Raw genomic sequence first — 129846 nt, 5'->3', positions numbered from 1 at the left:
CATTTTGTTTATTATACTTGTTGTACAGCTTCCTGGAAATTTCCCAGTAGCGAAATCCACCGCCTTACCCATCGTTACCCATCCTTATTTGATGCGTTGTCCATCATTATCAAATGGACGATGACAGATGAATTCTATTAGGATGAAACCAACCCGCGTGAGGTGGTGGGTCGTGTTCTCCCTTTTGTTCCGTCTCCAGAAGGATGCGTACGCCCGCCCGTTTTTCCACCCTCCAGGACCGCCTGACGCAACGTCGGCCTTCAGCCGCTGTCAGTCTTCATGATTTCGGGAACCAAACGGACGGGCTGTTCGGTTTAAAATTGGTGCAAATTTGCCCGCTTCCCCCGACCGTGGCACGTGGCATCCGGGATGTGGGAATTAATTACGACGTTGTAATGTTTTTACTCCCATGCGTAGGGCCTGGCATGGTATGTGCTTGCATAATTGAATCATGCGGCTCTGGTTGCATTTTGACAGGTCGGAAATTTTCCTCATCCAGGACGATAAGCAGGCTATGGTTGCTAACAGCGGTTGCTGGGAAATGTTTGGACGACTGCTTCGTGGGAAAAAATGGGCACAAATTGTGTAAGTGCGTAGCAATCCTTAACGGGCTGCCTGTTCTATATTGGTTGAGGCTTTCAACCCAAAAATGCTTTAATCAAGCTACAAAGCATCGGACATTGGGTTTTCTTAGCAGTTGTAAAGAAATTTGATTAAAAAGAGCAGTTTCTCACAATTTGTGTTGCCTTTATTTTCGCCGCCGTACGGTTTTTATTGATTGCGTTGGTAGCAGAGCTGATTGAATAATGGAAAGGTTTCTTTGCTCAACCCTTCTGCTACCTGCAGTTCCAGGCGCTATATGCGAACGGGTTATTTGAAGAAAATTGTACCCCTTTCCTGCAAAGGACATACCTTATTGTTAATATTTGAATGCCTAGGGTCACCTGAAATGTGCAAAATTTTTCGTTTTTTGAAAATGAAAAAAAATAATGTTCCCTGGGATAGAATTTTGATTCATTTCGCTTATGAACTACGACTGGAACAGCGTTGAAGAGTGCTTAAACCGAAAGTTATCGTCTTGCACTGAAATATTTTTCAGTGAATTTTGTAAACAATCCCATGCAATTTATAAAAAAAAATTTCACCCCGAAATTCGTGCATTTCATACGCATTTTTTGCATTTACACACATGTGGAAAATATTTTCACAACCTTTGAACTTCGACAGGACCTTTGCCAAAGAAGGTAATTAATTACATGGTAGCGGTACCGTAAGGGACAAAAAAGGCTGTTTTTTCACTTTATAAATCTCAACCGCCATAAAATCAATCGCCTCCATTGAAACATCACTCAGAAAATTCACTCACTTCAATTCCAGACCCCTATGGGGGAAATTTCCCAAGGAGAAGTCCCGTTCTTGTTGAAAGTAGAGGGGTTCAGTTTGAGAAAAGATTCTTAATCATAAATAGGGGCTCGAATTATGTGCTGGTTTGTTTCGGTTTTCAAATTTCGATTTTTCTCACAATTTTCGATCAACATCATTTTTTTCACCCTAGATAGAAATTGATTTTGTACAGATTTCTCAAAATTCGTAACCCGTTAGCGAATGTGGAAATTTCTTCATGTTTTTTTTTGCGTTCGGTTGTTTCCATTGACCTCACAATTAAGGGCACCTTTGCACCCCGAAGTTCAAAGCCATTAATGAAATTGGTTATTTGATACATTTTTTTCCTCGTTCGACCGTTCGTTCGCTCGTTCCTCTAGTTTTGTTTTATTGATTACCGATGGGACCTGGAACGGGATGCCGTGTCGAGGATTTCTCGACCGTTACCGATGAACGGAGGTCCGTAAATAGTTCCAATTATTACTGCGATCGGGTATATTCTGGAGCGCTCTAAGGCGTCTCCTGGTCGAGGTAGGAAATCACACACAACAACAAAAAAAAAAGGACGAACATGATTGCTCGTATTGATTGGACATCGATCCCATTTTGACGCTTCACTGGCTACCGGGCGGACGGGACTTGCGGAAGGATTCGCTTATCCTTTTCCGCGCGAGACCTGCCTGCCATATGTTACCAGTCGAGCTGGATCGGCTGGAGGGTTTAGGACCCCAAACCGAAAAAGGACCTCGCTACACGGTTGCGCATTTGGTCAGCAAGAGCGCATTTTCGGGCGAGGATCGGGTGTGCAGGAAGGGGTGGCAAAGCACCGAAATATTGAACTCGAAATAAAATATCCATTTCCACCCGGCTACGCTAGGACCATCGGTGAAGGTCCGCTCGGGCCTATAGCTTTTTTTCTCAGGAAAACAATTATTATTTATGTGACCGAAGCGGAGATCGATACACCGCAAAACCGCGATGGCGATGGGTTGGTTTGGATGTTTTTTTTTCGCTTTTCCTACGTCACCCGTCTCTTCCGTCCACGGTTGATTGATTTTTTTCCATCCAAAGGAAACGGATTGCTTTGTGCTTTTGCTGTATTTCATTGTTGTTCATTTTTTGTTGTTGTGTTGTGTATGCCACTCGCCTGCCGTTCACATCCGAAATCTATTCCATTTCGTCCGTCGAGCTATCGCTTTCATTGGTTATGCCATCGGTTGCTGCTGCTGCGTCTATTTTATGGTATTTGATGCTGTGGCCAGTGACCATCGTTGCCATTTTGAGGTGGTCGCATGGGGTCCTGGTTTTGAATGGATCAATCCGTCAGCTTCGGAGGCGAGTGAGGTGGATCCAATTACCGAACCAGCGAACGAGCCATCGGGATGGAAAGGAACACTACACCCGAGTCGCCATATGCTGGCGATAATGATGCCAGGCGCACAATGCACTGAATCGATTGCTTGATTGATATGAATGAAGAGAAAAAAGGAACGTTGCTTTAGCTCAGCAGAGGCTGAAGCATGAATCATATTTTGTCGTTAAAAGTGTACGAATTTATGAGTAAAACTTTAATTTCCGCGAACAAATAGCTGGAAGAGCTCGTTCGATTTTATTTGTTTTTTAGAGACCGATGAACGACGAGGCAGATGAATGATCTTTGCCTACGATTGTTGATCGTTTCGTGCCGTTTACGATCGACACTTGATCAACACCGACCACAGCCCGTTTCATTCAGCTCATTCCGAGAACTGGAGATCATGCCCCATTCGCTCCATTCACCATGCACGGGTGCAGCATTAACGCTAAAAGTAAAAGCAAATGCCACGCCACCGTTCTTGGGTCGGGATCGATCCTCAGACCTCTCGTACGCCTTTTACAGCGATCACCGACAACGTGGGTGCGTTCGTGCTGACTACTGACAGTCGGCGGTCGGTTCGAGATCAGCTACTGTTTGCGGCATCCTGGGGCCACCCCGATCCCGGCTCTTACCCAGGCTCGTCCCTGTGCGATCTTTTTGACAGCAGCCAGATCTGGGAGGGCCGGGATTGGGAATCACTTAGACGACGGTTCTTCGGCGGGGTAGAAGAAGAGGACGTGATCCATCGCTATCGCGGTAGGGCATGATCCACAGCCGGTACAATGCCGGGATGGTAGAGGCCGCACGTCACAATTATGAGGAAAACGCTTCGTGTATCTCATTCTCGTCTGTCATTTTTGACAGTTGATAATTTTCAACCGAATCATGGTTCATCGCGTTGTTTGAGCTGCTCCTCGTCTTCCCGGGGAACCTTTAGGGGTAAATTTGGTACCGCTTCTTCACTTGCCACATACGCGCCATCCGTCGTTACGTTTCTTACGCATTCCTGCTGGGAAGAAAACGGGATGTGATTCAAATAACGAGCACAAAATTTAATGACATAATATGTGCATTTGTTTTTTTGCTCAAAATTGTTATTTATACAGTTAGTTGTACGACTTGAAGTAATCATTTTCTATCTCAACGTGCACATATGCAGCTATAAGCAAACAATCTTTTTCCCTCCAGAGGGATAAAGTTTTGCTTTGAATAGCGACATATATAAAAAATACTCAAGATCAGGACCGCGCAAGCAGCCATCGTTGGCTGGAATAAAGAACAAAACACACACAAAAAAAAAACAAAAACAACAGGACGCGCACCACAAAGACAACACGCAGCTCGGGATCGGAAGAATATGCTTCTGGTTTTGTTTTAGAAGGTTTTCTACGCCCAGCATGCACACCCGTTTGATGTGCCGACGTCACGATCGGTACGCTGAGTGTTCACATTTTTCTGCCCTTTTTCGATCCCGAGCCTTCGAAAGGAACGGGTTGTGCGGTGAAACGGTCGGTAGTGCGATCTTGTCCGCTGTCTGTGCGTGTGCATGGTTCGTTGGGCAAGTTCTCGGGGTATTTTTTCGGTTGCCTTCCGTCTTTTGCCTTTGCTTAAATGTGTAACATCTTATTTGAGCAAGGTAAATGTTTCGAAAAGTGACATATTAACGTCTGCCGCCCGTCGCCGGTGATTGATGTGAGTGAAAAACGAAAGCAAATTGCGAACAAGACGTGCGATTCATTGGCCAAGTGCCAGTGGAGCACAATATGCATCTTACGCAGCGATATGTTTCCTTCCGAACCAGAAATTTCATCAATCTTTTATCGCATTCACGTGCATAAAGTGGAAGTTTTTCCAAGCGAACAAAGAATGTTTACCATTTGGCCCTTCGAGGGTGAATCAATGGCAAATGAAAATGTGCATGTTGATATCCGTTTACACTCGAAAACTGTTCCAACTGCACTCCACGACGGCTTGCGAGAAAGAAAATCAAACAAAACGCTATCCGTTGTAAATGGCAGAACGAATAAACCCAAAAAGACGTCAACTCGCAGTATCACCGTGCAATCTCGGCGATTCGAATCGATGCTACCTGGCCGAAAAGAGCACACAAATGGCGGAATATCCTTTTGTGAGAGAACGTCACGATGCCGGTGAATGAGAGAGTGAGAAGTTCCCTCCTTTCGAGCGGAACGGACGACTACGAAACGGAAAGTAGGCGTGGCTTTGATGATCTCGCAAAATCAAGAACGGACACGGCTTTTGTCTCTCACACGCAGGCGAACGCGATGCCATGCTCGAAGGACCAAAACGGTTCTCTTTTTGATATCACCATGCGAACCATGGCCCGGGTTGAGGCACATAAACACGTCGGCGACCGTTTGCATCCATTGCGATTGAGGTTATGTCCTTCGCAGCCGTAGCATCTGCTTGCCATCAAACATGCAACCGTCGGGTGAGCAAGCACTTACAAGAGCCCTTCCATGGAAATGGGACGAATTTCTGCTCAACAATACGCCGTTTGTGGCGGTGATCGATTCAACGCAACCTTCCGAAAACACACATCGTGTGTCGTGGGTGGAAAAGCAAAAGAAAAGCTGCTCGCATTGGAGCGAGAAGGGAGAATTAAACAGAATGTAATCAAACGCGCGTGTGGAAGGGCGAATCGCAATTAAAGTACTTCGGTAACGAAACATGACGCTACCGTTATTTAAATATTCAATCAAGATGATTTCACGAGTAAACGCCCGTGCCCGCGTAACTCGGTAGCCGTCAATTGCGCTGCATGGGTTGCTTTGATTTGATCGAATGCATTGTTTAGTAAAGTGGCTTTTCTTGGTACCGATGGCACCCCTCGGTATGCCGAGCATAATGATCAATAGTTATGATTTGTCTGCTCGCTCGCGAGCCAGCTGGATCATCCCAATGCAGTGCGTATTCTGGAAAATGTGCAATGCTCCCCGGAGAGGAAGTTCACTTGCACAACATTCCGATCTGCAAGATACCAGTAGCATTAGCAGCAGCAGCGACGGCCGCATGTAACATTGTCGTATCGAAGCTAAATAATCCCATCGTCCACGATCGGTTCCTGGGAAATGCTTTCCTTTCATTCATGCTGCACTTCGACGCATGCAAATGGGCCCGCGTACGTGATCAGCGCACATGTTTACGCAAGAGCGTATGATTGGCAAACGGACGATCGCCATCGACACTTGCAGCAGTGCAGAAAAAGTGCAACAGTTGGGCCACGGTGAGGATCATCGTGCCTTTGGCAACAGGCGATGAACGATTACGATGGTACAACTTTGTCACAGGTTTATGTGTTATTTTTTGCTCGCACGCCTTCTTCTCGCTCTTTTTGTCCGTGTAGTTCAATTAAGATGTTATCCACCACCGCCGGCAGGCCCACGTTTGGCTAGGTTTGAATGAACTGTACGGGACGTGATCGTTTACTTTTCCAACGAAGCATACCCAGCAATGCCTACGTCAAAACAATCAAACAAAGGCTAATCGATTTGCGAAGCGAACGTGCATCGATCGTTGATTGAGTAGACCCATGAACGGTCAAAGCGATGCACCGAGTGCACTCGATTGTCAACATTCGGAAGGAATGGTGCATTGTTTACACAATTCTGCCGCGTTCTGATTGTTGATTTTGACTTTACTCCCTTACCGAAGGCTTTTATGAATGATGCACAGAAGTGAAGTGAAGGCGGAGCCTTGCAAATAAAAGTTGTGATCGTGCGACGGATGCAAAACAAACGACAGGACGCGAATAGACAACTCTATTATACTGAGGGGAAATGGAAATTGTGCTAAATTGATTGCGAAAAACTGAATTAATTGAAAATATGTCAGCAAATTCAATGGAGAATGTTTATCATTTCGTTGATGGTAATTTTGACTAACCATTTAATTCATGGGCATCTTGTCTAATAAGCATAAATCTTTAAGGACGAAAACGTCTTTAATATAACATACTTGAAACGCAAAAGGATGGTGACTTTGTTTGCCGATGTAACTTTACTCGATACCACAATGTTGTAATAAAACAATAAGACCATCCATCCACGCAAAACGCAATCAAATGCGCAATGCATTTCTTTGTGCAACATTATGATCCGAGTCGAGATGCGGATACCCCGTATCCTGCTTCAAGGACTCGCTGGAAAACGCCACCCGCTACTCGCCCTTGTGCAAACAACTGAAAAAGGACAAAAGCGTGTGGATGCACTTTTCCAGCGGCACAACGCAAAACATTTCTCCTTTGCAGGGCATGTAAGCCCGCAAGGAAGCTGCCTTCCTAGAAAATCCCCGATGGAAATCTTGTCGTTCCAAGTGCACTCTAGCGGCGGCGAAAAAACGGAAAAGGAAAACAGCAACCCTCGCCAGCCAAACGGTCTCGCGGGGCAACGCAAAAATGAGCAGCACTTTTTGCTGCTGTGAACGTGTGCAACATAAACCAGCATAAGCCACTTCACTGCCGTGCTCTTTCTCACTCGATATGCTCATCCGTTTTCTCACTCTCGAGGGTGCTCACTCTCTGTTTCTCACTCTCACTCGTAGTCTTTCTCTCTCTCTTTCACCCTCTTCATCCCTGCGCGAAAAACCCACCCTTCACGCACACGAGCATCGGTTATATGCGACCGCGCGACCGTGGTGGTAGTACCAACCGTGCGCCGAGACCGTGCCCGGACTGCCGAGGGAGATCAAAGATGGATAAAAATTAGTTTACATAAAATTCTCCGTCCGAGCGGATCGTGTGTACGCGCGCGCCCCCGTTGTGCGGAGTTTGTGAAGGGCTCGTTAGGAGCGTGTTTTTTTGTGCTGTGGGTTTTTTGGGTGGACGCGAAATTCGCGACGTCAGGACGTGCCGCTTTCTAGAACGATACAGTGATAAGACACCCGACGGTTGTGGGGTTGATCGAGTGTGACTCAAAAAAAAAGGGCATTTTTGGAGGGATATTTTCGTTCGTAAGAAACCACCAGAACGCAAGAAGCTGAAGACAGAAGACACAACAAACGCAAAAGTGACAAAAATCGTGCTCGAAGGATTTCGCAAAGAGAAAATAGTGTACGTGCTCGAAAAGCTCAAAAAGCTCGAAAACAGTGACGGCAGGTTGTTTGCAAGGATACCGAGAGACGCAGCTAAAAGTGTACGCGAAGCGATCGATAGAGAAGGTGAATTTTAACGTCGATTTAAATTCCGCATTCCCAGTATATTTAAAGCCAAACGCGCGCCTCGCACGCCTTTCCGGTGGTTGTTTGGCTCCGTAAAAGCGTCCCTCGCGGTAATGGGCCGCTTTCCCGGAAGACCCAGTGGTAGAGTGATGAACGAAGTGTACGATTACAGCTTAATCTTCGCTACGAGCCGGGTGGACTGGTCCTGTAGGGCTTTCTTTTTGCGCTGGTACTATTCTCGCCGAGGATGTTGGCGAAGGACGAATTTATGCTTCCGAGGTCCTTTCTTGTCTTGTTTTGTTGTTGCTGTTATTGTGCTCGCGTTGCTGCCAGTGCCTGCGTCCGTTCGCCTGGCATAATGCGCCGCCAGGACGCGCACAATAGCTGGATGGGCGGGCTTGCGTCGAGACATCTGAAACCGACCGGCAAAGCGCATGCATCGTGGAGCATGTCCCTGTGCGGCTGGCTGGCGAAGGGCAAGCGAAAAGAAAGGCTGCACGCCGGGATGGGAAGGATATTTTTTGTTCGGGGATTCCAGGGAAAACAAGAGAAGAGTAAGAGGGAAAAAGAGAGAGAGAGAGAGAGCGAACGAGAGCGCAAAAAAAAGATTATCCAGCGCGTGAAAGAAAGTTGTACACGAAACTGTCGCCTCGCTCGTAATCTGAAACTGGCGAAAGGGAGCGAAATGGAATTTAAAAACCATCCCCAGCCCCGACACTGGGCCATTTTCCCGGCCATGTGTTTGTATGTGTGTGCGTGTGTGTGTTTGGACATTTTTCCGCATTACGTGATGACGCGTAATCGCTTGGCCCTCGGCACAACCAGAAGCTGCACATCAACCCGACCCAACAAGGTGTCGAAAGCAGTGGGAGCAATTTATGCAAGCCTACTAAGCCTACTTAGCGGCTTCCCGGTCGAGTCCCAGGTTGAAGCCCTTCGTGGAACCCTTTTCGCGTGACCTACGTGGGCTCCAGGGCTTCAGGTGCTGGTTCCTCCGTTTTGTCAATTATCGTCAACCAAGCCGCCAGCGAACATGGGCACGATTTCCGCACAATCCGTCGGCAAAAACGCCAAACGGTGTAATCCGCACGCGAAGCGCATTGTTTTAATTTCCACAATCTGCGCAAAGCAGGCGGTGGAAATTCGCTCCACCAGCGAAAGGGCACGTCCGTTGCCATGGGCAGCACTGGCCCGCTCCGTGCATTAGAAACTTGGCCACGTTTTCAACCCTCACGGACGGAATGATTTCTCCGATACACACTTTCGCTGGAATCGCACGATACGACCGTGGCCGCCACGACTCTATACGTGTCAACGCCAGTACACCTGCGGGTGTTGTCATGCCACACGTTTCACCACCTACGACTGGGCGGCCTGGTTAGCTTTGGCTAGGTGCGCGTGCTTGTTGACGTGCGTGTCCTACAAGGTTGACGAAAACATTTGTTCGACCTAAAAATGGAGTAAAACACTCTCTCGGACGTTGTGGACCCGGGTTCGATTCGTCCTAACTGGAGCGCGCTGTTGATGTCCACGCCGCAACACGATTGGGACCTTATTTACCAAACATAAGGGCCGGTGTGTGTCAGTTCGAGGCGACAAGTGTTGTTTCACATTTTTTTTAGAGCAACAGCTTACTCCTGTCAGATTGGACTTTTTTGAGTCTCATGCTAGTGATGATGTTTTACGTCAGACAACAGACGATAAGACGCGTGGAGTAATGAACTGGAAGACCATTTCAGCTGCGTTATCGTCGGCTAGGAATGTATCTGGTGCTTGTAATCGAATACGCCCCTTTACGGCCGCACGAAACACCACCAGTACCGTTGAGTTTGTGTTAGATTGTTCTCTGTTTCGAGCCCTCACTCGGGCCTCGTTTACATTGATTAGATGGCAAAAGGGCACTTGCAAGCATCTTTCCATCGAGGCGCATCATCAACAGAGGGCAGTGTTTGCGGCTAATGTGGCGCCTTGTCCGACCAGACAGACCGTGTCGATCCGTTTGGACGGTTTTGATCCGCTTTCCGGCTCCGGAAGCCAATGCTCAATGCTGTTTGTCAATATTGTCCCGCCAGCATCGCTCGGGCGTGCAATCCGGCATGCATCCCGTTGCGAGCTCATCAGCAGCAAATCAGATTTTATGAATCAATTCCCTTGATCCCCTAGAGGGCTTTGGGCATGTAACCAGCGCGGAACGGTAGCTACCTGCCCGTAATCCTTTGAGCCTTCGCATAAGGACGACCGAAAAGGGCTGGTCTTTGGAGATGATCCGAGCGAGTGGAACTCTAAGGAATGTGTCCCTCCCGACCTGAATCGTAGATCGGACCAAGCGATCGGTGGAAGGAAGTGACATTCCTGGCCTGGTCTGGTTCGATTGCGCCTTTTAGACCATCGGCAAATCCGGGTACGTCCTCCATCGCAACCCCAAGCCCTTCTGCCCACCAACGATGTTGGCCGAACTCGAACCCGTCGCTGGTGAAATTTCACGGTTCACATTTCAAAGCGCTGTAATTGGAGTTGCACCACACGCCGCGTTTCGTGTGCATTTTCCTGGCTGTGAGCGAGAGAGAGAGAGAGAGCGAGAGAGAGAGAGCGAGAGAGAGAGAGAGAGAGAAAGCGAGAAGGGGTTTCCACATTTTCCACTTCACCGATGGCGCACCGCGCGTAATGATGGACAGGAATGTCAAACATTTTCATTACGGCGCCCTAATTGCCCGATCGAACCAAGCACGGCCTGCTTTGATCTTGTCTGAGTGCTGAGCGAAAGGTGTGCCTGATGCCTGGAGGTGCTGGATTGCGTAGTGAATCCGTGTGACACGCAGGAGACACGTCAAAATTTGATCCATTTTGGTCGATGCGATGATTGGTTTTGCGTTTGTGATACAATTTTAACTGTTCATTAATTCTTGGAGTGGGAGGCTCGCTCTTTTTTCATCTAAACTATTTGAAAGTTGCACTATTCACTTTCACAAGTACCAATGGATGTGAAATTATGCCATTAGTAATGCACCTTAACAAAGAAAGCGTCCATTTCCCATCGCATTAAACAGTGTTAGCAAATCATTAGCCTTTTTATCGCTTCGAAATAATCTTCACACGGTTTGAGTACGCCACTTCCAGTCAGTCATCCTCGATTCGATGCTGTTGATTCGTCCAATCGTCAATTATTAATCACCTTTCCTTGAGCTCAAAATTTAAAGAATAAATTTTATCCCCTTTTCGAAAGTGTCCACGCCATCCCGCTCGATCGATACGCACTGTTCGGTGATTATCCTTTCTCAATCCCTCCCAAAACGCGTCCCTTAACAATGCGTGCTGAATAAATGGCCCTTGAGGGCGTTGCACAAAAGCGCATCGTTTACAGACGTCATCATCACTCGAACGGTGTGGTGCTGACAAATTAGCTGGCCATCTCCTTGCGCCCATGGGCAAACGAGGGCCGTGACTCACATCGGCCAGCCAACGCCACACACTATCGCACCGGAAGGATCTGGTATGCGAAAAATCACGCAGACCCCGAGAGGCGTACGGACCGCGCCACAAGGGGACTGTCAGCGGGCAAATTTATTATTTCAACAGCACCCCCGACGGAGTGTCATCCCCCTCGATGACGAATGATACTCGCTGATCGCGATCGATCGCTCTCTCGCTCTCCTGTCTCTTCGTTGGTTATGTGTTTTTTTTTGCTCGTTTGCGAGCTTGATTTCGCCTTCATTTTTTTCCGCCATGGAGTTTTTCTCTTGTTTGGTTCTCGTCGTCCCAGCCTTCATCCTTCAAACATTGTCACGCTGATGTATGGTGCATATTAATTTGCTCCACACCTTGCGCCGCCAGTTCGTTGGGGCAGAGGGGGGGGGGGGGGTTGGCAAGGGAAGGGAAGGGATCTGGCAAACGGTTCTTGGAATCGGGGCCCCCATTTTTCATTTGTTTGATTTTCGTCTCGATGCTAATCAACTGGAAATCAATTATTTGATGATAATTTTCATCAACAGGTTTCAATTTGTCCCTCCATGTCTTAGATGGGCGGGGGGCGTGATCCCAGGAGTGGGATGGTGGGGATTGAGCATAAAACAAGTCGAAAAAAAAACACCGCACCGTCGCTTTGGGCAACCTTTCCTAGGGTGGTTTCACGTTGAACGAATCGACCCAGACGTCTCCAGCCAGTGCTGGAGTGTTGCTCCGGGACCGGTCTTGACTGATCAGAAAGATAGAGAGAGAAAGAGAGTGAGTGAGAGAAAGAGGTTGAATTGAGTAAAAAGAACAAAAAGAGGAAGCGAGCGAACCGAGTGGCCTTCGGAGTTCGGAGAAACTGTCGCAAACGGCCAGCGATCAGAACCGGCCTCAGGATCTCGAACCAAACATTCCCCGGGTCTAGCTCAGCAGCCACAACACGGGGAGACACGGAAAGACGAAAACGAGGAAAATCAAACCCTCCACCCGCGGTAGGTACGCGTGTCACCATGTCAGCGTGCGTCTTGTTCCGGACAAGTCCCCCAGAGTGACGGCGGATCGATAAACGTCACCCGACGCTGACGACGACAGATTGATTTGAATGTTTTTGGGTTCACTTTTACGGTGCCGGAATGGGCTGGGTTGGATACGATCGCGAGATTCGATCCAGTTTTCTTTACGTGAGCAAATTGGTCTCGCAAACCCTCGCAATACTCGCTGTGATCGTCTTCCCGATGCCCCCGAAAATCTCCCGTGCGTAGTTCCAAAACGTCCGGAAGTGCGGCTGACTGGGAGTTTTGGGTGAATTCACATCGACTCGGCAAAAGTTTCACCGACGGGAATCGTACCGAAGATCCGAAATTCCACCGGGTCCATCGATAGGCACCGACAAGAACTCCGGTGGTCGTGCAAAACGTGAGAACCGCGCTTGGTGATCATAAATTTGCAATGATACATCGTCCCGAGATCGGGATGTACCACGGGCAGGTGATCTCGTTGACGTGGTGGATGCAAAATTGAGAGGAATGGGAGGGAGGAAGGGGGAGGGGGAAACAACGAACAAAGAGGCGAAAAGAACACCAACTCGACCCACTCCGGGGGGTCCCAAAAGGCACACACACGACCGTTTGAGCGACCCACAAAACTAATCGACAGCACATTAAAGCAAAGGCACGTTTCACTCGCTTCTTTCTAGGCAAAATCCCGACCGGTTCCAAAAGGGCTGGATCATCGCACCCGCCGGTCTAATTGACGGTGCATTTGGACCAACTCCCAACTCCCAGACCGGAATTGCATCGCGTACCATCGTCGCTGTGCACGTGCGTGTGTTTGAGTGTTTTCCCGTGCGAGTGTGTGATTCGAGTGGGTGGATTGTGGGAGTTTTGATGTTTTTGAAGACGCCGTTTGAAGTGTGACCAATGGGCCGTTGCAAGCGAGTGCAGTAAAGACGGAGAAAACGGGGACGCCAAACAACGGACCCAACTCGGACTTGGCCCTAAATCGACCACGGTGTGAACTCGCGCGTGTCGGAACGAAACGCGTGATCTTCCCGACAAAAAAAGTCGTCCTCGTCGTCCTCGTCGCCGCCGGTACATGTAAGTGTGCCCGTTTTCCACGTGCGGACTCTTGTGCGTCGCGAGTGTGCGTACGTGCGTGCGTGTGTGTGTGTTTCTGTCGATTCTTAATGTGAAAATCGTATGAAATGGTGACACTAATGCCTTGTAGCTATATATCTGCCCCCCGGATCTCCATCATTGATAAAATGATAGAGATAGAACCAAAGGTACACCCCCATAAACCAATAGACCATTTATCGCGTCGTCTACCACCACCCTGCCCGTAACCCGTAGCCTCCGTAGGCCTCATCCCTAACACTAACAAACGGTTCCCCTGCGCTGTGTATCGCGCTGTGGACGAAGAAAGATGAAGAAAAAGCACACACATAACGTCACAGGAACCCCGCGAGAGCAGCGTGTCTCGTTGGGCTTTACCTTATCTTGGGCTTCTCACTTCCAGCATCCAGCTAACCACTTGCCACCTGCTTCTACTCTGCCATCCTTGCAGGCTCATCGGGTTATGCGTCCCATCGCTGCTGCTGTTGCTGCTGGAGCTGCCAAGCGGTGGTCGTACATGTGTCTTTTCCCCGTCTGACTTTTGGGTCGGCCGTTTGCCTTGGACACGGGGAAGGGTGGCGATAAATTTTCTCCAGTTTTATGTGACTGTTTAGGGGTACAAATTATTTAACAATTTGTTCCCAACGTGAGGAGGCCCCGTCGTTTGGCTTTTATCTTTGGTCTCGTTGGTGGTGGCTTTACCGGTTTTGAGATTAGATTCGATTAGATCGATTTATGCCGCAGATCGAAGTGGTGCTGTCGATCGCAGTGGTTGTGTTCGATTTGTTTATGGGTGGGTGGGAATTAAACATGAGAAAAAAAACTCCCCAAATCTCGCAAAAAAAACGCATTTTCGAACGCGATTTCCATCATTAATTATCATCGTCAATGTGTAGAAGATTCGCTCGGGTGCATAATATTGGCATTTCCGCACACACACACACACGCACAGCATCCCTTACCACAAGGGCACCTCCCCTCCCACCCTCACACGGCACCCATATTCCACCCCGTTGTGGTTTGTGGTTATTTTTCAAATTTCATTTGCCCGATCATTTCTCATGCGTTTTTCCCGAGCCCGGCCGTTGCCATAATTCTTCCATTCTTACGTCCTCCGTACGCTATCTTCATCTTATCTCGCTCTGTCTCGCAAGTCCCGGGCCGGCAGTGCTGGCTGCAGCTAAAATATGCCGTGTTAATGTTGTGTCTTTTTGTTTATTAATTTAATTTACCTTGATCATTCAAAACCCGGTGGGATTCCAAACGGGGTGTGGGACCTCTCGCTCGTCGTGGGTCTCCATCGCCTTTTTCGTCGGGGAGGTGTTTTTTTTTATCGCTTATTTGTCGTATGCACTACTGCACACACATACACACGCGCTCGGGGCCCTCCAGCAGCGGGGCATGTTTGCCGTTTTTGCACGGAGTAAATTATCCTGCGCCCGGCGATGGCACCGGAACGTTGGGTGGGTTTACGGCGAGCCAACAACCAAACTGAACAAGCAGAATGGTGGTGTCAGCGATGTTTTACAACGACATGATGGTTTGTGGCTCGAAGGTTGGATTTGCAAGATGGGTTGGGCGATCTAAGCGCATTCAAGCTGGCACGTTTTCATCGTTCACACTAGCACCGATTGGTTTTTGAATTAGTTAACTAACTCTAACGCTTCCACAGCTTAGATCTAACTCATTTGCAGCTTCAAAAACGCTTACTAACGTGCGGTTTATGGGCATTTAATACGTTCTCCAAACTGAGGAGAGCACTCCAAACAGAGCCTCCTGGTAGAACTGCGGAAACGAATAATAAAACCTATCGGCAATCGGCCATAATCGTGGTAGAAAAAAAGCAACCCCACCATAAAAAAAACCTGTCGCAAGAATGCTACAGTTCGGTGATAATGATGGACGATTAGCACCAGCGCACGATCCACCGGGCATTCCATCGTAAGGATCAGTCCGAGATCCGTATCGTATCCGTCTCGTTTGGGGCACATAAATCGCCCGGGTGCCTCACGGGAACGGAGCGACCTCCGATGACACATGACGGATTGAATCAAAACACAAGCACGCGCTTTGACGCGCCGTGGAGCGAAATTCCACGTCGAAGAAGCCGCCGGAGGTTTGGAAAGCGGGAAGATAAATTAAAAAATAATATAAAATTAATTATGTTTTAAATTATGCTGGTCCGCGCGCGCTCACAGTCTGCTGGGGTCGGTGTCGCCGATCCGTGCGCCATCGCGATCGTGGAAAAGGGGGAACAAAAAGGCCACCCGAATGGGCGAGGAAACCCACGGGTGACGCTGCTGGCGTGATTAAGCGCAACGAATAATAATGCGAACGGAGCACACAAAACAAAGGCACAAAAGCGGGACCGGAGAAATTCTCGGAAACTCTCCTAACTAATATTTTAACCAGATTTTGGTCACTTTTCAAGTAGATTTATTAGAACCGCGCGTTCGTGGCTATGCCCGCGTGTCGATTATGTGTGTTCGCAGTTCCGTGGCCCTTTTTCCGTGCGACATGCGACGGGTTGATGGTGCTGCCGCGCGCGGTTTTTTGAGATGCAATTTTCTGTGCGCCCATGCACTCGGGTCGTAATGGAGGCCCTTTAGCCACTTGACACGGCCATTTGTAGTGCGAAGGTTCCCGTTTCAGGCCCGTTGCAGGTCCTTCGCGCGAGACACATGTTTTAGGCGTGATAAATGTTTGTCCCCGTTTCACCCCGGTGAGCGTAAACTTCCCGCCGGGCACCTAAACCAAGGAACTCCGATACTGCGACCTCCCAAAACGCGTGATCCCCTCTTTTGCTGCAGCAATAACAGCAGCAGCAGCAGCAGCATTTTATGCTTACACCTTCACGTGCGGCGACGGGAAACACGCGCGGTCCCAACAACGGGTCTCAACATAACCCTTTGCGCGTACGATCGTTTGTCTTGATTCGCGCTTTCCACAGGACGCGCGCAAAGAGCATGCAAATACCGAAAAACGGCTCGGAAATGATTATGTTGACCATATTTCACCAACCGTTTACGGCCGCTCCGGCGGGCATGCATTTTTATTGCTCGTGCTCGCGAACGATTACACTCTCGTTGGCGCTGGTGGTGTTGGTTTGTTAAACACGGTGGAGTCGATTTTCCAGCCCCGTTTATTTCGCACCCCGCTTAACGCGATCGTGTCCTCGCTGTTGCTGTCCTCGTCAGAATAGCTGCACGCCGGTAAATCGATACGCGCTTCTTCAGATTCGCGTTTGGGAATTTTGAGTGCGTCCTCTTTTTTTTGTTGCCCCTCAACCAAATTTAAGCTGGCTCTGGATCGGGATTAACTGACGATCAATCGATCGATCGATGCAGTGACGATTCGCCACCGCAAAAACGGTGGCAGAACGCGCGTTTGCCAAATTTGGGGATACAAATTAAAAACAAATAAAACAATCTCGATTCATAACAATAAAACACACACACACGCACGTGAGCCACGATCGGGATGGATTTTTGTGGCAACTTCCAACGAGAGTTGGCTGAGGTCTCGGGCTGCTGATCGGACTACGCGTGATCGCTAATAAAAATTAAGGAGAAGGGAAAAAACAACAGCATAATTCTTCACCCATTAATTTGCTTTTTATAGATATTATTTATGAACATTATTTATGGGCCTGTTGGGCCGTAGACCTTTTTGGGGTGTGCTAGAGACAGTTGAAGAGAAAAAAAACCGTATAAATAAACGTAAACGGAGAAAAGCACGGCTAGGTCCGCCAGAACGACCAGAGGTCCGGTTTGTCGCCTAGTCGCAGGTTTTCTTTCTCTTTCCATCCATTGGATGGAAAAACCTCCCCGATCGAGGCGATGCCGGACTCCGTAGAACCTCGTGCCAGCGAGGTCGAGTGGCGTAAAAGTCGTACGGTATAATTTTATCGCCCAAAACGGGCTCTCCGGGACCTCGAGCCTCCGTCTGCGTCAGTTCGACGCGTCGATGAAATCAGTCTCGTTTATTTCGTGCGTCTATCGATGACGAAGGCCAGCGAGAAGAAGGCCAAGTTGAGCGAGAGAGATTGAGGGAGCTGGCCTCCACCGAATGGGGGCTGGTTTGTGCGTGTATTGTCTTTTATTATATCGCACCCAGGTCACTCCAGGACCAGGCCCTCCTAGGAGGAGACGACATCAAATCGCGCACCCAACGCGAGGAGGCAATTATCGTAGCGATATAAAAATCGTGTCCCGCGAAGGCAAAACACGATAAAGCCTCGATAAAGATGTGTTTTTTTTCTGCTTCTTCCTCGCTTTGAGGCTTATCTCTCGCTGTCCCTTCTTTTCATTGTTTTTCTCTTAAGAACAAGAAGCGCTGTCGCGATGATCGTTCGTCAACGTGATGCATGGCCCTCGGGAGCACGTGGAGTGCGACGGTGATCGTTCGGTGGAATGGATTGGCGGACGGCCTGATAAGGCTTCTCGGAAGGAGATTACAGGTTGTCCGTGGGCCCTCAATATTCCTACCATTTATCAGTTCTCCCTGCGGCCGTTTTCGGTCCCAAACGTCAGAAATCAACTGCGGCAGCGATCGCGGGGAGTTCATTCATTTTTCACACGTAATCAGTTAAATTTGCTTCGAGTGACACATGGAGGAAGCGAAAATTGGTACAAATTTCTCCTTGTTTTTTTTTTTTTGCTTGCTCCATAATTAAAGCACACACACACACACACGGACCCGTTGAAATCATTGCGATTGCGAGACCAAAGCCATCCCGAAAAAAAAAGCAAAAAGAAAAAAACGCACCCACCAGTCAGCAAACAGCGCGCTCATGTCCCTGTTGTCAACACATGGCTCGAAGGCTCACCAGGCCCACCAGATCGAACCGTTAAACGTCGATTGGACTTTTTTATGCGCAAACTCACCCCACCCGAGCTCTCTTTTTTTTTCTCCCGAACCCCGGTGTCTTGTTGACACCCATCAGTTGTCGCCTTTTTATTTTTATGACTTTTCATTCGATTTTGAATATGCGTCCCTGGTTGGTTCTTTAGGCTTTCGTTCTTGTGCCCGGGGGTTCCTCGAACTCGAACCACGCGGAACGAACCACGCAGGGAAGCCCTTAAATCTGTCAAGTGGGAAAACCTGCCCCGAGACACGGTGGCGTGCATAAAATACGATGCATCCGTGTGCAGAGGGGCCCGGATCGTGGCGATCGTGGAACGGGGAAGCCCTACAAACGGCATAAAACAAGGAAGCGAGCGACCATCAACGCGTCTTCTGTCCCTTGAGGGCCCTTCGAACCGATCCGAACAGGGAACCGTGCTTATCGGGAAGCATTTTCGGGAAGCGTTTACATAATTTGTCCCCGTTTAGCGCTTTACGAACCGTTTCTGGGGACTCAGGGTGACGTGCCGTTTGAGGTCCTCTCGCTTTCTCTCTCTCTCATTCTCTCACTCCCCCGAGGGTGGTGGGAAAATTCGGCCAAGCAAACTGAGTGAAGATAAATAATGAGTTCACTGACAAGCCGCTTGCAATGGGAAGCGGAAGGAAATCGGGCCAACAGGACACGGGCTGGGGTTGATAAATCACGATCGCTAAGTAGTAGTAGTTTTGGGGGTGGTTGGTAGTTTTGGTTTGCATGCTTGGTTGTAAATATTAGGACAAAGCGTGCGTCCGTGGTTTTTCCGCGGTGGAAACTTTCACACGCGTTTTTTTCCCCTCCCACAAACGCAATCTCATCCTTCTCTCCCTCTCTCTTTTTTTTCTCTTGATCGCAGGGAAAACGATCGCGCACCGAAGGGCCGGAGCACACGACGGAGCGTTCTCGGTAAGTAGCTCCTTTCGCTTTTCCGTCCCTTTCTCTCTCGTGGCCAAGAACCAGGGTTGGGCTATAAATTCGTTCTTTCTCCCGAACCGCGTGTGCGGAGGATTTTCGCGCACCGATCGTAAAGTGAGGCCACTTTTAACGGCCCGAGGGACGATTTATGGGCGCCGTTTTTTGCGCCGAGCTGCGGTTAATAAAATTTACCAACCCGCCGACGATCATTACCGAGGTGAACGGGTCTAAACGGGACAAGCCGCTAACCAAACAAAACTCTTCTCCGAGTGTTGTAAAACGAACGTTTTAACGTACTCGAGAAAGTGTAGCAAAGTCTAGACGACCTTATTTTTTACATAACACACACGGACGCTCTGTGCCGTTTTCTCGTTGAGCCACGCGATCACCAAAGGACTCTGGGCTGGCGGTTGGCATTTCGCACCGCACCGGGAAAACTCGCCAAATTCAAACCGCAAGCTCCACTCAGAGGGCGCTAAATCATCGCTCGACCATAAAACCCGAATGTGTTGACCACGCGGGGTTGGAAAATGGGCTCAAATTTACGACGCTCCCGTTGCCATTCCGATGGTGCAGGATCCCGAGCGAATCCCACCACCCGGAACATGAATAAAACATAACCTAATCAGGCGACGGAGCGGCAGGAAAGGGCGCACCAGGGGATGACCACAACATAAAGCCGAAGTAAAACAAACAACCACGCTGCGACAATGGATCGTTGACAAGCGCACTGGGCCTCCAGGGCGGACCGAACGATCCTCGATGGGAAGCTCATCTGTATGCAGATGAAATGTCGATGCTGGGCTCCGGTGATGAGCCACGAATCGTACGGACCGATCGCGCGCACGATAAAGTATCTCCCGAATGGTCGAAATATTTAGATACCCGTGGCCCCGCTTGTTTCATCATCCCCCTTGGCCAACCCCTGAGGGCTGCCGTTTGCCGATGCCAGTGGATTCGATCGCGAGGCGATCGATTATCGATTAACGGATCCCTGCCGCGGTGTATCGCGATCGAGCGCGCGCGCGCGCCCGTGTGAGATCGAGATCGTGAAGGTGCCAACGGAACGGAAAGTGTCGAAAGTCGCGAGCTGACTCAGCGCATCGGAATGCCCGTTAGGGGTGAGGATTTATTGCGATAAACCACCAGCCAGGCGGCGTTGAGCATGTTTCAAGTAGCGACAATATAATTAGAATATTTATTTAACCACCGCTCGTGATGCTCTTTTCGCAGGTGTGCGTGCGTGTGTGTGTGTGTGTGTGCTGTTATCAGCGATCAGGGTTGTGTTTTAATATCCTCAAGCGCAACGGGATATATTGCGTCTTGCAGACCGACCCACCGACGCCAATAAGGAACAAATCGCACGGAACATTTAACCCCCAGCGCAGACAGTCCCACTGGGGAATTATGAGCTCCCGACTTGCTCCAGACGAGCACACGTCCATCAGCCGGTGTCATACACTCGTCCGCTCGTCAGTGTAGAAAAAGCGACCAAAAAAAGACACTCCACACACACCGCCCGTGAAACTCGCGGCACTGACAGATCGTCCGGAAGATAAAAGCGCCCGATGCCGCCGACCAAGACCGCGAACAGATTAGCGCTCGGTCTTTGCTGCATGTGTCCCACGCGGTCGCGTTTTGTGCCAGACGGACGGCTTGATGGACTGCTAGTTTTCGTCTAATTAGATTATTATTAATACATCCCCCTTTCGGGAGCAGCTCCCGGCATTCTCGCTCTCTTTCATTCTCGCCGGATCACCTTTTGGGTAGATCGACCCACTGGCGTTCCAGGATCGACTGACGCTGACGAGGATCACCGTCAGCGGGTCCGGATTACGCTCTCGCGATCGTTTACGATCGCTCGTTAGTAATCGGTGGTAATTTGCGAAAATCTTGATCGTGCATTTTTCGAGGGATTGCAAGAGGCGTTCATTAATCGCGTGGTGGCGTGTACATTTTATAGTTTGTCCTTTTTCGAGATCGCACCCCTCAAGATGGAGCCGTTGAATTATGAACGGTAGAAAGGGGTGGCATTCGCCGTCCCCTTCCGTTTGTCGATAAATTGACGACGATTTGTAAGGAACGGTATTGATGTCGGTTTGAGTTAGCGTGTGACACACAAACCAGCGAAACAATCTCCAGCCAGCTCGCGATTCTCCGACGCCCGTTTGTGGTGGCCGTCGTTCCCTGCGAAGTGTACCGTTTCTCGTCCTGTGGTGGGGTGGTGCGAGCGAAGGGATGCAAAATAATGATGTTGCGGATCCTGACGAAGGTACGGTCAGCCGGGGAAAGGGAGCGAAAGAGCGGTCATTGAAGGCGGAAACGCGAATAGGTGGTGTCGCCCCGTGGAACGGAATGGACCACCGATGGTTCGTGGACACGCGAGTTTAATGCAAGCGGACGTTCGGTAACGGGCGCGAATTCAAAACAAAGAAACTCTAGATGCGATAGACATGAAGTGGCTGAACCAGAGAAGACAAACAGAGGGAGAGAGAGAAAGTAAGTGGAAGGAGGCACGAAACGAGGGATTAAAAAAAAATAAGATATACGCAGGAAGAGACACGCCGATGATGAAGATAAAGATTATGATTTAAGACATTCGTCGGTGGAAAGAGATATCGCGCCCGAGAAGATAGTCGCCTCGTGGCCGTTTTGGGGGGAAGGAGGATGACCAAGGCGGCGCCTTCCAACCATCCAGAGATAGAGGGTGTCCCACCGGGTGACGGTAGGTGACGCGTAGGGAGCGCGTATAATGGGCCGCTGAGCAAACAGCGTGCGGTGGGTGGTCCGATGGCGATCGCACGAGTGCCAACGGAATGGGAAAATTAAATTCACACCCCGGGGTTGATCGAACGGCTCCACATTGGGGTACGATGGCTTGGGGCGCTTTTGGGCGATGTATCGAATTTAACGATGCGCCCTCCAATATTGGGAAATTATGTTTATGGATTTCCTTTGCCTATTCCGATGAAAGCGATAGTGTGTGTGCGGGGGTCGCCCGTCTCTCGAAATCCAAAGGACGAACGAGATGCTGTTTATTGGCTCGATTTTCCCTTCATCCGAAGCGTGGTCGTAGTGTAACTCAATAAGTAACTGCGATAGTTTATGTCGCTGACATTTGCGTTTGACGAAATATGACAACTTAGTGACAGACGCCCAGCGTCGATGATGATTTATACAACGCACTTGGAGAGTAGACCAACGCCTACTACTACTTAGGCGGGAAATATTGCTCTCTCTACGAGCAAACTAAGAAACTCTGCTCTGAAGGAAGGTTCAGCTTTTTTTTGCAACCCTCGCGGATGGCCCAAAATGGCACGAAACCAACGCACATTAGCCGCGCATGGTTGGATCTGATTTATGAATTTCCCGTCATCGGCGGTGCAAAGTACCATCAATAATGGACGCAGCCAAGCATGGCCCAGGATGCGCCACAAAATGCGCTGCCAATTAGCCAACTACGAGTCTGGCACGCCTGCGTTCCTGCATTGGAACTGAAACGCCATCCGCCACACTCCAGTGCAATTCCTGGCACACCACAAGCGCGTGAACGGAACGCAGTCCCGCCTTTCCGTTCCGGATGTGGCTCGTTTCGTGCGCGTAACGGGCGGGAAAGGCGACAATTTTCGGCACATTAGCCGGCCGGAGAGGCCGGAGCATTTTTAGCGAACAATTAGCGGCACGGCTGGTGAAACCGTTCATCATCGCCTTTGCCGGGGAAAATGGGCTACGTTGAAGTGCCCTTCAAGCGCACCCGCGAAGAGGCGATGGAAGTTAGGCCCGTTTTTCCCGGTCCGTTTTCTTTGCCCGTTCCCGAAACAAAAAGAGCAATGTGTGCCGCTTTTTCCCTGCATGCGGCTTGCTCTCTTTCACGCCACCACACACATCATCGTGGGCATCGTGTTTTTTTTTGTTCTTACTCAGCCACGATCACAAATCCCCAGCATACGCGCCCGGCACGCAAAAGGGGACCGTTTTGCGCTGCGCGAGCATATAATAGAGCCGCTTTTTTTATGCTTCCTCTCCGAAATTGCAGCGCTTTGAAAAGTTTCAAATTTCAATCCCGTGTACGCGTACCGGTACGCGTGAACCAAAGCTCCCATGCGCCCTGCTGCGCGTTCATCCTTCGTCCTGCCAAGCCGTTAGGCTGCTGGAAATCTTTCTGCTGGTTGTCACGAAAATGAACAGTTAGCTGAGGGGTTTGCCCTTTTTTCGGTATGCAACAGGGCCGAACGAAACCACCTCACCTGTAGCGTTCGTTTTATGCTGGCGTAGGGAAAAGCTTGCCTCAGTAGCGAGAAGAATCCCTAAGAAGACGCCATTGAAACCGACGTGATTTCGACACGACAAATGGGTTGCGTTAGCTCACGGTACGCACTTGAGCTGGCATTATCATCTCGAAGCAAAAGCAATCCTTGACGCGCTTGTAAAGGGCCACTTTAAGCGCGTTAGAAAATTGTGACTTCACCCCCGCGTATCGCATGGGACAAATGTTTCGTCCTTTAAAGCACTTGAAACGTGTGGATAATTGTCGGTACTAACATAAATCACGGGTGTGCTGGTTCAGGATGCACCAGATTGCACTAGCATTTCTCGCTTGCCCGCAGGTTTTTTCTTCTTCACCCAGCCACGCGGAATGTGAGTCCTTTTTGTCACACCCGATAGACAGGAGGACCAAAAGGAGTTCGAAAAGAGGAAGAAAAAAACACACAAGCAGACAGAAACGAACCGGGTTATAGGACACTTTTCGTCTTTTTTAACTACTTCTCAGCACTTGGCGTGATCCTGCCCGCTCTTTACTTCCTGCGCAGACCCTCGAGGATCGGCATTTAGCGCATCGGAATGGTAGGACCCTTTCGTTGTTTCGTTAGCATGCATGTGTACGCGGCTCGAACCGGCACTGGGTCGCACATGTGTTGCACAAATGCGCCCGCATCGGGACATAGCCATGCATCGGCAGCATCGAGAACAAGTGGTTTAGGGAAAACTGTACGACGTGCAGGAAGAAAAAAAAAACGCCCGAACAGACGCCTTCTGAGGCATTTGCTTTGCCGATGCAGCACAGTTTTGGGTGGGTTTTTTTTTCGGGCTACGAGTTCCACTCCAGACGTTGGTTTTTGTGCGTTGCGAACGGCTGGGTTTGTGCATTTGCTTTCCGTCTATTTTGCACACCAAAACCCTCGTCCAGCTGGCTTTGCTTAGGAACGCAAGACAAACAGTCCTCGTGGGTCGTGTCGGAAGATCGAGTGGCCAGCAACGGAAATAACCCGCCACAACGATCATCCACAGCCGACAGGGACTATTTCAAAAATGTCTCTCCGCACGTGTGGCTCAACGATGGGCTCGAACAAATTCGCCTGCCACAGACGCCGGCATTTGTTAACGGCAATTAAAAATCGCTCGGAATGAGATTTCTTGCTTGTGGAGGGAATTTTTGTAAAGCTACCCAACTCCAACAAGGCGTCTAACGGATATCTTTTTCTTCTAGAAAATCATCCACCTGCACCCCCATATTCCAGCGTTTCGGTTCCACTGAGGCACACATTTTTATTGGTTGCTTCCGTGCTCGCTTCGGAGAAGGACGTTTTGTTTACGCTTGTTTCATATTTCATCGACACTCAGAATTTCGGTCACGGAAACGGCCGGCGTTAAAGTGGCTATAATCACACCGCCCGGTCGTCTAGTAGCGCTGGGCGTTTAGTGCCCGGTTCTATTCGTTTGGTATAAACATTACCGGCGGGTTTCGGGACATAAAATGGTATGAAAAAAACACGATCTTTACTGTGTGTTTAGCAGCCATTAACTCCAAGTGGAAGGGCAAAAGTCGTTCGCTTCAAAGAGGCTCCGTTTATTCGGGTTCCAGATTTTAATACGCCTTTTTTTCCTCACTCCGAATGTCGCAATGTACCCTAGAAGAGAGAGGAAAAAAGCGACAAAATTCTCAACCGCCTGCAAGCAGCCTCTCGAAAGCGTAGTTTGGCTCGAGCATCGAGATCACAATGCAGCTCCCTTTTGGTCCCGAGTGTTCAGCGATTGCATAAGCTGTTTGTTTGAGGCATGCAACTGCATCCACCCGGCGTCATTGCGAGCGCGTAATTATTATGTAATTCAAGCATTATTACACCACATTCATCGCGTCATCCCTTCAACACCATGGCGAGATGGGCGATAAAAATAGGCCTTAATTCGTGCGACTTCCAACTCCCACTACAAACCACCCGTTGGCCATCAATTCCGCTCTCGACACACCGGATGTGCAACTGTGCATTCGAGCGCGCGCATTCGGTGCATCGGTGTCACTTCCTGGCATATCCGCATCGTGTCTACGCTGCGATAGAGCGCTTGCAATGGTATGCTGTTTAGTTTTAGTGTTTTTTTTCTATTCTCTCCCCACGCGAGAGGGTGTTTAAAGGAAAGTCAGTTCCGGCGACCGACCCGGAGGGGATATTAAATTCGATACCTTTTTTTTGCTGCTGACATCGTTCCGGCTTGGGGCTGCTGACGATGGCGATGATACGCGACCGGCAGTAGAGCGTGGTGGAAACTGAACGCAGCTAAAAAAGGGCCAATCCCTATCCCCATCGCATGTAATGGGATGACAAAAATAGACGACAATGCACCGGCATTCGAGCGTTCCATATTTTTTTTCTGCTCTTCACTATTTCTTTTGAACGGCTAGCGGCGTGTTATATGAGCCAGGAATTCGCAGGATCTCTTCCGAATACCAACCCCCAGAGCTAGTGGCTAGAACTGAGAAGGCTGAATTGGGGGACGAAAGATAGTTCCGTATCTAAAGCTAATATTCAAACCGAGCTGGGAAACGTCTGGTGAAGCTTAGACAATGAAACAAAAGCGCAAATGTTAGATTCACTATTCTTGCTCATCTCTCGGCTCGTAATGGCTCGTACACTCATCCCCAACGCCGTGTCGGAATCGATTTTCGATCCACCCTCGCACTGCACTGGTGTTGGTGTTGGAAACGTGGGGGGTTGGACGACGGCCCACCCAAACTTCTAGCTTCTGATTCGTTGGCGTTTTCTGAGCGTCTCTCCAGGTACGGGTACGGAACCTAAAGCCACGAGCGAGAGCAGCACACAGCCCGAAACGGACGACAAATCAACAAATTGGGAAATGTCCACCCTCACCACATGCCCACACCCCGGTGCGGGGGAGAGAGTGTGAAAATACGCACCAATCACATCGTTCCGCCGGATCGTTGCGCACACTTACGCAAGCCAAATGGTGGAGAGTGGATTTTCCGTGGAAGCGTGCGTGTGACGGGAAAACCCTCCGGGGGTGGAAAATTCATCGGAAAACCTTTAATCACCCTCCTCCACCACCTACACTAGTGAGGCACTCGGTGTGGTGGTGGTTTTTCATCGATTTTCCTTGCGTTGCGAGCTAACGATTCCGTGGCCTGGCGCATCAGATACCATGGCGACGGGCCGTCGTTGATGAGCGTCGTTTTGGGTTGGGGGACGACGTAAAATATCGTATTACTTCAGTGCCATGGGCCACAAGCGCGGGTGGAGCGAGAGGAAAACCCCTGCCCCACGGCACACAATGTTTCCGTTTTGGGGTGGCTCTTTTTTTTCTCATGGTTTTGTTCGCTCGTTTGGTTGCCCGCTTTTGGGAAGATAATGGGAAACATAAGATGAACGTCATCACCGTCACTGGGACCGAGTGCGCGCGCGTGCGTCCTGTCGATAGTGGCAGTGGAGGTGTTGGAAGGAGGAAGAAAACAGCTCCATTTTGTACGTACACAAATCGTGCCACGGATGGATAATAAATAAGGCCACCGAATAAAGCTTCACTAAAAGACGCAAATATCCTTGCTCGCGAAAGGACACACGCAGCTGGAATTTTGCGGCATTGCATCGTCCTTTTAAATGCGTGTCCTTGAACGAACCGTGTACCATGAGAACTGTTTCCGATGGACCCCGTTTTGCCTGCAATGAATGAAAGCCTCGCGTCAACGAGAAACCACCACCCAGCGATCGAAAGAAAGCCCCAACTCAACAGCCGTTGCCCCCAAAAATAGCCATCAAACAGCGAGCTCCCCCATCGCTTAGGGAATCGTGGCGCAGCAAAACCCGGCGGGTATCGGGATCATAAATCAAACCGATCGCGAGCCTCGGGACGGTTTTTCCCGCCTCGTAACGGGCTTCTTTCCCGTACAAAAGGGGTGCGCTCCGTTGGTGGCATCGGAAGCGAAACGAGCGAACCAAAAGGCCCAATAAAGATGTTTGGGCCAATTGGATTAGGAACGGATTATTATGATTGCCACCACCACGAGCCCGTGAAATGTTTATCACCCTTACAGGTCTCCAAGAGAGGGCTTTAAACCCCCCTCTCCCTGCTTTGTGTGTGTGTGTGTGCTTTTTTTATCGCCAACACGTGCTACAGTTTATGTTGGGCCACTTCCTCGATGGTCACTATTATGGAGGCGCACTTTCCTGGAGAATGGGGTTCCGTCTTTTGCCTTTCTCGACGCGAGAAAGGGACCAGCATTGATGGTGATTAAATTAAGAGGCTTTTCTGGCGTTCCATTTTGATTGCTTGTCGCCCGAGGCTGGAGAGGAAGCGTGCACTAATTTACGGCATGTAGAACACGCTCGTCAAACACGATCATTTACGAGGGCGATCGTGCTGCGTCCTTTGGGAGGTGTGATCCTCTCGGCATAAGGGATGTGTGTTGGAGCTATCTAGCATGGTTCGATCGTGTTCTGAAGGTGTTACAAATCAGTTCTCCCGTCACCTTCTGCTGGCTTGTTTGCAAATGCCACCTCGAATAGGCGCTGTTCGATGGGTTTGTCTCCACGTTGAGTCTCGTCTCGTGTGTTGCATCATCCCCCAAGTCCCAACTGACCACGCTAGACCACGATCGTGTGTGGACGAGCGATTGGTTAAAGCGATTAGATTACATCTTGCACCCAGCGCTGGGCCAGTCTCGACACAATACACCCACTCGCTTCATCAGACCGGTGGGAAAACTACGAGCGGAAACACTCCATTTCCCGTCGGTCGAGAGCCGTCCGAGCCCGATTCGGTAATTCCAATTCGACCTAGTCATGGTCGCACCCGCTAGTCGCGCGCTAGACCAGATGAAGATGGATGTCACAGTGGAATCGGGATGGGAATGGGCGACATATTGCGACCACCCAGTCGGCTGGCCATTAGCGATGATTTCGTGCCAAGTGGCCATCATGGGGCTAGTTCCGGGTGTGGGTGCGATCGACCATATTGTCCGCTAGAGAGGAGAGCTGTAAGAATCGTGAGAAAAGTGCGATGCGGTCGGAAATTAATTGGTTTCGTTCAAAACGCTCATCTACTTAGCGCGAGGGAGCTTCGAACACTCACATGTAGATGGCGCTGGCAGGAGATGATCTCACAAAGATCTCCTGATCTCCTTGATCTCCGTGTTACAGCAACGCTTATATACTGTTCATACCCACCGATTATATAAGAATATGCTCTATGATCTCTTCTTTATTGCGATTTGCACACAATAAACCTGCAAATTGAAATATTCATTCAAAAAAATGGGTTAACCCCACCACCGAACCTAAGCAGGCTGTTCCTTAGGGAGACATTAATGTTTACTTAATTGCACTGGATACTGCACGGGAAGCATAAAAATGTTCTCACACTTTACATTCTGGCACCGGTCGACAAAACTCGTGCCGTGTTTGCTTTTTTGCCCTGGTCAGGATGTTTTTGTGTTCGCTCGCCGGTGTGGTGCACCTTCCTACCGTCAAATTTCCTTACCACCGCCGAAAAACGGTAAAAGATCAGCCTTCGCTGTACATCGCAATATTCAAACAAACACCCAAACAGCTTGCCAGCTCAAACAGAGCCCCCGTTTGGGTTTGGTTTGATAAGCCGCTGCGTTGGTTCGATTACGGCACAGTCGGCGGTTTCCGTGCGTTCCTTTCCGCGATCGCCATTTCACCGTTCCGTTTGTGCCACTTTACGTGCCGACGGAAATGAAGGGACCCTCCACCCCCCATACCCCGTTTCCCCCTATTCTTCATGCGTGGCCACAACGGGGTCTTCCTGTGGGACACCTCCGGGAGTTGGGCTTCCAGGAATTAACCAGCCCTAGTGTCAGCGAATTCCGTCTCCAGAGCTGAGACCTGCATCTCTAGCAACACCGCCCTTGGCCCTTGGGTCTGGGAAAAGTGGCCCCCCCCTTTCTCAGACTGTGATGGACGTTCCGTCCGAGGGATCTGCCTCGGAGTGCAGAAATTCGAGCATATTCGACGGCGTGTCCGATCCGGTGGCGCGACGACACACACGCGGCAGGAGCGGCAACTTCACGCGCACGTAAAGGTCACCCCCCGGAAGAAGGGCACATACGCCGCGGATCGAGTTACGCCTCCGGGATCGGTGTCGGCATGTGGTGGTGGGGGGATGGGGGAGGGGGTTGCCGTGGCCGAGGCGGCGAAAGGGGGTCGCAAATGCACCTTGCACTTGATTTCGGAGAGGGCTCGCGTCGGCTCGACTACGCCATCCTTGGCCTTGATTTTGCGAAATGTCTCGATGCCGTTTTGCTGCGAGGGTGCTGCAGGAGGTTTCGGTGTAGACATTCAACGTGTCGTGTTCTTAAGTATCGCTTGTGGTTGCGTTTAGGAGGACATTTAGGCCATTAATCAATCCACTTGAAGTCAGTTGAAAGCGTCTGAAGCATATCAAACAAGAAGAACTCTTTTCCGGTAGGTTTATGGGGTTAAAAACCAATTGCCTCTTCAGAGAAAAAACTCGCACCTCCATTTTGGGGTGGTGGAATCGCTGATGAATGACTTTCATCGCCAAACTCGAACCAAATGTCCCGGTTTCATACAATTTCCTCGTCCTGTACCGGTGATCCTATTACGGTGCGTTGTCGTAATTAGGAAGAAAGTGTGAAATTACAATAAAATTAATGTCCCGATACACACACACACACACGCGCTCACCCACGACTGAACGGGTGCGTCTTCCGTTTCGGAAAACTCACCACCTTCGGCGGGAAAACGGCGCGCTCTAATGTGTGCTCGCGGCCACGTTTTTCCATTGCGGTGTTTTCCACAGGGGCGAGCCAAACCAACATTAATATATTTTACCGCTCTTCTTACACATCCGCCACGGCCTGCTTGTGTTTATTGTGTTGTGTGTTCGTACGGGCGAGCCAAAATAAATACGATCCAAGCGCGCCATGGGCACGGTACAGAAAAAAAAGCCGAGAACCAACCCGAGCAGCGGCTGATGCGTCATAATTACGATGGCAGTAGGCTTTGTTTTGCGCTATGACACGTCGACCCACATAAATCACAAAAAAACCCCCTTACCACCCCGGGTTGGGACGCTTGGGACGAAGTTGAGTAATGGCGGTGTGCGCACACAGGACTCCTCCGACACTGCGCAGTGGGAGTGTGTTTGAAGTGAAGGAGAAAAAAAGGAAGAAAAAAATGGAACCACTTCTTCCGAAGCACCGCAAGGGTTAATGAAGATCGCACAGCCAGGAATAGCTTGCAAATGGCTGATGGTGGTGATTTATGTGTGTGTGCTTTCCCGGTGCTGTCACCGGTGGACTTGGAACCACCCGGGCTGCCACCGGATTCCGGATGAATAATGGCAGAAATCTGAACTGTCATTACTGCTCGAAATAAACAAACCGGGTTGTTCTTTTTTTTGTGCCCCATCCATGGGTTTTTTGCAACAGCCCTTTCACGTTGAAAACTTCTTCTAACTCGCATTTTTTTTCCATCTCCCGTAGCATCTACAGTAATCTCTCGGATCCGCCACTAGGAACAGCAACAACAGTGCCAACCCTGGACGGCATCGGAAGTGGGCCAACGTTGGCCTTAGGATCACCCTTCCACTACCCGACCGGATCGACGACAACCCACACCGGCGGTAGTGTTGGTGGAGGAACACATCCGGCCCTGTTTAATCACTCCTCATCCACAACGGCAGCGGCCACGGCCATCGGAAGTGGTGCCCCAACTGGGCCCTATCGCGTGCTGGGTGGGAGTTCCACCGGCAGTTCCGTTGCTCTTCACAACGGTCTAAATCTAAGCTACGGACCTCTTCCCGGCAGTGGAAACGGTTCCGGTGGTGGTCTGCTGGCAAGTCCCGGATCGCTAGTGGCCAGACTCAACAACAGTGGAGGTAGCAGCAGTAGTAGCAACAGTGGTGGAAGCTCAACCACCGTCAACTCGGGAACCACATCCGGCGGAAGCTCTGTCGGATCATCGACGGCGGGCGGGCTAGTGGATGGACTGTCCTCTCTGGGCACGGGTGGCAACGGGACTGGCGTGGGTAGTAGCGGCCTACTCGGCACAGGTCCTTCCAGCGAGCTGGGAATGTCGCACTGGCTGAGTGACGGTACGGTTAAATCGGAACTCCGCAGCCCGGGATTGGACGCGAGCTTGGCCGTAGCAGCGGCCGCAGCAGCTTCCTCCAGCAATACCACCACCAGCACCAACTTGCCCCTCGGTTCGACAACTGCGCATCTCGACGGGAGTGGTCTTTTTTGTGGTAACCCGGGAGCAACCGCTGTCGCCACACTGGACGCCCTCCAGAGCCAATCGGCTGCGGCCACAAACGTGTACGACCACAAGTCGGACTACTACAATTACTACAACAGCATGCAGCAGTACACGCCCGCGTTCTACTCGTCCGCGTACGGTGCGACGGCTTACGGGGCTCGGACGGCTTCTACCAAGATCCCGTCACCAAACACCTACCTGGCGTCACCGTATGCGGCCGCAGCAGCCGCTGGTAACAACAATTCCGCCCAACTGTACTCCTCGTACGGGTATAACTCGTCTTTCGGGCAGTTTGGAGCTGGCCAACAGGATGGGTACAGCTACTACAATGACCAGTACAGCCCGTACTACGCCAACACGGCCAGCTACTCGCCGTACGTCAGTTCACCCGGTTCGAGTGGCAGTCAGGCTGGGTTTCACGTGGCCGCCGGTTTATCCGCCGATAGTCCTTCGGAAGCACACGCCACCACACCCAACATGTTGGCCCATTCGCACTCACCCCAATCGCCGATTTCGATCTCACCTACGGCCGGGATCGGTGGCGTAGCTGGTGGTGTGGGAGGTCCTTTGGCCGCTAGCAAAACAACCCCCACTGGGAAGTCTGGAAGGGCGCGAGGACGACGTCACGCACATCCGAGTCCTACGCGAAGCTCGACTAGTGAACCGGGAATCAGCGAGAAAGCTCCTGAGCGCATTTTCGTGTGGGATCTTGACGAAACGATCATCATTTTCCACTCGCTGTTGACGGGCTCGTACGCGGGCCGATACAATAAGGTAAGAAGGACGAACAAAAGACCATCGCTCTTTCGGAACTGATGATTTACCCATTTTTTCACCCATTTTTTGCCACTTCAGAACCGCGATCATCAGGTGCAGCTGGGCTACCGGATGGAGGAGCTGATCTTCAACATGGCCGACGCGTACTTTTTCTTCAACGACCTGGAGGAGTGCGATCAGATACATATCGACGATGTGGCCTCCGACGACAACGGGCAGGATCTCAACAACTACAATTTCGCCGCCGACGGTTTCCACAATGCCACACCGCAAGGTAAAACCATCCTCATCATCATCCGGAGCTCCAGTCCATCCAGAATCGAGTACAAACTTTCTGTTTTGCCCTCTCTCCTTCCAGTAGGAGCTCCACCAAACGTGTGTCTTCCGAACGGGGTACGTGGCGGTGTCGATTGGATGCGGAAGTTGGCGTTTCGCTATCGGAAAATCAAGGACACGTACAACACGTACCGGAACAAGTGAGTTTTGTTTTTTTCTTAAGCGCCCTCTGGCGTGTGTTGTTGTCCCTACTAACACGTGTCGATGCGGCGTTGCGCAGTGTCGGTGGCTTACTTGGGCCACAAAAGCGTGACCACTGGTTGCAGGTGCGGTCGGACATCGAGCTGGAGACGGACAGCTGGCACAGCCTGACGCTCAAGTGTTTGAACATGATCGCACAGCGTGAAAACTGCGTGAATGTGCTCGTGACAACCACGCAGCTGGTCCCGGCCCTCGCGAAGATCCTGCTGTACGGGCTTGGGCAGGTTTTCCCCGTCGAGAACGTGTACAGTGCCAACAAAATTGGTAAGTAACGTGGCTGGTTGGGTGTCTGAATGACTCATGCTGATGCCTTTTTCTCTCCTGCTTCCGTAGGTAAAGAGCAGTGTTTCGAACGAATCGTGACGCGATTCGGACGCAAAAGCACGTACGTCGTCGTCGGTGATGGGCAGGACGAAGAAAATGCGGCCAAAAATCTCAACTTTCCCTTCTGGCGGATATCGAGCCACAGCGACATCCGGTCCCTGCACACCGCTCTCGAGATGGGTTTCTTATGAACCGTTTCGTTCTGCAACCGTCGGTTTCCGTTGGCGGGCGGGACAACCGACGTGGTGTCCCGTATCACCGCACACTACGTCTGGCTTCCGCCATGGCCACGGTGGACAGGTGGACAGACGATCAAACAAAACCAAAAGACAGAGTTAGTCGGCGAACCACCGGATCACGTGCGTGTTAGACGTCGACGCGAGGCGATCGCGATCATGCAGCCAGTATTTATTATCGTTTGTAATGCAACAGCAGCTTGTTAGGTATAACTTATTTCGTACAACCTTGCTCTCTTTCGCGCGGCCAACGGGGGAGCAATTCGGCCAACCGGAAAGGAAGTCGAAACCCGCGCGAAAGCAGCTTCACAAATGCTCAAAATCAAGAACAGGACAGCAGGGTGTGACGGAATCCGTAGAAGGGTGTAAATTCGTTCGCTGGAACGGCAACAGAGACACAATGCAGCTAAGACGCAGAGACATAACGCATACACGTTTTTAACTATAGATGGCTAGTAAAATAACGCTGGTGTCGATGCAATCTTGCCGAACCTATATCCCAGTGCAAATAGCTTTTATGTTTGTTTGTTTAATTTCTACGCGTACCAGCTGTCTTAATGGATAAATGTACAATTTATAGCCCGTTGCAAGGACGCGCCGGCAAACGGGACAACCAATGCAAGCTAAAAGGACGCGAGGAGAGCGATTGTCGCGCGGGTTAGAGTTAGAGTTATCAGGACATGTTTTCATTAGATAGATACGCAAGTTATTAGCCGGAAGGACGCCGGAAGTGGAGCGCCGTCCCACTGACACCCGCTCTTCGGTTACTGTTCATAAATCAATGTACATATTAACGTCTGGACGATCCCTCCACGGATGTTTCCGCCGTCGTCGGCACTGTCCTGGCCGTTCGCTGGCTGGAGTGGACGATGTGGAACTCCGGACGGCCAGGACGTTCCACATGTAGGCTGTAGGTTTGTTGTAGCTGTGACATATAGAGCAAATCCACGGACGAGGCGAGATCGATGGCACGGGACGGAATGGGCCAACGCTGGCTGGTGTAAATATTCGCAAAACCGTTTACTCAAATCAAAATACTATTGCTAGAATAAAACGATATCGCAGAAATGAGCCCGCGCACCATCAAGACAATTGAAGAAGTAGTAAGTGTGTTGCACATTCAAGGATCTTTTTGGGGTGGCTATTGTGGAGGATCGTCCTCTTTCACCCGCCGCAAACGATATGGAACGTATGGAAAAGAAAATCTAAATAAAATGAAAGAAATCTTTCAGTTTCACCTCCAAACATTCTCGTGTTTTTTCTTTGATTTTGTGCACTATGATGTATTACTGGCAAAAGCCATTTATTATCCTTTCTAAGGCTTTGTCCCTTCACCTTTATCCTTTTTACAAATCTATCCTTTCATAAGAATTTATTTAACCTTTTTACTATTTTTACTATGTATTTTTTACTATGTTATACTGGAAAACATGCTCATTCCAGCCCAAAACCATAACAGAGTGCAAAACGAAAGAAATTAAATAAACGCGAAAAAAGGTTGACGCGCACTGCACTGGCAAAACCGACAAAATTTGACAAAAAGTAACAGGAGAGCATACCAGCTAAGAGGCTGCTTTTAGCAAATTCGGAAACGCTTCAATTTCTGAAACGCTTCAAAATTTGAAACGCTATAATGTTTACCCTATTCGCTAATAGATGGCGCTACAAAAATAAACTACTTGAAATGTTTCACTATTTGAAATATTTCAGATAAATAGCGCCATCTATTGGGAAAAAATTACATTTTTGGTACAGCGGCACCCATAATCTGTTATACGGTACATTTTTATTTTGTAGCACAGTTGGCGCCAAATTTTAAATCGCGAAAAATGTTAACTCCTAGCTGGTATGCTCTCCTGTTACTTTTGCGAAAAATTTTCGCTGATTGTATCGTTGAATGCGCAGCACTTTTTTCACGATTATTTTATTTCTTTCACGTGGTTTACCGTTGTTTGGTCGCTTGTATTCGGCATGTTCTCGGCGAACAGATAAGTTTGAAAGATCGTGTTTACATCTTTGCTTGAACCAATCGTATCAAAAGTACTATTCGTTATTGTGATTACCTAGTGCAGGTCACAGTTTTATATCTTTTTTATTGCATTTTTAAACGACTAAATTTTATTCCATAATTAGTTAGCCTGCACATTTAGGTACAATGGCAATTTTAGGCACCAAAGTGGATTCAAAAACCAGCGTACTCATCAGGAAATTTAGTTCTTCGAGATAAAGCATGTTTGCATATTTTATAGAGCATAAAGCAACATAAAGAACAGTGCATAGGTTACTATTTAAAATTATTTCGTTAAGAAAATCCAATGAAATCTCTCGCACCCGGTTCTGTCACGCAGGACTGTTTCTTCGCCTTGCTCTTGAACGTCACATTGACAGTGCTTGGCCTGCTCTTTTACGTACTACCTTGATTTTTCTAAACAGAGAAAATATCAATTCTCGGTCGGTTCGAATTCACTGGAGGTGAGTGCGGATTGTTGCTGAAAATTCTTCTGATAAATCGGGTTGGTAGTGCGGCCTCTGTTTGAGCCTTAAAAAACCCTACTGCTAGTGAGGAAACGAATTGGCACCACCCAACAGAGGCGAGCCTTCATTTTGTTGCATTGGAAATATAGTGCTTTTTTTGTGGGGTTATGATGTCGTAATCGCCCCAAAGGATACGGTGAAAAATACTGCACGAAATAGTAATTCCCCCGTGTGAACACTCCCGCTTGTCTATGCGTGCGGTTGCTGGCGTTTATTTCGCAACCAGCGCCGGGTGTGCGGCCATAGCAAGATGGGCACAAAATTCGCATTACATAACGTTGAGTTTTCTTCGGCATATCAAAGCAGTCATATGTTTCCCAGTGGCAGACAGGATTCACGTTTGACAGATCATAGCAACCCTTTTTTCTATATGGCGTTGGATTATTTCGCCCTTATCCCCCAAGGGGTTGTCAACTGTGTCTGTGTTTTGCTTTTTATTAACTCAAAACTGTCCTCCCAACAGGAACGATGGCCAACGTAAACCTTGCGTCGGTTCTGCTGCGAAATGCCCTGCGCACGAAGATGGGCACCCGCCAGTCCAGTGACATGGTCTCGCAGAAGATCGGCAAGCGGGAAGTCGTCGGACACGGCTGGAACGGACTGCCCGTGTACGCTGACCGTGTGGATTACCCCATGCCGGCCATCCGCTTCAAGGAAAACACCCGTGACGTTATGGTAAACATGCTGACCGCACACGACGTGGTGCGCCTCCATAAGTTGTCACGAGTCCGTTTAACCGTTCCGGCATCGTTTTTCCGTAGGCCCTGCGGGAGAAGGAAAAGGGAGACTGGAAGAAGCTGTCCGTGCAGGAGAAGAAGGCCCTGTACCGTGCGTCGTTCTGTCAGACCTTTGCCGAGATGAAGCACCCAACCGGTGAGTGGAAGGCCTGCCTCGGTGGCGCCCTGATCGTCACCTCGATGAGCCTCATCTGCATGTTGATGATGAAGGCATTCGTGTACGATGCGATTCCGGAAACGTTCGACGAAGAGCACCAGAAGGCGCAGCTGAAGCGTATGCTCGATCTCAACATCAACCCGATTCACGGTGTGTCGTCCAAGTGGGACTACGACAACAACAAGTGGAAGTAAAGCACCCGGTGGCGATGGGATGCTCGATTGCCGGCCCTGTAAACTAATCTTATATTCCGTGATTGAACCAGGTTGCAGTCCGTTCTGCGAGCGCTCATTGAGTTAATAAATATCAGTGAAACCTCTAGGATATCCAAATGGCTCTTTTTTTGCTTTCGATACGATACGATGATACTTGTTGCGCGTCCTGCAACGGATGAGCACGTGTGGTGGATACAAGAGCCCATGGAAGGCTACCAGCCTTCGAATATCAGAGCCGCTCTCGTTATGAGAGATATCTTTAATCCGACACATTAATATCGGTTACATAATGTGAAGCACCTTCTTGATGGGTTTCGTAATGGAACGTACTTTACTTACTTGCTGCAGGAGAAACAGGAACAGCACGTGGCAAACATCTTTCGGGGGAGAAATAAAACCACAACAATTGCACTTTGTATCGACGGCTTCGGCTGGCAGTCTTTGGACTCGTTTAGTTTATTACAATCGAAATGTAGTTGTAGACCAGTGAGAAATGAAGAAACCGAAAATGATTCACCTTCCCCGATTGCGTTGCTGCTACTTTGTAAAGGAAGAAAATTAGGCCATTGCTTCAAGTCCCTAGCGGAAATGGGGTTGTTTGTTCGTCGATACAACGAGGTGATTGGGCCTCATTACTTGCTGCTCATGTTGGTAGTGCTCGCGTAGCTTGGCTTTCCCCAGGCATTCATGCTCGGTACGACAATCCGCCGTTGGCCGCTCTCTCGTTGCAGCACCTCCATTAGGCTCATGCTTGGTAGCCACGACTGAAAAAAACCCGGGAAAAAAGAGAAATGTAACGCAATTTCGCTGCTGAACGAGGCGGTCGATACGTACCGTAGCACGATCCGCCGTTGCGACGATGTTCCGGTTCGGTTCAGCATCATAGGCCACCGATTCGACCCCAAACATGTGACACATCTCTTGCACGATGGAGCGCTTCTCACGATTCATCACCGGGAAGGAGTAGGAGCGTGATTTCTGCTTGCTTTCCTTCGCCAGCTTCACCAGCTCGGTCAATTTCTCGTGAATCATCTGCACCAAGGCCGGGTCTTTCTTCGCGTAGGCTCGAAGCGTTTCCGAATAGTTCGGTTGCAGTTTTGATGGTAGATCTGGGTTACGGATCTGCAGCGCTATTGCCAATCGGCGGTTACGCTCGAGCATTCGACACTCTTCGTTACACTCCAAGCTGCAAAAGAAAGGAAGGTGAGAAGCCGATAAGTCTATGCACAGTTCCGGATGAGGTCGCAGGGCCCGCTTTGCTTACGTTTTGTTGCTTTTCGGTCGCACCGGTCCCAAAATGTCGCTCAGTTCGACGGAACCGCCCCGTTGCATTTCCTGCACCGACGAAGCTAGCTGAGCCGATGCGATCCGACGGTACTCTTTGGAGAAATCGTGACATGTCCGTTGCTGCTTTCGGTGTCCGCATTCACACGTCACCTCCACGATGATTCGGCAGGCCACCTCGGGACAGGCGCCTTCGTGACACGGTGCATTACACGGATGCGAACACGTTTCCCGGGCGGTCGTGCAGTTTTGCTTACAAACGGCACCCTCCAGCATGCATTCGCCTTCGTGACACGCCCGGATGCACTTGTGCCGGCCACAAGGAAGTGGTCGGGTGCATGGCATACCGCAGCTGAACGAATCCTGATAGCACGGGATGGTTTTGCGCTGTTCATGTCGTCCATGACAGTATTTGCTCGTGAGGACGACACACGGAGGACATTCCGGTTCCGCGTGGCAATTGTGTAGGGCCGCATGGTCACACGAATGCCGCCGACTGCATGGTCTATCGCAGGGTGGTTTCTTTGTGCCACAAGGCACCGGCGGGTAGATGATACTTGCGCCACAATCACACGTCAGCTCGTCGAAGGACACGCGGTGACACGGCTGGCAGTTGCCCTTGTGGCAGGGCTTATCACAACGGTGCCGGCCGCAGGAAAGTGGCAACGAGCACGTTTTCGGGCAGATGTGATCGAAATCTATACAGCACAGCTGATTGCATTTGTGCTTGGCGCAGCTGCGCCGTCGTACGCACCGTTTCTTGCACCGTGCGTCATCAGCACGTGTCGTGAGGTCCTTGCACTTCATCGGTTGATCCATGCTGCCACAACGGCACTTGACGGTGGTGGATTTCTTGCAGGGTGGGCAGTCACCCCGGTGGCAAGGAACCTCACAGCAATGATTCGCACCGGGTGGGCCACATTTCAGCTTCCGGCCGCAGTTACCCGAACAGGTCGGAATCGGATCCAGACAGGACGTACGGCTATCGCGTTCGATTGCCTGACGACCACACGGACAGCTGAGGACACGCTCGGGTGCATCGGCACACGGATCGCATTCGCCTTCGTGGCATAAACGCTGGCATTGGTGGTTACCGCAGGCAAGCGGACGTTCGCAGGGTTTCCCACATCCGTAGCTGGTTTTCTCGAGGTGTTCCACGCTACACGCCACCATGCGTTCGTCCTTTCCGCAGTGACAATTGTGTTGAACCTGCTCGGCACAAGTCTCACAGCTTCCGGCGTGGCACTGCTTGCCACAGTGATGAAGCACGCAGTTGAGCGGTTTATCACAAGTGGCCCCACACAGCAGATCCTCTTTCAAGCAACATTGGACCAGCTTCTCGAGACGTCCGCAACCGCAACGTCGTTGCACCGAAGCCTGACATGGTGGACAAGGACCCGGATGACAGAGAAGCGTGCAGGCATGGTCACAGAAATCGCGACGCTCGCAAGTTTCCCCGCACGAGTGCGCCAGATCGTCACGATTGTACGTGGGGTTCTTTTGCTTTCCACAGAAACAGAAGTACTCGCGCGGGATCTTCTTCGTGACGTTCTGGCAAGCGGGACAGCGCCAACCGGATCCGTCTTCCGCCTGGGAACTCGTCGCCCAACGCGTTACGCACCCAAGATGCAGTATGTGGTAGCAATTCGCGCAGGACCAGGTGGATTGCATCGGTTTAACGATCTCGCAGCACACCAAACACTCCAGCCGATAGCATTCGATTTCGCGCATAAGTTTCTCACGCTGGGAGCACTTCGACAGCGGTGTGGACGAAGGATAATCAGCTGTGGATCGCTTATCCACTTTCGCAGGGACGTTTGGCCGTCCATTTTCTGCACCCGAATCGTCTGTGGTGATGTTGCGGTTTCCCCACTGTCTCGATCCTCCGGCTCGTCGAGATGATCCATCGCCGCTGCGGGACGAGTATTCATCGGTGTAATCGTCGTCGGCGTGACCACGCAGCCGTCCACTTCCGGCTGTCTGTTGGTTGGTTTTCCATTTACCGGCGCGTCCCACTGTACGATCGTCACGCGAGTGCCAACCGTTCCGTGGCTTTAGGCTTTCGTTTCTTCGCGTACGGTCTGATCCGTTTCGTCCGGCACCGTACCGACTGGAAGGACCGGCTCGTGCATCATCCCTGTCGTAGTCATCATCCACGGTCGAAATGGGAAACGGTGGAATGGCCGATGTTGGCACCGGTGCATGATACATCGCGGACTCTAGTGCGGCTACTTCCGGTGGTGCTACATTTCCGGTAGGTTCCGCTTGGTACTTACGGGGTACAAACTCGGCCGCGGTTGGCGTTAGGTTGGAGGTAAGGCCGAAATACTGGAACGATGCCGGCTGCGGGAGGTACTGTAGTTGCTGCTGGAGGTTTTGCTGTATTTGGACGCGCGCGTTGAACTGGGAAACAAAGTCCTCGAAGGTGTTGTTACCGCCACCGGAGCCACTACCGCCTCCACCGCTGCTGACGCTAGCAGCATTGTCGTTGTTTGTGTCCATGCTGCCCTCACCGTGGGCTTTAAGCCCGTAGGCGGACTCAATAACCCCACTATGCGCGCACTTCCGGATGCTTGTTCCTGGCGATAAGGGTGACTATCGGTGAAAAATTAAATGAATGCCATTGCGGGCGGTGGTGAAATGGTACAATAGTGCGGAATGTGCTAGTTGGAACCTGAATCAGACTCGGCTGACGGATCATGCGTACACGATGACTCGTCAGCTTCTCTACTGTTTCTCTTCATACCTTATGAAATAGTGTAGGGATAAATTGGTTTTAAAAACTATCTAAAATAACCAAGAAGCTACAAAAAGAACCACAATATTACACTGTACACGGTTCAGCAGAAATAGGAGCTGTCAACGGACTCGACCCAATGACAGCTCAATGACAGCAGCACCATCTGGTAGTGGGGGCTCGTCTAGGCACAATGGTGTGCAAAAATTACGCAAATGACGTAAACAAAGCGAAACGTAAACAAAGAGCATCGAAGAGTAGTACAAAATAGGAGCTAAAGGAAATCGAACGTGTGCAGGTGTTTTGTGGTGTGTTTGGCGTGGAAAAACGCAGGCAAGCATTGCTGGTGCTAATTAAGACGATCACTTTTAGCGTGATTTCGACGGTTTATGCTGTACCATGACCTGGGAACATCTGGAACGTGGAAGCTCCCCCGTGGACTGGTGCGAAGGAAATTATCTCGTTTCACCAGACATTGCAGAATTCGTCAATACGGTATGTTTTCACTTCTGCGTTTTTTTTCTTACACAGCCTTCAAGCATGCTACTACTAGTGAAGCGTGCAGCACGCGTCTGCTACGCGGTATTGGCACGCTGGCCTCTGTTGCGTAATAAGATTTTTTCCATCTCTCTCTTCCTGTTGGAACAATCCCAGCCCAGGTTCACTTTACTTATGCGACCTAATTTGAACCCACATTCGAGAATGCATTCGTGGCATTCTTTGCCAGCACACATCACGTTTCGCTTGTTTATTTGAATTTCCTGTTTACGCCATTTCCTCGTTTCAGATAAGTAACATTCTGTTTCTGCTCGGACCGCCGTTCCTCATCTACCTGTTTAAAGATTACGGTAGATTCATACAACCTGCCATCCATCTGATATGGGTGCTGTTGATAGTGGTCGGGTTGTCGTCTGCTTATTTCCACGCCACGCTCAGCCTGCTCGGCCAGTTGCTGGATGAGTTGACCATACTGTGGGTATTTATGGCCACGTTGAGCCTCTTCTGTCCGCGACGTCATTTCCCGCGGATATTCAAACGATCGAGGTAAATGCGACAGCACGTGTTCGCTGGCATCTTTCATCGACATCGCACTTTTTCTCTTCCAGGAAACGTTTCTGCTTGTCTATGACCATATTTTCGATTGCAGCAACGGCTCTCTCATTTTGCCATCCCGCCATAAATGCGTTTGCGCTCATGTTTCTGGCCATACCGGCAACTTACCTGCTGTATAAGGAGTTGAAAATGTAAGTAACACTAACGCAGTAAAATGGAATAGTACACTCTTCGAATATGTTCAACTATTATATTAAATAATGTGTCTAACTTTGTTTTCCCAGCGTGCAAGATGAACGTGTCTATCGACTCGGGGTGCGTAACACAACTATCCTGATAATGGCCATCGTTTGCTGGATTAACGATCGCATGTTTTGCGATACATGGTCGTCGATGAACTTTCCATATCTCCACGGCTTCTGGCACATTCTCATCTTCATATCCGCTTACCCAGCCTGTGTGCTGTTTGCTTATTTTTTCGTCAACGACGAGCGCCCAGAAAGCCGACCCGTGCTCAAGTACTGGCCACGAAACGACTTTGAGCTCGGTATACCGTACGTGTCGATTAATTGTGATAAAAAGTTCGATGATGCTATTTAAGAGGCAGCGTGGACTGTCCCTAATAATCGATCAGTTTCTCTCTGCATGCCAAAAAGTACGCTTCATTACCTTGACGTAGCAAATGATTACCCATCATCGATACGAAAGCAGAACGATGAATCTCGAAAATGTACCAAAAAGGAAACAACGACGCTTTACGCTATATCTAACGTCTGGGCAATGAAAAAGGTTAGAAGGATTTGAACATTTTCTTTAGCAAGGATTTGAACACGTGATTTGATCTAACCAGCAGCAATACAGACTTGATTAACATGTATATAAAATCAATACCGCTAGGGTATGCAGTTCAACCAGGAGTGATACTAGAAATATTATTTTATGTGTTGCAATAGATCACCGAATGATAGAGAGGCTGGTGAGCGTTGGTGATAGGCAGATTCAAATATTCATTATGCAAAACTTCTGCCTATTGGTTTTAAAGAGTTTTAATAAAAATAGGCAATAAACAACTTGATTCTTTGCTACATTTTATTCTTAATAACTTTTGAAGTACTTTTGCGATTTGTTAAGTCAAGGTCAAAACTGTATCCTCTTTCAAGATTCTTGGTCATGGGATGTACAATATCAGATCAAACGGTCGTTACTCCGCAATGTATAACATGTACGCAGAATACTGTAACAGTGTTCATGCCAGTTGGCAGGTTTGTGCTTGTTTCTAACCGTCGGAATCAGACGATAAATTCGACGAATTTTCACATGAATCCATGAAACATTTCTTCTGCATTTTATGTCCATGCTGATGTCCATCCGACTGTTTTCCACCACGATAAATTACGGAATTCTTATCCGTTTCGTATATCTTTATCTCGTACAGTAGTTCCGGTTTTTTCATGATCAGCTTCAAGCTATCCCAAATGAAAATTGCCACGTTTTCCGTAGTGCTTGCAAGATTCTTAAAGTATGGCACATCCTTATCCAGGTTGAGATGGTCAAGCTTTTTCATGATAGCCTGGTCCATGTACTCCTTCAAATCGGTAATGTTCATTACCATGCCAGTCTTTGTGTCTACCGGACCCCGTACCGTGACCTCCACTAAAGTAGAAAGTAGATCATGAAAGCATACCTTGAGCACTAAAACGAAGCATGTGCTTACCGGTATAATTATGTCCATGACCGTTGGGATTATTGCATTTTCCGTACACCTGTTGGTTTGCTTCATCGCTCAGAAATGGACTGGGGAAAAACAGTGAATTATTATTATATTACGGATTTTTATTTTGGAGTATGTGCGAACGCTAGAAAAAGAAAAGCATAAGAACTAACCTATGCAGTCGATGGCATGCACTAAAACATTCTTTGCGAGTTAAATAAACCTGGGGTCGCACCGACATATTTGCTACGTAGCACTTGGCAAGTCACAAGTGAATACTAAGCAGTGAACGTTCGAAGGATATACTATTTCTAACAACCTGTTGAATGTTGTTACTATATTTCAGCGTTGAAATGAAAAAAAAAAAGACAACAAAGTAGTTGCCTTTGAAAGCCTCAAAAAAGACAAATCTTCAGGCGTTTTAGCCTTCTACCACTTTAGACAATATCGCTTATAAGTAATATTAAGCACTAAGATGATTTAAAAGGGTAATTTAATGTACTTTCTACGGAAAAATTATTAATTTACTCGCTCTGAAATTTACCGACCAAAACAATCTCGCGCGCTCACTTCTTGACGTTTGAGACGTCAGGAAAACACGACAGTAAAAATTCAAGCACGTAAAATCTGCAGTCGTTATATTTGAAAAATATCACTTAATCAAATTCTTTCCCTTTTAATTTATTTGTTGATTTACAGAAGCCATGGTTTGCTTTGGAAGATGAGCATCAAATATTTAAGGCGTTTGTCATGATCGAGTTTATAATATCTAACGTTTCAACTTTTTTCTTTCAAACCATGCTCTCAAACTTATGTTAGTTCAAATACATTTCTTGCGATTTTTTGAACAGGAAGAGAAAATGATCCACCAACATGGGGAGTTTCTGGACTAGTCTTATGGGTTCGAATGTTCATTAAATTAACCACATTTCACATGAGTATGCTCTTCCCAGTGCCAAGGCCAGTGGTAACCAATTAGAACGCCTTGTGCTTCATGTTACCATCTCAAGCACATCGGCATGCAGCGTTCGTGATTAGAAGCAAACTGTTGCGGCCTCCGTTCCCTCTAACTATCGTACCCAGTAATAGGACAAAAAGAAAGGAAGCGATTAGATGAAAATTGTTTGCAGATGATTTCCGGCATTCCTGCAACTTCCCTCGTAAGGGCACACGGTGATGCACCCATGAGCGAGAGCCGTATTGGCAGAAGTTTCGGAAGAGTCGCCTCGTCAATCGGTTTTCTGCTGCTAGTGCCATTTCGCTCGATAAATGCTCTTACCGTAATTTTATGACATCCGGTTTGGTGCTTTTTACCGCCATCTCGTTACTCACTCATTCCACCTCGCTGGTTGACCTCGCCGGCTGCATGTCCTGCCATGCCGACCGCATGTGCTCCAAATGGGTTGTAATTCAATGTGGTTAACCCGGTCGGCACTTACGGAGGTCTGCCGGGTTCCGAAGGGCCACAATCCGCTTTACCGTCGACATCGTCATCATCGTTTGCCGTTCGGTTGTAATCACGTTAGTGGAAAGTGCTAAGCCTCTGCCTCTACGAACTATTATTTTTTTCTCTCCCGGAAGCCGTATCCTTCCAGTTCGCGTCGAACTGTACCATCGTAATTTCTTGCGTTTTACCTTCAATGCTGCCTTATTGCGGTCTTTCGGAAGGAGTGTCTTGAAAAACTTCCAACCAAACCACGACGGGTACTGTTAAGCACTTTCAGCCAAATTGAATTCATCGTACATCATACAGCGAGATATGGTTAGCGATTTTAATGAATGATATGATTCATTTTCTCGATATAAACGATTCAAAGGATGCTCATAATCCCTCAGCAAGAAAAAAGCAAAGGATATTGGCATTTGTTTGGCGAGACCAAACAAACAGTAAAGTCGGGAACATTCTTTTTCTTGCCAACAAAATCCCATTAAGATTGAGATAATCCATAATTTCGAGCACCACCGTTTTCAGTGTAGATTTAGATTCCGATAACGTTCTCTGCTGGGTAGCTGCTTTGACTACCTTGGTTTTTTGGTTGGCGTATCTTTTTGTGTCCTCTAAAGGCTTGGCTCAAAGCCTTAAAAAAACCGATGTCGCTCGGTGCACCCTCGTCCATTATTCTTCCGGCCGGTGGCAAAAAAACCATTGCGCCGGCTAGCAACTGGATAAAGGATGGAAGCCATCTAGTAGCCGTTGGTAAACATATTTACCTGGAAAAAGGCCGTTGCACAAGAAAAAAAATCCCTCCAACCTATGCGACGCCCGAAAATGAAGGATCCTTTAAGTGAATGGCAAACCTCGAACCCTCGAACGAGCCTCCCTCGGGCATCCCATTCACACCTCGGTGGCTGGGCTAAAAGTTCGTCGTCTGACCCAAACCCCAAAACGGTACGGTCTTTGAAGCGTGAAATTCTGGATGATCAACAGGACCTCTCTCAGCCTGGGAGGTCCTGCGTTTCCTTTGACATTGTCGCGCCGCAACCGACGATTCACCTTGGTGACGTTTTTTGATCCTGCCCGTGCCTGGCCGGGTGCTAGATCATCCGTGTGGCCCCGAGAACTCGACGACTAAACCACATCTTTAACGCCGTCCATTCGGGAGAGTACTGTGGGTGCTTTATTTATGCATGCACCGCTTCCCACACCAAAGGATTTATGATGGCGCATCCTCGGAGTGGCTAGTGAGATTGTGAAACCGGTGCTCGACGATAATGTCGCACGTGAATTATGGATCCATTACGGACGCTGGCGAAGGGTGTGGCATGTTTTATTTTTTAAATCCTCGCCCATATTGGGTTAAATTTATATCAACCCGACGGCAAACCCAACGTATGCGCGTCCATCAATTCGTGTCCTTTTTCTGGTTGCTCTAATCACCCGGGAAACGAATCACGCACCCATGAGTCATTGCACAATCGGGAGTAATTTCGCCAGCTTCCATTCCATTGCACCGGCGCCATTTTCGCCATCGAAGCCGCTCGAAGGAGCGGGCGAAGGCAGATATAATTATCGTTAATCGAGCCCGGGTCACACCGGGCTGCTCTGCTTGGCAAGGATGTCCCGGCACTGCCGCTAACCAGCATACCAAAGGCTCGTTCGTTAGACGAACGTGATTAATGTGCAAACGTCTTGGCGCGCGAGCGGGAATCCTTTCGTAATCGCGTAAAATCTCATCCCCGTGCGTCACGTCATCGCACCGGTAAGGACCGGTCTGATGATGATGTCGGTAAAGTGCGCCCAACAGCCAGCGTGAAATCGCACTCTCGGATCTCGCTCGATCGGTTTCCACCGGCATGGGAGTGCTTTGCTTTAAAACGCGCACGTAAAACGAGTGCTCTCGGCAACTGCAACAATAAGTAGTCCCCGGCGCAGGGATAAAGGACCCGCGGAAAAACCAGATAAGCGTTTCCGGCGCTCGCGTAAGTGTGTGTGTGTGTGTGTGTGTTAATTTGTAGCCGTTAAACGGTTTACCGGCACACAATAGAGCCTGGCGGGGCACGATCCGCAGGAAGCACACGGTGTACTATCGCGCAATCTCGCCATCGCTCGGCTCGTTGAGTGTGTTGATGAAAGCAAGTGCAGTGTAATTGAAATTTAAAACCCCCTACTTTCGTTCCCTCGGTTCCTTTCGCTTTCGCCCCTCGGTGGGTGAACCGGTTGCCAGATAATGTGTCACTCTTGGCGCACCGCCAGGACGCGTGCCGTCGGCAGGATACGCGAGGTGTGCTCGGTGCGGGTTCTTCCGCTCTGGCGGCGAGATACGCGCGCGGTTGGATGGGAATTTTCTTCCGGTCGTCCTTTTTTGCTCTTCACCGTGCGTTTTCCACCAACACCAGGTGGCAGTGGGAGCGAGGCCCGTTTGAGGACCGCTTGGCTGAATGAGGGCCCTGATTGCTTGCCGGTGTATCAGCAGAAACGATAATCGCAACCCTTCGACTTCACAGATCATTGACTGGGAGTGACCCGGGGCATCCGAGGGAAGGGTCACGGACATGGGACATGGGACAGGGGGACGAAAGGTTCGATAGACAAGCACCGATTATTAGCGCTCTCAATGGTAGCGTCTCAAAAAGTGCTTCAGCTCGAGCTTTGGGCGGCCAGTGATTTGTGTTTCAATGAGAAGTAGGAAGCGTATTTGATGTAATCTTCTTTCCGGATGAAGCAGCCCGGTTCGATACATTTCACAATCAGCACCTTCTCTCCTTTGCTATGTAAACGACATCTAAAGTCATCTCATTTTCTTGAGAATATCACGAGAATAATTTATTAGACGCTATACCAGTTACAGCTACGCGCGAGCGACGGAAGCACTTTCTACACTATCTACAGCTTATCACCGTACGGGCTAGAATAAATATGGCTTACGAAGAAGCGATCGAGTCGTCCCAGAGTCAAAGATTCGCCAACAGCTGCTCATCAACCGGTGGCGTGTAGCTATTGCACTTCGGAAAGTTAGCCGGTGGGCGCACCATTTGATCCGTTTCACCCACTTGCAGGATCAACGCCATCCCGACGGCCGTGTGCCACTCGAAATGGCAGTGCATCAGCCAGAAACCGGGATTGTCCGCACGGAAGCGCACTCGTGCGAAACCTCGGCTCGGTATCGAGACCGTGTCCTTACGCGGTGGCAATTGGATCGTGTTCCGTACGGTTAACCGCTGCCGAGCGATCTGCTGCGCGATCTCGAGCGTGATCGGAACGCGTCGATCCTGTCCAAGCTCCATCACGAACATCTGATAGCCGTGTAGGTGGAATGGATGGTTGAGATCATCTGCTGCAGGTGTTAGATCGAGGATGTATAGCTCCACTAGATCACCGAGTGCGATCTTGATGCGGTGGGTACACGTGCAAAGCTGTCGATCAGAACACCGTGCAGGACGACGATCCGCCTCGCAGAACATCTGTTCATCGATCAGCTCGGGTTGAGTGAGCAGTGAGAAGGGCGGATACGCGAGACTGATATTGTTGATCGCACCCTGCAACATCACATTGGCGTGGATGTCTGGAAGGATTAAGGAAAATGAACTCACACGTCACCGAAGCTCAGATTGTCGAAATGGCTAGGGCACTTACTCATAAAGTGCTCGTACGGAAGTCTCTCGAACATGTTCCGGAAACCGACAGGGTAGTTGTAAAATCCAAGCGTTAGCTGGTGATCTGGAACACCATTGATTACGCTTTCGTCCGTGTCATACGCCTGGAAATCGGTGATACAGTAGTCCCCAAACTCGGGCCGTCCACAGGTGGCATTTGGGTGGTTGGCTGTGACTTCGTTCGAGAATTGCTGCTCATACGGTGGAGGCTGTTCGCTTGGGAAAGCGGCTTCAACCGCTGGTTCGTTGGTGTACCGGAGGATAGCGAATTGCTCCAGCTCCCGGCGAATGCAGTTCCCAAGGGCACGCAACCGCACCCAGTAGAAGTCTGCGAAAAGCGTGATCGTGACATTATACACATGCGTTGTGAGCTAGAATCCTTGCTAAGATGCTTACCTTTATCACCGTTGGCTTCGAGGACGAAATCGTATCGCTCACCGGACGTACACACGATCGTATCGACCTTACGGGGCTGCAAATGGAACGAGTCACTAGCGATGATTTCGAGCGTGTGGCCTTCGATCTGTAGCTGCATCGGACACACGTGACTAGCGGCATTGATGTAACGGAACCGGAAGCGTGCTCCTCGACGCACCGTGAACACGGACAATGGCGCAATCGTACGCTCGTTCGTCTCCGGATCTAGATATGTCCCACGGCCGTTTATGAGCAAGTTGATGGGTAGAATTCCACCTCCCGAGGGCAAACCCGGCATGAACATCTCACCATCCACGTGCATCCAGTCCGAGGCGACGATCACGTGGGCGGGTGTATCGTAGTGGTACAAATGTTGGTTCGGATCAGCCCTACGCGGTTCTCGCACGATCAACGCACCGTAGTGTCCGTTCACTTTGTGATGCCCGGAATGCGAATGGTAAAACTGGGTGCCCGGTTCAGTGGCAAGAAACGAGTACCGGAACGTATTCCCGAAGGATATCGGACATTGGGTCACAAACGGGACACCATCCATGTGAGGTGTAGCACGTTGATGCAACCCGTGCCAGTGGATGGAAGCTGCCGTTCCTGCCATCGCGTTCATGACGTCGATCACGACTACATCACCACGGCACACGTTGATCGCTGGACCAGGGATCTTGCGGTTGAGACTCATAACGCCACGTTCGACACCGTCCGCAGTGATGCAAGCTGGATGGAAGCAATCGGCGGGTTCACCCTTGGCACAGTTCCGGCAAGCCCTGCAGGGAGATGAGATAACACGAAGCGTTTGTAAATTCCATCCAGCCAGGAGATCTTCAAACGCGACTGATCACAAACACACAGTAGTAGAGGAAATCAACACCACCAGTAACTAGAGAGCATTGTTCGCTAAAACTTCTCACTCTCAACGCGACCGATCGATTAACCGGTTTCGGATTAGCGTTATCCTTGCGCAACTTCCTGCTGCTAGGCGAGCATGATGCCAATTGCGCTATCAATTCGCAGCACACGCTACTGACAAAGGCCACTTCACGGAAGTAATCCACCATCGAGTGTGTAGGAATGTTTGCAAAATGTATCAAGTGAAGCACTATACTTAGCCGAAGACCTATTCCCTGGCTGTGTCCTGGAAGATCCAAAAAAAAAAAACGCGTGGGGAGTGTGCTTCGGGAGGTTCTACCACCTCTTAACGAAACGCAAACGCACTCTTTTGTGTCGCCTCTCAGATAACACTCAGAACTTCACATAACCTTGCTCTTGACTCAGTCCTTTAAGTGCGTTTGAACAACAACGATTTCGGGCTACTTGAGGTGAGCCCGCTTAAACTACTGCCCTTAGGTGCTCGAGAACCGTCGTAAAGCTCTCAAAATTGATGTACGAGCGAAGGTGGAGTATTTGTGGCGTGCCTTCTTTATTTGCCATGCGGGTTTTCGAAGCCGTTGATAGCGCATTATTCTCATGACGCATGCCCCTTTTTTTCGCACCAACGAACAATGCCTAGAACTTGAACTTCAAACAAGCGATGATTTAGCACCCCCGTAGACAGCTGGAGAAGGGCGTCCTATCACTAGGTACACCTGCACGAGAACTAACACCCCAAACACACATCAGTGCCGTCTGTTTTACTAGCACCCAGCACAAACTACACCACCTCACAGGTCGACTTACGGTCCCATCACGTGGTAGTGTTCCATCGTCCACGAGAAGTAGCAAATTCGGGGTTGCGTTTCATCGCACTCGCGCAAACACTGCTCGCCCGGATACGCGTGGACATCAAACGTTTCGTTCGTCAGCGATCCGTCCCACTGCTGGGCGGTGGAAATCGCAACCACCCAACTCAACAGAACCACCCATAATGTCCGTGATCGAGCACCGACCATCACGCGGACTGATGCGTTCGAGACGATACAAAATGGCAACGATCGCGAACGGGAACTGCGATCGGTTTTGTTGAGAATGGCAGGTTGAGAGCGCGAAACGCGACCGTGTAATACTGGCCCGGCTGCTGGTCGGGGGAAATTATTTATAATGGAATGCCAGTTGACTTTCGAGAGGCAATTTATGACGCGGGCGGGGCGCGAAGGGCTTTTTCTAGCTGGGCTTAACGCGCTCGAGATAGGCTGCTGGTGACGTCCTGCCCTTCGTCAGTGGTGGTGCTTTCCCTGTCGAGAGGCCTCCAAGATAAAGAGCGACCTTCCGCAATCCAGTTCAGGTGTTGGGGCAGACGTTGGATGTTATTTCTGGAGTAGTTTGGCATCACCGGAGTTAGCCACAAAGCATGAAAAAAGGCAACATGCCGTCGATGAGGGTTTAGCTTGCATACAATACCCAATGCATCCCCCTTTCGCTTTAAACACCGAGCTCGGGATTGCGATATAAAACCCTTCCTGGAAGGTATGCATCCTTCGTCATATTGGCTCGCAGATGGATGTGCTTTTAACCAGAATTCAGTAAGCTCACACACAGGCACACAGCGGTGGTGCTTTAAGCTAAATACCGACACTATACCCACAGGACTGCACACGCCCGGTGTAAGTTGATCTCCAACAAGCTTGTAATCCTCTCGTTACTAACTGCAGACCGGGTATCTTATGGAGGGATTGATTCTTGGAATCGTAACCTCACTCTCGGAACGCCAACCGGGTCGTCTTCCCACTCTGGAGTCTGGATGGCCGGGATTGGAACGAAAACAACACCCTTCCCGGGTGCAGGTGCGCTTGGGATGCTGCAGATGCAATCAGGCGACGAAGGGAATTAGTGGGCTTAGTGGGTTGGCGGTCCCATATGACTTCGTTCTCCGTTGCCTGGTGTGGAGATCGACGAGCCGAGCGTGACGTTGGCGGGAAGACCGCTATTTGCATTTGCGATTAATCGGGCTTTATCGCACCGTTATGGGTCCGTTTGCACGGTTTATACGCGTGCATTAGCGTGCTTAAAGCTCACAGCAAACACCCGAGATGTACCGCATCATTTCCCGCGTCGTCGTGAGGTATGCAACGGAACGTGCGTGTACGTCTAGGAAAACACCTGAGTCCATTACACGTCGATATTCGCGGAAGGAAACAACAAGCATTTATTTAAAGAGCCACGCATAACAGAAAAAAATAATACATTACGCCCCAGCCTACTACGTCGGCCCGGGGATACTACATACTGGTAAAATTAATAATACATGTACAAAGCGAGCACCCAGCCTACTGTGCTTCCAGCCCTACCGTACACCGCACCGTACAGAGTGAGGGCGCCGCATCAAATATTAAGCGAGCACATTTAAAGCAAAGCCAACGGCCGTGGGCACGCGACCTGGGCTAGCAATCTGTACGCTTGGCTGCACGGTTTTTAGATGGCGATTCGCATTAAACAACGCACTGAAGCGTGAAGCCCGATCGATCCCGTGGGAGGCTTCACGTGGAGAGGCTCAAACGGGAGGCGCGTACACGTCCGGTTTGTAACTGCCACAGCGCGGGAAGTCCTTCGGGGGTCGCCTCATCTGGTCCAGCTCACCGACCTGCAGCACGAAGCTCATCCCAATGCCGAGGTGCCACTCGAAGTGACAGTGTACCAGCCAAAACCCTGTCAAAAATGGAACCAACCGGTGGACGTTTTATTTAAAAAAATCTCTTCAACAAAAAACAGCGCTCATGGTGTGGCGTGGAGAGTGAATATACAAAAAAAAAACCGGCCCAACGCGAGCCCTTACCGGGATTATTCGCGCGGAAGCGAATGCGAGTGTAGCCGCGGGATGGCACCGACACCGTGTCCTTGTAGGGTGGGTTGTGGTCGCTGGGCATCGTGCGCACGTACCGCCGATCCTGCTCAACAAAGTCCAGCTTTTCGCCGCGTGTCCGCAACACCGGCAGTTGGCCCATCCCTGTTACGATGAAGCGATGCCCGTGCAGGTGGAACGGATGGTACAGATCTCGAACCACTGTGAAAGAGAGACAGAGAGAGAGGCACCGTGGTGAGGAACCGGAACGAGGACCCATCTCGGGGAGAGCTTCCGGTACCTTCCGCGTCATCGATCAGCGACATCTCGACCACGTCGTTTAGGGCCACCTTCACCCGGTGCACGCAGAAGCAGGCATGGTGGGGCCGGCAGTGTGCGGGCCGGTGCGTGTCGTTACAGAACATCCCGTCGCCGGCAATCAGTTCCGGTTGCGTGAGCAGCGGAAAGTCCGGAAACACCATACTGATGTTGTTGGTGATGCCAATGTTGTTTAGAGTGAGCACCACCGCTGCAATAGTTTGGTTGCAAAAAGAGCGAGAGCGCGAAAATGCAATGGAAAACGATGAAAAACGTGTTTGGGTGGTGAGCAATGGTTCTGTTTGAGGTACGTACTCATGTACCGGACGTATCCTTCGTCGGAAAACAGCATCGATGGGTCAGCGGTGAATGTGTTGAACAGGACACGGAACGTTTTGTCTGGAACGGCATCGATCAGGTCGTCGTCTCGGTAGATCTCGTGGGACTCCAGATCGGCCACACATAGATCGTTATCATCCGGTTGGTAGCACGTGGCGTTGGGGTTGTTCAGGACCTACGGTGAATCGCAATCGTATTTGGCACGGGTTAAAACGAGGTAGTCGTTAACTAAGAACTGTAGACCATCGCTAGAATTCGATGTCGGGGATTTTTGGAAGCACTTAAGCACCTTTGGCCATGAAAATCTACTCAAAAGACCATCAAGTGGATGCGCTAGAAGGGGATTTTCTCTGGTTTGCCTTACCAAATAGGATGACTAACGCGCGAAGCTATCGGATCGACCTCGCGGAAGCAATTACCAGTTCCGGTAGTTTGAGACCGGACATCGATTAGCGCATACAGTGTCGATGGTAACGTCTCTTGAGTTCTAGTGTTTGTGCAAACAGATTCAAGCGTCCCGGTGAGCTTTATCGTTTCTGCTTCTTCAGTTAGGAGGATTTAGCATTCGTCCAATTACACTCCAGCTAGCCGTCGTGATACGGATCAAAATGATTCGCAAATAAAATTTCACCGCCCCGGGTGTTTCCCCACAGGATTCGCACTTCCGCGTTGCATAATTGTACAATTCCCCCTGCTGCGGCGCAATGTATTAAGTCATTCTAACTAATGAAGCCATTTACTGGGCACTTGAGCTGCGGGAATTGGGAAGCGAAAACAACGGCAACGGCAGCATTAACAAAAAAAAGCCACGCGGTGGCCCCCAGTGGATGCTTTCGGGAGATAAGTCGGCGATAATGAATAAACGAAACGAAAAAAACACGTCCCGAATAGTCCCGGCACGCAAAATGGACGCATAATGAGCGTCGTTTGTTTCGAGCTGGTCCTGAGGGGAGAAACCTACGCCTAATGATAATCGAGCGCGAGGCAATGGCCGTTCGTATCCCGCTTCGTCGGAGGCATATCGCGCTCTCGCATCCTGGGCGGACATCTTCACGGCTCACGGTGACATGTCCCAGGCGGGAATTCGCTCGACACTCCTGGTGGATTTGCGTGCCTGCGCAAGGACGATAAAGCGCGTTACTTACCGTTCCCGATGGGTAACGTTCGGTCCACGTGGGTGGTGTGTGGTTCGGGTAGGCTAGTTCCACTTCCGGTGTCTCGTGCACATCGTCCGTGTACGAAAGGATGGCGAATTCTTCTCTCCGTTCGATGTTGCAGAAACCGATGGCACGGACTCGGACCCAGTAGGTGCCTGGGGGAATTTGGAGTGCAGTGAAAGGAGTAAGAATTTGCGTTAAGAATAGGAACGGGTTGTGGCTACCTACCGGGCTGCTGATTCGCTGACAGCACGAAGTCGTACCGTTCGCCGGAGGTTGAGATGAGCGTGTCGACCATAGTAGGCTGAACCGCGCCTCCATCGGTGGCGATCAGCTGCATGCGATGGTTCTCAATCTAAGAAGGCCAACAAAGATCCTGAGCTTCAATACGTTTATAACGCTGGTTTGTCGTGTGTACTATCATACCTGCAGCTGGAATGGACAGAACTGGCTTCCACTGCTTATCAACCGGAAGCGATATCGAAAACCCTTCTTTACACGGTACACCGTCAAGGGGGCCGAGATCTGCAGCTCGTGTTCTTCTTCCTGTGGAAAAAAGACACATATTTCTTGGGATATTTCCTCCACAAAACCACTGGTACGGACTAGCTACTCACATCAAAATGGCGCCCTCGGCCATTGATGAGGATTGAGTCCATACGGACGGTGCTACTTTGCAGTCCTGGTACGTACTTTTCTACCAGGTCCAACGTCCAGTCCGAGATGATGATGTGGTGCTCGGTTAGGTCGTAGTCGTACAACTCCCGGTTGATGTCGTTTGGTGAACGAACCACAAACAGTCCATAATGGCCGTTCGCCTTCTGATGACCAGCGTGCGAGTGATAGAACTGCGTGCCCGATTCGGAGGCATTAAACGCGTATCGGAAGGTAGTCCCACCCGGAATCGAACACTGTGTGATCATAGGCACGCCATCCATCCAAGGGGTGTCAGTTTGGTGCGCTCCATGCCAGTGGATCGTCGATTCCTGACCCTCCAGGTGATTCTCCACGTCTACTACGACCAGATCATGCTTGCAGACGTGAATACTCGGACCGGGGATACGCCGATTGATGGCCAACACGCCTCGTTCCATGCCATCCGCGGTAATGCACTGTGGATGGAAGCAGTGACTTCGGTTGCCCCATCGACAGTCACCACAAGCGCTATAGGATGTATAGGAAACAAGGACATCCGACCGTCACATATCGTCACCGTATGCTCATCGTATCTCGATCACTTACGATCCCATAGCGGCATACTGCTCCGCGATCCAGTGGAAGTAACACACTCGTGGAGGATCTCCTTCTTTGCAGGCTCGATCACACGTGGCTCCATCGTACTGTGTGGCTAGAGCAAGTGGGACGGGTTTTTCGTGAGCAACACTGACCGCATGGAGTACCCGTGGTCCTGTTAGAATCCTGCTCATAGAAGGGAAAACTTCTCCCGGAAATCGAACGTAGAACAAACGAAAATCAATCTCACATGATCCCCAAAAACCACCAAAACGCACGTTTCAACCTTGGAAGAACTCACTTGAATTCGGGTAGGTTGTATGGCGCACTAGGACCATTACACAAACTCCAACTGCTAGCAGCCAGACGATGAAGTAGCACAGCCGGCTAGCCATCTTGTCACGTCGACCAGTTCCCGGTTACTGCATCCTTGGGGTGGAGGATTTTCGGGACTACCCAGGGTCACCTTTCGGGAGAGTTCCTTATCGCAGGTCGTCGACGGATGTAACATCTAATCAATTTGATTCGCCTGTGCCCTGCGGCACCGAGTAGCGGCGCGATTGCGTTGGAACTGACCCAACGTTTTGCTGGTTGACTGGGGGCGCGAGTTTTGCGATACTGGCGCGTTTAACTGTTGGATTCTTGCGTGCGGCACATGGTTGGCTGAAGCCCGTTGATAAAGGACGCGCATTTATGTGGCTAATTGGGTGTATGCCGTGCGTTCGACAAACTGTAGACGTGTGTACTTTTGTTCGCAAGAATGTTCGTTTGAGATGAACCGCTTCTTTGGTTTCTACATTGTTTCAAAAATATATTGTTTTGTCTACAATAGAACAAATCAAAATGAGGGTTTAAACAAAAAAGAACTATTTTTTAGGTTTTTTGATTAGCTAACAATCCGTGTTATACAATTGCGTTTGTAACGTCATTCTATTTGAAAGATTACTCATTCATTGTAATTAGACACTACTTCGATAGTTAAAATGACACATTTGTACATTAATCATCTTATGCCGTGCATAAAAACTGCATTAAAACCAAAGCATTTTTGTAGTTCCTCGTTTCGAATTGTTCATTTCGTATTGAAGTAAATATCAACATTTTGCCTTAATGACAATGAAATTTCAGGTTGAAATGTTGTTCCAGAATGAGCTCGTTATAAGGGCTCATTAAAAAAAAAATCCTTGTCTTATCATTGTCTTGGAACGTGGAAAAATAAAACACTATTACGCAGACGACAATCATCATTAAGTCTATCGCTCTGTCTCGCTCTTGAAATCAACTTTTCAAAGGAATCTTCCTCTAATCTATGTCTTTTTGGCATGGAAAAAAAGGAAAAAGAATGGAGCTGATACGCGGACAATAATCATCATTTTGACTCCTTCCTTCTATCTCACTCCCTTGCGTTTCATCATCGCTGGCATCAACAGCACATATGTTGCTGTAGGTTCTGTTCAAACGCGTTCCATATCAAGCGAGAAGGCACCAGCACGGCAAACATGCCACTCTAATTAATTTCCTCCCCGACGACCATGGCCACGCACGGGGTGGATGTGTCCAAAAGTTTTTAATTGTGACCTAAAACACCACCGGAAGCTGCTTCCTTCGCCCGGCCGGCCTCACCTCTTTAAATCGTGCACCATGCCCACGGTTTACCATGGCTCGTTTGCAGGAACTTACAGTTTTTCTTTCGGTGAAAGAATTCTCCGAGCGAGCAAAAAAGAAGCGCAAGCGAATTTGAACGTACAACGTTACGTTAGCTGCGCTACTTGGCATCGTGGTCGCGTAGGGGAGAAATTGCTTCGAAAGCGAATCTAATTCCACCTACGGTGTGCTACCGCAATCTCACACGATCATGTGCTTCGTCTCATCGTCCGTTTTGGCGAAAGTTTTGCTACCCCTCTTTCATTTCGTGCAGGAAAATTTAGGGACACAAGCCACGTTCCATGGGATGTCTTCCACGTGAAACATCCTTTTCCGCTGGCGCTTGGTTCAATGGCGCGGGTCCGTCCTTCCGGTGGCGCTTGGTTCAATGATTTGTTTGCACACACACACACATGCATACGCTCGCAAGGACGTTAACTTCCGATGGGTGTGAGTATTTCTTTTTTTTTTCTTTTCCACCGTTCTTTTAACCCAGCTTTTGTTCCTTTTCCGTTCAACGCGCTGGTATGAATTTGAATTTAACGTAATTTGGGCGAGAATTTGAGCCGCCATTTTTTTGTTGTTGCTTTCGCTTCGTTTTTCCAACAAACCTCCGGAAGCCTACGCGTGTATGATGTTCGCAATTTCAACCACCCTCGTGAGCATCCTTTCAGAGTGGAATTCATTACGGTTCCGTTTTCCAGCAGCAAGACCCCCGCCGAGCTTAGAAGGCGATCATGGCGATGCGGAGAGTACATGTTTACCAAATGCATTAAGGTGGCTCGCTACAGAGCCGAAGCCACCCGGCTAAATATTTCAACAAACAGGCTCGCGCATCGCATAAGCTGCTACCATACGCAATTAACACATGTTTCTTCGATTTTTCTCGCTCCTCTACCTCGCCGAATGGTTCACTACACCGAGTGGCGCGTTTTCCTCCGGGAACAAGGAAGACAATATCTAAGCACTCGGTGCTCCTCTAATACCGGTCTGGCAAATCCTAGCAGGCTGTGGATTTGGGCTCGAACGACCAAGCAAGCGAGTGAATGTGTGTGTACGCGGCAACTTTCGCATGTGTTGGTAGGGATGAAGAAATCCCGTGCTGGATGACAAACCCTTCGGGACGCGATTCGGGACGGTGCGCAAGTGGATGTCCTCATTCCACCCTAGGTCGGTTTGGGTGAGTTAGTCATGTTGCTGTTTGTACAAGATTATGGGTATGATTTTTGCGGTGGGCTGTTTATCACGAGCGCTCCCGGGGAAAATGCGACCGAGAAACAGGGCGTAAGGAGCAGGGAGCGAATGAATTCGTTCCAACCATCTGGGAGTGGTGTCTGGTACGCGTGCAAGACGCCATGGGCTGGGGCAAATTAGTTCCGGGGTTGATTCGATTAAAATCTGCGGCCAAGATCCGAGTTCGGTGGTGGTGGAATCCTTACCCAAATGACATGTACACGCTGGGTCGGGTTGAAATCCGATGGGGAGAAAGCACCGAGTGCGAAGTTATGATTTCCTTTTATGCACTTTACTTTCGTAATTTCAATTCACCCTCGGTGCGAGGAAGCAATTGGGACGGAACTTTTTCCTACATTTGTCGAAAACAGGCGGTTCTTTTCTAGAAAATCTATAGCCATGATTGCGACAGTTGGGAAGCGAAACTGTGCCTCGTTTTTGAATCAGTTCCACTCTCAAGGGGAGAACAAAATTGTGCTGGTTTGTTAAAAAAAAACCCTCTTGCAGACGTCTGATAACGTTCGCTTATTGGGAATCGATGCGATTCTGTAATAAGCTATAGGTTAAATATGGGATGGGAGATAAGATTTTTCATGCAATCAGTGAAACTCGAGCTAGTGATGCTAAATATTTAACGATTTTTGAGGGTGGAAAAACCTCGTAGCCTACTTTTTTTGCCTTGAAACGTTCTACTTCCAACGTTCAAACGGGTGGACACAACATTCACCACTTGAAACCACTCGGGAATGATAATTTTTGCATGCGTAAGCCCTTTCAGAACACGAGGCCACCAATGTAAACATTTCTCGGGCAGACGCAAATATTTGCTTCGCAGGAAAACTATACTCACCGCACATGTAATCCAGCTCGACCCAAGGGCCTTGCTGTCGTTGGATCTGAAATCCTCGCAGGATTCCATCCGTTGATTACGTATTCCTAAGGGAAACGGCGCCCTCCGGTGCGTAGGGCGTTGATTTTTCCGCCCGTAACCCGAAGGTGTAAGTCGTTAAATTGCTCTACAAACAGCACCCTGCGCCATTTCACCCTCCTCGTCGGGTCGTGGATTGATCTAAAACATCCCATAGACCACGGCTAAGAGCCAATTAGGCAAATTACATCAGCTCCGAGCTGACTCCGAGCTGGAAGGACTAGAACAGGGAGTTGCGACGAGGGCTCAAGCGGTTGTAAGGTTTGTTTGCGTTTTGCAACAGTTGTTCACGCAGGGTGAAGGCGCCGCCTTGTCTGGGGTCCGGAGTTGGCAAACAACATCTGTTAAGTGTGATGGATGAAAAAGAGTGCCGCTGAATGTGTATTGATAAAATATGTATTTATGAAATTGCGTAAGCTACAAATCGCAGTTTTCTGCGGCAATCAGTTCACCTTTTTTAGGGCTTTCATCTTGATAAAGTAGGCTTCAAGCATTACGAAGGAAATCACGCGCCCATTCGTACGGAGGGTTGTTTTGGTGATTCCTTAAAATTACGAATTTGGAAAATGTCACCAAGAGGTCCGCTACCAATGCGTCAATCGGAAGTTATCCAATCCTGTACCGAAGAAAATCTTGTTTGAAAGGCCATCTTTGCGACAGTTTCTTATGAAGGCAGCTTTCTAGAGACGAGTAAAAAGGACTAGTTCTAGATGCCTTTGTACAAGCCAACTGCGTGTTGTACTAACCATTTTCCAGCAAGTGTATGATTGTTGCATAACTGTCAGGCGCTATTACAAAATCACGAACATGTTCCGTCCGCATTGTACATACACAAAATGCATAAAGTGATCCTTTATTAAGTAATGATCCATATGGCAACCCCTATTGTTAAGTGCTCGAGTTGATAATGTAAAATATCTAGTCCATGTGGTGCATATAATTAACATGCATCGAGATCGTATCGAAACCGGGCTCTGTGCATACACCCGTAATACGAGCTATTGAATTGAGTTTAAATGGACCCGAGGTATGCGGGCTTTGGTTGGATAGCAGTGATTGGACGCAGTAATTGAGTGATGCTGATGATTATGCTGCCATGAAACAGCCAAACCGGTGATAGAGCGCGATGATTGAATGTACGTTTATTGCTCGGTGATTTACGACTCATGTTGCCGAGTACCGAGCCCTTAATAACTCTTGAACAACGTCGTTGCCGCTGGAAATCCGTTTCACCAGCGCTTTATTGCACCGGTGCTCCAACAAATATGCGATGCAGCATGGAAACTGCACACGAACATTCTTTCAACGAGCTGCAACGGTGAAATAATGCAGCAGCACTAGGGCTGATGGAACGGTGCCCTATTCGACGGCTAAGCAGCCGCGTTTTAATCGATGGTAATGAGCGATTTTGAATGTTAACCCATCATTGAACGAGCTTATTCGAATGTGTGCTTGAATGCAACATAGTCAGGATCAGAAAGCGATTAATCGTGCCAATCCATTCATTGGCCAGCGGAGAGAACTCACTTCGGTTTGATGATAAATTCATAATTTATTCCTCCACTCGAACGCACTCGAACTCTACATTAGCTAGGGCGATAAATTAGGCTGTGGAACCGCATTAGGGCACACTGGGCGCGCTGTCCTCCAACGGGGGTTGATAACTCCCACATCGGGGAAAATCGGCCGGTGGCTTGAGCATCTGCTCCGGTTCACCAATCTGCACCACAAGGCCCATCCCGTTGGCAAGGTGCCATTCGAAGTGACAGTGTACGAGCCAGAACCCTGCGCAAACGGAAAGGACACCTAGAGACCGGTACCGAAGGACGAAATACGAGCGCATCGAACTCACCCGGGTTGTCCGCACGGAACCGTATCCTGACGTAGCCCCGGTTCGGGATCGACATCGTGTCCTTGTACGGGGGTGAGTGAGCGTTTGGGCGTCGCTCCGTGTGAAGTCCTCGCAGGTACGCCGTCTGGTCTGTGATGATGCCATCCGGGAAGCGTCCTGAATCGGTCACGATGAATCGATGGCCGTGCAGATGAAACGGATGGTAGAATGCCTGGTGCACTGGAATGAGCCGAGAGCGGTTTGAATACCCGTTCTGGAGGAATATGCCCCCATAACCTCAAAGACCTACCCTTGGCCGAGTCGTATAGCACGATCTCGACGATGTCGTTGTGTTGAACCTTCAGACGATGAGTGCAAAAGCAGAGCCGCTCGTGGTCGTTGGTGCACTGGTCCGGTAGGTGACTAACATTGCAGAACTGTGCGTTTTCGTCCACTATCAGCTCGGGTTGGATCAGCAGTGGGAACGAGGGTGGCACGAAGCTGATCATGTTTGTTGCTCCGATCGTGTTGAAGCCATCCCGAACGGCTGTGGAAGGATACGCAGACGTTTAATTACTGAGACTGTTTTTCCCGGCCGGCCCGGCCGTATATGATGGGTTCTCGTATTTCACCGCCACCGGTTCTTAGCGTGCGGTAGATTTAATCGCCCCCGGAAAGCCCCGATATAACTCACTTAATTACTGAGCGCACATCCTCGTAAGATGCGGCACACATTTTCTTCGGCTTCTAATGGCATGACGAGCGCACATAGAGACTCTCTGAAAGCCACCCTTCTTCGGTGAGTGGGGTATAAATTTAATAAATGAAGCAGCTCTCGAGCCATCGATGAGACGTTGTGAAACGGATTTCTAGCCGTCCAGCACGGGCCACGAACACGTGTCGCCGGGATGTTGTTTAACTTACTTGCGAAGTGGCTAAAGCCTCGTTCCGAGAACAGCACACTGTTGTTCGCCTCAATGACGTAGAAGCTGAGGTAAAACGTTCGATCCGGGACGGCATCGATAAGGTCATCGTCGCGGAAAACCTCGTACGATTCGAGATCCGCCGCGCAAAGGTACGGATCCCCGGGCGTGTAGCAGGGCGCTGTTTGATGGTTTAGTATGACGCCCTGTGGAAACGGCTCATCGTACGCGGGCAGCGGTTCCGTCGGGTAGGCCAGCGATTGCTCCACCGTTAAGCCTTCGTCGGCGGAAGTGGTCGTGTCCGGTGTGCGATACGACAGGATGGCAAAGTCCTCGACGCGCATCGGATCACAGAAACCGATGCCACGCACTCGCACCCAATAGTTGCCTGGTGGGATGTTGTGGGTGGGGTTTGTCAGTAAATCGCAGGACTCGTTAACGCAGCACACGGCGATGCTTACCCGGTGGTTGATCCGCCGTCAGGACGAAGTCATACCGTTCACCGGAAATGGACACCAGCGTGTCGACGGTATGCTGAGGTTGCACCGTTCCACCATCCGTGGAGATGATCAGCATGCGGTGATTTTGAATCTGCAAATTTGACGGATGAAAAACGTCATTCACAAGCCTACTGAGACGCGGTACGAGAGCGATCTTGTTTACAGTGGCAGCAATCGAGTAGCCGGAAAGCGATGTGCTCCGTGCGCGGAAAACAAACAACCGCAGTTTGAACGGTCAAATTCTTGCTTTAAACCAATTAATCAAGAAATGAATAGACCAATTCCATTTAGATTCACTCCCGCTGAAACGAGCAATCGAGACACAGGCAGGCGGTTATGATTCATCTGGCGCCGAAAAAAAAGGGCACGATAAAGAACCGATTAATTCGATTAAAATAACGCCCACGTAAAATGAGTAATGCGAACAAATGTCCCTCCCGGCCGGCGGCTAGATGCTAGCCACTCGAACCGAAATTAAATTGGCAACGGCGCGATTGGCAATGCAAATAAGTCAGCCATAAATTTCGCGCATTTTCCGCTCCCGAACGCGCCCGGGTAATTGAGAAACATTGTTCATTTCACAAATTGGCGCGCGCACACGCTCGGGAGTGCAGCTGCACCGAGAAAATCGAATGAAAACCCATCCACGTGGCCCGTGTGGTCCTCGGAAAAGCTTCTCCTGTGACCCGCGCACGTAACGCAATTATAATGTTTGAGAACTTCCACCCCCGAACCGCTACGCCGAACGTACCTGCAGCTGAAACGGACAGTACTGGCTGCCGCTGCTGATCAACCGGAAGCGGTACCGTTTGCCGTACTCCACCTGATACACCGTCAGCGGGGCGTCCGTCCTGGTGCCGGTCGTTTCCTTGGGAGGTCAAGGTGGTTGCGGATAATTTTCGATAAATTTTAATTTACATCCTCCCGCGGTTTTGCGGGAGGTGCGAGAGAAAATTCATTATTCATACATTAAAGTACCGCCCGCGGCCATTGATGAGGATGGAATCGACGCGCATCGAGGCGGTCTGGATGCCCGGGACCCACTTTTCGACCATGTCAAGTGTCCAGTCCGCGATGATGATCCGGTGCTCGGACAGATCGTAATCATAGTGGTCCCCGTTGAGGTCGTTCGGATCTCGTACGACCACCATGCCGTAGTGGCCGTTCGCTTTCTGAAAGCCTGCAACCGTGGTACGATAATTAGAACAAATTGCACACTTCCTGGGCCGTCCTACCGCGAGACCTACTTACCCGCGTGTGAGTGGTAAAACTGTGTGCCAGCTTCCACGGCCTGGAACCGATACCGGAAGGTTGTACCCTGAGCGATCGGGCACTGCGTTACCATCGGCACACCGTCCATCCACGGGCTCGCTTTCTGATGAAACCCGTGCCAGTGGATCGACGATCCGAGACCCTCGAGTTCGTTTTCCACGTCCACCACGATGGTGTCGCGTTTGCACACGTGCATCGCTGGACCTGGGATACGCCGGTTGATGGTGACAACGCCACGTTCCATCCCGTTCGCTGTGATGCACTGCCGGTGGAAACAGTGCGTCCGGTTTCCGAGTCGACAGTGCCCACAGGACCTACCGGAGAATGGGGCCCACAATAGGGGGTGCAAAAAACGCAAAACAGGTCAACTCCTCTTCACGATGGCACGCGCACGCTCACGCGAGTTGAACTTACGATCCCATGGTGGCAAAGTTTTCCAGCCTCCAGTGAAAATGGCACGTGAGTGGGACGCCATCCGTGGTGCAGGGTCGATCACATTTGTTTCCTGGAACGAGTGTGACCACGGCCGGTTGTGGCTCGGGTGGAGTCGGGAGTGATAACAGCTCAGACCACAAGCGGGCTGCGGAATGGAACGCGATGATGAGTTTTACGGATGTTGTACCTCGCGGCGGAAGCTTTGCATTGTTCGCATCAATTTGATTAGAAGCCATCGTGGCATCGTTGCAAAAATAAAAAAATAAAGGGCCCAGGTTGCAATCAACCATGCGTACGGCAAACGATAGAGCTGAAGGTTTTTATTTACACAACGGCAATATTCGAGATCAAAGCAAAGTTTTGTTCGACACAAAAACTTATCAACCAAATTCCTCTTCGGTAGGGGGTAATGTTCGGACGTGCACGAGAATGTGTGCAAAATGGCGACGTTTCTTTATCAATGCCTCGAATCGAGAAATTGATTTTCCCATCCAGCTAAGTTCGAATCCTCGCAGACTACCGAGCTCGAACAGGGGGGAAAAAGTGGCAACAGTACGAAAATAGAAAACTAAAGACAAGCAAAAGGAGAACAATTATCAGCATGTTGTAGCTGTAACATCGCAGCAAGAGACATAGGTCATTGCGACAGTGCGTTTGATAACATAGTTTGGTGGGAGCTGAAGCATTCCAGCGCCCCAAGCTCAACCAATAAGCATTCAGGAGCTTCAGGATGCTTTTGACTCAAAACATTCCAAGATACGCCTGTCTCAGACAAAAAAGGATACAAAAAAATCTCTCTTCACGCACTGATAAGTAGAGGGCTGTAACCTTTTTTTCCCCTGTTTCAGCGGGGTCGAAAGGTTTATTTTGCTCCCTTTGAAAACAGATCGCTGATAGCGTTTGCTCATCGTACAAAGATTAGGTACATCAATGTTAAGAACAAGCTCATCATTCGCAGGAACGGCTTAATGCCTGTGGTTTGAAGAGTTTATAAATAATCTTCCAATCTTGCTCTAAAAAAGCATCATTTGCGTGCGAAAAACGCAAGATTTGAGGAGATATGACGAATCAAAACACTAAGATAATTTGTCACACATAAACACACACACACACAGAGGTGGCACAAAAGTTCGATTTTCACATTAGATGTGTCCAATTTTCGACAACTCCATCCCCACTCACCCGGCTTGGTGGATAGTGGAAGCCCTAAAAAGCCATTGCTCCCGGAAAAGGACGAAAAAGTGGCCATCAACACCAGACCGTACGGCCACACCGATCGTCCGGGAAAATTTCGTGGAAACATTAGCGCGTCGCGTGGCTGCCGATCGCCTGCCCTAACGAAACAAAACTGAGCCATGATTGTCACCGCGCTGTCCTGAAGGACGCCACGCGCGATCGGATCCGTTATCAGTGTTGGTTGGTTTTTTTGTTCATGAGTCTACCCCCGCCCCAGTTCCCTCTTCTCAAATTAATCAAACGAATTTGATAATCGGTTTTGGATTTGTTTTTTTCGGCAGCGGTAGCGGGCTAATCGCTAGGCCGCGTGTCCGATTCCGATTACGATTGCTCGGTTGGCGCGTGCCGCCGGAGAAGAGTCTGGCGCGTGACTCGCCGTTCTGTGGGTTGGTTCCCATCATGCGTGTGATTGCTGGTGCTGGTGATTTTGTTTGCATCTCGCACCGGAATGAACTCGCATTTGCACATTTTGCACACGTTCGGATGGCATCCTTATCGGTGGGTTTCGAGTGCGAAAGAGATGTGTAAAAAGCAAAAATAAAACACCTTCATTCAACATTTGCTTCCCATGAAATTTTGCTCTTTTCTAGACGTTGGACCAACGCGATCGGTTTGAACGCGATCGATTGTGTTTTGAGTGCACGATCAGCATGGTTTTCTATCGCTAAATTGTCCACGATCGCACCCCGACGTGAAGCACTGCAACTTTAAGATTGCAGTTCTGCTGGAAGTTGTCAGAAAAATGCAACAATCTGAGTGGAGCGATGCATATTGCAAGAATGCGCTATTACAATAAAACAACCTGTAAAAGGAAGTAGAAAATGAAGCAAATGTTCGATGATAAAAGAAGAAGGAAAATAAAACGCAACACACTTTCACGTAGTAGTTTTTTTATTAGTTGTATTTATTTCAGAATACTTCCTGTATATGAATAATACTATTCGTCCCTCTTCCTGTGCCATCTCTTAACGCATTAACGTGCATCCATTTCTACACTTTCAACGCCAAACGCATTGCCCTCTATGTCACTCTCTTGCATTCTCTCTTGCTCTCTCTCTCTCACCCTTTTCTCCTCGTTGTAACAATCAGTTTAGCTATCTACTTAGATACCACGTGTCAGTTTTGGGTTTTACTTATTCGTATTTTACCGCAAATGGCTTCACTTGGACTTTCGTGGATGATGGTGTGTGGGTGTATGCATGAGCCGGTTCGTGTGCATCCTGCGGCGCACATACACATACGCCACCGCCTGTGCGCGTGGAAGTACCGTGGAAAACTTAAACACAAACACAACATACTTCAGATACAAGGTGGAGTAAAATACTGTTTGTTATATTTATATATATTTTTTTTGTTCTCTCTCTCTATATCCCTCTCTCTCTATCGTCCTTGCCTTCCTCATGCATACATTTTTTTATCCACTATCGTTCGCTTTGCACTATGGTACAATTTCGCAACATCCGCTGACTGTTTTACACGTGTTTCTCTTACACAAAAGCTTATCTTACTTTCCGACACACACACACGTGCACACATACATACACACATACAAACGTACTCACTCCTCCCATTTTCCCATTCGTCCTACACCCTAACCGTTGCCACATTTGCCGTCGTTGACGCTTCCTTTCACCGATGGCGATGCGATCCGAGAAAGGACACACCCAGGTGCCCGGAGGAGCACAGCAACACCAGCAGCAAAATGGAGGCCAGTGGTGCTACGGCAATGGCACGCTGCCGGTGACACCCGTTGCGGGACTGTTTCCCACCATCATCCAGCTGGCTGCGGTTGGCGTGCTGCATGGCGGCCGGTTTTTCACCTGCGTGAGAAAGTAACGAGTTTCGAGAGGTTACTTGGGAGTGCTCGGTTACATGGGCTCGTTCGTTTGTACGGCGTCTGACGAATAAGATGAAGGATGAAAAGCCGGAAAACTCCCCCGTCCGAAAACATTCCAACATGAAAAGCTTCTTCACTTAGGGTGCGTTGGAAACCCTCGTCCCAGATCCGGCCTGAGCAATGCTTTCCCGCTAAATGATAACATTTTCCGCACCATTTCGCTCGTTACAGCCCCGAGGCTTTAGCTCTCGAGCCATGCCCTGGCAAAGGGAAAGCATGCTTTCGCATGCCGACCAACGATACATCACCACATCATCCCGCATCCCGGGATGTGGGTCAATGAGAACCGGCCCCAGCCCGGGACGGGTTGCTATTGGGTGCTTCGGCCGTGTTCATTAATTTCATAACCGACGCCGCGGGACTCACCTTGCAGGACGTGCACGGTGATGCTGGCGGGACGTGCGTTGGACGGGGCACAGGTGTAATTACCGGCGTGCCTCAGGTGGACCTCCTTGATCGTGAGCACGCTCGGGGCCGGCGTCAGGATGTGCGAGTACGGCAGCGGGCTGGTGTAATTCGCTGGCCACGCACCGTGCGGTGAATGATGTTGATTACGGTGCTGGTGATGGCCGTGATGATGATGATGATGATGAAGGTGATGCTGATGGTGCAGATGCGGCCGGCGAGTGCCATCGGCATCGACGTCCGTGGGTGTTGGTGGGTCGTCCAACTCCGCCGACAATCCACCGACCCGGTCCAGGTGTTGCTGGTAGGGCGCACCCGATAGAGAGGCCGCTGCCAAGGACGCTATCAGTAGCGAGGACGACGAGGCGGAAGCCGGCAGGTAGGGGTCGGTGGGTGGATCCCGACCAAAGTGTAGCGAACGGTGCAGCAACCGGGCAGCATCGTCGTCGTCGGCGTCGTCGCCATCACCGAGCAGGTTGAAGCCCTGTTCCTCTGACGAACGGGCCATATCGAGATCGCCGTCCTGGAGTGGATGGGGCAGCAGGTAGGGGTGGAGGGGTGACGGGTGGCCAAAAGCGGACGCTGGTGGTTGGAAGGGCGTCACCGAAAACCCATTCGCCTGGTCAAAGTTCACCATGTTCTGCTCGTGGTACCTGCGGTAAAGAAAGACAGACAGGAAAATTGTCAGAAAAATGGTTCAAAACAATTTGGCGAAGATGTTTTTTTTGTGGAGTGAATGAGCATTTATTCAAACAGATAATTACACATTTTCCCCCCACTTGTGTGTGTTTATCAAACATGAAAGGTTCTTGGCGCGAAGTTGATTAAAAACGCGACGAGCATACACGAAAACACCATTTGTTTCGATCCGAATTTTCGCTCGGTCGTTGATTTTTACGTTACTTCTTTTTTTTTTTTTAATGGCGATGCCGTGGAAAATGGGCAACCATCAAAAACAAGAAAAAATAGCATGAAAAATCAATGGCTCGCGTCTTGCATTCCCAAAAGCGAATACATCTGCTTCACCACGAGTTCAATGCCGCGGTGCCAACTTTGCACGGACTCACCAAATTTACGACTAAAGCGCAATGAATAATGTAACCTCACTAACGACGGATGCTTGTAACCCGGCCCAGGGAGGGTGGTGGAACATCCTCCCATCCGCCCACCGCCATTTTCCTTGCAGCAACATCCACCACGAGTACCGAGGCTTGGCTTGAGCATGGTTTTGGAGCCTGGGTTTGGGAAAGTAATTATCTCGATCAACGCACTCCCGGTACGGCTGCACGGTACGCTTTCCATTCGATGCGTTTTCCACCGGGAGCACGAAAATGGCACCGAATGTACGTGGTTTGTCGATTAGCGGTTTGCAGCCGAGCGACGATCACATGGAGCACACAGTGCCTCTCTGTGGTCGTGATACTTTTGGGAAAGCGCTCAGCGCAGTAGGCCACGGAACTGCAACTCTCGGTTAGTAGGCCAAGCAATTCGTTTCCAACGGCAAGCCAATGTTGGTGCTTCTCTCACATACGTGTGCACTCAATAACATACGCATATACACTCAACACGATGAGGGTTTTATTCGAAACGGAAATTCGCTTGAAACCATCATCCCACATTCTTCGATGGGCTTGTAAAGAAAACCCCTCGTGGGAAAATGTCAATGTTGGCTTGAATATTTGACGGTGACATTCCTTTATGTGTACGAGTGTGTGTGCGCGTGTGCGGTAAAAGGACACATGCTGCTCGTTCACAGCGCCTACCTTTCGCATCCCATTAAAGGGCTCTCGCGAAATGACATGCCAACGTAATCCCCATTCGCGCGCCAGTTAAGTGGCAGGGATTTTGCGTCTTAAGTCACGCTCGCTCAGTAATTTTACAAACACATTATTTAAGCGGATTTACCTGACGCCTCGACACCGCGACGGTGGCACTGGCGTTGGAAAGTATCTGATGTGTTGGGTTTTGATTTTTGTTTTATCTCATTCCACCCAGTGCGGTGTGCGGTAAAAAATTGATTTGTATTTCAGGTACTATGGGAGGGTAGAACAAAAAAAACCCTTTTTTCCAGTTTTTTGTATCTCACCCCAGTGGATCATCTGTTCCCCGGTCGCCTATGGATTCGTCATTAATACCTGTCGTAAAATTTATCTCACAGTGGGTTCCACAGAATGCAGGTCTATTTTTTTCAGCAATTTCTCTGCTCCATGAATTTCACACCTCAAATGACGCGCCTGTGTGCGATAGTGTAAGCTCATATAAAACGAGCTTAAAAAGGGCTATTTGTCAGTGAGGCCCACTGCAGTCTACATCCCGCTATGTGACCTACCGGATGCACAAATATGTAATAAAGACATTTTTTCCCCTTGCCAATGGAAACATAACTCCGTGATGTATGTTATGCAACCCTGGGTAAGTAAGCTGCATAAAAATGTCAATACCATTAAATAGCACTCCACACAGACGGTTGTAAAACAATGCGCCACGATGGGGCTGCGTAAACCGATAACCGGTTGCGTTTGTCACTGATTATTACGAGTCGCCGTGGAAGCACAGCGTAGCTAATGAACAACCACTACCATCACTTCGTCGGTCTGCCTAAGAAGGATTACCGGTGGGGGTGGAAAAAAAAATTAAAATCTCCGTACATGATGCGGTCTTCAACAATACGGTGCCACCGAGGGATTCGAATCGGCTTATCGTCATAACGAAAAGGTATCCTGCCTACCAAAGTGTGCCGTATCTTAGCTGGCGGATAATGTTGATTAAGAGTGACAGTTGTTGGAAATGACGACGAGAAGCGAAGTACTGTTGTCGCTTGTAATGGGACCATAAATAGCTCACTCACAACGTCGGAACATAATCGGGAGGATACACTCGCTACTTACCAGAACACGAACGTTGGATTCTCCGTGGCGCGTTCCAATTTACACTCCAACCGCAAGGTGGACCCTTCGTCGATGTGCAGATCGGGTGAACCGACGATTTCCGCTGCCGCTTCTGGAACACATAAACATAGAGCAGAATGAATAACAAAAATGTCGAGAAAAAAAAGACATAAAATCGCGAAGTAAGACTCTCTGTCGATATTTCATCCACCTTTCGGATGGAAGGATAGAGCTCAAAACTATCACGGAGAATTTGCGTTAAACATCCGGATGATGATCCGGAAGCGCCTGCTTGATCTTTTCATCCTCTCTATCACTTTCCTCTGCCTTGGGATGTCTCTTTTGCATCCTGCTTTTGTTATCCTGCCGGTCCTACCATTCGGTGAGGGAGTTCTCAAAATCTCCCCAGAGGATACGATCGAGAAAGGAACCTTGCCTCGTAGCGTGCAAATGTTCACCTCCGTTTCATTCAGTCCACATCCATGACGACCTTAAGCTACAGCAAAACGGGGAAGGAACGCGTATCATTGGGATTTGTGTACCTTTATCGTGCCTCCGTCGCTTCCGAGCCGATTGAATTGAAACCGGCGAACGTTGTAGCTTTTGGTGGAGCTTTTATTTTCCGCCTTGTGGGAGAACTCCTCGGGGACGGCGATGAAATCGACAGGGGGAAGGAGAATATTTATACGATACGGGTGTGCCCTACTGGAATTGAACGCCCGCCATCAGATCAGTTTCAATCACGCCAAAGCTTTCGAAATGACAGCGAACGCGTACCATAAATCGATTGATTTCGGTGCTTAAAGCGACACAACGCAAATCCCTCCGTGCACGCTCGTTACATTAGCAAAGCGAATGTCACGTGTTTGATTTTGATTCAAATTAAAAGCCAACAGGGCAGGACCAACCCACCCAGGAGGACCTGGCTCATCAATTGGCAATTTGACGATTGATAAATATTTAACCTTGCCAGAGCGGGAGTTTTGCCGAAAATAAATTAATATTTCGCAAAAACCCCGCCTTCTTCCGAAGCAATCAAATCGGAAATGTCAACGAAACTTTGACCCCCGTGCCTCACCGTGATTCACTCAAACGAAAGGGCAAACAATGGCAAACGGGGCCAACGGGGAGGTCTCAAATTAAACCTCCCAGCGTCAAATCGGCCTCACAACTTCCATCGTTCGCAACGTATGAGAACAGTGCCAATGGGGTTGAAGTAAAATAAATGCAAAAAAAATAACACATACATGCTGAATAAAATGCTCTCTCTCCAATACACCACTTGAACAGGCGGGAGTGCTTTTTCCAGCCGTGCATGTGGGTAAATTTGGTTGCAGATTGTAAATAATTTAATTAAAATGTACGCTCGGTGTGGGGCCAATCGGTGTAGGCACGTTTTCCCGAAACTGAGCCCATACTGGAATGCTGTCGAGTTGTCCGGAACGGCTTCGGCATCTTCCCGAAAGGGGATGTCTCTAACGGTGTTTAACGCATACGACCTCGGTCCACACACACGCATACACATGCCCTCTAACGCACGCAACCGTAATGGAATCGATGAGATTTCATCAAGCTTTAATGAAAACTCAATTTCCCAGAACACCACCACCCCGGCGTGGTACGTTAAATACTTCAAAAAACACGCTCCACAACTCCGTGGCTCGTTGGTTCGTTTGGCGCACGACGGAAATGCCAACCGTATGTGGCCCCAGTTCGTACATCACCAGGATGGGTACCGTGCGTACGCGAGGTTGTTGCTTTCTCGAGAAAAAGCCCTCGCACGTTGGGCGGCAGTCGGGATGAAAAGTACAAAATCATACCAAAAGCAACAATGAAGAAAAAAAAACGAGAAAGAAACAAGATCCCTTCAAATGCCTCCCCGGAGTTCACGAACTCGGAGCGTGTGCCGGAGCGGAGCAATTTGTGAATGTAATACATTCTGGCCCAAAATCACCCGGTCGAGTTTCTTTTTTTTGCGCCTTCCGAAGGGAGTGATTGAGTAACCTTCGCCCGTGGGTTGGCACCGGGGCAGGACTTTTGCTCCGCTGGATAAACGAGCTGGCAATAAACGTGAACGTGCGATCGTGGCGAGGATGTGGCGCACCGTCATCATCGGGCATGGTTGAAACATTATTCTCCCAAAATTTGCCAACGGGGCTTTCGGTCGTTGGTGGTGGAAATCGAGCACCCGGTGGAAGCGGATTAACACGTGAATGCATCGGAATGATATTAGGAAAAAAGGGGAAAAAAATGGCGAGTGAGAGAGCGAAGGTTAGTGATCGTCGGTGGTTGGAGTTTTTGGGCGATTGACAAAACGCCCGGTCCTCGTTTTTCGTAAGAGCCGTTAAAGTGGGTTCGCTGTTTAATACTTTATGAAAGATACTTTCGCTCCTCGATCGACCAAGCACAGTGTCATAAAAGAATCATTTTTGGTTTTGGCTTGTTTTCGAGATACCGGTTGCCCTGGGGTAAGCATTTTCCACATCGTAAGAAGAACGCCCGAAACTGATTAGCTTTCCGCAGCACGTACCCACGCACGTATCCACTGGTCTACTGTTTATGCGAAAAAATGGATCCTTCGAGTGGCCATTACCGTGTAGGTACGTTTTCTAAACTTCACCCCTTGTTTCGTACGCAAACCCCGTCAGCGTTTTTTTTACGCGCCACTAGGCGCCTCCATCGAAGGCACGCAAACACAAACACGTTTCCGCACGATCGGGGGACATAAAGTGTCAACGAGAATTTGTTTTCCCACCGTTCCTCGCTACCCTTTGGCCAGCCGTTTAATGCGTTTTTTCTTCTTCACACCCATGGAAAAGCGCATGGAGTTCTTCTTTCAGCTTCCGCAATCTAATTTGCCGGCCGGGAAAGGGTTGAGAAAAAAGTGGGTAAAAACTCCACCGGAAACCATTCCGAAAGCTGGCGGATAAAGGATTGAACGGGCGCTTTCGCCGTAAGCAAAACACGGAATAACGGCCATAACACGAAACGACGGCTAGCGATGGGAAGAAAACGATCTGTTTTAAATAAAATCCCACCCCACCCAGGGTAGAAAAAAGCGAAGAAAAAGAAAGCACCCACAAATGAACGTACAAATAGGGCGACGGTTCGCTACCGGAACATGGAAATCCATTTCGATCGAGGGATTCAGGCCCCGGGGCACAGATTAGTTACCGGCTCTGCCATCGGGTCCGTGTTGTTAGCAGGACTATCAACCGGGCGCACCTTCCGCTCGGAAGGTCCTTGGAAGGACCTCGCCGAGTGTCAACGGAGGAATTTTTCATGAGAGGTTTATCTTCCGCTTTGCTGCGAGCCGGTCTTTCCGAGCCGGAACCGGGCTATTGCAGTCGTTTCGTATTTACTAGGCCATATTTTTCTTATCCAGCTCGTTTGGTGAGCAGGAATAAAAGCGAAATCCCTCCCGCCGAGGGGCCTTTTATTGGAAAATCATTTTGCTGGCGGAACCACCGGATCCGCCACATCACCGCACGCCTTACTTACCGACTACTTTAAGCTCGACAAACACGGACTGAACCGGATGTACGGACAGCTGGCACTCGTACAGGCCCTCGTCCTCGGTGCGCACGGATTTGATCCGGAGCGCCCAATGGCCCAAGTGGCGCAGATGTTCGACCAAAAACCGCTCATCGCTGCTGTACGTCGAGAGGCCGACCGTGAGTAGCTGGAAGTCCTGCCGGCGGATCCACGACACCTGCCCGGAAGAGAAGAAGACCGAAGACGTTAGTCGATTTCAAGCTGGCCGTTCATTCCACTCGTATCATGAAGAGGGGGACACGGCAAAACGTTCCGATGATGTTCTAACGGCGCTTTATTGCTTTTCAGAGCGCTCGTAGAATCGCGGCCAGAGCTACGATGCGGTACGATGCTATGAAAACAATCTTGCTGGAATCCGAAAACAGGTAACAGGCCGGTAGCCGTGAAGTGGACAGTCGGTAGGAAAACAACAAACCACACGCTCGAACAGTGTGAGCAAGAAAACAATGCACTAAAAAGAGGGTTGTCTTTTATTGGGAAATGAAGGAATAAAAAAAACCGCACAAACGGTTTGACGTTCCTGGTGCAAAAAAATAAAATGATTGTGACGTCTTTAGTGTATGGCCTACTGAGCATCGGACGACATAAACGAGCGACTCACCAGGGCGGATGATTGGCTGATGACGGTGCACGGTAGCAGTGCCGTGCCGCCTCGTTGTGCGGTGACTTTTGTGTTGTTTTTGGTCGCGAAAAACATCGCCATCGGGAAGGGTGCCGCCGATGGTGCGTCCTCGGGCGAAGGATGGTTGTGCGGGTGGTTGTGGTGGTGCGCGTGCTGATGCTGGTGTTCCTGCGCCATTTGCCACGGAGCGGAAGTAAAGTCTGCAAGGTGGAGAAAAATGATGGGTGAAATGGAGAATAAAGAAGATAGCGAAAAAAGAGAAAAAATACGCAATCCAGCTATCAGCACGATGCGTGCGCCATGAAGGGGCTGATTGAGAGTTAGCCGGGCCGTTTCGTGCGCGGCTGACTATCGAAAGTCGAAGGTAAGCGTACGACGAGCACAATATTAATGTACTACATTTCCGCGCCATGCGTACGAGCGCAGGATACGCGGGAGGCGCCGAGGAAAAACAAACCATCCTCTCGTCCTCGTGGGAGTTCCCACGAGAGAGCCGAAAAGGGACGCCTGGGGAAAAAAATGGGAGCCCAGAAAGGACCTACTTTCATCTCGCTTTCCTTTCCGATGATTGATTGTATTCGGGGCCAGTATTAATTTATTTCATGTATTTATCGTCCCACTCCACGGCTTTTCTTTCCTTTCCCTGCGCCGGCCGTGAGCTGTTGCGTCGCTCCAACAGCCCTTATCACCCGCCGGGGCCCGGCATTTCGCTTGATCGTCTTTGTTGATGTTTACTTACGCGCCCGACCGGAAGCGACAGCCGGAAACCGGAGTGCGCCAACAAAAAAAAAAGAGAAAAAATAGCACGCGCGCGTACGCCTCGTGAAAAGTAGATCGCATTGTTATCACTAAGCCCCATTTCCCCGCTTCAGGCGGGAAAGGGCCCAAACTTGGTTCCGACTTTATGATATTTCACACACCCCCACTACCTTGGAAAAGAAACCTCGCAGGAATTTCGATCGGCTTAGCGAACGGAACGCTCTTTCTACGCCCACGGATTCGGCGATGGCTACGGTACGAGGCGGTCAGTTCATTCCCAAACAACACCCCCTAATGTAGCAGTAAACGAACCAACAAATGGATGAATCTTGTTTTCCTTTTTCGCCCTTTTTCATTCGCCGGTTGATTTGAGAACCGTCGGAGGCGGAGAAGTAGGTGCTTTCTTGCCACGCTTTTTGGTGGCCACTGACGAAATCCCTCCCCTAACCTCCCCACAGCCGGCGTGAGGGATGGTTGGTGGAAAATAAAAGGGAGAGAGAGAGAAAGAGAGAGAGAGAGAGTGGGCAATAGAAAGTGAGGCATTGTCAACATCCGCCACACACTTCCTTCCATCGCGAAACCGAGTTCCGGGTGTGGATTGCGAGATTCCAATGTCCTGGAAAACGTCGAGGCGTCGGGGAGTTGGTGGTTTTTCTTCACCCCACTGATGGATGGTGTTTTTCTTCCGCCGTTTGTTTGAGGCCTGTTATTGTGGCCCGTTCCGGGGCGATGTGATTTTCAAAATGAGCGTAAATGTATTTTGCACCGAAAAATTCCGCACGCGTATGGCGCCAACTGCCTGCACGCAGGCGGGGTTGAGGGTTTTCCCTCGCATTTGAGCGAGAAAAAAGTTGAAAGCTTTTTTTTGTTACCCCCTCCCCCACCCCCGTTTGGCTTGGAAAAGTAAAAAGGGGAGAACGACGGATGCTCAATTGTATCCGGTAGACGTTTAAGCGCGCTAATGGATCATACGAATGGCACTTCAGTGGTCCAACAGCTGGATGGATGGACCGATCGGATGGCTTGGGAAGAAATAGGTTGTTGGGAAATAACGTGCGGGGGCGTGGGATTAAATTGCGGTGTATTTTTAGCAAACTTATCGCTAGCTTTCACTAGGGTGGAGGCTAAGTCGGGACCATTATTTTAATTAAATTGAGTTTATGAATGCTTGTCGTTTACGCACGGCTCCGTGGCGTTATTAAATGGCCAATGTCCTGTTGAAAAGTGTTTCCGCCAAAGCACTTAGCAGAGAATAGCATAAGCTTATGAATGCTTTTCAACATAGACTTAAAAGAGTGTTTGCAAAAACATGCAATCGAGGCTAAAATTGGAAAAATTCTCAACTGAGAACACAAGACACTTTTCTTCTCCAACAGTCTTTGGAGTGGCCAAAAAAGAATCAGCTTCACAAGGTCCCATTCCATGCGTAATTTTTCACGTTGAAAGCAATCCACGGAAAGCACAGATTTTGGTTGGGCAAACGGTGTGCGATTGGGAGACAAAAACAAACCTAAGCCACGCAAAACCAAAAACACAAGAAATTCCATTCCGGTAAGCGACAGTAGCTCGCAGACAGTCGATGATTAATTTCCAATTTCCAAGAAAATGAAATTGATTCCCATGTACGCAGCAGCGCTCGGTGCCGGGAAAACACCACCACCAACCGGTGCGATCAAAGACCGCCGGAACGACAAACATTTGCTAGTGGATGCGATTTTCTCTCGCCCTTTTTTTTGTTTTGCTTCACTTCCGAAACCGATCATAACATGTTTTTGCCTCCGTCGTCTGTCTGAAGGTTTATTTTAGAAACACCCGGGGTGGGAAACAGCGATGAAAGCCCAAAGACGACGCCATTTTAGAGCCGATCCGAACTAATGATGCAGCAGACGCTTATCAAAAACCGGCCAACCCGTGTCGGTATCGCATTACAGACACGCACATACACATAAACTCTGGGACATGGGGTGGAAAACAAAGCTCCGTGATGAAACTTTTCACCAATTCTCCTTCTCCCTTTACGTCAGCATCACCCTGCCCCAAAAAGAAGCATCCCTTTTCCGGGTGCCGTCACTCAACTGTACCCGTGCTTTGGCGCAGTTCCCGTCACTTTTTGTTTGCTTCTTCCACCCGTTCCATCGGAATCTGTAACAGCTCCCGTTATCCTTCACTCGCAGGCTCACTGCAGGCTTTGAAGTGTGTAGCCGGATGATAGGCCGCGTTCCGGCGCAGACACTCCACGCTGCAGGCCGCAGGATAATGATGTCAGGCACAAAACTTCCGCACCGTACCGATCGCGTGCGAGCTTTGAGGCGTATTTTCTTCTTCTTCTTCTTCTGCTGCTGCTGTTCGGGGGTTGGTGGAAATGGTGTGCCATCTCTGGAACCGAACCATCGTTACTCACCCGAATGTGGCGCTCCCATGACGATGGTAAAGATGAATATCACAGCTAGAAGGTGCCTTTGATTGCAGCAACAGAGAGAGCTCAGATTAGGACCGGTGTACACCCAAGCCATGGCACGTGCGTGTCGCTTTTGGGGGGTGTTTTTTGCAAGAACTTTGATGATGTGGATGAAGGAAGCTCGCTAGTGAGAGGGGGCGGATGTTTTTTTCCCACTCCTTCTCGAAGCTCAACGCACGAGGATTAGATTCTTCGATCACTTGGTCTAACGCTCTAATTCGCAATTCGAACCACACAGGGCGCGAATCGCGTGAAGGCTTTACGAGTTTTTCTCTCGTTCTCTCTTTCTCTTTCCAAAGTTTATATGAACGATTACGTCCCGGTTAAGCACACACACACACACACACACGCACTTACACCGTGGTTTCAAGAGCTACTTGTTGCCGGTGCCATCGTTCCAGTTTTCCCACCGTTCAGGCGCAAAGCATGAAAAAAGAGGCGCTTTATGCAAGCGGCTCACGAATGCACACGTTAAAAGGAGTAAGGTTCCACCGTTGCCCAGAGGATGGTTGCGGGAAAATGCGTTCACACCACGTCCACGTTGGGTTGGATGCAAACCCGCCCGTACGTGCTCTCCGTTCGTCTTTCTTTCGTCCGATTTACGTCCGATTTCAATTAACTTTTAACACTTTTTCGCGCACGACACACACCACGGGTGGGTGTCCGTGTCCAGGACTGTGTCCGCCTGGATGGCTGGTATCCTTGCTGGGAGCTACACCGACTTCTCTCAGGTTGCATGTTGCGTTGGCTGCCGTGTTGGAACCTTTCGCCGGACCAGCCACTCAGAACGTGCTCTAATGATCCCGGGACGCGCCTGGAACGGGATGGATTTCAATTTACACCACCACTGGCATGTGCGATTTGGTGTTTGTTTTCCCACCTGCAAGCTGCAGGCGCGATGACCTTTCCCCACGGTGCACTTGACACCACACTACTTCACGTCCCGGTGGCGCACGGATTGCTGGAACGAGAAAGAGTGAAACAAAAAAGGAAATGAGAGTCTTGTCTTGTGGAGAATCATTTTCGAATCAGGTTGCAGTTAGCGCTCGTTTTGCCAGTGGCATCGTTTTGTGTCGGTGCCATGCGAGGGATGCTTGCGCGATTTCACGCCTCCATTGGTGCGTTTCTCGAGCGCGTGATGGAGACGCCTGGTGGCTCACCCGGAAACGAGACATCGCGTGCTATTTATGCTTATGTGTTCTGAAGTCTGCGAACAGAAGCCAACTGCATCCGTTGCGAGTGTTTGAGTGGGTGAAATAATGCTAGCTAGAAAAAAATCCTCGCTTCGTTCTGGTTCATACTTGCTTTTGGAGAGATTATTAAACTCGACTCGTCGTTTGAAAAAAAAAAACGTTATTATACAACCCCTGCAGCAATCCGAAATGTGCAGTTATGCAACGGTAAGAACCACATCCCAATCGCCCATAAAACACGCTCTATTTACCCACCCATCAGTAAAATAAACGACCGTGGTGAAGCGCAAACTATTCGCTTCCGCTCGCAACCTTGACCGTTTATTCAATCCATTTAAACGGAATGGGTGTGTGTGTGGGTTGTGCGTTGGCGGAAACGGAATGAAAATAAAACCACACACCAAACTTGGCACCCACGAACGGCTACGTCTCCTGGCTTTCCGTTCCATTTCGTCACGCTCGGCAATACTACCAGGTGGGATTTTTTTTGTCTTTTTTTTTGGGCGCAAAGAACCACGATAAGAAAGTTGGCACGCAGAAGCATGGCTTCCGTCGAGGGGTTGTGGTTTTTTTGGCGCGGTCACCCACAAATGACAGCACTCGGCAAAATGGCAAATAAAGCACAACTTGCGGGGGGGAAAATTCGCCTTATAGTAAAGAACAGAAAAAAAATGGTAGCAAACAGAGGAACCACCGACACATAAACGGCGGAAGCGATATACTGGCATTAGCGTACGGAGAAAGAGCCACACGTGCAAAGAAGCCTGAAGCAGCAAAGGAGGAAAAGCCAAAAAGAACCCAAGGAAGGTAAAAACAATGTGTCACATCGAAACAAAGTGTGGCGTAGGGCAGGCCACTGGCGTAGAGGCCCACTTCTTACCGGCATTGTGGACCTACGCAGCCAGAAAATGTTGTACGATTTCCAGCACCCAAGGCCACCGGCCGTTTGGCGTCGACGTTCAGTTCTCGAAGCGGACCCAGCGCCGGGTCAATGCTTACCGGCGCCCAGCCATACACGAACCGATATGGTAGTGCCTTTATAGGAACCGCGCTCAAAATTGTACACGCCGTTGCACACCACTTTTTGCCTTCCGAAGTTCTCTTACGCCGGTAGTCAACCTTGGCAACCTTTGACCGACGGCGACGAACGACGGCGTCCATTTGGCCGTTCTTCGTTCGATTTGATACATTTTTGGAACATTCTTTCCACACGATCCGACCATTTGACCGAACAGAATGCGGTTGCTACATTATGCAGCGTTTTTTTTTGCTTACCATTTTCGCGCCAGGTTCTTCTTGGCGTGTCGCCTATCGAGCCACAGCATGGGAAGCCGGCCAAGTTTCAAGGTGGGCTTTCATTTATTCATTCGTCCGTTCGTAGTACGTTTCTCTCTCTCTCTCTGGGGAGAATGAGACTTTCCACCCATTACGCTGCCGGGTGTTTTTTTATGCGTAAAAAAACGCGAAGACAAAATTTTTCTAGAATTTCTTGGCTTTTTTCTCATGCCCCACACAAAACGAAGAACCTACGCAGTGTTTGTTGCGTGCCAACAAAAAAATGTGAAAAAAATATTCTTCCCTATCATCAGGCCGTGTCGCTACGGTGATGATATTTTCATCTCTTTTGCAATATATTTTTGTTGTTGTTTGGTTCACTTCATGGAAAAATCATCTAAGGCAAACGATCCACTCAAAGTAAAGCAAGTAGGGCTCTACCCCACCCGAACGCTGTGGGTAGCGAAGATGACCCATCTTCAAAGGACTAAGTTGACTCCGGGGGAATTGTTTTCGCTTCGTTCTGGGTGTGCGCCATTTTGCTGTCCATTTTTTTCTCGTTTTGTTTTTGTCGTCTAATTTTCACCTTCAAGAACGATGGAAACGTCAAGGCGTCCAGGCAACTTCGCCAGCCTACTCAGAATAGCGTCGGGACGCAAATATACTCCGCAATAAATGGATTCATTTGAGCAATGGCTTCTTGGATTATCGGATCAAAAATTTGCTTAAAAAAGAACAGCTACATCACGTCAACTACACTGTTGTGTTGACTGTTTTCCGTCCGGAGTTTAGGGAATTCATAAAATTATCACCACCAATAAACATGATGGATTCGTCCGAGGTTTAAAAACAGCAGCACCTCGAACGTCGAACTGCTTGCTCGTAATTATCATCTCAACATCAAACGCGAGCCAAAGCTCGAAAGGAGCCATTTACCGTCGGGGTTTTCCGAAGGATTTACGTCGTTATTTATTTGTTCTATGAAAAGATGCTAAGCGTTTGCCTTTTCGGACAGGCGTAATCTATTCGCTTTGCGATTTTCCCACCTCCTTTCAGCAGCGAGTCCACCTTCGGTCGGTTCGGAGTACCGTTTTCCGGTAAATCATTAGCAAAAACACCGATCCAATGACCGGGGGCCGATGCGAACGACCGGTTTCGAAAAACCTCCCACGCCGGTGCGCTAGAAATGTGCTCAACCGGATCCGAAATAATGGCTTCCTGCTGCTCGGAACGTTCCGGGTCGGCGTACGGTTCTAACAAATTAAAATTCATTATAACATGTCCGTGCTTCTAAGGCGCGCAACTGGGTCCCACCCCACTGAAAATTGGGCTCGGCAACTTTCCGGCTTCCCAAACGTGAGGTATTAATGATACTTTGCAAACTATCCCCTCGGGGATGCCTTTTTTGATTAATTCCGAACAGTTGATTCCAGCATTCCGCAGCCGGTCGGCCCGGAACGGAACGAAACCGATGGTGTGGCTGTGCGAGAAAACTTCGACCCTTTTCCGGGCGCCCGAATCGAAGCACTTAAATTGTGATGGATTGATTTCCGCCTAATTGCGGGGAGGCGGTGAAAACTGCGCGCGGAACGAATGGATTGTGAAATGACAGAAAATTTATCAACCATCCAACCGGTGCCGGTGGCCCAAGTTTCGCCAACCTCCTCCGTGAGTGGGTGGACTCCTTCGCCGTTCCTTTTTTTTTCCCTCCGATGGGTGGGTGGACGAGCGGCACCCAAATCAAACTATTTAAACCTTGCCGCTCTTTTTGGCTGCTTCCGGGGGCATTGACAAATGGCGAAAAGTTTCTACCGACTCAGGGGAAGAGACCCGCGCCATCGAACACACGGCATGCGTTTCCGGTGGCACGGTCCTTGGCGTCGTCCTTCGGGCTCCCTTCAAACGGAGGTTCAATCGATCGTCAGCAGTAGTGTTAGCGTAGTGGCGGAATTTGGCTTCCTTTTTTTCTGTTGCAGTCCCTCTCGATCGCTTCACCGGTCGGATGTAGACGTTACGGATCGACCGTTCGAGGATAACGAGGCTTCGAAAATCTACTTTTGTGCCAGTTCTTTTTCGTGCTCGCCGGGCGCATTTTTTCCTCCCACTGTGCTCGCCTTTTGTTTGGCCAGTGTTCGGCTCTAAACTTGCCACCGGCACCAAACTGCGACAAACTTCAGCTTTGCAGCTGGCTTTGCAGCCGGAAAAATAAACAATGTGGGATCCGATTGGAACGGCACACGAACCGTGGCACAGTACCGCATTCCGGAACGGCAAATTGTGACATCGCTCAAAGTTTTCGATTCCTTGCGAAACGAGATTCAGCGCGATTCAGCAAACCCTGGTACACAATAGCCCGACCAGCGTCAAGCAGGACCAACCGTCGAGCGTCGGTTCCGGTGGCACTCGGGACGGAACATTCCGAATGGCAATGAATGTTCACTTATGAAATTATTCGCTCGTATGTTGATTGTTTCCAACGCGACAGCGAGTGGAACTGAGTGGAGCTGTGGGAAACTGTCAGGAAAACGAGAAAAAAACCCACGATCAAGATGGCTCCTCCAAGAAAAAAAGAGCGAAGAGGATTTCTTTCTCCACACAAACGCTAGTAATCATCCACCGTAGCGTTGAAGGAAATGTTCTATTTTGTTTTCTATCAAAAAAGGAACTCGAGCACAACAAGTTCCAACGATCGATTCATGACCGTTTCAAGAACAGTTTCCATACGTTCAAGCGTCCCCGGTGAGGGTTTTTTTTCTTGCATAACACCGTTTGTTGGAATAAATCAAAATTAAATAAATAAAAAACAGCTCACACACCACCGCACCACAGGAAACGCGAGTGCGTAGGAATTTCTAAATTCATGGTGCTTGTTTCGATGAAAGTTTTGATTTTTTACGCCCCCTTTCCCCATTATTGCCATTATTTTGATGAATAATTTAGCGCCTCCGTGCGACCACCTCTGTGTCCCGGTTCATTAGCAAGCATGCGAACTCGATGCGTGCACGATGTTGGTGGAAAATTGTGAAAGAAAAAATGGGCTTCGATTCGCAAAAATTTCAATCATCGTTCGCACCGATTGACGAGAGCTTTTTTGTTACGATCAGCACCCCTTATGCGTGTTTCATTTTTTTTCTGTTTCCTCTCCCTTTTTTCATTTTTCCGGGCAGGACTTTTTTTGCTCTGTCATATTTTATGCTCGTTTCGATGCACCAGTACGTGTGCGATATAAAGGTACCGTTATGGTGAAGCACAGTTTGATGCATGTCTCTCAAACCATGCTCAATTTAGGACGATTCCCCCACACAAATTGAGCCGCAAAACAAAAAACGCGTGACCGCTCGAACGGAACCGAAACAAACGCTGAAACATAAACAAAAAAAAGGAATGTTAGCCACGAGGCGTAAGAGGGCAAAGCTTTTTGTATTGACAAATATAAAATTAATCCCTCTTTCCACGCAAACTGATGTTTGATTTATGTTCTTGCGCGCGCGAAGTTACCTTCTGGGGACGGTTTTATGACCCTTTGCACCCGAGTCGGCCTTCGCTACGGTTCCGTCGAGGGTCGAAGGCGTCTCGAGGGAAAAAGCACGCTGGAAGGCTCCCAATTGGCACGTTCAATCGAGGGCTCATAATTCTCCGTTTCGAAACCCGACGGTGGTCAAGGGAAAAACACGTTAATATATATATATACACAGGGTTATTTCCCTGGTTCTTTCTGTTCCGGCCGTTTCACTTCACCGAGCGATCGAGCCTTTATTGACATAAATGTCCTGCAAGAGGCTTATTTGGAATTTTTTTCCTTCTTCTCTTTGGCCCAAAAAATACCAGCGCGTTCATTAGCAACACGCCCTGAAACACGCCACTAGCCGATCTGTGGGGAATTATTGTGTTCCGGTTATCGTACACCTCAATCGAACGGTGGCGTTTATCGGTGAACAAGAGGCACCACTTTTTTTTCGCACCACGGCGTGTGGAATTTCACACGTTGCTGGTTGTGTTGCAAAGCGCTTCCTGTGCTTGGAATTCGATTTTTTATTTTCCAAAAACGATTCCTTTTATGGAACGTTTTCGGTGAGCTTTCAACGAATCCGCGAGCGTCTTTCAACCGCCAATTCCTCATCGCTAAAATTCAATTACAGGGATCACTCGCTCGCAACCACCAAACCGAGTACGTTCGGGGGCCCAAAAGCCAATTACGCGACCGCAAAAACGTCATTACTGTCAATAATGTATCGACCTTGTGACCGTTACGGGGTGGCATTAATTGCTGCTGGTCGCACGGGTTTTCCCACGCAGGGAGAAGCAAAAAATAAACGATCACCTCATGGTCAGCAAATTAAATGATGGATAAAATCATGTGGAAAATAAATTCGTACCCACCGGACATCCATCCATCCCATCCCTCAATCCAAAATGCCACGTGATCCTCCCTGGCGGCCAGTACAATATGTGGCCAATAATTAATCGCTTTGTGAATGAGCGATTCCACCACGCTCATTCGCGTTGGAGGTATCCGTTTTTTCACGTTTTATTTTTTGTCATGAATCATGTGCTTTCCGGTGCGAATTAAATACTGACTCGCTAAACACAATGCCACCGGTGGCCGTTGCGGTGGTGCACCGGGTGCTTTAATTATTTCCCGCTCCGGGAGGAATTCCGCACAATTACGATTAATTAAAATGACCTCGGGTGCAGGTCCCGAGTTCCATCAATCGGACCGTATTTGTCACGGCACTTTTGTGTGTGAGTATGTTTTTTTTTGCTCAACATCATGTTTACTTCACGTGCACAATACTCGTTCTCGTCTGCTTTACAAATTGGTCGACTTTAATGGCTGCCATTCGACGAGCTTAAACTCGCATCTATTGTCCTAGGTCCTAGGCGGGGTACAAACGACCAACGACCGGTATGGTGCAAGGTACCGGAAGATCCTTTTCAGCTCTATGTAACGTATGAATGAGCAGCTAAAGCCCCGTTGCTTACATCGCCAAGCGCCTTTCTTCCCATCACAAGCACAATGGGGAGCCCTTTTTTCCGAATCCCTACCCGTGTGCGCCTCGGTGTACAACCGGGAGGTGTTTATTTCTTGCTTCAATACTTTTCTGCTCCACCCACGCTCCCGAACAGGCATTACAGCCTCCCACTACCTGGGCCGGTTGAATGGAAAGAGTGGATTCGATCCCTTTGGAAGGCAGCACCGTGCCAGGATGGCACGTACGGCACATATACATCCGTGTGCCGATCGTGAGGCCCTACGACGGTTCCCACGTAACCGTGTCCCGGTCCCGGTCCCTATCCTGGCGTTATGCAAATTGCCCTGTGGCAAAAATTTCAGGGCCGTTGATAGGGCCCGGGTGCTTCCGTGGAGCGTTCACGCGGTAACACGACGAGATTTCCCCAGAGGTCATTCCGGAAGCTATTCGTTTCCATCCGAATGATAAAAAAGGCCTGCCAGCACACACACACACCCCCACACACTCACAGCCAGTTCCTTATCTCGAGAGGGACGGCAATGGAGCGTGGAAAAAGTTACCCGAAACGAACTTCTTTTCAGCGGGTTTGATTCATTTCATTTTCGGCGGTGGTGGGAGCTTTTTTTTCGCTCGTTCGCCACTACCGCCATTTCTGAAATGGTGCTCGGTGAATGGGGACGAAATCGCTCAAACTTAACGACACACCAACGCGACGCTTGGGACGAGAACAAGTGATCGCTTACCTTCGGGGTAGCCACAAACGAGATCAAATTGGTTACGAACCAGGGTTCGCTGAAGTGCGCTCGTTGCACGGTTATGGCTGTCGTCAAATTAAATTTGAAAATTCTACCACTCAGCTCTGAGTATTGTCAGCCAAAATTGTGCTTTCTCGAGTGGTTTCGTGAAAACAAAACAACGCGAGCTCGCAAAGCAAACTTGTCGCTGTCAAATGCTCGTTGGGGTAAATGGGAGTTTTTTCTTGTGAACACACGACAAAGATTCGGTTTCTGAGAAAAAATATCTGCAAATGCCTTGGATGGTACACTTTGTCTGAGCAGCCTAAAAATAATCAGATCCTGTTTCCGCGATCCTGGTTTCCGATGAGAAAGAACTTCTAGGAAATTGTCGTGGATTTGTGGATGCCTAGTATTTACCAGGAAGCGGGTCAATATTGAGTGACAGTAAGTCAGCTGTGCATGCTTTTTCTTCGTGTAATGCAGCATCTATTTTTCTCAACATACATATTTATCGAATTTATGGAGCTCATGATTGCTCTAAAAAGTAACAGAACCATCGATCGGCAGTTGAAATATTCATACCACACAGAAAATTCGTGATACAGCACTCGCAGCTCTTGCTGCGTTATTGAACGACCACTCGACTGTTGTCCTTTGGTGACGGTTAGTTGAATCCGCCGTCACATTCCCGCTTAGCAACGGCATAGCAACCATCGCGAAAGGACATTCAAGTGGGCCTACTTGGATCGCTCCCGACACCATTTGCTTATTTCCCATCGTCACACCTCACGAGCTCGTTCGCTCGAAATGAGCGTAACAAGAAGCGCAACTTCCTGTCAGGCCCTTCCGGGGACCAACAGCTGCACCCTTGTCTCTGTCTCTTACCCTCTCCCTTTCTCGCTCACTCCAGCTTCAGCCGGGTCAGAAAAGTTGGTCATCCAAAGCTTCCATCCACCCTTCAAGGCACTTTTGTGGCAATATGCTACCGTCGGAAGCACCACCACGTTCGCCATGGCAGGCCTCGTGACTTCACAGGGCCGAGAAGCACCACCTCGGGCGGGTAGCGAGGTGAGAAGTCGCTCGAGGATGCTCGTCGAGGTCGTGTCACCATCACCATCCTAGTCGGTTTCGCCGTGCCCCATAATGCCGTACGTGATGGCTTTGCAAAGATTTGCCGAAAGTTGCAAAACCACGCGCGGTGAAAGCGTTTACCCCGTAAGCCTGGCCGCAGATTAGGCGACAAATGGGTTTGGGTAGCAGATTTTGGGCGCAGGGAGTTGTGGCTGTTGGGTGGAGGAGGATTGTTGGACAGATTTCGAGGTGGCCTTGTGAGGAACTTTTCCTCCCAGCAACGCATGTGTGCGAGTTTGTGCGTTCATTAAACCGCACCAAAACGGGGTGCCCTGGCCCGGTGGAAATGGAATATTAATCTGCTCCCGCCAAAGCCAGCACTCGATGCTTTGTCATATTTACGTAAATTACACGCACACCGTTAAAGCAACGCGGGAAGGATCCGATAGCGGGGTGGTTGGGTGGTTAATTTTTGTTTTCCTTTATAAATTAGCGCGACGACGATAAAGACGTCTGCTTTTTAAATTGTGCGACAGTATCAGGCCTCAGGAGAGTGCCATAGGGAAGCAGCATTAAAAAACAACAAAAAGACGTGCATGGCAAACAACATTAATTAACGTGTAGCGTGTTGCGAAGCATAAACTGAATAGGGCGCGTGGGTGCCAGCCGAGGAAGAAAACCGAGGGCAGGAAAGAAAGCAATCAACAATTTTCCACCCCCCAACGCAAAAATTCATTTGCGCGCGTCCCGCTTTAGGTAGATTATTTCGAAAATGTATTTCATGTGGAAGTGAACCATCCGCTGGCCGCCCGAAGCGCGCCCGGGACCTTCCAATTACGGACACTTTTTGGTTCGTTTGTTGTTGGCGTTTTTTTTTTACTCTTCGTTTTCCAACCACTCCACTGCGCTTTTCCACGCAGTCCTTCTCAGCGTGTGCAGGCACGATTCGACAGCCAGCCTGAGTGACGACAGACAAACGACGACAGGAAACGCTCTCGTGTTACGTGAATCGACCGACCGAACGAAAGTTGAGTGAATCCCCTGGAAACGACCGTGAGGGAAAGCTGGTACGATGGCCCCCTCGAGCAGGGTACGGGGGTGCGAAAAAAGTGACGCCAGCAAACTCCCATCATAATTAGACGGAACGAGCGCTCCCAGCACGCCCGGGAAAATCGTCCGTACCTCGGGTGGGCTGCAAATGCAAGCCGAGCAATTGGTCACGTTTCGCTCACCGGCATCGGCCCACCGGGGGCAATTAAAAGAAACCCATACCTTTTGACGAGCACGGAAGGGGGGATAGGGCGTTTTGGTTACGGTTCCTGTTCAGAAAGTCACGCGAGCCATTTCCCGGGACCGGTGTCCGAAAAAGCGACGGAACTCACCTGCACCTCATCTGCAGTGAAATCGATGCGTCGGATGACGGAGGTCGTTCACGTGCACGGAAATAATCAGCCGAGCTGTGGCCAAGGAGGGGACGTTTCAACCAGTGATTTACGGGCACATCTTAGATCGAGATCGTCCCTTTGGATTTTGACCGAGTGGGCTTATCGATTGGAGCCTTTGCTGCACGTGAATGGGAATATGGATTTCAATCAGTTTCCCAATTGGCGATGGCGTCATCGGGTATTGATATTTGCCTTGGATTGCGCGTTATTGCGAAAGTCGAAACCAAATATAATATATCACTCGCTCGGAAGCGGGACGAGGGCTAGCAAATAATAAATCTCGCAATCGGCATACACCACCGGTACGGTAAACATCGAGGCGCGTAATATCGCATTTTCCCGTGCTTCGGGAGCTGTGACAGGAAACTGTCATTTTCCAGCTTCAGCAGGCGATGCGATGCGTATAATCGAAATGTAAATTACACACGACAGACACACAGACCCGGGGATTCAAATCATCCGGGATGCATTAGCAGAGTGCACCGGGATCAATTGGAGCGTGTGTACTAATTTTATGGCCAGCGTTAAACCATTATTAGCTATTTTGCAACAAATATAGCAACTCGTAATAAACGTGCTATATTTGTGTTCGTTTATTAATGCTCCTCCACCGAAATAGCCACACTATGGAACCACTTTTGGAATCGCTTTGTGTCGTCACGCAAAGGCAAAAGCTCTGAGCACCTGTGCTCGGCAAAATGAGACAAATTGTTACAGATGTTACGACCTCGTGGCTTTGTGCGTGGTATCGTGCTTACGACGAGAAGTCTCCTTTTTGCGGTCGTCCGCCCGTGCGTGGAACATTTATAAACAGCGTCCACTATTGTTACCAGCCACCAGGCGCCTCCATCGGGGCTATCTTTGGTACGGGAGAAAAAAAAGTAAAAATGCCACGCTAATTTTATGCCATTATTTGCGATACCGCTATTCTTGAAGTGTTTTTGTTCCAATTTTTGCTCTGTTCTAATTCCATTCCCACATTATCCCACTAAGGAATGACCGTTTGGAGGAGCGCTATTTATCTGGAGAAAGTGCTATTTTCGCTAAACGAAAAAAGCATGTTATTTCCGAAAGCTTTTCTTAAGCCGGATGTGAGCAAAAATAGAAAACCTCGACGCTAAGCTTACTTACCACAGTCAATCAAATATCCCAAATACGTTCAATGCGGAAGTTGAGGTATTTGGTCTGGAAAAAATCATTATCCACCCGGGACCCGGGATTCTCTTAATCAATCAAAAAGCAATCGATTTTCATCCACTGCAGTCAACCAATCGATCCCGGAGTGTACCTGCAGCAATTTCACACTGTGTTTATGAGTGGTGCTCATGTTGCCGGTGCCGTGCTCGTGTCCGATACATGGCACAGCTCAGCGTGACAGCAAACGGCACGTTTTTGAACCGGTTCCACTCGTCTCACAAAGCTACCCCATACCGCGTTTGTCAGCAGGTCAGTCAGTATTCAGTTCGTTCGCAACTAGCACAACATCCTGCCCCACTGCTGGCTGCTGTCCCGTTGTGTGCGAAATGAAACAAGGTTCTTTCTTCAGCTTCCATGATTCCTCCGGTCGGCCGGCCGGCATCATTACTACAGGCACTCGTTTCCCCGAAGTGCGCCATTCATTCTAGTAGCGCTTCGCATTACACGAACACCTTCCCACGTTCGATCTTCTCGTGTCTTAGTGCGCCCTCAAATAGGACGCGAGGGATCGCATTATTGTATTATGTGCGAGTGTACTTTTAATTATTTCACTCATCGTCGGCGTCGTCGTCGTCGTCAGCCCCGGGTGAGGGTAGATAATTTCACGGATAAGAAGACCAAATTGAATGCCGAGTGCAGAGCGAATTTCAATTCAATCGCCCCCGTACCTGCTACTGGCGGGTTTTGTCATGTCGCGTCTGACACGGCGATAATGCCGCATCCTGGTTGGACTCGGGCCCGATTCACCGTACACTGTGCGCCATTTGCCGATGCGTCCGTGCAGCCGCCAACAGCAGCATAGGCGTTGCATAAGCCATTAGCATAATTCTGTTTTACGCCAGCCAGTCGTGAGGTATCGTGCCGTATCAGGCTTAACCCTCGCAGCAACCAGCCACCATCAGTGTGGTGCGTTCGGTGATGCATGTTACCCGTGGCATTGTATTGCGCACCGATTGCACACCGAAACCGATGCACTCACGGTGGTGGACAAAACTTTCTCAGCGGTCCAATATGCATCTGTCACGGAGCTTTTCCCCGGATGCCACTCGTGGCCATTAGACCTGCGCAAAGTAAAAATATACTACCGTTGAAGAAACGAATGCAAAACTGCGCGCAAACACGGCATCAATAATAGAACACGATACAATCGGTGCCGATGGAGACGCCTGGTACCTGGTACAAATGAAGCAATACATACGAGACAATAAAAATGGAAATGGAAACCACTGTGGCAGCTGACGTGTGGCCTTTTCAGCGTGTATGCAGCTAGAATGTCGCAACATTTCGCGTTCGATTACACAAAACTCGACGGCCAGTTGTGGCGTGTGTGCAGCCATGTGCATTACGTCAGTTGCAGTTGCACGTGGTTACCATTCTAGTCGACTTTATTCACATGCACATGATGCCTCTCTCTCTATCTTTCGCTCTATCTTTTTCACACTCACAGACCACATCGTTTTATTGAGTTTTCATTCAAAAACCTCAGTTGCACTTTCGAGTGCCGTCTAACATCGACCCCTTTCGTGTTCGTGAATCCTTAACAAGAATCTTTCGCTGCCTGCTATGATAAAATACGCACACACACGCGCGCTCGTGTCATTCGGGTGCAGTGCTTTCGCTCTAGTTTGCTGGAAATTGGGGTTCACGCACCGTCGCGCTGGTGCTTTATTTAATTTCCATTTGATTTTATTTATTCACTTAGCTTTTCCATTTGGTATTCAAATTTTGATTTGCATCGCTCCCGGTGGCAGGAAGACGAATTCCGCAACGTCATGCGTACTAGCGGAGCGCATTAGTTGTGTCACCATTGCCACCGGTTGATCGATGCAATCGCGAATATTTCGGTGCCTTTTCTTGCCACCGATGGCTGGATGGTGGAAAATTGGAACGATTGTTTCGTAGATTCCTCGCCAACAGGCGTAGCTGGCGGTCACGAGGCATGACGGCTCAAATGTTCGTTGGTCAAACGGTGTATGCAATTTCGTTTTATTCCACGAATTACCATAACACAATGCGATCAAGGATCACGCTCGATAACCGTTCGCATGAGCGATATGGCGGAAGGACAATGAACTGGGCGATGTTTACTTTTAATTCTACACCTCGCAGATAATCTCGATTAGAAGTGAAATTGCAGTTGCACACATGCTGTGTGCTGTACAAAGAGAAATAATTGCTTTGCCTCATAAAACGCACAATATGGATGCTCTAGCATCTGCTTCAAACCGTGCCACAATTGAACGCTGCCGCTTAACATCCTTTCTGGTGCAATTTACCTCCAGAAAGTTCCCCGTACGACCCATTAAAAGTTTGAAGAGTTCATTTTATTCGATCAAATATAAGCTTCCCTGAGCCTTCGCCGGCCTTCGCATTACATCGAGCGAGCGCTGGAAAAGGCGCACCCAAACACGCTAATCTGCTAATCATGCGCTTGACCATACCACCGTCGTCCGAGCTCGCAGCGCATCTGCGAATCCTTGCCCCGAACCCGGTTGGACCGGTTGGACCGCAGGATGGAAAGAAAAATCGCCAGCCACAGCGCAAAAGTAAACTCGGTTGATAGTCACCGTAATGAAATTTGAGCAGAAAGTTTACCCAACCGGCACGGATACGACGATCGACGGACGGACGGACGGACGGACGGATGGCCGGACAGATCCTTTGCCCGTGCGCGCCATATGCGTGGTATGGGAAAAGCGGAAGGAAATGGACGGAAACTCGCCGGACCACCGCCTCCACCATGGAAAAACTTTCTCCGGTATTCCATGGGCACGGGCAGAGCAAAGCAGAGAAAGAAGCGAGAAAAAAAATACATATAAACGGAACGGAACGCAACCAAGCACCATAAAATGCTATTTAAATCTCGTTAATTTTTCATACGATGCCCAAGCGAGTCCAGCCTTGGATAGGGGGCGCGACCATCGCCTGGCACTGCCCCATAAAGCCGCGGACGGCGTCACGTTTTGTCGAGCGCAGGTAGAGCATGGGTCCACTGGACGGACTCGCGCAGTAAATGTGGCGGATTTAATTTGATTCATATTTCTTCGACCGCGATCCACGCCACCAGCCAACCAGCAACTAAGCACGATGAATCACGTAATCAATAAAATTCATGCCCAAAAAACGAAAAACTGGGAGCCCTAGTTGGGTGGTGGGTTTATGTTTTTTTTTGGGAGGCAAGGCTCACATAGTTAAGCCCAATAAAAAGGGCCCTCGTCATGTTTAATGTCCGTGGCCGGTAACGAGAAAGACAAATGAAGTTCCGGCAGCTGATGAAACTCCCACGGCGAACGGTTGGCCGCTTAGACAAACACACACACACACACACACCGATGGTCGACGAGATTGATGTAAGCCAAACGCAACCCTTCGAAGAATGCAACCACCCACTCCAGCCCACTCCAGCCCACTCACCCCATCCGACGGTGATGAGCTTTCGAAGGGAGTGCCGGATGCTTCCGGTTTTATTATCGTAACGCAACTTTCCCCACCCGGGTGCGTAGCGTTTGCGGTTGAAAAGTAATCCCCACCCAAGCTGGTCCGCAATCCTTTCAGGAGCTTTCTTCCTTTGGTGCTTGTTTTTATCACCCTCTTTTCCACTGCTTCACGGTGCTTCAACAGGCCCTCACCTGCATCACCCAAGGCCCTTCTGCACTCGTGTAACGAAGCCATCATGCGATGCGCCGGGAACCGGGAGTGACTGGGTTGGGTGATGGAACCGTAAATAAAAAAAAAATACCCTCCATCCGTCCCAAACCCAAGGCACATGGGGAAGACAAGGCCGAAAAGTTTATGGGACCCGGTGGATGGTGCTTTTGTGGTTTTTATGACACCACGTCAGCGTTGGTTCCGCACCAACGGACCCACTGACGTCCACCGACCGACCGAGTGTCTGTTTCATTTCGCACCGAACGATTGATTAGCCGAGATAAGAACGCAGGGCGTGGAATGAGGGAAGCATAAAATCTGGAGCGGCCCAATTTACCTCCCGGGAAGATGTCGAACCACGGTTGCCAGTGACGAGAAGGAGGATGCGTACGTGGTGTGGGCGGAAATTGCAGACGCAGCCAAACGGCCACCCCAGCTGGTTGTGGAAGGTTGGTTTATCCTTGCACCGAGGCACCGAATAATCTATTCATTGTGCCTCGGGATGTGAGGCTTTTATCCTTTCTTCCCTCAAGAGACGGTTCAAGGATCAACACACCGGATGTGACGACGACATTCACCGTCTCGGTTGAATGGAACCCAGCTGCAGGCACATAAATGCCAGCCCAAATCCAGTGGGCGGAAATAAAAACCAAACCGAATTTGCACATTTGCCACAAAACGCGCCCGCGTATCGATTGTGCGCTCGGTGTAATTTCTCTCTCCATTAGAGCAGGTAATTTCCTAACCACACACCTTTTGGCATTCGCGCAAAGAAAGCAAACCAAGCTCGACGAGAAAACCCACGAGAGTTTGGTTTCCATTCGACAGGCTGCGGTAATTGTTTGCTTACGGGCAATAAAGTTCGGATCCTGCCGTCCTGATCCTCACGTTGGCAACGGTTATCACAATCCCCGCAGCAACAAGCGGTAAATCAAATCAAATCAAAATGCGCACCACTCGAGGACTCTGGCGTTGCGAGCAGCGAGCTACACAAGAGAGAGAGAGAGAGAGCCTCTTCGCGTTGCTGCGCGATGTTTGCGATAATTCGCCATCCCGTCCAGCCGTGCGTTCGTTTGCTTGAACACACTTGTGTGTGTGGGTGTGGGTTTGTATTTCACCGAACGATCATCTCATGCCGATGGGCCATTAAATCACAAAAATTCCCCCAACCACTCAGACGGGCGGCGATCGTGACTTCGGTCATAAATCGCCGGCCTCTCCGGGCATCGTGTGGGCTCCGTTTCGGTGGTTACCGGAAAAGCCTCAGCAGGCCCGGTCGGACCACACAAACCCTCGGATTCGACCCTTCGCAAAATGGACGGCGACGCAACAAACAACATAAAACATGGCGTCGAAGGCAACCGCACCGGCGTCTTGGAGGTGACATATTTTATGCGCCCGTACGTGCCGTTTTCGTTGGTGGTCCCGGGACGGAACATGTCATTAGACGGGAACCGATAGGCCGCACACTTTGATGTGCCCACGTTCCGTAACCCCGAGCGACGGCCGGCTCTCCCCGGGGTAAGTGTCCTACAAGAGGTCCTGAGAGCCCCCAGAACGGTCGGTTCCCTTGTTCAAGGGAGGCATCCTTTTCATGCCATTCCAGAACGCGTGGTGTGATGGAATGTTTGGCTTATATATTTTCATAAATATTTTACCATCGCTCCGAACCGCCGTCACCACCACTCTGGGTGGCACTTATGGATGGTTCCGGCCATTTTGAGCCACCACCAGTCATCGCTGCAATTGCCTGTATCATGTGGCGAGGGTCGTGTAGGTCGCACGTGAGCGAGTCGAGTGGATCATTTTTTGAACGAAACAACACGAACAAAAAATCAAGCTGGACCACTCCAGGGGCCAATACTTTTGTCCTGGCTCAACAGGACTCGTTCCTCTTCCCACTGTGAAGGGGGGTTGCGCGTATTTTCAGGCACCGAATTATTCATACACACCGAAGGGCACCGTGCGGCAACGTGAAATGTTGATCTAATTAAACATTGACGACCGCGATAATTAGCTGTCGACAGGTGCCGGGCGATGGCGCCCAAGCCCGGCAATCGATGATCAACATTTATTAATATTAGCACCGGCGTACCTTCTTGCTGTAACGCCGCGAGGAACCGACAACAAGCTTAATTACATGGCCGGGCCAGGTGAGCATTATTAACGCGAGCTGGAATAATAATTTACCGGAAGGTCATTACCGCATATTCCGGCGGTTCGTTTATTTGCTACTCAAGCCCGCCACTTTCAGTCGTGGGGGAGGTGATGAGCTATGTTCGTTTTAATAAGCTTTTTTCTTTCATCTCCATTGCTCTCTCTCTCTCTCTATCTTTCTTCATTTGCAAATGAGATGATTGTATTTGTTGTCCACAAAACAACCACCAATCAGGGTGGAGCAGTTGAGAATGACAAACGCAGCTTTCTGGAGCCAAAATTTTGCGGGAAATCATTTTCCATGCAAATATATCCTGGCTGTCTAATGAGAATCCTGGCTGCGGTTTTTCTCCGTGGGTGTGATTGCGACAGAAAGAGGATCAACAAATGAATCACTCATGCACTCACACGTCCGTTGAGCGAAAACGCGGCTACGAAACGTCTATTTATCTTAAGATAGCTGCCAACTGACGGGAGCTTTATGCGTTTGCCGCAACCAAACATGCTTCATCGTCCGTTTCGCTTTGCAGTTACCACTAAACTCAACTCCGAACGCCTGTCCTGCCTCGTTAGTGTGAGTTTCCGGTCCCGAGAGGATGCACCGCGTAGATGGGCGAGCCGCGATACTGTTTACTTATCCCGCATCCGCGAACAGATGTTTCTCTCTGTGGCGTTCTGGACGGAAACATATCGTTTACCCGGAGCGAGGTGGGAATAAAATTAAAATCCGTACCGAACCAAGCACCAGGGAACAATGCAGCTAATGCTTCACGCCACGGCTGGCGTGAATGCATCGAGGGCATCCTTCCGACATGTGGCGGGTGGCCATGTTATGACAGTGCGGTCTCTAACACCACCGGAACCCGCACGACCAGAAGCCTGCGAGTGCTAGCTTTCCTACAGCGTTCACAAGACTCACAGGATGAAATGATTGGATGTGTGTAGCCGGGTGAAACGAGAAACCATATTTGTGCTTGTTGCAATAGCCATTGGAACCGAAATGTGAAACCAAAAATTAAGTATATTTGATGCATTTTTTGCTAATTATTTCACCACACCAAACGAACCATTAACTCAGCAGCATGAAGAGTTTCAAGGATGCGAACACACATCATCAACTCGTACTCCAGGGGAACAGTTCTAACGGAAACTAATTTAATTTCGAAAGTTGCAATGCAAAATCGGAACCCCAATTTCGGTTTCCTCGATTTCAAAGCGGCAATCGATGCGGACCACCATCTTGCACCGATTCATCAACTCGGTCGAGTTGGGTTAAAACTTCGCGCCAAAAGCGTGATGTTTCAGTTTATTTATTTACGTCCTGCTTTTCAGTGGGTAGGGTAGGTCTGAACCAGTTGCGGTAAATACGATACACTTTCCGGATGCGAAATAACCTGCCACACTCCCACTTCTAACCGTTCCCTGTGAGCTTAAGACAAAGTTTCATCACAAGCTACGGGAGAACGGGTTATTTCGTCGTTCCGAGCTTGCATAAGTAAACGTTACACTTTTTACGTTCCGCTCCGGCCACAAGGAATGGAAAAATTGCCCCAATGGAAGCAAACAAGCAAGCTACTATCAAACAGATGTACTGAAAACTACGCCACGGAAAGTTCGCGTGAGAGCGAATGTGTTTTGATTCGTTTTTTTTTTGTTTCAACCCTCACCGGGGTACCTAAAATGGCAACTCGCCGAGTACCGGGGACCGGATCTTTGAACATGGAATTCGCTTTAAAACACCACAAGAATGTTTGGGCGCTTGGTCGCGCGCGAACTACGAAACCACAAACGACACAACCCACCCGAACGTGATTTGATTCGGGTTCCGTTTGGCAGTGGCCAGGAAACGGAAAAGGAGACATCACGGTGTGCGTTTTAAATCAAGTAAAATAAAGCGCACCCTACCGGAAACGGAACGTCGAACGGGATGGAGAAAGTTTTTAAATTTAGCCCGACGTAAACCACCCCAAAATGCGGTAACCACATTTACGGTGGTGCCCATTGTTTGGCCCATCTCCCCTTTGGGTGACCCCGTACGGTACGTGACATGACTGGTTTTCCCTCGCCCGTGTCGCATCTCAAACACTGCACTTTGTCGAGCTTTCCGTCGACAGTGTTTTTTTCTGTACAGCTTTTCTTGTTCGTCGTGCGTTCTCTTTCATCCTCTGTCAATTTGACTGACAGCTGGGCGCCCGAGCGAAGTCCACAATCGGCTCAAAACGGAACGAATTATGGAGAACACGAACACCGGCCGGGAATCCTTTTCGATTAACAATGCTGTTCACAGAATCAGGCTTCATTCATGCTCGCTCGCGTAAACGCAGAACATTTCTGCGAATACTTCCAGCTAAAAGTGAACTAGATGACAGCCCGATGAAAGTTGCAATGCCCAGTGAAAAAAAAGGGTGGAATTGTAGAAAAAAAAATAAAGAAGAACCGAACACTTGAACGAAACTCGTCGGAAATTGTTGCCACAGATTTTGTTTTTGTTCCTCTCTTTTAAGCCCACTTTAGATGAACTTTTGCTCCTGTATTTTATAATGCAGACGGACATGCTCTGTTATTTGAAAGTTTTTCTTTCTTCTGCGAAATGGACTCAGAAGCGCTTTTTTTACCCCTTTCGCTACAAACCACCAGGCGCCTCCATCGTGAGACTTAGTAGGCTATGACGATAATTAGTATTGTTTGATCGTAAAAAAAAGCACGTCTTTGCGCAAGAAATGCGTAAGCAGTAAAACCCTTAATTACTTGAAATAATTATTTCCCACACAAACAAACAAAAAATATCTTTACACCCACTTGCTGCACACTGGATCACGAAAAAGTTGTTTCGTTTGCTTTAGCTTCAGTTATTTCAGGCAGCCCCTAACTTAGTTTATTTTTCAATGTTATCTGCCAAGCTGCGTTGCTTCAACTCTCACCGGTTCCATCAACCGTTGACCCTTGTGGCGGTGGAAATGTTGCGCAATCGGAAAGCAAAATCACCGCATGCGTCTGCTGATCGTCTCAAGCATCCTTCCGGCGTGAACGAACACCCGGCCAGTAACCCGACCGGTGTCCGGATGTTTTCCCTCCATCACGTTTGAAGAAAGCCGAGCCGGCAGCGAAAATCAGAACGTGGGATTGATATTTTTAAATCTCGCCAAACCGGTAGTTCTCTTCTCCCCGGAGCGAGGGATAGCAAAAATATGCCACAACGTAGGAATGCTGGTAGAAAATAAATCAGCAAAACTCCAAGAGACAGTCCGTTTTCAACGGAATATGCAAAGTTCAATATTACACCTGTTCGGATGTCGGCTCTCGTGTTTCATCACGACGGGACACACAGTCGGCATAGCACGACGACTCAAGTCAGTTGCCCTTTTTTCTGAACTAGGCCTGCTCAGCGTCCGTTCGCTTGATTGGCGTCTTGCCGCCGGTACGAATCGTCGTCCCAAACCCGGCTTGGATTGCATTTCATCTGCCAACTCTTCCGGGAACACCACTCGGCGGCCGCAGCAGCTCTTTGATCTTTTGCCGGCTCTCGTTCATCGGCCTTCGCCGGTGGAAATCCCCTTTTTTTCCTTGGCGTGGCTCTTCCGAGAAATCCTCCGATGATGGCCATGTAATTGGTGGCAACGGATACCGTTACCAACGTTACATTTACGGCATGGCTTCGATTCAATATTCCACTGCCCATCGTCCCCAAAAACTCCCATTCACTGGCCGAAATGGGAACAGCTTTTCGCATCTGTTGCGCCGAGCCCGTGGGAGCGAAGACCCGTGGACTGCTCGGGAGGTTTTTTCGGTTAACCGCAGCACCGAGCTGCTGCATGATGTGGGTTAATTGACCGCGACGGAATTACCTTTAATACCGTACCAGCGGCTTGATGGGAATTCGTTCGCTTGGCCCTTCGTTTGCTTCCGAGCGCTTCATTACAGCGTTCAAAGCCGCATCGTTCGGCTACGCTCGGATGCTGTGGCTGCGGCCATTCCGGCTAATTTTCATTACGTTTGTTCTGGAATACCTGGAAAAGTGAAGAGCACGATTCAACCACCATCTCTTATTTGCACGGTGCATAAGGTACACGTGCCGAGGAAATCCGTTACATTTTACCGTCGATTCTAGTGAAGGAAAAAATGAACGCTCATTACATGCTTCGTCAATTAAGCATTTAAAATTCCACTCCCTTCAGGAGCAAACGGATGATGTGGTAATCGATGGCATTTAGATCGTCAGCAGGAATCATTATTTACCCACTCACTCTTTCCCTCTCTCACACATCCACACACCCTCATACCAAATCCCGACGTGGACGATAAATTTAGGATCTGCATGATGGCGGCATGCAGCGTCAAAAGAGAAACCCGTCCCGCAGAGAACACCAGCACCAACACTAACCGAACGGAAGCAATTTAGCCGTCGGACAGCTTAAGTGGACCAATCGAACCAACCCGGACCACCCATCCACCCCTAACTCACGCCCTGCTGGGAGGTGAAAACGGTGAAATGAAGGCCCGAGCTCATAAAAATGTATCGACCATTTAACGGGCCACTTTCTTGCCGACGTGTTGCGCACCCAAGCAGCCGGTGGCCAGTGCCGTATGGCCTTCGCCCTTTTTGGTAGCTCTCCGGCCAATGAGTACACCGTTAGCGGGTTTCCTGGCTCCGACACAGGGTGGTTCTGCGTTATCGTGCGACGAGGTGTTCCAACGTGCCTGGTTTTAAGTTAACACTCAATTGGCTCGAATTACCGATTGCCGTATAACGGTTCCATCCGCGGGTTAATTCAATTAATCTGTACCAAAATAAAAAATTCGCTCACTCGCACGTTCCATGGAAAAACTCTCGCCTTCTCTCTCACACACTCTTCTCGTTCGACGTGTTTTAAAATCGGTTAAGCAAATTATTTAAGTATCGCAACAAAAACAACATTATCCCCACCCGTTCGTACCACCCTGCACTCTCCCCCATCAGTGGCGGAAGAAATCTGCTTGGAATGGGCGAAACTTTGCCTACACTTTAAACGGCCGTTCGCCGTTCGATGGACGATAAGCTCTTTCACCCTTTCCAAGCGAAAGGAGAAAGGACGGACCCAAGAACGAGTTCTCTAACGCGCTGCTAATAGTGGTGAAGGAAAAAGGGGAACGGTTCTCGCTTTTCGTTCGCCAACATTTGAGCCGCGGCTCGACGCAAAGGGTGCAACAGTACGAACCGACGCCCCGTTGAAGGTGTTAATTGGATTGTTCCAGAACGCTCCTGCCGGTGGACGAAACGGTAGACGGTTTTTACGATACACGATCGCGAGTGTGCGGGTGTCGGAAGGTACCACCAAGGGGAAGGAAAATTCGTCCATCAACTGCACGGCCCAATCCGCTTTGTCGGTCGGGGAGGGTCCGAGAACCGAGAAAACCGCTTGCCGGCTTGGCTAAGATTCTAAGCGGCGTAACCGAAGACGGGCGCCCTTTCGAGCGGCGAACGATTAAACTTTGCTCAACAGGCGTGAGTCGGTGAGCCGGAGGTCAAAACGGATGGAGGAAACGCGTCCGTGGGAGCAATATCTATCGTCCTGCTCCTCCGGCTGGTCGGGTTGATTGATAAATGAGCATAATCTATCAGCAGCTTTGCGAAGATTGCTTCGTTACGCCAGCGAAGCGCAACCGAACGACTAACATCCAATCGATCGGAAGGAACCACGGCTTCGAGGAATGAGAGCGCGAATAAAAGAACGGAAAAGAAGAGCCAACGCTACGGTGTGGAAAATCCGAACCGGTAAAACTTTTTCCCAGAAGCAACACACCATGGGACGGCCCGGAGGGAAAGCTGGTGAAGCGCTTTTCCGTCCGCATCGATGGCGGTTGTGCATTAAACAGCACCATAACCGGATGATTTAATCAGTGCTACCTACTCTCGGCCAGATTGTTTAGCTTAAGAACGGTCCCGCAAACCCGGCGGACGCGAACTCGTGGCTGTCGTCCGGAGCGTGTTACAACGATGGACGATGGTAACAGCGACCGGCCGGTCAGTGGAATGCTTGCGAAAGTTTTCCAACAATTTCTCTTCATTAAAATTCAACAATAACCTTTTTCGCGGAAAGGCGTGCTTGTGCGCTCGTGCCGAAGGGTAAGAATATGTTTCGGAAAACTATTCGTCCGTGCTATCGTTATCGTTAGGGTTCTGATGTAAGCCATCCCGTCCACAGATTGGACAGCTTTATCATGAATCAGAACGGCCAAACAGCTTCCAAACGGAGGCGGCAGCTAAAGATAGGGAGCAATTTGCATTTCTCTCCTCGGAATAGTATGAACTGAAAATTAATTCCAAATCTGACAGGCGGTTGCGATTGAAAACCATCACTGTCATTAATGTCACTGTCAATCTCTAAGTAAACTGTCACACTCTACTTAATTCCACTTAGTAGACGAATGGGCAATCATCTGCGGAAAATCGGGAAAAAAATCCTCAAAAGGGTTCCTAAATATAATGCCCGATCGCAAAAGAGACACGGCCGCTCGAGCTTTTAATCGCAAAATCTAAAAAGACGCCTTGGGGCGCCTCAAACTGAGCAAAGTAAACGCTTCGCGAGTCATTAAGAACGAAACGCTGGCGTGGTTCTTTCGCAAAAGTTTCTCAATCCCACCCACCGCTTGCGGAACATCTCTCCTTGCAGGACGACGCGCTTTCCAGAGTGCTGATGGAAAAGTGTGTGCAATCGAAATCGATCGGTTGGGAAACAAGCTAATCCGATTAACAAACGATTTGATGGGAATGAAATTTTCATATTTTCCTTCCATTGCGCCACATCGAATGAGATCGGATCTATCGTGCTCGCTGGAAAAACCCCACGAGCAGTTCACAGTGCTCTCTTTTCGCTTAGCTGCCGCCAGCAAACCCATCAGATGGTGCTGTTAAATTTTAGCAACACTTTGCATTTAACCGTTTATATTTTTCTTTTTTTTACCCATCATACCGACTAAAAGGGAACGCATCTCTGCTTATCCGAGATAGATCGAGTGAAACGCAACACGTACATTAAGGGAGAAAAGTATTAACGGAATCGTACGAAAAGAAAAGAAAAAAACCACGAAAAAGTAGCATCTCGTGAGACAACGTAGCGTTGTAAAGTGCCGACAGCATGGATTTTCGATCCGGAACGAAAGCGGTGAGGAAAATATTGTGGGGAGTTCGATGTACACATCCTGCGCTGTCGCTGACAAGCCGAATGCTTCTCAATCTATGCCTCGTTCTGCGTGCGATACGTGCTTTTGAGTTGGAAAGCAAACACCAAAAAACCAGCCCTCCATGCTTTCGATTTTCTGTGGAAACAATCAACAACCGAACCGCCGGTTCTTAGCGAGAAAAGCTAAACAAACCCTCGGCTTGTTTCTCGTTTCGGATTAACTTGTTTGCTGCTTTAGCTTTGCTTTATCGTAAAATAACAACCACGGGGTCGCGATCGTCGTAAGTGTGTCCTTGTTCGAGCCCAAAAAGCCAATTCGATGTCAACGAGCTTTTGTAACAGTACCCTCCGTTTTAATTGGGAGAGCTCATGTGCTGCTCCCACGTATTTGTTTGTCATGCTTTTACGAAAAGTGTGCATAAAACAGGACTTCAGGTAAACGCTTATTTCAGCATACCAAGAATCAATCCGTTTGAAGTTATTGATTAGGAATTGTACATATATTGCAAATGCTGTAGGACACATTGTATTGATGCTTTTAGAAGATTTATTTTGGAAACCTTTGCCCTCAGGCCTTCCCCAGGGCAGGGTCTGAAGACTATATTTGAAAATTTCATCAACTTCAGACTCCACAAATCTTCATCGAAAAATGACCTTTCCTTTCCAATAACGAAAGGTGCAACGGACGTTCCCTGTTTTTTTTTGTCTGTTCGCTTCATCCATCTAGGGATACCTGTATTAGGCGTTTGCCCCAGGGCTAACCTTTACTTTCGGCTCGCTTTTATTTGCGCTGCTCATTTGCGGATCATCCCAGCCTTAACGGTTCGTATAAAATAAACACGACCAGTGACCCACGCCCGGGGTGTCTCTCCGGTTGCCGAGGAGCACAGGTCTCGAGTTCCATCCCGGAACCGAACCAACCATTGCCATTCGATTCGGAGTCCAATCCTCATCGAGAGAAAAAAATACCGTAAAAGGCCGAGTCCGAGACCTTTCCCAAACGCAGCGCCCCGTAGAATCGTATTACGTGCGACCCTTTTTAGGGGGCGAGTGGTGCGTTCTATTCGATGTATATTTCATGAGCCCGGCTTGGGGTTTGCCCTTCCCCAGTGTACGGGGTCAGTTTTCCCATCTCTCAACCATGGTGGCATCTCTCGCATGCCGTTTGTTGTGTTTATTTTGCCCTCTCGCCCGTTTTCAATGAGCACCGCCCCACTCTTGGGCGCATTTTCGCTGAATCGTCCGCACCTCGAACATCAATTGCATTCGTCGGCTCATGAATATTGTGCTTCAATTTCGAGTGTCCCCTTTTGAGAAAAGGAAAAATAAGCAACGCGCATAACACAAAAAATCAGCAAATCTAAATGCTGCACACACGAAATGTGCCCACACATTTGCGAATGAAGTCCCAGAAAAAAGTGCATGCAACACAGCGCTCATGTAACGCTTTTTGGCCCGATTGCCTGTCTCGATCTTATCTTCTCGGGGAGGCCATCATACGTACCAACGAACCATTGTGTGCTGGGACGGATGCCGGGACTAACGCTTGAGTGAGCTTTTTTTTACGATCCCATTTTTATGTCGGCCATTACAATTCGAAGCACTCTCGCTCCGGAAGGTCGACCGGCAAGGGCAAGGGACCGATGGACACGGCACTCGGGGAAATATGTGTGTGTGCCCATATGCAGTGGGGTAGAAAATCTATAACACAATTGATTTTACATTGTTGAGCCGATCGGAATGGTCGGCCAGCACCCGGCGAGGGAGCTGAGCTTGTGATCCGACCCGAAGGGAATACAATTTTAACAAAACACTCCATCGGGAGGTTCATCCGGATGAGAAGTTCCTTGCCTCAAGGGTCTTGGGACGAGAAAAGTGCAACAGTGTGTGTTTGCTGTGAGGAAAGATGGGAGTGACCAGACCAGAGGTGGAAGTTCGTTGGCAAATGGACATCCGAACGTAAATGGTGCGTTTTTTTTTCACCCACATGCTACGACCGTGGAAGCCGCAACTAGGGTTAATTTATGCTGGAGAATCGAAAAAAAGGAGCCCACAGCGGGGCACGTTTCAGTCGATTATTTACATGTTTATTGCAAATGGATAGCATTTAATCGCCTTTACATTTGCAGTCGTAAAATGAAAATCGATCCATCAAATGGATTGTGCCGAAATGGGGCATGTGGGAGCTCGCATAAAATGGATGTACAATGGAAATGGATTTTATTCGCAACACCCGCCACGTGAGCAAGCAACATAAGCAGCGCATTATTCATGGCTTGCTCTGCTGAAAGGTCAAATTCGTGACGTTCGGCGAATGCATTAGGTAACAGTACACAACTAGCACATTCAAATTCCAGTTTCCAGCTAGTCGTTTCATTGTCTGCAACATAACGAGACCGTGTCCATTTTCAATTTAAAGCCCGACCGGAACTAGCTCTAATTGAGGTTCATTAGATAGCATCCTTCAGTGCGCTCCACGAAGCACTCTCGTAATTTAATCGACTCCTGAAAAGTGGCCGCTTTCTTCGTACAAAAAGCCCCTTAATGAACGTGTCAATTAGCTTGTTACCTATGTGGTTGGCTCCACTTACCCGCACTGACTCGGCACCATCGGCTCGTACGTGCCCATTCGAAGCTTTTTGTTTCCGATTTGACGCTTTATTGCCACATTTTTCCCGCATGGCTTTTAAAGCGATGACGATCATCGTGACGAAGGACGATTCCGCGTGTGATGATTGGAAATATTGCAACCCACGGCACGCTATGTGCCCATCGAAACACCGAATGCTACTTCGATGCAAGCATTACTTGGCAACAATTGACTCCCACAGGCCTACTATGTCCAGTTGCGCGTTGCGCCAAGAAGCGGCTCACTTGTTAGTCCTTTTTGAAGAAGTCATGTCATGTGTCACTTTAATTCAGCTTTCGTTATACCGAGCCTTATCGTCCACCTTCTTCAACAACATGCCACAAGAATTGGACGAATAATTTATTATCCTTCTATCGTGTTCCTTCAACACCGGACACGTCACTTAGACTCGTCGCTTCACCAATTATGACGTCACTGTTTGCCTTGCAAGGATGTCATTAAATTTGACGTAAAAGACCCGCAATCGCTCGGTTGAGTTGTGACGTTCGGATTTATTTTAAAATCGTGTCTAAATTTAACGCTGACCTTAGTGAATTGATTGGTGTTAATGTTAATTAGTGCTCCTAGAAGATGCTTATCGTATTACGGAAAGAAAATAATCAAACAGTGTTACGCGTGGTCCTCGACCAGCCACGGTCGTTAAATCATTCAACGGTTTCATCCGGCCCCTAAGGAAAGCTCTCGGACGCGGCTATGTCCCTATAAATTGTGAGCCCACCAAGACGTTGGCCCATGGTTGGTTCCCACCGCCTGCGCCCTTGCGGTCACGGACAGGTCCTTAATGGACGGCTGTAATGCCTCGAGGGCGGTCTGATGCGCCTCCGTGCCTATCTACTACCCCAATTCGAGGATCGCACGGGCAACGCAAACCCTCCCGGGGGCATGAATTTTCATGAGCTGCGGTCACTTAACGCACTGACAAACGACAGGGACGCACGTCTCACAGGATAATCATCTCCCGGGAAGGTTGCTTCCGTTCCCGCGTGGGGTGTTGGGTAAATGATGGCAATGAGGCTACCGGGAGAGTGCTAATTATGCTGCCCACCTCTCGAAGCTGATGTCCATCCCGGTGGCTCCGATTGAGCGACACTCGGAAGGACTCGGCCAATTATTCATTCATTAGGAATTCGGTCGATCCCCGTGAACGTGCAACAGTCTTCGGAGAATCGCAAACACAAGCAGCAGGTAATGCATTGCTCTCCGTGACGTCGGATTGATTTGTGGCGTAAACTATTTTCAACCCAGATTACAGGTAAATGTTTGCCGATGGCTCGTGGCGTGATGGTTTGGTTGGACGAATCGATCGCCACTGATTGAGCCGTCAATTTCCACGCTGACAGGCTTCGGCAATCTTGCTTTAAGTTGCAGATTGAATTTCGAGCCTTTTGAAAGACACTTTGGATACGCATTTAACACTCCACCGTGATGCAGTACGGAAGCCTGCATAATGCAAACAAATTGTCTTTGGAAATTGTACGCACCATCTAAAAAACAATCTCATCCATCATTCACTGATGAGCTGATTTTATCGCTTACAAAAAAGAAGTAGTTCGCTTTGGCGTTGCGATAAAATACATTCATTTGCATATACCACCTGCATTAAGCGGATTGTTTCATATTGCTCCCCCAATGGCTTCGTTAGCTGCATGTTGTAGCCAAAATTTTCCAGCCATCACAAAAAAAAGCCCCATTAATTCATTTCACAAAGCTCACCCAGTAGATGCCCAGTAAATATTTAACATCGCACGCGCAGAGATACGGCCCACTAGTCAACAAGAAACAATTTAGCACTCTCATAAATTAAACCCACCATGCATAATTCATCGAGCGGCGCTTCAAACGATGGCACTAATGGCACCATTTCGCCTCTTTTTTTGCTGTCTAAAGCCTTTACCTTCGCGTGAGCCGCCCCGGCTTTGGATGCCCGATTGGGTGCTTTTTATTGTTTCGCTCGCACGTGTGCCATCAAGCGTTACACGGCCGCACGACGTTTTTGAACGCCCGATGAGGATGATCGATAAACAAACAGGAATCAGCCGAAACAAGATGCCTATCGGGTGGAAATTAATTCCCCCCCTCCCACGCGCTCATGGCCCGTTCAACCGTGAATGTGGATGTTATTATTTCTAGCTTTTTCCCGCCATGCAACACTATCATTTTCGGCCTCACTGACTCATCGTAATTATGCGCGCCAGGAGCAAGCCCGGTGGGTGGGTGCATTTATCGCATCCTGCCAGGCATCTAGGCGATGGGAGGAATGACATAAAAAAATATGCACGTTCAACATTGTCTGTCTTCTATGGAACCCGCTGTGGCATGAACAGCGTGCGTCCATTGATTAGCAGCTGCGTATGTCATTCAACCGTGTTGAATTGTGCGGGAGTGAAAATAAACCACCCCCTCCGGGTTGGTCCTCGCAACCGTCTCACATCAAAGAACCGACGATGCGACTTGTTGCCGGACAGGACATAGCTGGACGCTTATCGGAGACCGTTCTTCGGTTGCTTACAACACAAGCAACACGTCCGCAAGGAGCGCCCCAGGACACGGGTGTTGCCGGGTTTGTGGAAATTATCCGCCCGTACCGGTATGTCGAATGAGAATTTAATTAGAGAAATGCTAATCCAATCGGCTCTCGTCTCACTGCGGCTCCCGCCAGCCTATCGGGCTGGTCAATCGGTTCGATTTGCCATCGCCAAACAATGCGATTTAATGGTGTTATCTTGATGGGGATGATCGAGCGTGGCTGTGGAACGCCGGAAGGCTGGGAAATTTGCATTCCACAGGGATGTGCAGCCACCATTATCGCTTCTGTGGGACGGTCGGTTATTGAATTTATCGGCTGAGCACGTAATGGATCCGTGTAGGTGGTCAAGGCCACGAAAAAAGGGCACCAAAGGGTAAGCGCTGTAAATTGGGATGAATGCTTAATAAGCGGTAATTTAATTCATGCTTGCCTCATTTGCGGGTGCCATTTGCACTAAGGCAATAGAGGTTAAACATTACTTCTCAATATATCTTGTACACCTATTGTAGGTCTATCTATAAAATATTTCTTCTGATTCTCATAAGCTACTATTTTTCTAATATTATCCTCAATGTTGGGGAACTCGCTCACATATTTAGTTTGTTTGCGTTTCTCTAGTAATGTTCTATAGAACATTACTAGCCCAGGGTAAATCACGATCCAACGCCCAAGGGAAGAACAAGGGCCCATTATACAGTGCTGGATCGTGGCTGTTGGATCCAAACTAATTTCATAATCACGTCCCAAGGGTCTCCGGGCATCGGAGCGCTATTCCAAACCCCGTTCCGTCCGTTACAATGTAATCGTTAGCGCTTCCGCGGGGCTGCATATTAATGCTTACCTGCACGAACCGAATCCGTTCGATTGTCCCAGCACGCGGCCGGGATGCGTATGCGTAAGGCCCTTCTCCCTTTGCTCACTTCTATGTCACACTTAATCCAACACTTCGTTCTACGCGACCGTCAACGCTATCGCATTATTCCACCGTATGGCACCAAGCACTGTTTCGTAACGTACGCCCATTAACGTGGGTTTTTCCGCCTTGGGTCGGTTTCTTGGTTCGGAGAAATTCAGCCGGCAGCCTTTGCACTGTGCGGCATTATCTAGACACTGAAGCAAGATAAGAACATTTAGAAAACAGGACCCACGGTTGCACCATTCCACATACACACACACACACACCCAACCCCCACGATCGCGCGCGGCTTCAGCACCCTTCGTAGGTAGTCATATTTTGTTCGAAATCACGCTCCAAGCTGCCGTGTTGTCGCGACGCCGTGCCATGTCGGGATTATTAATAAATTTCCGGCCACCCTTTTTTGCTGCTTTTCCCATCGTTCGGTGAAGCCCGTCCTCAAGACGGTGCGAACTTTCCCGCGCACGACATGAACCGGTCTAGCGCTGTCATGCAAAACAGCCTACTTAGACCGGCTGTGGAACCTGCTGCTGCATCCATCTTGGTCGTTAATCCCTTCGCCAGTCCCGGTGACTTTTCCTACGACGATAATAAAAAAAACGCCGGTACGCACGGAAATGAAAGTGTCTTAATTTTTCCCAATTTGTCACCCAACTGTTGCCACGTCCCCGAACGGGTTGCGCCATTCGGTGTGTCATAAAACCCTATCCCTTTTATCCCCCTTTTTGCCTTAACCGACAAACACACACACGGACGCACGCACGCACGCACATCTCTGATCACTCCGTCAAATCCACCGGCTGCTGTGATGCAAATGGGAACGGGTTTTCCAGCGACCTCACTTTCACCCACTCGCGCGCACTTGTTCTCTCTCTCTCCCTGGGGGAAGCACCCACTTTTCCCCGAAGCACCCGTGTTTATGTTCCGCTTTTCGGGTTTCCGTTCCCCGTAAACCCCGTTTCCCCGTCGCGAGTGTGTGATGGATTGCAGCACCAGCAGCAGTTCTCACCGTCTTGAGAAGTTAACGCGCGCCGGTTGGCTGACGTTGGGAGGAAAATTATGTTTCCTTCCGCTACGCGACGATTTTCGGGCCCGACCTATCGCACACGCGTCCCCGCCGTATGTGACTGACAGGGTGATCCCATCGCGGGTATCACCCTTTTCCGCGGTCCCACGGTCACGTACGTGCGGCGATCATGTGCTCGATCATTACACACCCACACTCACGAAGCTGCACTTGCCAGCGAGGCGTACCAAAATGCGCCCGACCAGACACGCTCCACGTTGGGTTTTCCACCAGTGCGCACGAGTTACACGAGTCTCCTGCTGTTTGGGAGGTGAACAGTTCCGGATGATGTTTTCCACACCGAAGCCATCCGCCGACTGGCGCGCGGAACGACGTACCATTTCGATCGAACGCCCGCCTGATGCGGGTGCCCATCTCGACCCTTACTTGGCCTTCCGACGCGTCTAACCGGCGTTTTTCGTATACGTATACGGATGAACACCGGCACTGGTGCTGGCACATGCGCACCGCTTGGTGTGGTTCCATTCCCCTACGCAAACGTCGGGGAAATGTCGAAGCCACCGTTAGGGAAGCCTGGCTTCAATCAGCCCGTTTTCCCAACGGTTGTTTCTCGTGGTGCTGGCGCGATGGGACGTCTTAATATTTTCAAACTATCGTTTACCGGCGGGCAACAACAATCCTAATGAAACGGTGTGCGGGTCGGTCGAATGCATGCGCCGGGGAATGTCTTCCGCACCCTCGTGTGTGCCACGGGAAGGATATTTTCTCGAACTCGAAAAGCCCTTTGGCCGGGGAGGGTAGGCTAAAACATCGCACCACGGGGAAACGGTGTTTGAACTAACGAATGCTGGAAGGGAATCGAACAGAATAACCGTTTACAGTTCGGGGCACTTTTTGGATGATTTTACTTCAAATTTAAGCGCCAATTGGGTGTTTCAAGCCCGCGCCTTGAAACCCTGGTTTTGACGACATTCAACTACACGCCCAAATTCAATAAATGATTCATCTTAAAAACACAAACACACCCACGCACGTTTCCGGTAATCGATTTATGCCTCTTCCGGGTAGGGTTCACACCTTTCGCACATTCGCTTTTGATTGCGTGAAACCGCCCGTGAAGATTCACCCGAATGGCTCGTTTAATACCTCGTTTGCGATCACGATTCGATCGAGTGGTTTTTGATCGGTGTGCGGCCGAAAAATTTATCTGATTAAAAGTGTCCTAGACTCCGCCACCGTGAAGTCTATGTTGACCAGCATTGAAGCTGAGACGGTCTCTAGTTCTTGCCGCTTAGCGTCCCCAGGGGAACCGTTCAGCAACAGCCGCATGAATCTTAAACACACTTGAATGCGGACGGGCAGAATCGTAGGAAAAAAAAGGGCGACGAAAAATATCACCACCAGCACCGCCACCAATAGAGCTGGTCACGCGTATTCTAACTCGCCGGAAACTCCACAGCAAACAGCCCATTAAGAGCACCTCCGATGGTGGTGCGCCACCCAAGGATGGACGGCAATTTTCGGTCACCGTGCTTAAATCAAATCAACCAAATCAATCTCCGCCCGGGTCCGGTTGCCAGCGTGTGGCCACACGAGAAAGAGAGAGAGAGAGGGATGGTGCTTCATTCGACCCATGGAAAAACGGTCGTGGAGAGGGCGCAGATTACAACCATCACCCTGCACTTAAACGGGCATTAAGCTGGCCGGCAAATGGCGACCCACCGTGGAGCAGACCACCGGTCAAATATGCCGCATGCCGGATGAAAATGGTAGGGATATTTTGCGACGTTGTCTTTCCGGATTTACTTGTTGGTTCTCTTCTGTTCGTGCTCCTCGTCGGTGTCAATGGATGATCGCGTGTGTTGCGGAATGTTTTACGAAGATAAAACACCCTAAGGCTTGGCTTGGAAGGATGCAAACAAAAAATCGGCACGAGAAAAGCCACCGTCCTTTCGGTGGGTTTGAATCGGGCAGGCTTCCGGCACGCTCGGGCAGGACATGCGCCAGGGTCATGAATTATTAATTTCCGGTGGGAAACAGCGGATGAAAACAAACTTAAAAGAAATCAATTTTTCGCCCCACGTGCTGAAGGGAATTCCGGCGCTGGGGAAGCAACCAAGCGCCCAACTCAACTCTTCCGATGCGAGATAAATCGAAAAAGGGCCAGCTGTTCCCGCTCGGTGGGTGCTTTCGCTTTCGAAAGCATGCCAAACGGCCTGACGGACGGAACCAGCTGGACGCTGCCATTGGCATTGTCTTTCGATGGCTTGACCGGAAGTTCACGAGCGGGCAGAAGGTTTGCATAGCTCGCAAATGGAATGGCACACCAACGAATGGACGCTACGATGCGTCGGGATGAAGGGTGTGCTTTTTACATGTTATTTGCTCAGATATTCATAGCCTCTGAATTGTGAGTTGTTGGACAGCGAATGCGCAACGGTTCACTGTTTTGAAAACCTGTTGACTACTCCGAAAATACGTACAACAAATGTTTACCAAATCAAAAAAAAATCGACTGATTGGATATAAAAGAAGTCGCAATCACTTCACTGTCAAATCACAAAGTTATCGGACTTGAACATTGACCTTGGGAGAAGAGATTCTCAAGAAAGAATATCATAAAACCAGCCGTTGCTTATTTAACGTGAAAAACTCGGCAACAACCGACAATAAACAGCACAAACGAATGACTTTTCTTGCAAATATTTTCGAAGAACCTCCCAATTTGTGCGAAATAAAAGTTAACGCGTTGTTGAGACACGCTCTTTCATTTTCCTTTTGGAAAAATAAAAACAATCGTTGTCCACTGCAAAACATTTCCTTCCGCAATCTTTTCGGAAGCTAAACAGTACTGTTTATCTCCAACTGAACAGAGGGCGATAAGATTGTGCTTCGGAAAAATTCTAGCTAAACTCTCACCTCCACACTGATGAGTATTCTTTGGCAAGAATCTCGTCTTAGTTTGAAGAATTTATAGCCATCCGTTTGATGTTGTGGAAGAAGAGAACCTAGCCTCTATAGAATGTCACCTGCCCAGCGGCACACCATACCATGGCGGTTATTATTTCAAACACAGCAACTTTGCCGCTGCTCGTTAGCGTTACTTAATTCCCGGATTCATAATCCTCTCAACTATCGGGTGAACCTTTATGCGCGAAATTCGATACAGGGTCGCCACCGCAGCCAGCCGAAGGTATTGGCAATAATACGATTAAAGTTTGATATCTTCGCGCGTTTCCCGGGACCGGTCGGATAAAATTGGAAATTCGAGTCCTTAAAGCCCACGCCGCCCAGACCACGGCCCACGGAATGAGATGAGGACGTCGTGCCGCGCCGAGGAGTTGTAAATACGAACAAAAACAATAACCTGACACCAGCCGGAGGTTGCACGCCGCCGGGGGTTAATTTAATTGGCTTTACAAAACTTTCACCCAAACAAATGGCGCGTATCGATTGGTGCGTCTCTCGCTGGCGCACAAACACAATAATCCGCAATCGATACTTGTGCCACGCGGTCGGGAGGTGGTGCCAGTGTTTTTTGTTTCCGTTTGTTGTTTGATTACTTGTTTTTTTATGCTATAAAGAACTTTTTCGGTGCCTCTTAATTTGGCTGTTTGTCTTTATTTGTCGATTCACGCATGCTGCTGACGGTGGGATCTCGCTAGCAGCAATAATTGTAAGCGTTTCATGTCCTTGAAGGGGGAAATAGACGATATGGGCATCTAGGGGAGAAATTGCCCCTGCGCACGCTGGAGTTTTTGTGACCATTTTTTGATCGTAACTTTTACATTAGCTTCCATTACGAGTTAATTCACTTTGGGACTTGTTCATAATTCTGAAAGTAAGCACATCTCGCAGCTTTTTAACCTGTCCTTCTGCAAGCTTCATGGGTTGGTAGGAAGAAATCAATCCAAGCAAGCGCGCATTTTCTCAGCTCTATCGTTCAGGAATGAAATGTAATTACTTCTCTAGCAGAGTAGAAAGATTACGAATTAGTGCATTTTTTAACGAACGAACCAACTCGATTTAAGAAGGAGGTAAAAATCAGTGCTTCAACCGGCAAGGATATGAAACATTCTCAAGATTCACACAAAATCCATTTACTTGTTCCCCTCTCCTCTCTCTTTCTGCCACTCGATCAATATGCTCTATGCGGTTGCTGCGATTGTGGCATAAAAACGCCATGCGTATGCAAATGACAGTTGTACTTGCGTCTTTCAACCCACGCAAAGAAGCGCGCCATCATAAAAATAGCTACGGTATGAATTTCCTAAATTGTCCCCGTCGCTTCTCACTTTCGCAAGCGCCGGCATCACAACGATCCGGACCTTCGAAAGTCAAGGTCCCGGTGCCGGCAAGTCCTGCCGGTAAGGCTCTCCAGATCCACGCTTTAGGCAACCCAAAAATAGGCTACGAAACCCCGGAGGTGACCATTTTTCCGCGAGCCAAGCGCACCGGCAAAGACAGGCAACAGCAGTACGCGCCAAACCGAAACATAATCAAATATCCTCCCACCACCTCCGGGGGCGGGATGGGACCGCTTCCGGACAATGTCGCGTAAAAGATAATGAGTCTGAGAAGCCGTTTCGTCGTCCAGGACGCGGACCGGGGAAATAATGATTGCCGAGGGGGGGGAGTGTAATAATCAGATTATTCATATTCATCGCGATCGATTACGGCCTGGGTGTCTTATTGTTCCGTTCCGATGGTGGTTCCGTTGTTTTGTCTCCGCGGATTTGGCGTAATTTGATTTTTGTTATTAATGCTTCCTTCTTTTGTCAAATTTAGACGCTCGCTTCCGGCGACGGTTCATAACCTGGGCACGGGGCACGCAATTGTTCTCGAACACAGCTACCATCTGCGCCTTGTTATTTACGCTTTATCAACACCGATGTCCATAACCGGTGTGCCAGCGGAATAGAACAGACTTCCATTCTTTATCACGTAGCAATCCCAAAAAAATCATCAATTTGAACCTTAAAAAACTGTTCACCTTTCGACCGGTCGTGTCAATCGGAAAGGGGAGACTCGAACCGGTTTTTTTTGTTTGTACGATGTCCCATTATAATGCTATTTCTGAGGTCAAGAAAACACGTTCAGCGGAAAAGGACGTGAGAATGAAGCGGATAAGAACGACGGCTAACCTAAACGGCACCACACCTTTACCAGGGTGTCCTAAATCAACAGATTTTCGAGACCATTATGCTGCGGTCTTACCTGGTTCGCTAACCGCCACGGAATGTAAAACAATCTCATCAGTCAGCACGACCGGGTACCAAAAAGAGCCGCTGAACGTTGAGCTGGGACGGTGATTGAATTGTTTTCACTGCCACGAGCATAAACAGGATACGGTTTTGACGAAAACAGTATCAAATGGCGGGAAAATAGATAGGCTATGGATTGACGTCGGAAAAATAACCAGCTAGGCCTTTATTGCGCCTTTTTGTGTTTGGAAAAGTGTAGTGACTTTGCGCGTTGACTTTTCACATCAAGAGTCCTTGCAAGTTCAAGGTGTTTTTTTTTCATTAATTTGAAGCCTTCTTATAACGTTTGACGAAGTGTGAATGTGGTTTCTCTTCGTATGGGCGAAATCATTCAATTCCGTCTGCATGCTGTTCAACTCGAAACGCTTCCATCTCCAACATTTTTCGATTTCATGGTTAAACTACACTTCAAGACGACATCGGCTCATTCACCTGCACCGACGGTTCTGGTTCTCCAATATGGGTATGTTTTCCGATTTCTTAAGTAGTTCCAATCACATCATCCCACGAGAGACTCTCTGCCTCCAGACATCCAGGGTTCCATTTTTCTGAAGCGACAACGCTCGACTGCGGCTCGATTAGACCGTTCCATTGCGTCCCGTGCCCCATCAGAAGGTGTTTTTGACAAATATCCAACTCGCCGGAACATGTCACAAGTCTCGAGTACCACACGCGCTGAGTTATAGTCGGTAGGGAAGGCAACAAAAAAAGCGCTTTTAAATCGGCCCACACCGCAGCGATCCAAAGCCAAATCACGCACGTACGTACGCGCGACACCCTGGCCATTGAGCACGCGATACGGTCCACGGGTGTAGGGACATGGCTTTTCTTTTCTTCTATTTTTTTCCCGCTTAGTTGACGAGCTGCCAAACGACTCCTCCACCGGTACCGACGCGCGAGACAAATGCGGTGACATTTATGGCTATCGTTGTCGGGTGGTTCGCTGCTCGAGTATACCGCACAATTTATGTCAACAACAATGGGCTACCATTTTTCACCGAAATATCGTTCGGAAATGTCAATTTAATAGGTAGTACATCTGTCATGCCGGCCGGGGATCCGAAATGGAGGCGCCAGAGATGGAGGCGCCCTCGCGTTCTAAGTGCACTTTGGGGTTTTCGGGGGAAAGATGGCGTTTTTTTTCTGTTGGCACCAGTGGACCGATCTGAAGATAGCACTTGCCAATATCACCGAAACCTGCCCACCCTTCGGTTGGTGGTGTAGTGAAAAGTCAAGCAAACATCTGGCAACATGTGCTGGGAAGACAAAACATTAACCCCAGGCCCTTAGTGGCGAAATTTTCACTACAGTCCGATCAAAGTGCGGTCTCGCAATGAACACGTGCACATGGAAGCATTGCGGATGTTTGCCGTTGAATGTACTGCGCTTCCGATGTTCCAGCTCGCTTCGGAACCGTCTAAATTTATCTCCAATTAGTAACAACTGTCATTGTGAGAAATCATGTTTTATGAGCAGGATCGCCTTGGACCACTTTTTGAGATGGGAGTTGCGAATGAAAAAAAAAGAAACGAAAACAACCGAATGACCGAAATACGTCGGAGAAGCGATTAATTTTACCCCCATCGTCTACCGGCTTATGATTAAAGAGTGTACGGGTACTGGGAATAAAACGCACAAAATATATTCCCCTTAAAACATGAGCTCGACCAAAAAACGAGTCTCCATCACACCAATGTGCAACAGAGTGTGTGAGGAAGATAAAATGAGAGAGAGAGAGAGAGAGAGAGAAAGAAAGAGAAAACTCAAAGTGGCTCGGGCGACTCCATCATAGCTGGCGGGGAAAAACTCATAAACATCTGCTACTTTAGACGGTTTTAAACAGTTTAAATTTATTGGTGAGCAGTTCCTTTATGAGTTCGCTTGATTTTCCCTCCCCCCCGAGACACCTCTTCCCACGCGCGCTGGGTGGCGGCAGATCGTGGGTTCGGATGTGCGTTTTCTTCGCTCTTCGTTTTCTCTCTTCTGCTTTTTCGAAATCGCATGCAGGAAGCTGGAAATCAGAATATATGACCCAAAAGGGAAACCCGAAGGGAGCCGCTGGGACGCCTTCTCGACACGAACGCCGCGGAGTGGCCTTTTTATGGGCCGCGTGGTTCTCGGGAAAACGGGCGCAGGGAAAACGCTTTGCTGGAACTGTAAATTCATAAAACGATTGGGCCGGTTTATTTGTTTATAATTTTTGGAACACCAAATGGGCAGTTGTAGTTCAGTCTGCCGAGTGCCGTGTTATGAAACGCCGTAAACGCCGTTCCCGAATGGTTGCACGCTAATTTATGGCACGGCCTCACTCGACGAAGGATGCAGGAAGGATTAATCTGCTTACATCGCACGGTGATGTTTACGCGGGGCAAAGATAATACCAATCAGGGAAACAACTGTTGGCGTTTACAAACAAGCTGCATCTCTACAACACGTTTATTCGTTTAGGGTTCGTTGTTTCATCCCGCGTTCTTCATTTGCGATGGAATCGTGAAACATTCTCCAATTGCCAGAAGCCACCAAAAAATTGGATAAAAAATCAACCAAAAATGTGTTTAAACGCCCCCTCTTCACGATCAGAAACTCCCAACAGAAGCCAATGTTTGTTTCATCGGCCCTTCAGCTCAATCAAAGTTTCATTTTCGCTCCTACGGTTCATTGATTTCCTGGCGAGATTCGACCCACATAACCGCCCGGTCCGTAATGGTTCCGAATGCCGCCCAGACAAACAGTCCATAAGATAACATAACCAAATGCGTTACGAAACCCCATTAAACAGTCGTTTGCATATATGAGACGATTATGTTTTTTTGCCAACGATCCATCACTGTTTGATAATGTCGGTAAAGAGGGTCTGGAAAATACTACTTGGTACGGTTTGAATCAGCACGCAAAGAATTAAGTTGCAAACTTCCACAACATATCAAATGTTTTCCTTAATTTATGTAGGACTTTTCGACCGATGTTTCGTTGGTTTTCAATGGCAAATATATTCGGCACGATTTGAATAAAAACGAACCAGTAAAATTACAAGCATAGCATCATAAGAGGGCCTTCTGTTAATGAAAAATATCTGTATGACACCTCATCTGTAGCTCGCGATCCTCTGGCAGTCTTCGGTCGATCGTCAACACAAAGCTCATTAAAATACTGTAAATTTTCTCTCCACCCTACCGTGTGGAGACGTGATAATTTGTTAACCAAGCAGCATGTCTGCCAACTGCGCGTGCAGCCGAAGCATACCAACCACGACACTACGAGACGGGCGGGAAAATAAATTCATCCACTCGGCGATTGATGTTTTTTCTCTTCCTTTTTTGCGCCGCATTTTCCACGCAACACTCGTACGAAAGGAGCGTGGCATTATTCCCAAGTCGATCCATGACCCACGGCAGTCATTAATAGGCTCGCACCAGCGATGTTTACATTTCCTTCCAAGGGAACGGAGCCCCTGGAAGGGACCGCGCCTGCCACCAACCGACGAAGATTGACCTTTTCCTAAGCGAAGAAAATAACTTTCAACGGTGCGGCGATCATTCCCGGTCCGATCCCCCAGCTTGATCCGCTTCAAATCGTCGTGGGGAGGGACTCAACTTAAACGTGTTCCATTGGCGTGCCCTTCATTTATTTACCAGCGACCGGCGGCGGTGACGGCAGAAGTGCTAAGTGCTATACTTAATTAAATACTGCCCAAACTGCCATGTTTACTTAAACCGGCCCACCGAGCAACACCGTGGATGCTGGTTTCAGTCCGCGCCGGATAGCAGCGTATGTTTACCGCGGCCGGAAGCGAAGAACCGCGTTCTTAGGTGTAGAATTCGATAATTGTACGATTTATGGTGTGGCATTTCACTGAAACCGCGCCACGTGCCACTAATGGGTTTGAATGGGTATGGTTTCGTTGATCACTGGGGAGCCACGAGTGGGTGCATATGAATGACCGCTTTGTATCATTCCATACATTTGAGTGAAATTCATTTCTAAAATGAAATTTTTTTTAAATATATTCAAATATCTCTTATATTTCGTCCATTCGGATTGTCTGTCGCAAAACAATAAAAAAATCTTTATATTTCTTGTTAGAAGAAAAAAAGATTCGAAAATTCATGGGCATAAACAGATATAACGGCCCCAATTTTATACGTACTGACCAACATGCACCGCCTAACGATAACGGCTTACGAATCGCCTAGGACAACGTTTAACTAAACTCGCGTGTAGGTGACGTACAAACGACTTTTTGATTGACCCAGTGCAGGAACCACGGAGTACCACCCAAACGTACCCATACACCGCCAGTTTACTCCGGCCAAAGAACTAACACCCGACGTCCAAGAAACTTTGACATCGACCGTGCGAAACTGGGCAGCATAAGTTCACATGAACCAAACATCCTCACACCCGGCCATTGTGGGATGTCGGTCAGATCGAAACCTAAAAGTCAACTTATCAGCGGACAAGATTTATGTTGCAGCTGCGGGGCCGAGCGCAACCGCTCGATACATTCCAGGTCCGGTCGGTGGATTTTTCCGAGATGCCGAGGAGAAACTGGAGCTTAGTTTTTCCTGTACAGTCCGAAACAAAAAGACCCCTAGACCCGCAGTATATTGTCGACTGTAAATCACGCGATGAAAATTGAACGGGAAAGACGAATGGGAGACTGTTCGTGTGTGCTACATCCCAGTTTTCGCAGCGGATAAGAACGACGAAGGCCCGAGAGCGGATTGTACGAATGGATGTATTTCATCCATTTAGATCTAGCACGTTGATTCAATTTATTGAGCAATATGTGCGATTGTTCTACGGCGTTGCTTAATAATGGAGATCTATTTTCAGGATATTCGATCACAAATATGATACACTCGAAGCTCAAATAACGAAACACTTCCGTCCTGTGTCATAACACGGCAGAAACGCTAGCAATCCTTTAAGGAAAGGATCTGCTTTTTATGGTGGAAAACATTTTTTTCAATGTTCCATTTCTATACACGCACGTCTCGCGTTAGGATAAACGTGATAACAAGTAAACAAACTAGTACATTCTCGGCGTACGTATAATGTCCTCGTGTCACCAGGACATTCGTTTTTGGGAAGAGATTACATTCGGCCACGGACATTATGTGACACTATAAATAAAGTAGCTCCTCGACTCGCATCGACCCCGCCGGCGCGCTGTGTGAAGTTTGCTCATGAATAATTCCATTACGCGCGTTAATATCTCCCGCCCGGCCATCAAAGAGGCACAGGGCTGCCGGAGCAATTACATTTCGGCTCCCCCGGAGGGCGATGTGTTTTTACTTAAGTTTACATTACGAGCTCCGCACGTCGCGCGCTCAAAAAAGCGCACTCATAATATCCTCAGGCAGGATACGTTCTCTAAAATAAATTATCATCCTCAGTTCGTGCCGGCCGTTGGTGGGTTTTCACGTTAGAAACCATCAACAGTATCAGGATGATGCTCCGCTTGCACGCGGATACACCCACCCTTTGCGGCTTGTGCGCGTTTAAGCTAGAACTAAATATTAATTTTTATTGTTAAGTTTGATGCGCTTGCTCGCGGATACATGCACCCTTTGCGACTTGCCATCTGATTCGTTACAGAAACGCAAAAATCTGCGAATTTGAGCGACAGTCATGCGCTCCGTGGCCGGTACAAAAATTTTGTTCAGCAGCCACTGCACGTTGTCACTGACCACGACGTCCGAGGGAAATTTGGCGCCATTTGCGATGAGCTACGGTAGGCATAAAAGAAGAAAGTGAAAAAGAAGTCATTTTGATCATTGCAGAATTTAAGCCCACGCTTCTCGACTCACCTTCAGCAGAACCTTAGGATCTTTTCCGTTCGTAAACGGTAGCCGCCCGAACAACAGCGCATACAACACCACTCCAGAAGACCAAACATCCGCCGGGATCGGATTGTACGGTTTGAAAACCAGTATTTCGGGGCTGGCGTATGCGTGGCTTCCGCAAAACGTTTGCGATAGATAGGGTTTCATCTCGTTTAACTGACCGGTCTTTTGATCCCACAACCGGCATGCAAATCCAAAATCGATCAATTTCACGTGATCTTGTGAGTCCAGCACCACGTTCTCGCATTTTATGTCCCGATGGACGATACCCGCTTTGTGGATGTATTCGATGGCATCAATCAACTGACTATAGTAGGTGCGCACCCTTGACTCAGCTAACGTTTTCTTCTCACGCAACAGGTTCAGAAGCGACCCCTTCTCAGCGTAATCCATGATAATATAAAATCTGCCCACCATAAAACGGAAATTAGACATCGACTCCACGCTCACGAAACCGTTCAACGCCGGTTCGCATACCTACCGCATGGTGGTTTCGATAACTTCGTAGAATTTGATTATATTGTCATGCTGCACAGTACGTATTATGTCCAGCTCACGTGGTGCATACTTCAGCATAAAGGTGTCAGACGTGTTCGACTTAGACATGATCTTAATGGCCACGTTCTTTTTCTTCTTCAGCCAGTACGCTTTCTATGGATAAAATTAGAAACAGGTAATTGATAGCACAAGAGCTCCACACAAGCAGATAGTACTTTAACGGTTGAAAACGTTCCGCGTCCGATTAGTTCTTGCACGAAAAACCCATTTGCTTCGAGTGTTGAAGGACGATCGGAAGAACGGCGCCGATTTTCCTGAAGAACCGTATCCAATTTCTCTTGTGTTTCTTTCATGGCTCCAACCGCAAATCAGTGAGTACTTGTTTTTAAAATGCACTTCGGTATTTTTTCTTTCGTTCTTTTAACAAAGAAATTTAGTAGCCCAATCTTGTGCTTATTCTGTCCCCCCCAATTCCATACTAAGATTGACAAAATAAGATTGATATGGCCGTTATGTCAAAAGGATTACCAAGAAAACAGTTGCATATGAATTCATAGGCTACTTTGTCTGTTATCAAAGGTAAGCTTTCAAAATACCAGCATTGCTATTTGTTTTTAGTCGAGCCTACAAAGAAGTGGTCAACCTTTGAATATACTTCAAGTGGCCCCTAGGGGTATTCAGTAGGCTACATCCCACTTTGCAGTAACAGAAGAAGAAATAGAAGCTACTTGTTTACCAATTGTTTTGGCCTGCTGTTTCGCATGGCGGCCATGAAATATTGTGTTGTTGCCTTATGTTACTCCTGGGACAAAGTTAATGTACAATTACGTCTAAAATTTATTTATTTTCGCAAATGAAACGTGCAATGCAATGTAATGTCTACCTTACAACAATACACAAAGTAAGTAATACGCGTTCTTGAATTGGTTGGTTTGATTTTATTTTGAGTCTTTTCCGCGTGTTTGGCCACATGCGGCTTCACATTGTTGGAATAAAATAGGGTTCCGTGTGTACAAACAGCGTGTTTATTCGATAGATTTCAGCTACCAACGAATTTGCTTGCGACCTCACCCAATCTGCTAGCCGTGTTCGTGTAAATGTTGCGTGTATAATGTGTATAATACGATCAAAAAGGGTTTTTTTCCATTCCGACAGGCTTACCCGTCTCAATAGCATTCGATCAGCGTTTTGTTATTGCGATAGGATAAATGTGTATTTTGCTTGCTTCGCCTATACCCGTGCCCGAGAGCACTGCCTCGTTAAACATTGTGTACCGCGAACCTTCATACACGGCCCGTAACTTGCTTTCTTACCACGGTAACACTGGGACCCTTATAGAACTCTAAAATTAAAGCCCTCAAACACACATCCTCAATGGTTACAGCTAGTTGATAATTGAGGGAAACGTAACTTCAAAAACAGCGCATCACAGCATTATTTAATCGGCTTTATTCAAATTTTTGCTCAACTTCTTCCTCGATCTCGGAAAGACAATCGCTGAAGTTTCTTCCGAAACGTTAGCCGGAAATTTACGACTTATTTTGCGCACGCGATACATTTCGATTGGAAATGAATCAAAAGAGAAAAGAAGTTATACAGCATCTTACGTGTTTGTTTGCACACATCGATTCACCACTATTTCATGGTGCTATTGCTCGAAGTAGTATGCCTGCGCGTACGGTAGAATAAATAGGTTTCTATCTAATATTTACAATAGCAAGTTCGGTCGCTTTCTTCTGCGCGGAACAATAATTGCTATGAAGTTGCTTCAGTAACACCGCACGTGCGCACTTAGCGATGAGTAGGACTTAACGTTAATTAAACCGCGCAAAGCGAGTACGATCCAAAAGGCAGCAACATAGAACCGCGTAGCGTTTCGTAAGCATAAATAACATTAATAAGGGCTTACACAATTGATATTTGCCGCTCACTTTTTTTTTCTTTTTCGATCGTATTCCTTCCACAGTTCCAGCTCCAAAAGGATAATGGCGGTACGTCTAAAAATCACTGGATTGGTTTAGTGGGATACGTCTGATCCTGCTCTGCCATTGACTAGCCCAGGCGGTCCCACCAGTCACGATCCACCAGTTCGGGTTATCGTGATAGAGCCACTTTTATAGTACTGCGGTATACTGATCATGTGGTTGGTGCGTCGACCACGACTAGGCTGACGGAGTATGTTCACGATTTTACCTAAAATCGAAATGAGAACGTTGAGCATTATTAGCGAGCCTCCGATATACGACGACCACGTGTGTCTAGCAACTTACCGAGAACATTTAGTGAGTGAAAGTGTTTGTGCTTGAAGTGAATTATTTGCCTCAGGTTGGTGTTGGCGTTCCACCGCTTTGCTATCTCAACAGAGCTGATCTGCACAACCTCCGGAGCATCAGAGAACGGATCAAGCTGAAAACGATCAATTGTCGAAGAATTACGTTCCTGTTAGGTAAGTTAGTTCTTCGCAATATGACTGATAGTGTGTTGTATTTAACGAACCGGGTAGTATTGAACGTCCAACGATTTATCATCACAGCATGATTTGATGGCCTCGATCAATTTCTTGTAGTTGCAGTCGCGCTTCGACATGTGTAGCAGATACTGCGGTATGGTCATTTTGGTCGTATCGACCTCGTATTGGTCGAGAAAGTGTTGTTCAAGCACGTTCAGATTCGGTACAATCCCAATTCTCGTCTGAAACAAGCGGCAGGATAAGAAAAGAGGGTTTTGGAAGTTTTCTTCGGCACTCACCAAAGCTTCTATTATTGTCAGTTTGTTGCAATTGATCGTGTAAATGGTGACGCTATGTTCCGAATATGCCTAGAAAGAAGAAAACGAAACGGAAAACATGAGCTATATAGTTGTAGCCAGCTAAATCCGATATGTTTTAACAGACCTGTTCATGGTAATCGATAGGAACCACCTGATCAGGTGGTAACCCAGAACGATGGTGACCCTCCGTAAGCTCTGGTGTTCTTGGTTTCCCTATCGATCGTTCGTCAATACGCGATAGCCTACCACTGGGAGGGGTTTCCTTGAGGGTGTTGATTTTATGTAAAGTCTCAAACACAATCTGTTCGGCACGAAGATTCAGCAACTCATCCTCTTCCTCAGAGCTCCGATTGTGGTGGTCCAGGGAATCATAAAAGTAGGAATTTGCCCGTGCCAACGAGGATTGTGCATTCGCTTTTTTCGTCGAGTTGATGCCACGTTGACAAACATTACAGAACTGGAATCTAGCAGGAATTTGTTTCGGGTACATAAAGAACTCTTGGCCAGCACAGTTCAAACATTGCGTTTCTTCCCCGTTCTCGTTCAATCCTCTTGACTGACCACTCGCTACATATTCCCGTGGTTCATGAAATAGCGAATACTGGTGAAAGCGGTGCTTTTCTGCACCATCTGTCTCATCTGATAGAAGTCCCAGGTCCAGCTTAAGGTTTTTTGAATTCGATGAGCCTTCCCGACCACCTGATGACGAATGACTTGCCAACATGGGCATGCTTTTCGGAATGGCACCCGTTTTGTGAGCTTGTGAAAGACCCACCGACTGTTTTGAAGCACTATCCGTGTTGTGAATTGGTTTTTTTACAATGTCAATAACGTCTTTCACTTTGCAATTCTCTCCGTCTTCAATAAATGGTTCAGGAACGGTACCTATGGTTCCATTTAGTCCGACGATTTGTGCGGCTTCATCACTGGATTCGGAAGGAATTTTGTCTCTCACCATACCGTTCTCGGATGGTGATGCCCGTGATTCATAGGCTACCACGTTCATCAATGGAATTGTGGGTGATCGACTCTCCGGAGATGGCGAACGGGTTACGAAGGGCTCCTGTCCTTGCTTGCCATCGGTAGGGCGTGCCGCAGGAATATACATAACATCAAGCATATCCTGCAACGCATCTTGATGTCTACTAACGTTCTCCATCTCCGAGCTCGGTTCTGGATCGAAGTCCATCTCAAGGAAATCGGTTTCTTCGTCTGGTGGCAGATCGCCTTGAAGTTCTAGCAGCTGTCGCCCTGCTCCGGCTGGTTCTTCGCCGCGATACGCGTAGATACAGTCATCTGACGTGGACGCATTGTCATCGTCCGAATATGCGTTATCTGGCAGCAGGATGATGTCTTGAATTAGGCCGTTTTCGTTACTACACGACGGATTGCCAATGGAATTGTTGTCTGAAAGCTCGCCGTCGTCCGGTAAATCGGACACGTCGTTTAATTCCGCCGTCAAAGCTTTCAAAGTGAGCTCTCGTCGATCGTTCGATACGTCGACGGCAAGCTCGTGATGCCCGGGACCCGTTCCGTTGGTCGTAGGATTAAAGCTATTGGTGTTAGTAGTACTAGAAATGGTAATAGAGGTAAGGCATTCCACACCGTTCTGCTGTCCCGGGTGTATCCGTTCTGAGGGGGCGTTAATACTAGCGCAGGCCGTTGGAGAAGGTTGTAAAAAAATGGCTGATACGTGGCGAGTGGATCCTGCAAGGAAGGCAAATGAAAGTGATATGAAAAATACAGTGTTGCATATACTCGTTACACTTGATTGAAATTTCACGATCCGTCATTTAGTGCGTGCCATTCGTGGGACCTTTGAGACCCATCCTTACCATTTTCAGCGAGAACTTTTTCTTTCACTGTTAAATCATTTGCCACGGCTCCATTTTGATGGGGCACGGCAGAAGACGATTCGTCGTCCTTCATCATGCCGGAGACACGTTCATGTACCGTAGGCATAAGATTTTCTTGCTCGATCAGATTGTTGTTGTTGAACTGGTTCTGATATTTGGCAGCGGATATCGCTTTTCCAATGCAGTCAACTGCAATGACTGCTGTTCGGCCGCCCGCACCAACGAGTCGCCCTCCGTTGGCGTTATAACAGCACTCCTCGTTCTTGTTGCTATCCATCGCCGGGTTGAGGTGAGCGCAAGTAGCCGTTTGCCGACCCGCAGTCAGGAGATCTTGTTTGCGGTGACAAAGAACGCTATTTACGATTGTTGTCGCGCACAGTCTCTTCGCTACTACCTATGATACTCTTTCCCAGCGCTTGTTGTAAGATTTCCTATGATGTAATGTTGTTTATTTTAAACATAGACGGTGTTCGCCTCACATGCCTTCCATCGCTGCTGCTCCATTGGTCAGCAAGTGTGAAGACCGAGTGAGCTGCAACGGAGCCGCGTTTAGGGAGTGTAGGGGAACTTCCAAACTCCAGAATGACCACTTTCGTATGAACTCGTGGTACGAACAGAACCGGATATCAATTGTAGCTGCAATCTAGCCATTCACATGACTATCACGACACAAATTTCACCGATTCCGAAACTACCGATGACCCTTCCTGTGGGGTGAATCGTTCTAGTTTTTGTTTGTTTTGGGCAAGTTACGCTCTGCTGTTATACGTCGCAATATCCGCAATGACCTTACGACGTAAACACGTACAACGAAGTAGAAAGCCGCTCGTGGTGCAAATAGTTCGTAATTTTTCACAATGCTCACCATCGGCCGCCAGCGAAAATGTTTGCGACGAAATTTATTATTGTTCTTTCTCTTTCCTGCCCTTCCCGATCCATTAGCCAAACAACGGGTGTCATATTCTGACAGCACAGTTGTTGCGCGCTCTGCAGCGCCATCTCCTAGCAAAATTTGTCACACGTGCAACAGTTCAAACGAGATTTTTATTCAATCACAGTACGCTGTATCTAATTTGTTTCGTTGCGTGTTTAGTGTGTGTGGTTTTTCATTCAATTATGTCGGAATTTTACCGTAGAAATTTAGCCACATTCATTTTATGCGGTTTAATAGTGTTTTTGACTGTGTGGCACACGTTGTTCATTGGTTATACCCCGAGAAGCAATATTCAGAAACCCATCGCCATTACGGAGGTAACTAAAATTTTGTTTATTATGGTCGTAAAATTAATAAACTATAATAAAGCCTGTTATACTACTTGGCTGAACTATTACTGCTGTCTTTTAAATAGCATCATGAGATGGAAAGAGCAGTATATATTATGCAATCAGAAGTTGAGCCTCATGCCTCGAAAGCTGGACTTGTGGAAGAAATGGAGTTACTCAACGAAAAAATATCTTTGCTTAAAAAAATTAACTTTGATAAGCTAGGACCAGCGGATTATGCTGCTCATAAGTTTGGAGGAGAAGTATTATGGGTAGCTTCCACGGTCCCATCAGATGCTTCTGTTGGAAGCAAAATTAGAAGTATGATTTCTTCGTTTTTCGACAATTACGATCGCATGCAGTGTATTATCAAGGTATCGTTCAGTTTGTTTTAGTTTTGTTCTAGAAACAGAGTGTTTGACTGTGATTTAATTTATAGGGTTGTGAGTATTGCTATGTTTTGCACAGCAGCTCTGGCTCTATAGTCTTCAAGTTAGTTACGAGCATATATCTGAGTGCAATAACGATCGAACATATTCCACAGCAAGTAATACCGTTCGAAACAGACGTTTATAGTGCTATCAAAGAGTTTTCCATTTGGGTAGGTGATGCATTGAGCATCTTATTTAGAACATTTTAATCCTGCCATCAAATTTCAGGGCATGAGTACTAGTAAAGCGAAGAAGGTATATCTCGGCACATTTTTGTTTGATTATGCCAATTCTTTTCTGCAAACAATGTATGTGAAATCTGAATTGGAAACACCTAGCTTTCAATTCATTCAGCTTGACATTCATTCGAACTATGGCGAAAGCTACACGTGCATCTATCGGTAAACAATTTTTTTAGCAATAGCCTCAGTTTTCCTGATGTGTTTTGAATTTTTCCTTTTGTTTTCAGTATACGAATTCACGGCACACCCGCTAAGTGAGGTATTTTCCAAAAAAAATGTTTCGCAACCTGAGTTTCTTTTGAACGGCTGATAGAATTTTTCACTGAACAAAAAATTTAAACTTTGCTATATAGTTGAAAACGTTTAACAAAATTTTGATCAGTTTGTTTTATTTTAATATTTTTAGTTGCTGTTAAGCAAAACGATAACACGATAAGTTCACGGTGGAATGGTGTGCAAACTGAGCATTGCCTTATACCTGACATTTGCAGTCTGGTAGCAAATGTAAACAAAAGCATTTTTTGTATGTAGTAAATGTTAGAACTAACAAGGTTTTCAGGAAACACGTTTATGTAAGTTTGATAAAACTACCGAAGATTATATTCATTACGAGATACGGTTGTTGTGAAATTGTAGCATCAAACATGTTGTGGTAAACCTTAACACGGTTTTGTGGAGAAAGTGTCAATGTTTGGTCGCTTGCGAAGCTGTCAAA

The 129846-nt window shown here is 48.8% G+C and overlaps 12 protein-coding genes across 13 annotated transcripts; 4 read left to right on the top strand and 8 right to left on the bottom strand.

The window, feature by feature from the left end:
- The first annotated feature begins 13568 nt into the window (after positions 1–13568).
- LOC128726712 (developmental protein eyes absent) lies at positions 13569–33638 on the top strand. The gene is made up of 7 exons (XM_053820534.1): positions 13569–13649; positions 19218–19267; positions 31035–32583; positions 32665–32860; positions 32945–33062; positions 33143–33387; positions 33457–33638. Exons 1-7 carry the CDS (start codon positions 13569–13571, stop codon positions 33636–33638), a joined length of 2421 nt encoding a protein of 806 aa, XP_053676509.1.
- A 2442-nt stretch (positions 33639–36080) lies between these two features.
- LOC128726713 (cytochrome c oxidase subunit 4 isoform 1, mitochondrial-like) lies at positions 36081–37436 on the top strand. Of its 2 annotated transcripts, none has more exons than XM_053820535.1 (3): positions 36081–36155; positions 36682–36893; positions 36980–37436. In XM_053820535.1, the coding sequence occupies exons 2-3, from the start codon at positions 36687–36689 to the stop codon at positions 37304–37306; spliced, it is 534 nt and encodes a 177-aa protein (XP_053676510.1). In that variant the 5' UTR covers positions 36081–36155; positions 36682–36686; the 3' UTR covers positions 37307–37436. The 2 variants fall into 2 exon arrangements, with proteins under 2 accessions (XP_053676510.1, XP_053676511.1); XM_053820536.1 differs by having other exon boundaries at positions 36140–36196.
- Positions 37437–37764: 328 nt separating this feature from the next.
- LOC128723137 (protein shuttle craft) lies at positions 37765–41113 on the bottom strand. Its single transcript, XM_053816849.1, has 3 exons — positions 38592–41113; positions 38162–38513; positions 37765–38091 (listed from the first exon to the last, which is right to left on the bottom strand). The coding sequence occupies exons 1-3, from the start codon at positions 41111–41113 to the stop codon at positions 37960–37962; spliced, it is 3006 nt and encodes a 1001-aa protein (XP_053672824.1). The 3' UTR covers positions 37765–37959.
- A 608-nt stretch (positions 41114–41721) lies between these two features.
- LOC128723703 (alkaline ceramidase) lies at positions 41722–43455 on the top strand. The gene is made up of 4 exons (XM_053817467.1): positions 41722–41843; positions 42136–42392; positions 42455–42592; positions 42686–43455. The coding sequence occupies exons 1-4, from the start codon at positions 41748–41750 to the stop codon at positions 42999–43001; spliced, it is 807 nt and encodes a 268-aa protein (XP_053673442.1). The 5' UTR covers positions 41722–41747; the 3' UTR covers positions 43002–43455.
- Positions 43456–43604: 149 nt separating this feature from the next.
- Positions 43605–44397, bottom strand: LOC128723726 (6-pyruvoyl tetrahydrobiopterin synthase). Its single transcript, XM_053817491.1, has 3 exons — positions 44286–44397; positions 44116–44195; positions 43605–44054 (listed from the first exon to the last, which is right to left on the bottom strand). Exons 1-3 carry the CDS (start codon positions 44351–44353, stop codon positions 43678–43680), a joined length of 525 nt encoding a protein of 174 aa, XP_053673466.1. The 5' UTR covers positions 44354–44397; the 3' UTR covers positions 43605–43677.
- A 3990-nt stretch (positions 44398–48387) lies between these two features.
- Positions 48388–51524, bottom strand: LOC128725611 (uncharacterized). Its single transcript, XM_053819368.1, has 4 exons — positions 51313–51524; positions 49603–50402; positions 49187–49534; positions 48388–49115 (listed from the first exon to the last, which is right to left on the bottom strand). The coding sequence occupies exons 1-4, from the start codon at positions 51522–51524 to the stop codon at positions 48505–48507; spliced, it is 1971 nt and encodes a 656-aa protein (XP_053675343.1). The 3' UTR covers positions 48388–48504.
- Positions 51525–53062: 1538 nt separating this feature from the next.
- LOC128722578 (uncharacterized) lies at positions 53063–56792 on the bottom strand. Its single transcript, XM_053816251.1, has 10 exons — positions 56699–56792; positions 56407–56602; positions 55782–56328; positions 55591–55710; positions 55393–55519; positions 55153–55319; positions 53984–54182; positions 53652–53879; positions 53345–53572; positions 53063–53217 (listed from the first exon to the last, which is right to left on the bottom strand). Exons 1-10 carry the CDS (start codon positions 56790–56792, stop codon positions 53063–53065), a joined length of 2061 nt encoding a protein of 686 aa, XP_053672226.1.
- A 1450-nt stretch (positions 56793–58242) lies between these two features.
- LOC128722576 (uncharacterized) lies at positions 58243–66412 on the bottom strand. The gene is made up of 12 exons (XM_053816249.1): positions 66346–66412; positions 65143–65308; positions 64708–65042; positions 64425–64636; positions 64208–64324; positions 63418–63547; positions 62958–63344; positions 62344–62580; positions 62055–62273; positions 61844–61987; positions 59944–59966; positions 58243–58299 (listed from the first exon to the last, which is right to left on the bottom strand). Exons 1-12 carry the CDS (start codon positions 66410–66412, stop codon positions 58243–58245), a joined length of 2094 nt encoding a protein of 697 aa, XP_053672224.1.
- A 1616-nt stretch (positions 66413–68028) lies between these two features.
- On the bottom strand, positions 68029–79038 carry LOC128722574 (uncharacterized). Its single transcript, XM_053816247.1, has 6 exons — positions 78927–79038; positions 75746–75966; positions 75091–75301; positions 71590–71701; positions 68663–69354; positions 68029–68219 (listed from the first exon to the last, which is right to left on the bottom strand). The coding sequence occupies exons 1-6, from the start codon at positions 79036–79038 to the stop codon at positions 68029–68031; spliced, it is 1539 nt and encodes a 512-aa protein (XP_053672222.1).
- A 42707-nt stretch (positions 79039–121745) lies between these two features.
- On the bottom strand, positions 121746–122923 carry LOC128722570 (testis-specific serine/threonine-protein kinase 3). Its single transcript, XM_053816242.1, has 4 exons — positions 122786–122923; positions 122554–122723; positions 122037–122478; positions 121746–121955 (listed from the first exon to the last, which is right to left on the bottom strand). The coding sequence occupies exons 1-4, from the start codon at positions 122921–122923 to the stop codon at positions 121746–121748; spliced, it is 960 nt and encodes a 319-aa protein (XP_053672217.1).
- Positions 122924–123485: 562 nt separating this feature from the next.
- Positions 123486–127472, bottom strand: LOC128722566 (uncharacterized). Its single transcript, XM_053816238.1, has 6 exons — positions 127175–127472; positions 125464–127046; positions 125319–125387; positions 125067–125261; positions 124841–124976; positions 123486–124763 (listed from the first exon to the last, which is right to left on the bottom strand). Exons 1-6 carry the CDS (start codon positions 127470–127472, stop codon positions 124645–124647), a joined length of 2400 nt encoding a protein of 799 aa, XP_053672213.1. The 3' UTR covers positions 123486–124644.
- An 839-nt stretch (positions 127473–128311) lies between these two features.
- On the top strand, positions 128312–129389 carry LOC128722564 (SUN domain-containing protein 3-like). The gene is made up of 5 exons (XM_053816236.1): positions 128312–128446; positions 128545–128832; positions 128898–129059; positions 129118–129290; positions 129359–129389. The coding sequence occupies exons 1-5, from the start codon at positions 128312–128314 to the stop codon at positions 129387–129389; spliced, it is 789 nt and encodes a 262-aa protein (XP_053672211.1).
- The last annotated feature ends 457 nt before the right edge of the window (positions 129390–129846 follow it).

The sequence above is a fragment of the Anopheles nili genome, chromosome 3, assembly GCF_943737925.1.
Source record: "Anopheles nili chromosome 3, idAnoNiliSN_F5_01, whole genome shotgun sequence".
Classification (NCBI taxonomy): domain Eukaryota; kingdom Metazoa; phylum Arthropoda; class Insecta; order Diptera; family Culicidae; genus Anopheles; species Anopheles nili.
The sequence above is the reverse complement of the archived record's forward strand: the minus strand, read 5'-3'. Positions and strand labels throughout refer to the sequence as shown.

Excerpts from the sequence above, each read along its gene's own strand:
- LOC128726713 (XM_053820535.1), top strand. The coding sequence starts at position 36,687 with ATGGCCAACGTAAACCTTGCGTCGGTTCTGCTGCGAAATGCCCTGCGC. Across the intron at positions 36,894-36,979 it reads AAAACACCCGTGACGTTATG|GCCCTGCGGGAGAAGGAAAA; the intron begins GTAAACATGCTG and ends GTTTTTCCGTAG.
- LOC128723137 (XM_053816849.1), bottom strand. The coding sequence starts at position 41,113 with ATGGACACAAACAACGACAATGCTGCTAGCGTCAGCAGCGGTGGAGGC. Across the intron at positions 38,514-38,591 it reads CGACCGAAAAGCAACAAAAC|CTTGGAGTGTAACGAAGAGT; the intron begins GTAAGCAAAGCG and ends TTTCTTTTGCAG. Across the intron at positions 38,092-38,161 it reads CAACGGCGGATCGTGCTACG|TCGTGGCTACCAAGCATGAG; the intron begins GTACGTATCGAC and ends GGTTTTTTTCAG.
- LOC128723726 (XM_053817491.1), bottom strand. The coding sequence starts at position 44,353 with ATGTCGGTGCGACCCCAGGTTTATTTAACTCGCAAAGAATGTTTTAGT. Across the intron at positions 44,196-44,285 it reads GCATGCCATCGACTGCATAG|TCCATTTCTGAGCGATGAAG; the intron begins GTTAGTTCTTAT and ends GTTTTTCCCCAG. Across the intron at positions 44,055-44,115 it reads TCATGGACATAATTATACCG|TGGAGGTCACGGTACGGGGT; the intron begins GTAAGCACATGC and ends TTTCTACTTTAG.
- LOC128722578 (XM_053816251.1), bottom strand. The coding sequence starts at position 56,792 with ATGGCTAGCCGGCTGTGCTACTTCATCGTCTGGCTGCTAGCAGTTGGA. Across the intron at positions 56,603-56,698 it reads TACAACCTACCCGAATTCAA|TTTTCCCTTCTATGAGCAGG; the intron begins GTGAGTTCTTCC and ends TTCCGGGAGAAG. Across the intron at positions 53,218-53,344 it reads CTTCCGCGCGAATAATCCCG|GGTTTTGGCTGGTACACTGT; the intron begins GTAAGGGCTCGC and ends CATTTTTGACAG.
- LOC128725611 (XM_053819368.1), bottom strand. The coding sequence starts at position 51,524 with ATGGTCGGTGCTCGATCACGGACATTATGGGTGGTTCTGTTGAGTTGG. Across the intron at positions 49,535-49,602 it reads CGAAGCCAACGGTGATAAAG|ACTTCTACTGGGTGCGGTTG; the intron begins GTAAGCATCTTA and ends CGCTTTTCGCAG. Across the intron at positions 49,116-49,186 it reads TCCGTACGAGCACTTTATGA|ACATCCACGCCAATGTGATG; the intron begins GTAAGTGCCCTA and ends TAATCCTTCCAG.
- LOC128722574 (XM_053816247.1), bottom strand. The coding sequence starts at position 79,038 with ATGGCTTGGGTGTACACCGGTCCTAATCTGAGCTCTCTCTGTTGCTGC. Across the intron at positions 71,702-75,090 it reads TGTCGAGCTTAAAGTAGTCG|AAGCGGCAGCGGAAATCGTC; the intron begins GTAAGTAAGGCG and ends TATGTGTTCCAG. Across the intron at positions 69,355-71,589 it reads AATCCAACGTTCGTGTTCTG|GTACCACGAGCAGAACATGG; the intron begins GTAAGTAGCGAG and ends TCTTTACCGCAG.
- LOC128723703 (XM_053817467.1), top strand. The coding sequence starts at position 41,748 with ATGACCTGGGAACATCTGGAACGTGGAAGCTCCCCCGTGGACTGGTGC. Across the intron at positions 41,844-42,135 it reads TTGCAGAATTCGTCAATACG|ATAAGTAACATTCTGTTTCT; the intron begins GTATGTTTTCAC and ends TCCTCGTTTCAG. Across the intron at positions 42,593-42,685 it reads CTGTATAAGGAGTTGAAAAT|CGTGCAAGATGAACGTGTCT; the intron begins GTAAGTAACACT and ends TTGTTTTCCCAG.
- LOC128722570 (XM_053816242.1), bottom strand. The coding sequence starts at position 122,923 with ATGAAAGAAACACAAGAGAAATTGGATACGGTTCTTCAGGAAAATCGG. Across the intron at positions 122,724-122,785 it reads GAACGTTTTCAACCGTTAAA|AAAGCGTACTGGCTGAAGAA; the intron begins GTACTATCTGCT and ends TTTTATCCATAG. Across the intron at positions 122,479-122,553 it reads GTTATCGAAACCACCATGCG|ATTTTATATTATCATGGATT; the intron begins GTAGGTATGCGA and ends TATGGTGGGCAG.
- LOC128726712 (XM_053820534.1), top strand. The coding sequence starts at position 13,569 with ATGGTGACACTAATGCCTTGTAGCTATATATCTGCCCCCCGGATCTCC. Across the intron at positions 19,268-31,034 it reads CACACGACGGAGCGTTCTCG|CATCTACAGTAATCTCTCGG; the intron begins GTAAGTAGCTCC and ends CATCTCCCGTAG. Across the intron at positions 33,388-33,456 it reads GTACAGTGCCAACAAAATTG|GTAAAGAGCAGTGTTTCGAA; the intron begins GTAAGTAACGTG and ends CTGCTTCCGTAG.
- LOC128722564 (XM_053816236.1), top strand. The coding sequence starts at position 128,312 with ATGTCGGAATTTTACCGTAGAAATTTAGCCACATTCATTTTATGCGGT. Across the intron at positions 128,833-128,897 it reads GCATGCAGTGTATTATCAAG|GGTTGTGAGTATTGCTATGT; the intron begins GTATCGTTCAGT and ends TTTAATTTATAG. Across the intron at positions 129,060-129,117 it reads TCAAAGAGTTTTCCATTTGG|GGCATGAGTACTAGTAAAGC; the intron begins GTAGGTGATGCA and ends ATCAAATTTCAG.
- LOC128722566 (XM_053816238.1), bottom strand. The coding sequence starts at position 127,472 with ATGGATAGCAACAAGAACGAGGAGTGCTGTTATAACGCCAACGGAGGG. Across the intron at positions 125,262-125,318 it reads TGACAATAATAGAAGCTTTG|ACGAGAATTGGGATTGTACC; the intron begins GTGAGTGCCGAA and ends CGCTTGTTTCAG. Across the intron at positions 124,977-125,066 it reads TGGACGTTCAATACTACCCG|CTTGATCCGTTCTCTGATGC; the intron begins GTTCGTTAAATA and ends GATCGTTTTCAG.
- LOC128722576 (XM_053816249.1), bottom strand. The coding sequence starts at position 66,412 with ATGGCCACTTTTTCGTCCTTTTCCGGGAGCAATGGCTTTTTAGGGCTT. Across the intron at positions 64,637-64,707 it reads GTTTTACCACTCACACGCGG|GCTTTCAGAAAGCGAACGGC; the intron begins GTAAGTAGGTCT and ends CCACGGTTGCAG. Across the intron at positions 61,988-62,054 it reads GTTCCGTGCGGACAACCCGG|GGTTCTGGCTCGTACACTGT; the intron begins GTGAGTTCGATG and ends CCGTTTGCGCAG.